This window comes from Ceratosolen solmsi, unplaced genomic scaffold (genome assembly GCF_000503995.2).
Source record: "Ceratosolen solmsi marchali unplaced genomic scaffold, CerSol_1.0 scaffold25, whole genome shotgun sequence".
NCBI classification, from domain to species: Eukaryota; Metazoa; Arthropoda; class Insecta; order Hymenoptera; family Agaonidae; genus Ceratosolen; species Ceratosolen solmsi.
In genome coordinates, this window is record NW_011948444.1 from 35,604 (window position 1) to 179,782 (window position 144,179).

A 144,179-nucleotide genomic window follows, 5' to 3' on the forward strand; every position below is an offset into this window, starting at 1 on the left:
ACGACATTGGCATCGTACATTGCAAAGAACATTATCAATGACGTCAAAGAGATTGGTCAATTGGGCACGTGAAGTAATGAGAAGCAGGAGACATAGAGCGCGTGCAATTCAAAGAGGGTGCGAGTGCGCAAAAAGTAACAGGAACATCGAGACGCTACAGACGATCCGGCAATTAAAAGAATATCAATGAGGAGTGACCTTGAGTACCTCGCGGAATGCATACGCCCTGCTTTACTCGAGGTAAGGTCTTTGACAGGAGCGCGAGACCGCTTCTCTCGCAGCCGAGAAGAGTTTGGCGTGTTTTTATTTTTGTGGAAGGCCGTACGAAAATGCGAGCGCGACACGGTGGCGCGAGCCACTTGCTTCCTGGCTCCCATCGTGAGCCGCGCCGCCCTGGGTTAAATATATATTTTACTGTGTGCGCGCGCGGGTGATGCGAATTTCTAGGCCTTCGGATCGGCCGATTAGCGTGCAGCCACAGACGCGCAGAGAGGATTTGCGAAAACGTGGATACGAGGTTCGTGTTATGCTTGTGCGAAGGGATGGATGGATCGGCGGGGTTATCGTTAAGATCGTAAATATCGGCAGTCTCTTTCCTAATGGAAGACGACGATAGATTCGTGCTTCTAGAGGAAAGTAGCATTTAACATTCGTTTCAAATCTTCTCTCCGTCATTTATCCGTATTACGAGGCAAAATTCGCACATTTTTGCCCAACTTGCATATGAATATATATTATCTTTTACACCATTACGTACATTTATATACAATAATTTGCTAAAGTGTAGATATATTGTTTATACACAGAGGAAAGGAGTAATAGCTATTTGTAAAATTGCTATTAAAGCTCTATTTATGACGGGTATAATTTAATTCATTGAAAGAATTAAAATTATATTGAACACGTTGTTTAGTTGTGAAATAAAAGTCCACTATACCTTATGTATCTATTGAGAAAGTTCTTTTTTTTCTCTCTCAATTTTTTTTTTTTTTAATATATATATATATATATATATATATATTAATCTTTGTAAGCAAAATAGATACATTCGCGACGCTTGTTACTATTGAAAAGCTACATTTATTTATACAATAAAATTTGAGCTCAGATTAATTATTTGTTGCTTGAAAATGTATTCAAAAACAAAACTATCAAATGAAAGTCCATTAAATTCAGATAATCTGCAAAATTCACGATTCAAGGATGTAAATAAGTAGGTTTATTTAAATAACTTATTTATATTAAGATGTCTTAACTAAAATATAACAAATAAAATTCAATATAAGTTAATGTGTATAATGGTTCTTTCGTCCTCCTTGAAATATATTTTTTTTGCTCTTAATTGTATTTTTATATCATATGAAATTCGACATATAATATTGCATATTATTTAAATATTTCTACAAAAGGGCTATGTGTTAGCACGAATATAAAGATCATCAAATATATAACTAATCTATAATTAACTCAATCAATTTAGATATATAAATAATAGAAAGTTCCTAATAACAGAAAAGTATTTTCAATATTACTGCTCGGTAATAAATGATGACAGATGCTGTCAAATATGACAAATGATCTTATTATAATTTCCAGACCAGCCAACTATTCTCTAAATATTATTATTTTGTTTACATTAAATAATAAAATGCATAATAAATTAAATAATAAAATGCAGAAAACACACATCATCTTTTAAATCCATAATTTTTCTTTTGTTACCTGATTTTTTTAGCAGATTTAATTAGAAAATACTCTATGATTAGGAAGTAGGTCATTGTCAATGATATTTTATAAATATTTGTGTTCTTTAACTTACAAATTATTTTCTTTATAACTTTCTCTTTATTTGTTCTAAAATTTATTTTTAGTCATTTGACATGTCTTTTTCTGAATTTGCCAATTGTGAGCTCTAAAAGTCTAATTACATAACAAATTTCAACTACTCGTTCAAAAACTATGAGAGTATTTTCTTTGACATACTTTAGAAAAAAAAAGAATATAGACTATAGAGGTAAAATTTTAAAAACAATATACGAAATATATATATATATATCGTTTATTAACTATAGTTATTAAATTAAACCAATTGTTTTATATCTAATGAATTATATTTGAAAAGGTGTTCGACGAGCATAATAAAGATTAAATAATCAAAATTCGATAAATTCTAAAATGTATTAAATTTGCCAAACAATAATATGTTTGGATCTGAAAATAATCTATTAAGCCAGTGCAATTCGTTTTTAATCAATGCAAATACTCACCTGCGAGTAATATTAAAAAAGAGAATTTAAGTGCTAATAAATTACGGTTAACTTATCCACATTTATTTCCATATTATATTATATAAATAAATAAATATATATAATATATTAAGTAATATAAATAATATAAAATATATTAAGGATAAACGCCAATCCTGTTTATAAAGAGTGTTTGTGCTTTTAAAAATATACTTTAGAATATAGTTTGAGTTTTATTTTTGGAGCCATTCAACAAATATTTCTACTAGTAAGAAGACTTAGAGTATCCTATCATCATTGCTATGAATTCACGTAAAATGATTGTTTATCTCTGAATTATGAGAGAGAATTTGTTCTATCAAATTGGCTTTATTATACTCTTTAATGCTTTATATTTTGTCTTCAGCTCTAATCTGTCATTATGCAAATATTATATTTATAGATTTTCAAATGACCAAGTCATATAAAATAACGAATGTTTCATAGGCTAATTTAGCGATAATTCTCCGTTCTGACAATAAAATATTATAACATTTTGAATTTTAATTCTCGAATGATGAGAAGCTCGAGTAATCGTATACTTTGTAAGCTAGCATTACACAATTTTTAAAGTGCGAAACTAAATTGCGAAGTGCAGCCGATACTTCGCGTAACGAAAAAAGGCGAGGAACACAATAGAGGGAAGTGGACTCGACGTTCGGTTATGGCCAAAGTTATGGCCAAACAATATATGCATCTATAACTTAGTGTGGTCTAGTGCGGCCCGAGCACGCGAATTCGCATGTCGAAGAATTAGCGCACTGCCTCTTTCAATGCATAAGCACGCGTTAAAGTGGCGCGGGAACGTTATGAGAATGAAATTGCTCATCGAATCATGATGATGTGAAAATCTCCTATTTGCCTCTTATATTTATTTAAAAAGCGTAACGGCAGATTGCTTGGCTTAATGAAATTTTATCTCGTGTTTCATCACAAAGCCTGCAAAAACACTTGAGGCGGAAGACGAGTAGTACTTAGTCGAGCCTTGTAAAGATTTTCTGTTAGGCTCCTTTATGAATCTATACGCTCGGAGTACCTAAATGCGACAGAACTATTGGCAATGGCATTGCATTCTTAATTTAGAATCGTTGCTATTACGTTAACGAATGAGTTAACAAGATATTTTCACCAATACTTTATGAAAACAAACACAAATTTAAATTAGATTTATTTCAAAACAATAATTATCAAGCTACAATATGTTTGCAAATGATTTTTATTATAATTTACCTTATAATTCCAACGCTGAATTTGAATTAAAAAAAAATAAAAAATAAAAATAAAAATAAAAATAAAAATAAAAAAAAATAAGCTCAAACTACTGATATATCTACTAAATAAAAGTCAATACAATAAAAAAGCGCTTAAAATGTTTGAAAATATTTTAAATCATATTTAAAGTAGTGTATTTTTAGCTTAAGCGATTGCCATCAAAGTAAATAATAAAATTACCATGTTGCAATAAATATTCCTTGATACAGTGTATATAACTCGATGAACGCACTGTCAATATAATTTTCTGGCTTTTAAATCTAATCGCGGGATTGCTTTTCAACTGTTATATTAGCCAAAATGGATGCACATAAACGACCACAAACATTTCGTTTCGTACACTCTCATGCGATCTCAATATATTCTAACATTCGTTTAGCATAAATAAATAGCGCGTCATCGGCTTAGCGTTGAACATCTTTCTTTATAAACATTTATAAATTTATTCTGATTTCGCATCGATCGTCGCTTATGTTCAATTGCTTATGCTCATTCTATTTCATAATAGGATTTACCATTCAAGATTTTTATTATACTTATTTTAATATATCTTACACTCATATCACTTAAGAAATTATGAATCGTGTACAATATATTATTGTGTAATTTTTTAATTACATTGGTACGATAGCTCCTCTCCTATATTTCAGAAAAATTGACAAATATATAAAGAAGATGAAAATGTGCGACGAAAAGTTTTTTTTTTGCACATGAATAATATTGCAATCAAAAGTAAAGTAGTTATCTATCGATGATTATGAGTATATTTTATCTTATAAATATATTAATTCTTCCGTTAAAATGACATCTGGTCTAAGTATACTAATGTATTGTGAAAAAATCCTATGAAGTAATTCGCAAACTAACAATATATAATTGAAAATGTGTACTTGAGTTATATGAATAAAATAGTAAATACACAAAGCATACCCATTTTTTCTTGTATAAAATATGAGTAAAAAAATTTTTATGAAAATTATTAATATCATTAATTTTTCTTAAAAATATGCTTAAGATAAATAAATAGCTTATTATATTTTTAATCGATTTATTTATCTTATGATTAATATTTATAACTCGCGATGTATAATAAAGCTAAGTTGTGTCAATACAAAATTATACATCCCTTTATTCGTAATAGTTGAATATATAAAAGAAAAAATACACTTCTTTACTTTGCCGCAGCAAAGAAGTGACGTTTTCAAATCATTTTCCGACTTTTTCATAACTTACTATCTCATCCTACTTCGTTAACTGGATTAAACTATAAATGTCACTTACCAAATTGGAAGAGCCTGTCTGGATCGAGTCCTTCAGACGAAACTACAAATATAGTTTTCGAACACATGATCTTTATATCCTGGCTCGTTGATTGATTCCGCAATTTTTAATTTTAACGACGAAACTTTCGTATTCAGCATTATTATAATATCATACTGATACAAAAAAAATACAAAAAAAGAAGAAAAAAAGAAAAGAAAAAAAAGATAAAAAGCTCGTTTCAAAGAAAGAATATTAATTATCCGTAATAATACCAACGTCAATTTAACATTTTATTTATTATATCGTTGTCGTTGTCGTTGTTGTTGTTGTTGTTGTTGTCGTCGTTGTCCTTGTCGTTTGTTTAAAACAATCCAAACAGTTATTAATTGAAACTTCCAATACTGCTATCGTCTCACAATATAGAAAGTAATAATTACAAGGCTAAGATAATTTCGGTAAAAAATTAAAAAGAAAAATATATATATATATATATGTGCTTGGAAAAATTTATCGAACGGAAAACTCGTATATAATGTGAATTTGAATGATAGCCGAAATAATGATATCAGTCGTGCAGTAGTAGAATATTTATTGTTTTTTTGTCTTCCCTCTTAGCAGATACTTATATATTTACTATCGATTATAAAACAACACCAGCTACGTATCTCATAATTTCTCCAAGAAAATCTCTTGATATATTCACAGAAGGCTCGTTTAATGACGAGGACTACGGCACAACGGGCATTAAAGTGGCTACCGATGTCATGGCCCCCGATAATCCCAGCACTGAAATCGACAGCAGCTTCACTCGCTTAATAAACAGCCGGAGAAAGGAAAATACGCCAGAGTGAGATAAAATCGAGGCGGATCGAACGACGAGTGCACGCTAGCCGCTCGTTGGCGAACAACTAAGCTGCTTTATAATACAGAGGCTCGAAAGCTCGCGCGCAGCGTTGCATATAACGCTGATCGAAGCGTACCTAGGCTACCTGGCCGAGAGTGCGCTTTTAACCTTCCACTGTGGTCGATCGATCTTTACCTTGCTCGATCTTTTCGCGACGTTGAATTAATTCAGAGTTTCCATCCGGCTGGCATTGTCGAACCTTGCGCGCCCTGTCAGTTTTAACGGCGATATTGTTGGTAAAGCTCGGACGATTCCACTGATTAGTGTATTAAGAGTGACTGTTTTTTTATTTGGCTCTTATTCAATTTATCACTTGTTAGTTAATTTTTGTAATTTCGCTAGAAAGCATCGAAATACGCGACGCTGTCGCTGAGCAATAAAACAAAAGCATCTTTATGAAAATAAGAACAAACAATAATTAAGAGAGAGTATATTACATTAACACTTATTGTTAGCATACTAAAATTTCAAGGAACTACAAATGTATAATTATAGATATTAAATAGATAAACAGTAGCGAATTTATAATTGCCGCAATATTCTAGATAAAAGAACAGAGAAAAAGAGTCTTGTATTTTTTACCATAATATTGAATCAATATTTAGTAAGTATTTAGTAAAATGATTAAACTTATTTTATTCTATTATTCGCTCAAGTGACAAACGGCTTAGTAAAATTAATACTTTTACGAGTATGGACAATTTAAGTTTAGTTATAAATTTTTTTTTTTTTTTTTTTTTTTTTTTTTAATTTCATATAAATTTCATTTTTAATGAATAGTCTAAATACGAATAATTATTATTATCATTTTACAATAATAAATATTTAATTATGTCAACATTTATGAGTTAAAATATATGGACGTTGACGAAAGAATCGTTATTTTTCAACTTTACTTTTTCGTTATTAAATTTTATTTCTAAGCCCATATATTAAGCGATAGTAAAAAAAAAAGAAAGAATGAAAGAAAAATTAAAAGAATGTAATGATCATTTCTTTTATTCTAATAAATGTGGATACAATATTTTAAAAATATTTTTGTTATTTCGTTAATATCTACTCTTCATTAAGCAACGTATGATTACATAATGTTATATTTAATGACGTACGTCGAATATAACATAATAATCGATACAAAATTATTATTATTCTAATATTTATATTTTTACCTTAAATTAGAATAATATTTAGATTCGAATAATGTATTCTTCGTATCATATAACAGTTTTTAATTTAAAGTTACTATCGATCTATATAAATCATTTTAATGCACAAAGATTTATACCAAAGCCATTTCTTTCATTATGCAAACAAAATGCATTTTACTTGCAAGCTTAATACTTAATAATTTTTTAATTCTAACCTAAAATAGGTATTACAACAACAACAAAAATATGAGCAATAAAAAATTCAAATACAACAAAGAAAAAATATACATAATATATATAGATCATATACATATGTTTGAACGTATGATGCTTTGTTGAGTCATCGTCAGGGTAACATCAGACTATTCTCTATTAATTGTGAGAATAATATAAAAGTGATTTGAAGAGTATAAAACATAACAAATGTGAAAGACAGTCGAGATCTAATGCTCAATCGACAGTATATTGGTATGAAAAATAATTACTGCATATTAAATATGCATTGCTTTCGAGTAGATATAATAACAATTAACAAACTCGAGTGTATAGTATTTACTTAATATAGATATGTCTATGATCCAAGGCAAAGCAATTTAGATTAAATAAATTTTCCACGGCTTTTATAATATAATTTTCAATTTATATTATCGATAAGTATGTATTAATTTAATTTTTATTATTTTCTACAAAGCTTTTGCCACATATACTATTTTATTTACAGTATCTTAGTTTCAAGACAATTGCTAAAAAATTTTAAATTTGAGTTTTTATAAAAGGCCTAAAATAAAAATTGTTTTAATTTAAGATAAGCCAAAAATTTCGTTAACAAAAGGAGAAAATCTTTCAAATAAGCATAAACACTATTAAACATTAGCAAATGAAAATTTTAGATTATTTTATCAAATTTTTATTAGGTCCAAATTAAAAAGCTTTTTAAACACCATTATAGATAATTCTATTTTAGTTGATAATATTTTTAACAATTTTATTATCATGTATTTTTTAAATATGAATTCGCGTTCATATAATTAAAGAAAGAAGTTTGATATAAGTATTTAAGAATTATATTGGCGTTAAGATCGATAGTAACTTTAAATTAAAAATTATAGTATTATTGTCAATAAAAGAGTGACTATAAAACTCAAATCGTTTTATCTCGCTTGAAATTATTAAAATTTCGTTATGGTTATTTTGATGAAAGATAACATGAAATTTATGATAGAAAAATTTGTACAGAGATTTATCTTAAATTAAAAATTATTTAAACACTCTACTAGTAAACTGTTGATTTCCTTTTGAACGGTTATTAATAATTCAAATAATACATTTTTAACAAAAACTTAATGTATATATAATACCTATTAATTATCAAAGAAAAAAAAAGAAAAAAAATCTAATGAAAAGAATGAAAAAAAGAAAATGAAAAATTATTTTACAAGTTTCTCAAGATAAAAAAATTACTAAAGAAAGACTTAAAATGTTATAGTTTAATATTTAAAAATTGCTAAAACACAATCTTAGTTATGCATATCATTAAGAAGAATCGCAAAAAGTTAGTGAATTTATCGTTATATTCTAAAGGATATCATTGTAAAAAATTCGATTGCAAACATTTTCTGTGCACTCGTAATAACTAAATTCTCTATTACTTTTGCCCCATCCATTTCTCAAGATACGATGAGTGTACTTTGGTTGGGCAAACACCCAAACGTCTGAAAAGGCTCTAATGTCAAGCTCAAGTATACGTAAATTCTTTGAATTAAGATAACTTATATTCCTTTTTCCTTTCTCTCTCTCTCTCTCTCTCTCTCTCTCTCTCTCTCTCTTTCTTCTGTCTCTTTATTCACACTCTATAGATTTTCACCGAGCAATGTGTAGCATCAAATTAGTATGTACTGACAATACGATTTATATTGAGGAGTTCAAAGAAAATTCATTATCACTCTAATGTTGACAACAAGAAAAAATACCAGGGAGCAAGATTAGTTGCATGCAGTTATGATAATATGCAGTTACAATATAATTACATTGTCGCATAAACTTTCTTCCATAATACCACCACGAATGCAACAAGAAGAAGAGTTGTACATTTTGATAAGTGTTTCGAGTTAGTATTGCAACAAAGTAAAATGGTATTTAAAAATCTATTACAATTTTTTAAAGTATTATTGTTACACAATTATATTCTACATTTATATTTATTTACTCTTTTAATTTATGACCATTAATGTATTGAAATAATTTTTTATTTCAATAATTATATAGTGCAACGTAAGTTTCATTATTAAATAAAGGCAAGAAAGGGCCAATGTAAGTATTTTTTCATTACATTCTTTAACTACGTCAATTGATAAAGTATTTTTATTAAATTTATTATTATATAAATTAAATTTATAACCAATATAATTAAACAAATCATAATTATAGCAATTAGCATATGAATTCCATTTCAATCATAAAATCCAAAAAAAAATTCATTTTTATTTTCCCGCTATAAAGAAATGCGGTAATTCATCGGTTGATGATAAAATATCAGCGCCACCACGATGCAACTAATAATAATATGAAATATTACTAGATGATATTCACAGCTGGTAGTACCGGATTATACCAGAGATGGTAATAGAAATTGTTTAACAATATTATCATTGAAAATGTCAGTAATTGAATTTATTATTGCCATACTTAATTTATATTTGATTTCTAAGTTTCAAACTCTCTGAACACTTTCAGCAACTTTCGTACTTTATAATTTTACTTCAACTTCCTTATTTCATATTATATTTAATTGAAAGCTTCTATAATAGACAAAACACTGAGAAGCATATGCTATGTTGTTATAGAAACGTTTTATATACCTTTATGAACGTTAAATTTGTATTAACGTAAATATAAATCGTATGTACTTATGCGCAATGTACCTTTAAGCGCATTTAACCTCGAAAGATTTATTTAAGCTATTGGGGTATTCATAACAATTCGCATGTACATAAAGTTTACCGGTGCATTTGCTTGTTATCGGATTTACTTTGTAATTCATTAGATATCAGTTAATTTCTAAAGGAACTGGCAATCCTGTAGGTCTATAAAATCGCAGAGATGGATAATGCGTTTATGTTACAAAAGCAGATAAAGGAAAACTCGGAGGATTTACAAAAAGAGTTTTGTGATATGGAAGCATGGGAAGAACAAATGAGAAAAAAAGATTTAGAAATTCGTAATATGAAAAATAATGAGGTTATATTACAATTTTTCACTAAATGTCTTACCTAGCTATTTATGTACTTTAATATTAATTTGTTGTATTTTATTAAACTACTGCACAGAAATTACCTGCGATTAGAAAGAAGAAGAAAAAGAAAATTGTTCCCACCCCTGATGTAGCTAAAGATAAAAAACCTAAAAAGCCTAAAAAATGTAATGGAATTTCTGATTATGATGCTTGGAATAAATTTGATGCTGTTAGTTAAGAAATCATAATTTTCTTGCTAATGTATTACGTTAGTTTTTGAAAATCTATAATTAAATATAAATTGTATTCTTAATAGGATGAAGCATGTAAGGAAATAGATGATAGTAATAATTTAACGGAGAAAAAAGGTGAGAGAAAGTTTGATTTTGAAGTACCTGATAAAGCACAGTTAGAAGAAGAACACGCAAGAGCGGTGACAAAAAAAAATGAAGGAAACGATCTTGTCAAAAAACAGCAATATACCAAAGCAATTGGCAAATATAACGAAGCTATACAAATATTTCCTTATGATGCAACTTTTTTTGCTAATCGAGCTCTATGTCAATTAAAAATAAATAAGTGAGCTTTTTCATTACATGTGTATTAAGAAAAATTTCAATTTTACTATTCGTTTTAATATTACTTTAATTTATAGTTTATATTCAGCTGAAGGTGATTGCACCACTGCTATACAACTTGATAATTACTATGTTAAAGCATACCATAGGCGAGCCACTGTAAGGATAGAATTAAAGCGTTACACGGAAGCTGAAAAAGATATAGAAAAGATTCTAAAATTAGAACCTTCTAATAAAGAAGCTGCATACATGCTTACAGTTGTTAAGAAAAAGATTAGTAGTTCATCAAAGGTGTAATATTGAAAAATAATATATATTTTGTTTGATATATTATTTGTTATCCATTGTTAATTTTTGTTGTTCTTTTAGATGATGGTTATATCTGGAGAAAGTGGTAATGAGAAAAGTTCGATTGAAAAAGTAATTGGAAAAAAATTAGTATGTAAAAATTTAATTAATACTAAATTGACTGAAAATAAGATAGAAAAAACACATTTGAGCGATACAAAAGATAAATCGAGCGAAATTAAAGGTAATATAATAAAACAGAGTAATGATAATGTTGAAAATGCAAAAGATCAATTAAATACAAAATTAAAAACTTCTGGAAATAAATACGCACCTGAGGTTAAGAAGCCAAATAATGTAGAAAAAATTTTTATAAATACAAGTAATAATGAAAAATTACCATCTTGGTTACCTAAATGTAGAGAAGGTTTAAAGTTTGTTCAACCATTAGAAAAAGTTACGGAACGAGTAAGCAAAGTAAGCTCAATAATAATTAATAATATAATTGTTAATTTTTAAATAATGTAGAATAATATTTTTTTTAATAGAGTCAAATCTTAAGGAGAATAAGCGTAAGTGAAGTATTGCCAAATGAATCTATATTTAAAGATATCGAAGAAATAAATGAAGAGAAGAATATGCAGTCGGATGTGGAGAATAAGACTACTTTGAAAATAAACAATTTGGAAGAATCAAAAAGTTCTGAAAATAAATGCGATCAAACTGTTCAAAATGTTAAGACTGTAAGTACAGATCAAGAATTACCATCTTGGTTACCTAAATGTAGAGAAGGTATAAGCATCGTTGATCCATTAACAAATACACTGCGTCGAGTAAAACAAGTAAGATCGATTAGTCAGAAATTAGTAATATAATTATTAATTTATAAGTAATATTTAATGATATTTTTTTAATATGAGCAGACCTTAAAGAGAATAAGCGTAAGTGAAGTATCGTCAAATGAATCTATATTCAAAGATATCGAAGAAATAAATGAAGAGAAGAGTATGCAGTCGGACGTGGAGAATAAGACTACTTTGAAGAGAAACAATTTGGAAGAATTAAAAAATAATACTGTTAGTGTTAAAGATTGTTCGCATAATACTAATGTAACAAATGATTTACCTCCGCCACCAAGATCATTTGTAGAGTTCATGACAATCTGGCGTAAAAATGCATCCAGTGATTTTCGACATAAATTTTTATTGGTAAATAATTATTCCCTTTCATGGCTGTATAAGCATTGTAAATATTTAAAAATAAAAAAATTATTTTTAGCAAATTACACCCAACGATCTTCCAGATATATTTAAGGATTCACTAGAATCTAATTTATTTAGTGAAATTTTATCAATTCTCAATATCGAATTTGTATCAAACAATGATAAAGTTTACGATTTATTATTTTACTTTGGAAAAGTTAAGAGATTCAGAGCCCTAGTACTTTTTATGACGCAAGCGGATAAAAAAGGTACACGATATTAGCTAAAATTAATACGTCAATGAATTTTTCATTAGCATATTCCTTCAATTGCTTATCCGATTTTTCAAATTTATCTTTGCAGCATTACAGAATCTCTTTAATTATTGCAAATGGAACGAAAAGAAAACAAAGCAAGAAATAAATTCTCTTCGAACAATGTTTGAGATGTAGTAACGGTTTGCTAATTACGAAAGCAATGCGTTTTGTGATAACAACAGGGAATATGTTGCAAGAATTATTTAACGCTTTCAATTTCGAGCTCAGGTCACTTAGCATCCATCCAAACCACGAAAGTAAAATACGCACGCACGCTTATACTACACCATCGTATAACCATCGTATTATCGATAAAAATTATGAACTTTTTAATCGTAAGTCGTATATACATGTTCCAGCTCTTGCTTAAATAATCATCTTTGCTCATTAGTCGTGCAAAAGAAGAAAAAAAAAGAAAATAAAAAGAAAGGGAAAAATCGAAAAACGCCGCAATTGTCATTCATTGGATGGTTATAGCAATTTATTCAATGGCTTGGATTAAGCATGATATAACTAGCTGCGCTTCGAGGCCGAATAAAATTGATTATGATTATTGTGAAAATACAAGCATACATTCGCGTCATCGTTCTTCGGATGCGGATGTGCAGGGCTGCTACCGACTTCATCTAATTTACATAAGCAAAGGGCATCAAATGGCTCCCACAATTGTAATTTACAAATAAACTAATTTTAGACCTCGATAATAAAGCTCTTCTATAATTAATACAATGATCCCCTATAAGAATCAACGTAGGCGTAATCACTAATCAGAACTCGGTGGCTTAAGCTTCTCCTTGAGCTAGCAAATTTTCGCCGGGGCATTTGAATAGAGACGACGCAGCGACGCCACTTGGGGAGGAAGTATGCCCGACAAGGAGAAAAGTAGGCGTAACGGCACGGAGGGCGGGCCGCGCGAACGCTATCGACAACTCCGATGACTCCGTAGTTCCTACTCCGTACCAGTTTGCCCGTGCCGATCGACACGTCGAGTACGTGCATTTAGGTATCCCCGCTGCAGTGGGGAAGACGTAAGTAGTAAGTGGCAGAAACTGGCGCAATGAGGTATCTGGCAGCCCTCGACGTCGGCACGACGACAATACGCTGCCACATAGTCGACGACAGGGGTTGCAGCGTGGCCACGAGCTTCGAAAAGGTTTAGCAACTCCTTATTTTATCGTAACTCTTAATGGAGGAAACGGATATTGTGGGAGGGTTTTTCTTGTTTCCGAATCGGGGACGAAAGCTATTCAAACGCGCACGTCGCTTAGCTTTTTATTATAAAGTACGATCGCGGAGACCTTCGCTATGTAGATAATGCGAATGGCATTTTTATGCTGTTAAGAAGGAGTGGAAATTCGAGTTTTGACGAGCCGAGAGTATCGTGCCCAAAATTTGATTCTTAACATTATTAATAATGAGGTGTGAAATAAAGTTGTCATTAATTATTGTATAGGATTATTTTATCTTACCAAGTTATGTGCACGTCGGCTAATGTGTCACTTGGTAAATGTCGAGTTAAAAGAAATTGTAAAAAAAAAACGTCGGATATTCTTACCGTGCATTGCACGAAATTTATTATGATTTTTATTATTTGTATACCTAACTCCCATCAAAAGTATAGTCATTTAAATATATATTTTTGCTTAAAGTAACACATACTTTTTCAAATCATATAAAATTATTAATGAAAAATGCTTATTGGCACTTTCATTGTCCTTTCTTTAATTTGTCATATGTGCCAATTTTTATTTAATTGGCCTGTTCGCCCGTTGCAGCAGAGGATGAGTTTAACGATGGAATACCTTTTTCGCCACACGATTATTACTCAACTACATAATATAATCACACTTTTATTTATTCGTTTATTTAACAATATAAAATACAAGTGTACATGCAAGTGCGTCCAACTTAAGATCGAAGTTAAATTACATAATGCATGCATGCAAGCGCATGCGCCAGCGTGCTTCCGCATTCGAAACAATAAAAGCATTTCGATTAAATAATCGATCGAAGATTATTAACAATAAATTTACAATAATTTTTTTTACTTAGAAATATTAAATAAGTAATTATTTATTTGTCAATTCAATCATGTAATGATCAATAAGCATTTGTAATGCAAACTTGCGTAAATGAAGAGTGAAACGCTATTATTTCTTATTTGAGAAAGATGTTTGAATATTGCTGACTCACAAGCATTAAGTGCAAATAATTTATTACATCTTTTTTCTCCTCTTCGCCATTGAATTAATAAATGGGCGTCTGCGTGCGTGCGTACATGAACAATACTTTCTTTTTGTTCAATATTTGATGCGTATCGAAAGTTAACATTTTAAGTATAAAATCCTTTTAATTAAAGCAGAAAATGATATTTACTTGCGTTTAGTGCATTCAAACATTTCGAACTTTATAGGATAGCCACAAGGATAAAAAAAGATTATACTAAGATTACACATTTGATCATTACATTTAAACAATGCGACAAGTCAACATCAAGTCAAGATCGAATAGTTTAATTAACATTTAACTCACAATGATAATTCACGTATATTATCAACTTATATAATAAAATATAAAAATCATGTATTAATCCACGATACATTTAATTAAATCGAATGTAATAAAAATAATAAAAATAAATTTGTAGCTATAATTTTGCACCGGAAAATTTTCATATATAAAACGAAATCCTTCATATTCATTTTATTATATATTGATTTTTTTTGTTTTTAACGATTTCCTACACATTTTTTTATGATTATATCATATCTGATAAATATTTTAAGAAAAAAGATAATAAATTTTTCTACTACCTCACAAGAATATCTCATAATAAAGTTCATAGCAATATAATTAAAGAAAAGTAAAATTTGTTTGATGAGTTCCATCTATTAATCATATATTACTAAAACAATTTTATCAATATTTTTGTTGGCAGTAGACAATTAAAGCATTGATTCGATATTCATGCGATTCCAGTTTATCAATTAAATACACTCATCTTGTAAATAATTTTTTATTAATCAATATTAAGCGATATTCATAAGTGTGAGAATGCCTTTTTGATATTTAATCGCTAACATTATAAGTCTATAATGAATTAAAATAAAATTTCTCTATTCATTTTTTATTTTATTTCATTTTTCTATTTCTTATTCATTTATTCTATTTCATATTTTACTTTATTACAGTCATTCCTTATTATATTAATTTATTCGATTTTATCGAGAAAGTTTAATATTTGTTAAATTAATTTGAATGCTTCTATATACATATATTTTAATTTTATTCTTAACAGATGAAACTATTGTATCCAAAAATCGGTCATATTGAAATCGATCCAGATTGGTTGTGGGAGGCCATTATTCGTGTTATTAAAAAATGCTTTAGTGGTATGATATTTAATTTACAGTAAATAATAGAAGTTATATGGAGCACGAATTATTTACTAAAATAAATAATATTTGCAAAAAATCTTGCAAGGTTATAATATTTTTCTTTGAAAGTTCATAATAAAGCTTTGTAACTTTGTTAAATTCGAGAATGATGTTTAAATGTCTTAAATCATATTTATAAAGAGGCAAAATATTTTTTCGTCTTCGGTATTTATTGATATTGTTATAAAACTGTCTTACACGTAGAAAGATGCCCTTCTAATAATATCATTTGTTATTTATACTTGAACTTTATGCATATTCAAAAGAAAAAAAATTAGAATAAATGCTTTATTAGTGCGTGTAAAGTAACTGTTATTTCTAATAAATTCATCCATATTATAAATCAACATAGTAAATTATGTTTTAGAAAGCGAAATCGAACCATCGAAAGTCGAAGCTTTAGGTATTTCTACTCAACGTTGCAGTGTTATCACATGGGACCTTGAATCTGGAAAACACTATCACAAGTATGAATTTTAAAAACTTATATAAAATTAATATTTCAATGGCTCAATAGATGTAACAATAGATGTTTTTGTAAATGGTTGAATTATATATAAATAGAATGCTTGATTCATTTTTTCAATTTAATTAGAGCAATTTCATTAAACAGTCACAATTGAGTTTGATGTATAAAACTGTTACAGCTTTATAACATGGAAAGATTTACGTGCAGATTCAATGGTAAAGGAATGGAATTCATCTTTCGCAATGCACTGTTTGCGGCTGGGTTCGCGACTATTATATACGATTTTCCGAAATAAGAGATATCAAGCAGGAAGTGTACTCCGGCTCATGAATACCCAGGTTAACAATTTACCGATAAATGATTCATTGGCAAATGTGTAATAATTTTGTTCAAATTGTATTGAAATGCTGTATATTAATAGCATGTTAAACGATATGACATTCTTTAATATAAAAATAGCCAATTCGATTCCTTAGTAATTTGTGTCAACTATAATTATATTATATTATATCAATTGAATAAGTTTTAATTCAATTGATACAATAGTCTATCTGATTGCTTATTATGGATTTCGTATATTCAAACATTTACAGTATATTTCAATAGGAAACATGATTTATATACAGAAATTAAATATTTCTATATATATATATATATATATATATATATATAGACAAATGGCATTATGTTTTAATTAGGACAGCGTATAATTAAACATTTTAACGAAACTATTAATTGACTATATTATAACTTTTCTGATATTATATACATCAAATATTTTATTATTACATTTAATTACTTTTTAATTAATTGATTTTTAATGTGATTTCTAAATTATTTGTATTAAATATGCATAATCAGAATATATTTAAGTATTAAAATGATTAATCATTAAATTATTAATATGTACTACCAAAAAATTGAATCTGTCGTTTAAAAATTTATAATTTATCTTGTAGTAAAATTGACATCTAATCTTAGAAGTTCTTACAAGAAACCAATTAGAAGATAAGAATAAGTTCATAAACTTAGGAATTGTGTATTCTAAAGCATATAATGACAGATTGTGTGAAGAAAACAATTGGAATTGACTTTGAAAATTAACATTAATTCGTATTATTTAGAGAAATATGACGTTATATTAATTATAATCAATCTAATGATGTTAGCTAATGATTTTTTAACGATTTCTTAAAGAATATAAATTAAGCATTAACGATTTATCACTAGTAATTTACCTAAAATTTGATTTAATATCGCACTAAGCGCATGCACACAGAAAAATTAAATGATGCTTACGAGCGATATCTAACTTCGAAAACATTATAGATCATATATTATCTGTTAAAATTAACCATTTTTTTTTTGTTTTTATATAAGTAATTAACGATTTATCAGTCAATATAATCAGACACTTAGATATGTGTAATAATCTATTATTATATGTAATAAGTAATTTAGTGTATCCCTGAAAAAATATGAAAAACTTTAGGAATTTGACAAAAGATATTTAGTTTTAAGAAATTGCCAAACAATACTACCAATTATAGATGTTTTGCTATTGATTATTTGAAATGAATGTTGACTAACAAATTTAATAATAGAAAACTGCAATTACCGCCCATTACAGATGACTTTACGCTTGTTATGGGCTTTGGAAAATGTGAAAGGACTGAGAGATGCTGCTATTAGTGGAAAGGCTGTGTTTGGAGGCGTTGACTGCTGGCTCCTTTACAAATTGACCGGTAAACAAGTTGATTATATGAGAAATAAACGAGTAAATTAATTTTTAATTTTATGTAAGGTAATATTTTTGAAATATGTACATTAATATTTTCATCACTTCTTAAAAGAATAAGGGTCATAATGCAAATGAGAATTATTATCGGAATTTATATAATTTTAAGAGAAAATGATGAGTCATGTTCTTAAGCAAAACAACCACGTTACTATTTCCAATTAATCTATGTTGATAGATACAAGTGGTTACTTGTTTTTCATCCATAATGTAATTTCTAAATAATCTCTAATTCGTTGAATATTTAAATAATACTTATTAAAACATTTATTGTAGAATATAAATAAATTTTAGTGCTAAACTAAACTATTTTTCATACTCTGAGCCAGCCTTTAGATCGTTTTCATTATAAATTTATCCAATAATTGATTTTCAAGCTATTAATTGCAATTACCAATATTTTCAATAATAACCATGTACGCCTATATGTGACCATTAATTCTTTTAACAATTATTTGTATAATAACGTATACTAAACAATAAAAATCTAATAATAATAGTACTAATAATAAATTTGCCGTTATTGTTTATTTAGGGAAATATTTCCGATGCATTATAATAATTTTTCTCTCATTTTTTTCAACGCGATATAAAACGAAGGCCAACATGTATCAGACGTGTCAAGTGCATCGGCGTCAGGTCTATTCGATCCTTTTACCATGCAATGGGCAGGTTGGGCGCAAATGCTTTTCAAACTACCGGCAACGATGTTTCCACGAGTCGTTGACACCGCGGGTGATTTTGGCTCTATACCAGCTTCGCTATTCGGTGTCGAGATTCCAATAACCTGTTCAATGGCCGATCAGGCTGCCTCACTTTTTGGTTCCGGCTGCTTCGAGCCCGGCGACATGAAGCTCACCATGGGAACTGGTAGCTTCATTAACGTCAATACTGGCAAGGAACCGCACGCCATGATTACCGGTAATCCTCTGCATAATTTACTTTACGTAAATCTATGCTAGAAATATCTGCAAAGATAATTATTGTTGTAGTAATTTGCGTTAACTTTGATCGTCGACTAACACTATTTAATTGAAATACTTATGGAAATATAAATGCAGTACTTCATTGTGTTGTGAAAAGAATTGTAAAATTTTACTTTGATAATTCAAATTCAAAATATCAATGTTTTAATATTTCAACTCTATAGCTATTATTTAAGTTTATTGTAAATATTAATAAGTTTTTTGCAATGTTTATTGAATTATACTTGTTCTGCATAGTTAAAACTTATTTATATATTTATTTATTTTAAAACATTACTTTTGTTTAACACACCTTGGGCATACGAAATTTTAACATTATTTCTTGTTATATTTAGTTCTATATCCATTAATTGGATGGCGCTATGGGAATGAGTTAGCTTATGTCGTTGAAGGATCTTCAAATGATACTGGAACTGTGATCGAATGGACGAAATCATTAGGTAACTTTTTACAATTCAAATATTAAAATATTTTATATTTTGATGTATGGCATACGTAATCGTTAATTCTATTGAATTTTATTTAAATCGCATTTATTATATTATAGAATTAATTGAAAATCCATTGGATACGTATACATTAGCGACTTCGGTAAACGATTCCGACGGGGTTTACTTTATACCTGCCTTCAGCGGTTTACAGGTAACATTTAACAAGTAAAATTTAATGTTAAGGCCATATTTATTGGTCGGTATGTCTCGAAAATATTAAAATAAATGTTTATAAAGTGTATGCATATTGTCCTCCCTTTATCTACCGATTAATCATGAAAAGATGAAGGTAATTGTAAAATACTATTAATTCACGAAATTACCTCTTTATCAAAAGATATAAAAATATGAGTAATTTGTTACAAGCTATAAATAAATTAAACGTTGAAAAAATAGGAAGAAGCAAGAGCAAACTACTATGCTTAAAAACGCATAGTATTTGTATCCGTACCGTGGGGATATATTTTTTAAAGAAATTTGATCTCGAAACAATTCCCAACGACATTATCGACGAATGATTATTGACTTTTAAGCCAATATTACTTGGTTCTTATAATTTCTGGACAAGCTAATAAGATCGGCCTCATGCAAATATTCTCGAATCCTCAGAGCTTTTATGGCTTAGACCTTTGAATCATATTCGAATCGTCTGTCCATTACGATAATTGAACATATAAACGAGTTTGAACTTGTACTTGTCGGTAACCACATACTCAATATTTTATTCCAACGTACAATTAACATTGCAGTAAATTATAATACAAATTTTATAATACTCTAATGGAGTATATTTTCTATAAACATAACATTAACTAATGGCTTCACGTTCGCCCCTATTTTCTTCCCATATATATTGATATATTTATTTTAAAAGTCATAATAAAAAATCCTATTTAAAATAGGCACCCATTAGTAATCATAATGCTGCGGCTGGATTTCTTGGAATCAAACCAACTACCCAGAAAGCTCATCTTGTGCGTTCAATGCTCGAAAGTTTGGTATTTAGAATTCTTTTGTTATACGAGTGCATTCAGCGGGAAACGAAATTTTCATATCGATCTATAAGGTATTTAATGATATATTTTTTTAATGAAATAATACATCATATAGTTTGACATATTTTATTTTCTTAGGGTTGATGGCGGGGTATCACAAAATGACTTTGCCATGCAACTTTTAGCTGATTTAACCGGATTGAATGTAGAACGGAGTACAAGTATTGAAATGTCGGTTTTGGGAGTCGCGTATTGCGCTGGACTACAGAAAGGTCAGTAAAAAAAAAAAATTGTTACCATTTATTCAATCCTATTATTTATTAGTTTTTTTGAATTTGTATATGTATCATTTGAGTACAAAAATTAATTTTTTAATAAATATTGTTAGAAAAATTAAAAAATTTTCAACAATCGTTTCAAAAAATTTTTAATTGGTTTAATAAATAAATGTCAACGCATTTATTGATTAATTTCCAATATACTAATAGAATAAGATTTCTGCAACGAGTTAGAATAAAAATATAATATATATATATAATGTATATTTAATAAATATTTAATAAACAGGTATTTGGAAGAGTAAAGAAGAAATTATGAAATTGCGAAAAGTTGAAAAAATATTTTGTCCTAATAAAGAAAGGCAGTCAGCATACAAGACGACAATAGAAAATTGGAAGAAAGCAGTAACAAGATTTAAAGATTGGTACTGACAACATAATCCTACATACAAATAGATGGAATATATTAAGGAGAGAAACATGAAATACATTATTTGTGTCACTATTTGTATTTATTATTGGCTTAACGGTTGAAAGCAATGGAGTAGATTGATAAATCTAACCGTATAAATAATAAATGCTTCGAAATCATTTTCGAAACGACTACATCTACTTAGAAGATAGCGGCTAAATATATATATGTACATATGATTTTAAATATAAATTTGAATGGGAATATAAGAATAAATTATTTACAATTTTAGAATTATAATTAAACAAAAAATAAATTTATCATTATATTATAAGATTATATATATATATACATATGATTTAAATACGATATAAGAAAAAAATGCCTAAAAATTTCATTATAGTAAATTTTCAAATTTAAAGCAAATATAATACGGTAATCTGACAAAATCCATTAATAAATCTTGGACATAACTTATATCTAATAATTTTTGGAAAAACTTATTTTTAATTTGCAATTTGTAAAAATTAGTTTAGAGTTTGAAAAAAGATTTAATATCTAAAGTTTTTAATTACTAATTAATTTTTTTTCAAGAAATTTTAAGAATAGGAAAACTTAAAATTTACTTTAAATGTAAACATTTAATAATTTCTCGAGAAACGATCTTTTTAGCAGTATGTACTGTGTAATATACATGTAATTCACGAGGACAACACTATAAATACAAAAATGTATGAAAATGAAAGGAATATTAGTAGAAAGAAAAAAAGCAAGCGAGGAAAATGTATTGTTAAGGGGATTTTTAATGTGAATCTCGAATGGCATTTATCCACAGAATTATATGTGATTATTATTCATTTTAATAAACGGATCACTTCTGTCTTTATTTTTAAGGAAATAAGTTATTTTTTTATAATGTTCGAGTACAATTTATAAAGCATAACTAATTTTGTAAACTTATTAATATTTCGAACGGTATAAGTAATAGATTTTTATACACTTATATAATTCAATAAAAGCAGTAAATTAATACAGAAAAAAAATGTTTAAACCTATTATTAATTCTTTTGTAAATCAATAATATTTTTAGACTTTATTTATTTCTTTTTATTTTCATAAAACTAAGCAAAATGTAATACCAAAAAACATTTGGAAATTTCAGAAGAATTGAAGAAGTTGCATATAAATATCATATTACATATTATAAATAGAAATAGTTTTAAAGCCGAGATAATAAAAAGAAAAAAATTTATTTTGTGACTTTATTATCACAATTTATCATTCCGAATGAGATATATTGTGTATGTTAACACGACGAAGGTCTCCCCATTCGTCAAGCACATAAAGCATAAGTTGCATTTAATTCTATTCATTCCAATATCTACGATTTCAATTTTAAAATTTTTATTTGTATTCCAAATGGAAATTAAGTTAAAAACGATAGATATGAATCAGTGTATGTATATATTATTTTACATTATTTTACTTTATCATTAGATAGGTTTTATGAGAATGATTAAATTAAGGAATATTAAAATTCTTTATAAAAGAAAAAAAAAGTGAATATATTTAATATACAGAATGTAAAGTAAAATAATAAATTTAAATATTTATATCCCATTTTAAACTATTTTAAAATTGTTATTTTATCATTATATATATATATATTGAATATTATTTTTGGGTTTAAGATTCGACTTATAATATTTAACTCTTATTAAATATCAATATTTGATTTATATTCACTTTATTCTCGATTAAATTCATAATAAAAAATTGTAAAAAGTAATTCTTATGTAAATTGATTTTAGTAAACGTAACTGTTACAGATAAGACTTAATCTATTTTTATACTCTAGTGTAATTTTCTTTTTAAATTTGTATAATTACAATATTTATTTGTTATAGTACTAAAGATAAGAAAAGCATAAATTGGAAAGTTAAAATATTTAAAGAGATGCTATTGTAATATAATGATATATTAGAAATATTAATTATTACTCTAACTTTATTGATATGCGTATTATAATTATCAAATTTTTATTAACGTATTTAACCGAATTTCTTATATAAATTTATAATTAATAATTTGACAATTAATAAAAAGATCAGCTGTTACTAACGCACAATAGACATTTTAATATTAATGTAGTAGAACGACTATTTTTAAGCAAACTAACTTGATGCAAAAGTAACCCAAATTATAGATGGAAAAGTACTTTATTTCAATAATATTTAATCAATTTTTAAGATTTATAATATATTTAAATAAGAAATTCTTAATAATTAAAATATTTTTTCTGTATTAAAATAATTTTTTTTCTTTCAATTAAGAATATGCGTATTTATTATATTTTATTTTAATAAGTTTAACAATTGTTTAAACATTATAATTATCAAGCGTCTAAAATATAAGATTTTTATATTTTTAATAATTATATTTTATTTTAATTTAAAATGTACATGTTAAACATTCAAGAATTAACAAAACAAATTTTAATCTTTAATTCAATTAATTAACCAATGTTTTTCTAGATATACAATCTTTTTTTATTTATTTTTCGTAGCAATAAAATAATACATAAAATATGTATTATTTGCCTACTGTAAAGTAGCTAATTATATGATTATAAGTGAATTGTAAATGAAATTAATTAAGTTATATGCCTTTAATCAAATAGCTAATTTGATTTTGTTGGTATATTAATTTTTAATATTTTTATATCGCTTTTACTAATTCAATGAAGTAAAATTAAATAATACCAATAAATTCATATAATTAGTAATAAAAAGATAGATTAACAACATAAACATATTTAGACAAATGAAAGAATTTTATTTTATTAATTACGATCGTTTTAATGTTACATTTCAAATAATTGTCATCTGTAGAACAAGAATAAAAAGCCAGAGTCAGCTCAATGAAATGGAAACCATGTTTATGCGAAGCACAAATTTGCAAGATCGCAAATCCCGACTGCGATGCTCGAATTTCAAAGATGATGAAAGAAAACCAGTGCACCTAACTGATATATCTATTGTACGCCAGTGAACTTTGGTCTCAGTAAATCAACTTGTGCCCAAATTTATTTGCTGGTGTGTGACGATGAATTCGCCATTTTTCATTAATTATAATCAATTGAGTGGAATCGAAGTTCGTGGGAACACTACGTTGCCTTATCGGTTTGCGATCAGTAGTCATCCGAAGTGTCTGCGTATTTTTGTTTAAACCAGCCTAGTTCAGATACAATCAACGTTTTAAATTGTTATTTCATTGGAATATTTGGAATTTACTTCACTGCTTGATTACAATCAAAATCCGCAATCATGGTGAGTTTTGATATTTTTCTCATTTTATAATATATAATAAATTATAATTCATTCGCTTGTAATTATCTTTATCCGCTTTAATTTATCGACATTAATTTATTTTATATAATACAATTAATACCTTAAGTATAATAATATTTAACTTCACTAGTTTTTACATACATTATTTCACTGTATCTCTAAAGAAAATACTCCCAATTCATTTCGCATATATTATAATATCAAATTGATTCTATTGAAAGGTGATTAATTAAAAATGACTATTGAATAATATGTGCATATTTAATCTCTGAATGTCGTACATGAATATGCTTTAAAATTGAGCAACCATATTATTAAAAAGATTCTATTTCACGTAGATAGAAACTTTTTTTTTCTATTATTTAAAAACTATTTTATTTATGATCTTTGACAAATTCGACATAGATTTTCAATTTCAACCATTATAAATCATTTTATAGTAAAAATTAATAGCGAAGTGGTGTCAAACATGAATCTACATCAGTGCTGTGAATATTAAATGTGCTGATTTATATGATTAATTAAATATTTCATAGATAGTTTTACTTACGAATAATACATACTGACACGGCAAAACATTCAAATCATTAGTATTTAATTACCTTCTTAACGTTCTACGGAGGCGTTCTCTTCTTCGTGTTATTTTTCCTAAACTTTTTTTCATTCTATTAAAAAAATTATATTTCGAAGAAAAAAAAAATATATTGTTATATTAAACTATTATAATAAGATTTGTTTAACTATACTCTATTGAAGATATATTTGAATTAAGATATATAATATATTGATAAAAAAAATTAAATTAAAATAAAGGAATTATATATTATTTGTATCAATAAATATTTGTATTAATGTTTTATTAATATTGTTATTTAAATTATATATCTATATTCTAAATTGAATTGAAATGGTTTAGAATTATATGTTAAATAATATAATTATTAAGCTGAAGCTACCCTTAATTAAGAATTGAATCAAAACTTTGACGTAGTTATTGGTGTTTATGTCATTAATTATTATGCAAATCACTTACATTACCATATATTATTGACTTTAACGTTTATTCGCAATTAGATATATATATATATATATATATATATATATATATATATATAATTTTTCATGTAAATGTAATTTTTTGTCTAAACTATCAAAACATTAAAATAAATATTATATATAAAGTTCTAAATTAATTTATTATTTATTATAATGACAACTATAATGCAATAATTTCGAATTTATTAAGGCTTTCTTACATATGCATATGTCTGATTCATGCTTAATGTAATATAATCAATATTTTTACGAAATAATAAACTAACAAGTTATGCTTACGAATTAATCTTATTACTACAAATGATAAATTTCAATAGTATATATTACATACATTAAGGATTTGACGAAAAATTCTTTTCATTTTATTTTATACAACATTTCATATATTTATATTACTAATAAATTCAACATATTTTCTAAAATTTAAAAGATATTATAATAAGTCAAAGTTATTTATTCGATAGTATTTATTAAATAATATTAATTAAATAAAAAACAATAAATTGAACACTGTAAAATTATTAAAAACTGTGTAATATACCATTTTTTTCCAATAAATGACATAATACATAAATTTTCTCACTATATGTATTTCTAAATGACGAAAAATACGTTTAAAATGAATCTTCAATATAAAAATTTTGTTTATATATTATTGTTATATAAAATTACGAAAATAATAATAATAATTGTAAACACAATTTAAATTAATAGACAAGTTTTAATAAATATAATTCTAAAAAAAGAAGTTAACTTTTTATTACATTTAATTAATTTACACTAATCTTGCAAGATTTTTAAATAGTTTATTTATATTTGAGAATTTGTAAGCGGTTATTTTACCAAATATCACATCTTATTTAGTTTCTTAATTTCTCTAACTTTTGGTTTTTATTTTTTATTACTTATCAATTAAGTATTAAAACTATAAAAAATAAGTATTAGTAATTTCTGTAGCATTGATTACGCATGAAAAGTGACTGTATATATGAAATTTCTATACTTTTATAAGTTTCTATCATTTTTATTACATTTCTTTTAATAATTAGCATATACGTCTCGACATACATGCAAACTCATATTTAATATTTTACGATTATTTAAATCTTATTTAAATTAATTATATATATATATATATTGTATTAATAAAAAATTTATAATAGTATAATAAAGAAATTTTTTATCAATAAGTAATTATATTAAATATAAGTTTTAATTATAAGTAATTCAATTTATTAATATTAAATATAAACGTATTATGTAAATATAGGAAAGTTCAGGAAGGAAAGTTAGGAAATTTAGGAAGGTCAAGAAATTAAGAAAAGTTAATATATTTCGTAAATGCTTAATTATAAATAATATGCCATAGTTCTATTATTTTATTAAATAAATAAGAAATATAAAACACTGAATCAATAATGCATCAGTCTCAATTATTAACGAAATATATTTTCCTTTTCAATCTTATTAAGTACAATATGTATGAAACACTGCAAATACAAATGCACTAATATTTATGTATGTGTCAGCAACAATTAATTTAAAAGTTTTTTTGATGAAAGAATTTTTTTTAAATCGACAAAGAATCATATGATCATTCAGATATCAATCAGAAGATAATTTTACTGATGCGTAATTTGGAATTTTTAATTTCTTAATAATGTATTTTAATTCTTAATAATGTATGATGTTATATAAAAATCAGCCAAATCGTACATAATAAGAATAGAAGATAAGAAATAAATTTTCAATATTGAAAATAGATGACGATAAACCCAATTATATTATTGAATATACATGAAACTATATTTTTTCAATATTTATCAAATTTAGTTGTTTGATATAAAAAAGTATTTAAAATTTTTTCCGGAAATCGGATTCTGTAAAAAATTGTACGATTCATGGAATGATGATAGTATTATATTATTGTTAATAAAAAATATTTCAATCTATATCGAGTTACAATTACTCATATCCAAATGTATAATTTTTTAAAAAAATCCTATTGTTCTCAATAATTTTTATCTGACGTAACCAATAAGTGAATGGTATTTGTTCTCTTAATTACTTTCACTAGGAACCAGTGATAATATTTGTGTTATTTTTCACATAAAATAATATTATACATTTTCTTTTTATTTAATTAATTAATTTATCTTTTCATTTAATTTCAGCATTATTACATGAACATTATTGCCTCTCTCTCTCTCTCTCTCTTACACACACACACTCTCTCTCTTTCTGTCTCTCTCTGTCGTACAACATTAATTTTATCTCATTTTTTTTTTCGTCTCCCGCTTTCTCTTTTTGCGAATATGGAAATGTAATGCATCCAGTTAACATTAGCGTTCTTTTTTCTGAATTACCAACACATGCTTTATGCTTATTTGCGACTTACACGCACGTGATATAGTCAGTTGCTCGTTAACTCTTGTTTGGTGGGTATGCGGTTGATCATTTCTTGGCTTGCTTTGCCATTACAACTACTGTTTGTCTTAAATAACCGCGAATTCTCTTTGCGTTTTGTTTGCGCGTTTCTTTAATAAGTGTTGTGATTCTGCAGGCGGAAGTGGTCCTGGATATGAGTGAAGCGGACGATCAGGTAAACGAGAAATCCAAATCCATATTGGTTGATGCTAACAAAGCAGAAGTATGCAGATTGGATTTAAAGCCGCAAGAGACTACGTTATTGATTGATCAAGTACCCGAAGGTGAGTGAATAATTTTTTGTCTATTATACCTATCAAAGATTTTAATGCAAATATCCAGTTTCCACTTTTTAAATTGAGCATTTATATCGTAAAGATTTTAATCGATAATTAAAATATTCTATAATTTAATTATATTAATTGACATACTGATTAACTTTTACGTTCAATATTAAGTATTGAATTACTTTTTATTAGAAAACGAGATTCGCAAAAAATTTATTTGGGAAATGTGTGTTTTTAATATATAAATTATTGTTATTTATTCTTATGTTTTATTGGGATTAGATTTTATTTTAGTATCTATTAAATGCTTCAGAATTATGAAAATATCTTTACGAAAGGTCTTTATAGTATCGATTTAGGAAATTAAATTATTTATGCTTAAATTACTTCGCTAATATAATAAAAAATAATTAGAAATTTAAATATATGCCCACAGATTCTTTTAACTTATATCTATATAATCGCAATTATAATTTATTTATTGACATAAGAAATATATGAGAGAAAGTCGGTTAAAAGAGTTATTGATATTATTTGAATATACACATTTTTTTATAATCTATAAGATCAATAATATAAATATTAATGTTGTAGTGTAAAGCTAATTTTTTAGTAGATGATAGTAGGTATTTCTGGTTTAATTGTTACACGTTAGCTTCTTGCAAATAATATGCTATTGAATTATGGTTTATTAAATTAATGATGAATTAGCAAATTTAAATAGACATAATAAATCTAATTAAATGACAATTATTTAAATCGATAATGTTGTTATACATACAACACTACAAATTACCTAGGAAATATAAGTTTGAATATTTTTAACGAATGAGATACAGATGTGCGGATTAGATAATAAAAGTTAGTTATTTTAATTAATGACACTTTAAAAATGAGTACGAGGAGTTAAAATTTGCATAAATTTTAATATTAAATTAAACGATCATATTTCAAAGTAAAATATTAATTGAAAAAAGGTAATAGATGATTTGTACTTAACATTAGAGTTACGTAAGTAGTAATTAGTTTCATGATTTCATATTTTTATTAATAATAGTATACTCGTGTTGGTTATATGTATTCAATACCAAGAAATTAAAGTGTTGCGCAGAAAAACAAACAATGGAAGCTAAGATGCGCTTCTAATCTCTGTTTATAGCATTTTTAATGTTTTTAAACGTTTGTAACATGCTTTGTTCGTGTATTGTTCTTTTTTCACGTTTAAACGGCATTCAGTTCTCAGTATATATGTATTTTTCAATATACTTCTGTATTTTATTATTATTTAAGTTTGAAAATACATTAAGATTACAAATATGTTATTTATTCAACTTTATTAAAGAAGAGGGTTTATAATTATAATTATTATAATATTGTGCATATAATTAACATTTTTTATACAATATTCACAAAGTCCTATATACAATATAGATAATAATGAAACATAAAGCCAATAAACATATATGTAAACAGTGACTATCTTTTATGATTTATCGTAAATAATTGTATTTAAAGTAGCTAGAGGGCTAGGAATTTATTTGATATTTAATTATCATAAAAACTTATTATTTCTTGTCGAATAATATTTTTTAATATTGGATAAATCAAATAAATAGATATATTTAAAAAATTTATTTTGAAATATGATTCATGCATTTAGTGTATAGTAATAGTACTTAATCAAAGAAAACTGTTCATTCAATCGTTAAACTATTTAATTATAAATTTATTATTATATAAATATAATTAATTGTAAAATATCGTCAAAAGCAGTTGCTTAGACACATACCAAGAATATGCATGAGTCGTGTGCTTGCGTGTGCGCGAGTGTGTGTATATAATATATGTAGAATAATAAAAATAAGTATAATAATAAACTATAGAGAGTGAAAATAATATTCCATGTTCCAGTTTATGGAATTAATGAAATTATTAAAAAAGACTTTGAAGTATTCTAAAACTATTCTGAAACATTAAAACTATATTTTTTATTAGACGTTTTTCTGATACTAGCAAATGTATAGAAACCAACGATAAATTATAAAACAATAAAATATTGTAGTAAAAATATTGTACAAATTAGAAATTTAATGTTTGATCATAATTAATTTTAAACAATGATAGAAAAATGGATAATAACAGTGAAATTATTTCATAAAACTTTTGATACATTACTTTGTGAATCTAATTTTTATTTTCGTAATATTTTGTTCCAGTACTATAAAAATGCTTTAAGATAATATATTTTTAGTAATTCAAATTTGTGAATATAAAATACCTTAAAGAAATTTATATAAAATGTATCGAATTTTTGAATTTAATAATAATAATAATAATAACAATAAAAAAAATTTAAATAAAATAAAATAAAATATATAAACGAACATATAACAAATAGTATCAATGCTAGTTAACAGTAAACAGTATGTACATAATATTCTATTAATTATATTAAAATTAATAGTATTAATAATCATTTGTGAAACTGTTTATGATCATTAAAATGCTTATAATAAATAGTATTTGGATATATATGTAATTATAATTTTATTCTTAAATATTAATATTCTTTATTTTTTTATATTTAATATAAAAATATAAAAGTTTGTAAGTGTTCAAATATTTAATAAATAATTGCCCAATGTTATCAATAAATTAAAAAAATTATAAATATCCCATAAATTAATATAAAATCAAATTAAATATATTAGTAAAGAATAAGAGTATATATATATATATATATATATATATATATATAGTTTAGTTTAAAAAATAACTGTGATTTTTAAAAATTTTACGACGAATATATCTGATAAATATTTCAAAAGAGTCAGATAACATCTAAAAATTTATATTTATATATGCTTTGAGTAACAATGTTTTCCTCGTTTCTTTTTTGTGGATGCAAAGAATAAGACTCATCTTTACTCGAAAGAATAGTATCAACTAATAATTTACATTTTTATATTTCTTGGAGTCTCTCTTTTGCGATACCAGAAATCCTTGGTATGTTTAGTGACACTACAGCTAACCATAATTTGTTAAGATTCTCTAAACTTTTTTGAATTTCTTAAAGTAATTTCTGCTTTTCTCCCTCCATTATCTACACAGGTATTTACATGTTTGTATTATTATTTAGTAAGTCGTTTACATAAAAAAAAACTTATTACACCCATATTTGATATTAATTTGTTCAAGTAATAAAACAGATGAAAAGAATTTCTCCTTCTGTCATACTTTATTACAAAACGTTTTAATTCCAAATATAATATATTTATTTGAGAAAAGATATTTTTTATGAAAAAAATTAAATAGAACAAATATTTAATTAAATCGCAGATTTCAGATATTGTTTATACATGTAGAAATAACAATATATATATATATATATATATATATATATATATATATATATATTGTTACTAAGTACATTAAACCAATATAATTTAAAAATATAATTATGAATTCCAATTAATTTGTTTTTCAATGTTATACTTTAAACAATAATTTCTATTACATTAATTTTTAAAATGTCAATTAATTTCAAAGTTTCTTATCATTTTGATTGAAAAAATAAAATTCTTATGTATTTCATAATTAACTTTTAATACATTCGAAATAATCTTATAGCGTTTCAAAGCATAAATAGTTTTTAATATTCATATAATTTAATTTTTAAATAAATTCAATATACAATTACTAATAATATGAATAATATGCAATATTATGTATATGAAAGTATTAGACAAATATATTTGTTCTTGTTATTCAAAAAGCCAAATATGACAAAAATGATATATCATTAAAAGATAGGTGTTTGCTCAAATATCATAAATAATTTGAATATCATGCTTATAAATAAATGAATTTATATACGTATCAATAAACTGAAAATATGATATTCGTATAATATTCTTATAGTAAATTCGAATAATGATAAATTAATATCTACAATCATTAGCATAATTTTTTCGCAAATTACCTCTAATTTTATAAGAACTTTCTAGAATCATTTAATTAGTTCTTCAAAGGTCTAAACAACATAGATGAAGATATATTTAATTATACCAATTATTAGACATAAATTATTTATTCACGTCGTATGAATCTTACTACCTTTTCACCTTCTAAGCTGCTTATGTACTTAAAAACTTTTAATTCGTAATATAAATAGAAATACTCATTGATCGGTCGTAATATCAACTCAGCGTTATTATGATGATGTGAAAGTGGTTAAAGAAACCTGCCGGTAAAAATTCGTATAAAAAAATACAGGTCTATTAATTTTAAGTGATTTGATGTTGCAATATTTTTTTCGTCTAATTTTGAATTCACTTTTCCTACACCAAACTAATATTAATTACGTGCATAATTCCTATACTATACAAGTACAATTATTTATATATAAAATATTATCCGCTGATTTAAAATCTTTTAGTAATTAGTCAAAATATATTGAATAAATTCTGACGAAAAAACTTTTTAATATGATATAGGTTGTGATTTTAGAAGATGATTAAATTTTTCATTTAATGAGTGTATTTAACAAAAAAAAAATATTTATTTTTATTAAAAAAAACTTAAATCTACTATTTCTTGTTCCTTTCGAGAAATCTAATAGGTTTGTTTAATTTAATTATTTTAAATTACATAAGACCTAGTGCAAAATAATTTTAAGTTATACTTCATTAGTAAAATCGTAAATGACTGATAGTGTTATTGAATATATCGTAATAATTAAATTTTTTAATGTAAGAATAAACATATATATATATATATATATAATTAAGAAACAATTATTTATTACATTCGTTTAAAAAAGTTTATTTTCAAATTTTTCAATTTGTTTAATCGCAACTCTAGAATAGAGAATTATTGTTATATAATAATTTTGTATTCTAATTTATGCGTAACTCATTATTATTATCTAAAAATGCATAATTATAGCAATGTTTATCGATCAAAAGAATGATTAAAAGGAGGAAAAAACTTTATTCATGTTTTTAATCATTACAATGTTTTCGAAATGTTATATTACGAAATTTAACATTGGCATTATTCCTTAGCAGTTTCCTTCAGTTAAGTCAATCTCATTATGCTATAGTAATTGATGACAGATTAGATATTTCAAACCAATAATGTTTTCATAAACATCATAATAAAGTAGAAAGGTAACTAGAAGCTGATGACTTAAATATTTCATTGTAATATTTTTTTGCTTAGATAGTCAGCAATGTAAGCATATATGAATATTTTTAACATTTAAGCTAATAAAACATCTAAAAGATCTAGTTAATTTCAATTATATAAAGATATAAATTTTTTTTAATAAACATACTTTTCATATACCAGTGTCATGTACCTATTTAATTAAACGAATAGTTTTTACGAACGATTTGTTAAAATTAATTTGTTAATTTATTTATGGAATATCTTATAAAATAATTAATGCAATATTACGTTTTATTGTAAAATATTTTCAATAAAATATTAATCGTATCAATGCTAATTCGTTTAATTATTCAAAAGTATATATTTATAATGTTGTTTGCTAGGCTTGTAAAATTATCATTAGTATGTATTTTGTATACTTTTTGATTCACAATATAAACAAGTTATATAAGTTTGGATTAAATTCTAAACATTTAAAGATTTAAACATAAATCTGTATTTAGCCGAAATTTTTTTGACTTGTTTGTATATTATTCATACAGAAAATCAACATTTGTTTGTATAATACAAAAGATAAATTATACATACATGAGATACATATAAAAGTGATTAAAATAATTCAGATAAAAATATTTATCTTTTTAATATTATAACTCATGAAATTGAAGTAATATTTAGGAATATTGATTGAATACATAGAATTTCTATATTTTCTATGATAATTTTGAGAAAATAAATTATAGGCTAAAAACAAACATAACAATATAAATATCTCGTTTAATGTAATCTGAATTTAATGTAATATAATTGTTTGTTGAAACTACTGTTGAAATGTAAATGAATTTTAAGAATTTAATAAATTAAAAGCAAATCATTACGTACGCAAAGAGAGAGAGAGAGAGAGAGACATGTATGAATATTGATACGATAAAGTTACAAATGATTTTTTACTTGATTGAATTATGTAGTTTTCTGTGTAAAATGAGTCAATAAATATTTTATGAATTTTTTTATTTTTAATTAATAATGAGATATAAAAATTCTATATATGTTTCATATATTGCAAAGACACAAAATCTATTATTAATTCTGCAATTACGCCAATAGACTTATAGTTATTGATGGGCTTAGTTAATCACAAGTTCAAGTTCAAGTACAAGTTCAAGTACAAGTAAATTAATAAAATCTTCTGTTTTCATATAATTATCAATTAATAATGATAATTCTGGTAGTATAATTATAATCAAATTATAATATGGAAAGACAGAGAGAGAGAGAGAGAGAGAGAGAGAGAGAGACAAAAGCAAAAAACTCACGCGATAAGACCAAGCCGCATTAAACTCGCAACATTGTAAATTTAACATCGAAACAAAGTACGTGACATTTTTATGATATAAAGTTAAAGAAAAAAATTAAGTTTAGGAAGCGTGTCCTGTGATTTCGTTGCACATGTGAGTATTTTATGATTTTCAATTTGAAAATACTAATTGTACTAAATATAATGAAAGATGCTTTTAACATTATTAAGAATATCCGATTTTAGTATTATTCTGTTAAAAGTATTATAATACTGCATTTATAATACATAGTTATATAATACATAATATTACTATACGGACATTCATTTTTTTTAATTCTATGAATATTTTAAGTTCATGAATTTGTTTTTAATTAAAAACAAAACAAAGCCTATCTCACGTTCTGTATTGAACGTGCAAGTGTTGAATGTGATTTACTTTGTAGTTACATTTTTTCTTTGCCTTGTAGGCTTCAACATCCATGGTTATCATATATTTTCCATGTATTATTATATTTAGAAAAACAATGTCGATGCATCATTAGCAAGCTACCAATAAAAATATATCAAATTCTCAATTAAGTAAAAAAAAACCTCCAGATTAATTTCATTATATTTATATATTTTATAAATAATATTATGTGAAATTGTCAATAGCGTAAGTAATAATGTTGACCCAATATACATTCCTTTATTTTTTAATTGATTCTTCATTTGGTGTAATGAATTGATTTATATAATTGTTAGTTGCACACTTAGATACACAAATTAAGATTGTTGAGAAAATGCATTCTGTCGATATGCAATTGATTAGATATAATAAATAAAAGCATAAATTATCATATAAATGTAAATTTGCATTAAAGTAATTGAAGCTTTGAATTTTAAATTTACTTCCTTTCATATTTGACTAAGAATTTTTACTTACATGATTTATGTCATATGAATTTAAATATGCTTGTGCTATACTTTGTTTTCTTTATCTTTTTCTTTTATTTTTGTATTGATTTAAATATTCCGCTTTTCAAGGAGCCAATGACAGTAATGTAATATGTGTAATGCTCGCACTCTGTTAATAAAACCAAATAGTTACAATCCATACTGATCAGAAATGAAAAACTATAGAAACGCGAAACCACTAGTGTACATTATATTTACAATTACATAGCAATTTTTAAGTAATTATAAAAATTGCTAGCGTTGTTAGGTGCATGATATCATTATTTTGTGTATTATATTAAATTATTATATTTTTAAAATATATTCAATCTATAGATTAACTAGTTGTCACGCTGAATTAATGCTAAGAGTAATTTTTTTTTAAATCATTCGAAATTAATTATTACAACATACTGATTATAAATTAAATAATTAATTATTTAATAATATAATAATATATAAAGAAATATGATGAATTTTTAGTTTTGTGCAATTATTTATCCTTTAATATTGTATTCTTTTATTTATGAATTAAAATTAATATTTCAGAAATTTTGTGCTAATATTTAATTGTTGAGGAATGGTATTTTTCTATTTATAATTCAAAAGCCAAATGATTTTATTGTCTTTTTCAGTTTCTATCAACGGTGAAGACAACATGTCCAACTTTGGCGAAGTAAGTTTATTAAATTGTAGAAATTTTTATATTAAATGTTATTCTAATATCATACATTATATACTAAATATTATAATATATTATGATATATTTTTTTAAGATTGTTCAATCCAGTCGGTACACTTTTTATAGCGGTAAAACTCGACCACTGGAGTTCAGAATTAAGCAATTGAAACTATTACTAAAAATGTTAGAAGAAAATAAATTGGAAATTCATGCTGCATTAAATGCGGATTTGGGAAGGGTATGGCTTTTTAACAAATATTTTGACTTAAAATGTGAAAATTAACTCGGTATGTATTTTTGATAATCAATGTATAAATTGCTTCTTTTAGGGTAAATTTGAAAACTATGTTTTTGAAATTGATTATACAATTAATGAAATCAATCATATGCTAATGAATATAAAAAATTGGGCTGCTTCGGAAATGGTAAATATTTTATTATAAATTAAGTATATTTAAATCTCTGAATTTAAGATTTTATTTTTATTGTATAATTCATTATTTTACATCAAATTAGCGATAAAAATGTAGAAGAGAAAAAATTGTAAACATTTAAACATAATACATAAAATATGTGTAGCCATTATTTTGTAAAAATATTTATTCTTTTAGCCACCTAAAGCAATGATTAATCTCTTGGATGATGTTGTTATTCATAAGGAACCATATGGTGTTGTTTTAGTCATAGGTGCCTGGAATTATCCTATACAATTATCACTAGTACCATTCATGGGTGCAATTGCAGCTGGAAATTCAGTTATTCTTAAGCCATCGGAGGTGGCTGTAAATTGTTCGAATATTTTAGGTGAACTAATTCCAAAATATTTAAACAACGTAAGCTGTGCACAATATAATATTAAGTATCGCAAGTTTTGGAATTGATAAAAAATTTTATATAAATCAAAATTTTTAGGAGTGCTATAAAGTTATTTTAGGTGGTATTAATGAAACTACAGAACTTTTAAAACAAAAATTTGACTATATTTTTTATACTGGATCAACCGCAGTAGGACGTATTGTACGGGAAGCATCTAATAAGTATCTTACACCAGTCACCTTAGAACTCGGAGGTAAAAGGTAAAATATTTGTTAACATTTAATTATTGATATTATTTATCTACACTAGTGAGTAATAGTAATAAGTAATGTTATTTTATAATTTACAGCCCTGTTTACATCGACAGTACAGCAGATATAAATGTCACAGCTAAAAGAGTATTATGGGGCAAATTTATAAACATGGGTCAAACGTGCATAGCTCCCGATTATATTATCTGTTCGAAAGAAGTACAAGATGCATTTATAAAAGAAGCAAAGTTAATTATAAAGGAGTGGTTTGGTGAAAATCCACAAAATAGTCCAGATCTTTCGCGTATTATTAATGAAAAGCATTACCAGTGAGTTTAATAATTTTATCGTTAAGCTCGAAATTAGATGAATTACAAGAATAATTAAATTAAATTTCATCAATTTCACAGACGGTTAATCAATTTCTTGAGTGACGGTGAAGTGGCTATCGGTGGACATACTGATCCAAGTGAAAAATTTATCGCACCAACAATTCTTATTAATGTAAAATTTACAGATGCAGTGATGAGCGAAGAAATTTTTGGACCAATATTACCTATTGTAAATATTAGTAATGCCTATGAAGCAATTAATTTTATCAATTCACGGTAAATTTTAACATATTTTTTTATGAAATACTTTCACAGATCTATAGATAGTATAATTAAAATTTTTACGTATGATGTACAAGTTATCTCATATTTGTATCATTTTTATTTGACATTCATAACTCTTATTTAACTTTACATTGACATGATAAAGCAATTTAGACTGTGAAAAAAATATTACGACATTTCTATTTACCATCATACATTTTATTCATAGTAAATAATGTAAGATAAATTGTGCAAAAACAATTTTTTGTTGATAAATTTTACTCAAATTAAGTCTACTTATTCGTCATAACATTTTTTAATACCATAAAGAAATATCTTTCATAAAATTATTTAACAAAGTAGAGATTGACGATAATAAACATAATTGAAATTAATTACAAGATTATAATTAAATAATTATTTTAATTTTTAGCTTATTTTCATTTATAAAAGTTATAATTTCATGTCTTTTATTATTTTTTAGATCGTTAAGCTTATTTTATGAATTGAATACATATTTAATTAGAAATTTATCCAAAAAATGTGGAAGTTTAATGGTTTTATTGCTGGAATTAAATTTTATAGTTATTATTTTTTTACATTTACATCATACAAATTTATGTAGCTTTTCATGCTGATCCAAGAATAAAAAAAAATAATAAATTTGTTTTCTATAATATAGAGAACAACCTCTTGTATTGTACTTATTTACCAAGAATAAAGGAGTACAGAATTTGATAGTAACTCAAACCCAATCTGGTTCTGTGTGTGTCAATGATACAATCATGCAATATAGTGGTGAGTTAGGAAAAAATTTCTCTAGGTGATGGTTACTTTTTAGTTATATTAAACGACACTTTTACTTTACCTTCCTTAATCATAATATTTAATGGTGCGTTTAAGTTTTATTTTGTTATTTAGAATATTATAACCATTTAGCCTGCATATATTTAATTATTTACTTCCTTAGTAATCTTAACATCGGGGGTTGAAGTTATTTTTATGGTTAACATAGTATAAAAACATAGACTTACCACTTTATCTAAAAATGTTTAAATAATTATTAGGATATTATATAACTAGTAGTGTAATTTTAGTTTGATGTTGTTTGTAGTTAAACGGTTTTGCATAAGAAGCTTTCATTACTAATCAATTGTCTTACAAATTATAAATATCAGCAATAAACCATTCAACTTAATTGTAATGATGTATGTAAATTAAAACCATATTATTTTCATTTTTATTTAAATCTCTATTTCACTATATTTACTATAGCGATAAGCCTTTAGCACTTTATATCTTTGGTACTAATAAGGAAGAAATTAACTTAATAATAAATAATACATCAAGTGGAAATACTATAGTTAATGATACAATCTTGCATGTTTCAGGTATGTTTTTTAGGTATTTTGTTTTTCATTTACTTTCTGCACTCATGCACCTTTAACAAAGTAATTCTGTAGCATAATTAAATTTGAACGTAGATTTATGTATTTCAGTTGCTTGACAATATATTTAATTATCAAATTTCTTATTCACTTTATACCATATCATAAAACTTATAATACAATATTCTTATTAGTTGATACGTTACCCTTTGGTGGCATTGGACCATCAGGAATGGGATCTTACCATGGAAAATTGACATTTGACACGTTTGTTCATCCTAAAGGTTGTTTGATAAAAAACTTTAATATTATTGGTGAAACTATAGCAGCGTAAGTATAATTTACTTATCTATGATATCAATCGAATCACTAATATTATTTTTGCTTTAATTTTTAATTAATTTAAGCCATTGTGCTTTGCTAAAATGAAATTTTAATATAAATCTGAAACACTTAATCGTTGAATTTTTCTTACTTTGATTATAAATACAATATAGTAGTTTATTCTAAAGGATAAAATTATATTTCTATTATTTTCAGTGTACGGTATCCTCCCTATTCAGACAAGAAATTGAAATTCTTAAATTTTCTTATGGCAAAAAGGCCAGATATTCCTGGAGTAAAATTTTTACCATATTTGGTAATGTTTGGCTTGGGCATCGCTGTAACTTTCGGCTTCAAAGCTATAATGAAGGTACAAAAGACAAGTATACGATAAACGATATTTCATCAATACATATCAAGTACATCAAACTTATATCTACAGAAAGTACCCTACACTTTTAAAGTGTAAATCATTCTGTGGCATACAAGATGCATCATAGTTCTTAAAATAAACATTAAAAAACGTTCAAGTGTAAACATTATTTATATAAAATATTTTTAATGTGAAGTAAAGCTTCATTTGTAATTTTTAATAATTTTAAAGAGTTTTGCATATATTTATTTACATATTGTTTATACTCTAATTACATACAATTTTTACGCACAATTTCATTTTTTGTATATAATTATGTCAGCTAATAATGAATAAAGTAAGCTAAATTCTCTAAATTATGGTTCTTTTTTTTTATTTTTTTAATATCGCCTTGAGCACAATAAATAAATAATACGTTTTAAAATCTATTATGTGACAAAGCATTGGCACGAATCATAAATATAACAGAATAAATGACTTTTTCAGGAGCACCTTTATGCCGCTGAGCCGTGACACCTAATTTGTTGGACACCTTTTTTATGATTGCCACAATAATACGTAAACCTTATGTTTTTCCTATGAGTATATTTTTTAAGCCCAGTTATAAAACTCGAAGCTAATATTTATCACAATCGAATAATTATAAACGTATGACGAAATAAGTACTTTGCACACATTTTCCACTCTGTACTTTATTCATTATATACAATGAATACATCACACAGTACCATTAATTTTTTTTAATGATTATTTTATTATTAATATCTGCTAATATTTTATACTATTAAGTCAAATTCGTTATTGTAAAATATTTATTCGTGCATGATTTGTTTATGCCTATGTTATTTTATAATTTATTCATTATGTATTCGTTAAATTTAATGAGTAAACAATTTTAGTTAATCGATTTTAATTTTATTTATGATATTTTAATAATATTAGAAAAAAAGGGGGAAAAACTACCACAAAACTATAAAATCGCCGAAAATCTACATATAAAAATATCGTTATAATTAGAAATAAGCGAAAGTGACAAAAATACATAAATATTATATTTTGTAAATGGATAAATTATGTAACGCTATCTTTTATATATGTTTTTATACTAAACATTATCTTTTTCAATTGTTCACCTATATATCTGAAAAGCATTTGCATAAGTAATAAATTTGCTTTTAATTAATCAGTATAATGTATTAAACATTAAAACATTGTAAATAATTATCTTCTCATTAGCCGAGTATTAAAATTTATTTTTCTACTTTTGAGAAGATGATAGATATTAATATCTAATAGACATTTTTATTTAGATTCAAATAGATAAATCTGCTAATTACTCTCCATTTTATTCTTAATATATATTATAAAATTTCTGCTATTAATATTTTAAAAATTACAACTAATGGTCCTAATGTTTTTTTCTATCTCAAGAAAGTACAGTTAAATATTGGAGAATTTTATTTTACATTTTAATTTTAACTTATAAAATTTTAATCCTTTCAAGTTCTATATAAAACGCTTGCATTTAAAAAAAAACATAAAGGCATTAAATACTTTTAATTGAAATGCAATCTTTCGTCAATAATTGATTATCATTAATAATATCTATTTCTTATTACTTATATTATAAATATTCAATATAAATATAAAAATATAAAAGGAAAATATAAAAGGATACTTCTGCATACCAAACTATTATAAATTAATGAAAGAAGAACATTCTTTTGAATTTAAATAAAAATGAAAATACAATTTAAATTTTAACGACTAATTGGAAATATTATGATTCTGTATTTGTTGAATGTTAGTGGAACAGGTAAGTAATTAAAATAATTAATTTTTTATACTACTACAATGTTCTCGAGGTAATTTCTGTTATCTTGAAATTTAAAAATTTTTATATGAAATTATAAATTTAATGATAATTTAAGTAGATGATGATTTTCAATTAGATTTTCGAATTTACAATTCCTTTTATATTTTATATATAAAAATATGAAATATAAATTTTTTAATTAAATTAATTTTATTTCCTAATAAGAGTATATGAATTTTTTTCTTAAAAAAATAAAGAAATAACTATATTACAACATTGTAAACTTTAGTTATTTAAAAAGTCTCGTATAATATATTAAAATATTAAAAAATATTTAAATATGAAATAGATATATAATATTTTAAAAATAATATCTAATCTAAAAAAATAGCTATAACTTCGAAGTAACAACATTATAAAAGAAAAAATCAAATATAATTGAAAGATTACATAATTATAAGGTAAGTATTTTAAATAAAATATTGTGTAGAAATAAATAATTATAATTCATTTGAATGCGATATTAATGTATTATTACAGTTATTATAGAACAATTATTATTTTTGATATACTTCAACTAATTCTTAAAATAAAATTCATTATTTATTTCAAATTGCCGACTTATTAATTCAATTTTCAATCACTTGATAAATTTTAAGTTACTTAATTTGAAAATTTAAATAATGTTTTAAATTCTAATATAATATGATTGAATAATGCATAATTAAATTTATATTATTATGCAGTGTTTGTTAAAATTCTGTATATATGTTAAATCATTATAGTATTTGAAAGTAAAAAAGTAAAAAATTAGAAATACAAATTAGGAAGTTTATGTTCAATAACAAATTTAAATTATATATCATTTTTAGTGAGTATTGTTAGATTATTTCAGTTTTATTAAAATATATTTTTTATATTACATTGGTATGTATTTTGTATTAAAAATATTAATTAATAATATATATATATATATATATATATATATATGATAATTATAATGTTACATTTTTTTTATTTGCGTAAGGTAACTTTGTGTAAATTTGATAAATCGATATTATTAACTTATAAAATTTATGAATGTATTTTAAAAACTATTATCTATATTTTAAAAAGAATTTTATTCATAATAAGAAATATTTAAAGTTAGAATAAGGAATGCATGAGTTATATCTCATTAAGAGATGATATTAGTAAGTAGAAAACTATTTAACTTATTATGACTGTTAAAATAAATAAGAGAATAGAAAACTATTTCATAGAATAAATGTTTTTTAATGCAAATGAATTAATTAGAATTCTGACTTACGTTAAACCTTAATTGAAAATTATAAATTTACATACATAATTGAACTAAATAGTTATTCATACGATGTTTAATTAAAATAGAATATAAAGAAAACTTAAATATTATATACAATTAATTGCATGCCTTTCAATTTCAAAATACATACTTCTATATTTTAGAATTCTTATTAAAAATGTACTTATTAAATTTTCATTAAATGACGGTAACTATTTTTCCTTTTTAATTTTTTAAAACAAACGATTTTTTTACCTTAACTTCGAAATAGTACGCATATAAGTAAACAAGAGTGCTGTGTTATTTTAAATAAAGATTTTTAGCTTTTCTCTGCTCACGCATATTTAGAGAATAATATCGCAATGAAAAAAATTAATGACATACGTACTCGAATTTGCATGTGTATATAAGAGATTGATCAGTAAGGATTTCTAAGCCTGTGTACTGATCGCATTTGAAAACTGTGAAAGTCACGCTTGTGATTAGCCACGCGCGCTGCTCATCAAAACGTGCTCGAAGGCTTTAAAAAAGACGAAAACCAATGATAAAGCCAATGATATGATTGATCGGTGCCGATAGTTGATTTATGAGTAAAACGACTTTTTTTATGCATATAAAAGTTTTTGTAGTCTTGCGTGCGTAGTAGAACTCTAGATCCTGCAAGTGGCACTTACATATTTTACGTCGGAACGAGTCGAAATTTTAGAAGATGAAAGGTTCGGTTGCATACGTTATATTTTTTATTTGCATTATGGGGCTGAAATAACTTTATTAAGTGATCGATATTTTCTTACCATGCATGCAATATTGCATATTTGAAATATTGCAAATTATTCGGTTTTGAACAGCTTTCAATATTCCCGCAAAAATTGCAAACACGTATCAATGATTTATCAATGATTTTAATGAAATTTGTTTGAATTCGTTACATTGTATAAACTTATCGAGTTCTCTTGTACTTCACGTTGCAGTTATTATCAATAAACAATCAGCAATATTGCTCCACAACAAAATATTGGAACATCTTTATCTCTACTATCGTGTTGTATCGCGACTTATGCAAGAAGCTTCACAAATGATCGCATTTGCATTATTTAATTAAATTCTTTCGACATATTATTAGAATAGTAAATTCTTTCATTTATATTATTATTTTGTTAATAGTCAATTTAGATTATTATTAATTCTTACAGATACACTATATGTTTAAAAATTTGTATAATATATGAAGTATGAGTCGTTAGGTAGTATTCTTTTAAATTCTTAACTATTTCAAGTATGTATAAAAATTTATCTAAGCTTATCAATTCAGAAGATTATTCCCATTTTTTTTAATTTGTGATCATTAAGCAATAGATATACTTTATTTCTAGAGGAAAGTTGTTAAATTATTTTATTGCTTTAAAAAATTATATATATACATACATACAAAGTGTGAAAAAAAAATGGCCTACGCGTGCTTTAATTTTTATTTACTAGTTTTTTCTTTTTTATTTATTACAATTATTATTTTATTTATTATATTATTATAAATTAACTATTACAATTTAATTTATTTATTTATTTTATTTTATTTACTAATAATAAACAAATTAATTTTCAGGCATATATAAATGAACGCTGTCTTATCTTGTAAAATATTATCTATTGTAAAAGCTTTCATCTATTTTTATCGTAAATTTTCTGATTTATTATTTAATTTTCGCTTATTATTGCTGTTGCAATGTTTATCTTTTGGTCTTAATAAGATTTTTTTAACTTATGCAACAAATATTGTTTTTTTACTACATGATAATTAAAAATATTAGACAATATTATCTTAATAGGAACTTAACACTTTTTTTGCAATTGAAATGTTATATGAATAATTAAACTTTATAAAAGTACACATGTATAAAAGGGAAACTACTTTTAAAATGAGCTATTATGTGTTTTTTAATATTCCATTATTATCTGCAACATAATTATACAAAGTTGAACGACTCCCTGCTTATTATTATGCTTATATACAATTATTTAGTTTTATATTTATTATTGAGTAATAAACGTTGATTAAATAAAATAAAATATTAACTGTAACTAAATCATTGTAACATAACTTTTATAATTACGAAGACATTATCTTTATTTCCGTATTTGCAAGTAAGATAATTTACTTGGAGTTTAACATAATAGTTTTATCATTATAATAAAGGTTTGATTTTGCCTTGAAAGTTAAATTTATATTTGCATGGAAACGCACAAGTATCTAAATTATCGATCTATTACATTAAATTTCATATAGTTCTGTAAGCAAATATTAATGTAGCTCAATAAATTTTCCGATGCACAATGAAATAGTCATGCTCATTAAAATTCTCATTAGTCATTTTATGCAAGATCATGAATATTTATTTATTGATTTGAATTTCTTTTATATTCCAATACAGATAAAAGAGCTCCTTTCTATTTATCACTGATATTAGTTGGCTGGGCAATTGCGGTAGTGGCGGAAGATCCATTTTTACGAATTAATTCACTGCTACAAGATGAAGCTTCAGTTCAATATTATGCTAATTGCTTACTTGATAAAGGTCCTTGCTCCGGCGATGGTCGAGCTATGAAAAGTTAGTTGATTTTGTATAGCGTTAAAGATTTGAACCAATTATGGAAAAATATTCTTCGAACAAAACTTAAACGAGCAAAACATATTAGCATAATATTTTTTTACTAGCACTGTGGATGGTGAGATTAATTGAAAATTGTAATATTATGTGGTACGGTCAAAAAGGTTTTCAGCTCGTATTACGAATATACTTTTTCAATTTATGGATTTTAGCATTAAACTTCTATTTTTTTAATAACTAGGGATGCAAATCTATATATTGTTTTTATATAATATAAAAAGACATTAATCAATTGTTCAATGTACTATGAAATTTTAAAATCTATCAATTAAAGATTAATTTAATTATTTTGATTTTTTTATTTAGATATAAAGAGAATGCCAAATTGCAATTTCGTATTTAATAAAATGAAAATATATTGAGAAATAAATGTAACCTATGCAGTTGCATTGGAAAATTTCTTCAGTTTTAAAATATAAAATATCCATCCGCCAATTAAACAGAATATATTTCATAACATATTATATATACAATTATATAAAATACAAAAATTCATAAAATGATATTTGAGATACAAAGGGTTCGGTATGAAGTGAGATTTATAATGTTAATCTTATTAAATTTGTGGCAATTAAAGTTTAGGTGATGGAACATTATATTCATATTACAATATGATTCGGTTCGTTCGATTTATTGGCTTTTGCTGAACATATATTTAACAAGCGTCGCTAAATTAATATAATTAATAAAAAATGACTAGTTCTGCATACTTAAAGAATATAATACATAAGAGTCAATTATTCACTAATATCCTTCTGCCAGGTGTTTCATACGAATGAAAAAATTTTATAAAATTGACAACGAATATGAATTCGATTTCTATAATTCAATGATTGATTTGAGATTATTTGGAAAAATATTTTTCATCTAATAAACATTTCATTTATTATTCAGGACTTCTACCCGAGTTCATTACGACAAGTTGTGCAAGATGTTCCGAAAGGTATAAGAAAATAGGATGCGAAGTCATCTTAACGATGCAGCAGGCGAAGTATGATAATCTCTGGAAAGAGTTTTTATTAAAGTATGATCCACAAAATCTCTATCAAACTAATCTTCAGAATTTTATGCAATATTGTAGAGAAAGTTCATTTATTTGATTTTTTTCTTCTTCAATAATTATTTGTAAATATGAGCAACAAGTTTGAAAATAAAAAGAAATTAATAAATATTTTTCCTATACAATATTTTCAAATATTATAAACCTTTAAAGTTAATGTTTTACGCAATTACGGCTACAATTTTCAAATTATCCATCAATTTAATTTATATTTATAATACATTATATTTATAATACATTAATTTATAATACATTATAGTTTAATAACAGAAATCAATTGTTTAAATTTCATATATGTTTTAAATACTTTTAAAACATTGTAGAAAATTTTAAGAATTTTGTTTAAATATAATGATATAGAATTAAAATTTCTTTTTAAAAAAATTTTTTAGTCATATTACTAATTTTAATACTTTTATTTATCATATTAATAAATATATTTAATCAGAGTAATATATTTTATATTAAGAATTATGTCAATATTTTTATTGATAAAATATAAGAAGATATCTTTAATTAATTTTATATTCTGTAAATAAACATTCAAAAGAATTTAATTATTTTATAGTAATAAATAATTTTTCAAAATTAAGCATCAATTTCCATTGAAATATTAATAAATTTTGTTTATTATTCAAAATATAATCAATTGTAACTATTATACGAATATATCTTCAAAATACATAATAATAATAAAAATTTTACCTTATGTAAATGAATTTTTTTTAAATTTACGTTGCTAATAGCAATTAATTAAAAAATTTTATATTTTACACTTAGATATTAAGTAAAGATACGTAAAATTTTATTCAGTAATATATTTTGTAGCTATATTAATAATAAATTTTTATTTTCCTGAGTTAAAATTCTAAATGTTTGTATTTGTAATCACAATGATATAATAAAATAAAAAATTTATTTTTAAATATTTATTATTTTATATATTTTTATATATATTTAATATATTTTATATATTTTATATTTAATATATTTTATATTTAATATATTTTATATTTAATATATTTATTATTTAAAATTTATTATTTTAAAAAGGAACACAACTAATCATTCTGAGTAAAACATATTGTCGAAAATACAAATGCTATAAAGTATTATGATTTAATGAAAAACATATCGATGAGTATGATTACTCTAAAGTAAATAATTTTTCTATATATATATATCTGTATAATTTAATTTTCAAATAAAATTTGTCACAAAATAATAAATATTTTTTGGAGAGGAAGTAGAAGTATTTCAGTAAATAAACGTCAATGGTTAATAACTATAATTTTATTGTAATTATGTTTACATACACTTGTATAAAATGAGGTCTTAAATTAATTTTTCTAAAATACTTATTTGAGTCTTGTATAAATAAAATTAATTTTTTAGTAGAAAATTTTTAAGATAATCTTATAAATATAGCAATAACAATAACAAAAAAGTATAAGAAAATGCTAAGGATCTCATAAGATTATACTTTTTTTTCAGTAATAAAATTTTTTTTTGTATTTTTCATACACTAATTATTATATCATCAATACAGGTATAATAGTTAAAATATAATAAAATTTTCCAGCTTATTTAAGTTTAATATATAGTACTACAATTTTTTATAGCTGTTTTTATCGATATGAACAATTAATAAATCAATACAAATAGCTAATGCGACAAATAGTTATTGATTTAATCAGATGTATTAATTTACTATTAGTGTAATTTTTTTATAAATTTGAAGACAACTCGACTATTTTGAATAACCATATTATCATTCGTTTTTCTTATCAGATGATTTTTTACTTTCCTGAATGGCCTTAAGAAGAACTTTGTTCCATTTTTCCGGCTCCTTCTCTGTATAAAAGAGAACAATTTTCTCGAATATTTCCTTTTGTTTAGCAGTGCATTTTCTACATTTAGTCACAATAGCTTCAGGAAACTTTTCTGTAAAAATAATGAATAAATTTTTTCTTAGTCGTATATTATTTATACTATTTTAAATATGATATATTTCTATCCTATTTGTTTTTATCTGTTCAGTTTGTGACTCATCTTTATAATAAATTTTTATTAGAAATATATGTATAAATATTATATCTATATATACTGTTTGTATATATATATATATATATATATATATATATTTCTAATAAAAATGCATTCAATAAATGCATACATACATGCATACAAATAATTTCCTATTCATTTAATATTTAAGATTATTCTGGTATTCTCTTTATAATATTTTGAATAACTTTTAAGCATTAGAGTCATAAAATTGGAAAATATTTTTATCTGTGACAAAACTTGTGATGATCATTCATACATTTTTTTAATTAAAAGTATTAGTATAACATTAGAATATTAATAGCTAAAAATATACATATTAAAAGCAATAACTTTTTGGAATTCAATATTGTATTGATAATATTTTATATAACAGAATGTTAGGGAATTTACATGTAGTATATTTATTTTAATAATAATGAAATTATTGAGATATTTTCGAAAAATCTTCCGATTTGCATATTTATCAATGACGCTATAATATACGTTTCAGTATAATCTTTCTTGACAATTATAATTATATAATTTTTATTTTAAATGGTTATCGAAATATTCTTTTGAACTTTGATAAAAATCTGTTATTAAAATAATTTATTTACATTAATTTAAAGAAAAATGTTCAATTAAACTATTAAATTAAACCTTAATTTTTCTACATTCTTCATTAGCACATTTGTCCTTTTATACTCCATTTTCAAATTAAATTTTGTAAAAGTAAATTAAAATAGACTCTCAACAACTGTATTATAATTTCTTTAGAGTTTTTATAAGATACGGTTACGATTATAGTTATACATCGGCATGAAAGAGAGTGTAATTGAACATCAAGAAAATTAATAAACATTGAAACCGAATTCCAGTATTTTAATGCAATTATTATTATAAATATTCACTGATATAAAATATATTATCTTGTATTATAATAATAGTAAAAGCAAGTTTCTTATATTTTTATAATGCTATTAATTAATGATTGATCTTCAATAGCTAAAATCTTATTAGATTGATATGTTCGATATATATATATATATATATATTAGGATAATAGATAAGACAGAATTTTATTAGAAATAATTGCCTACAATGACACTTAATATTTTAGCACTAACATTTTCTCCATCTATAGATCTATATATTTGTCTGTAGAGCATTAACTACGCATTAAAATGATATACCTTTGAAAAATTTGGCGTCAGGGGTGAGACAGGGACCTAAGTCCTGGTAACAATTGTAGTATTGATTCCTAATGCGAGGATTACTGAGGACTGCATCGATGTCGATGTAATCATATTTGTCGGTGTACAATTCCTCCGCCACGACAATCGCGACGAGGGTGCAAAGTGCTACCAAAAAAATCGTTCTTCGCGCCATTTTGCTGCTCAAGAGGAATTTTTAGATATCCACTGAAAGCACACTCACAGCTTAAGAACCACAGCGATTATGAATATCCGATACCGCGATCGAGCGGACTTTTATACACGTACCAGTTCAATCGACTGTTCCTCCCTCCCTTCTTCCCTCCCACCGTCACTCACTCACTAACGAACTCTATCTCTCTCTTTCTCTCTTTCTCTCTACTCCGACTGAGCGGAAGGCGAAGGTTCGGAAAATAACATTGGCCATTCGAGCAACTGCCCGGCATTGAATGAGAGGGGAAGGATGCGGAGGTCACAGCCACCGTAGTGAGTGCACATGCAAGCACGTCGTTGAATATCCTACGTGACAGTTATCATGTCCAGGGACGTCGTGTTTCGAGCATCAGATGATTTACAAATACTACGTACGAGCCAATAATAAAGATGTTTGAACGAGTGTGTGCTACAGCTGTTGTCGAAATTCAGTTAATTGCTGTTCTTAAACGTTGGTATCGCTGAACTTTCTTCCTACTTGACTTGATAAATAATCAAATAAAAAATCTTCTCGGTCCGTTTCTGATGATATTAACAAATTTTCTAAGTAAACCGATCATCGTATAATTTTTTTTTCTTCTTTTTTTGTTTCATCTAGGTAAAGTGATTATTGTAAACAGGGGGCGTTATGTTTAGCAATTTATATCATGAATCGCGAAAAACATTTGTGCCGAAATTAATTACACTGATTAATGGAAGACATATAATTATTTGGGGCTAGGGGTATGTTTTTCAAATTTGATATTCTTATTCTTATATAAGCATACAACGAATTTAATGCTTATTGTCATATTCTATCGGAAATAAGAAATATTATTGCTTACGCGCATGTGATGTCGATTAGATTGTTTATCATTTGCCAACTACCTATATCTTAATTAATTCCATATCCAAACTAATGTAATAAAAAAATTTACTTTTCTTTTATATTTCATTTACGATTTTGTATATGAATGCACATCCATTCTGTTATGTATACAATCATAATGTGCACATGAATGTATTATCGAATCAATGATAAATTACACGTTGAATATTGACTAAATAATAAATACGAAATTTGTATAATTTCTTAAATGCATAGGATACAACATTATGTTGAAGCTAGTCTAGTTGCTATTTATAGATAAAGACGAATAGTAAATATCTTTAGTAATAAATAATTCTGTACTCCAGAATCTCGGAGAAAGACCTCCAGTAAATTTTTGTTAGACTTAATATAGTTTAGCAGTAATTCAGTTTATTCAATGTGATCTAAATAATCTATGGAATGCTTAATATGTTAAATTGTAATTCCAATCAGCTTAAGCACATTTTAAATGAATAATTTTTAATAAAAAATGACAAAATAAATATTGTTATAATTTAATCAAGATTGTCGCGCCATACTTAGAACTATATTTAAATGAAATATAAATAAACAATTATAAAGATCAAATGAAAGTTAAAAAACTATATTAAGTTTAACAAAAATTTACTACAAAATGCATAAATAAAGCCTTCAAGATTCATAATTATAATGAAACTTTTTGCACAAAGACAAAAGGTCGTTAAAACATAATATACGACGTGCATATTAAATAATTTATATTTCAATATGCCAAAAACTAGTTTTTAAGTACATACTATTTTTTTGTAATTATGACATAAAGTTTCTTGTAATTATAAAATAATATTATAAAATCAATCACATTTTTCTTTATATTCAATTTAAGTATTATTATTTTCCATAATATGGATTTATGGCGAATACGCCTCCTCTTCATTGAAAGAAATGTGTTAGAAAGTACTTTGAAAATATCAAATTAATTAATTTTCTTGAATTAATAAAGGTTAGATAAATTATTTTTCAAGTTCTCTTATGAAATACTATATGTCTAGTTAATCAACATTCGGCTTTTCGTAATATTGTCAAATAGTGTGTTCCTTAATGTATTCCTACATTAGATTTATTAATTTAGTTTTATAATATAATATAAATAAAATATAAATAAAAACTTTTCCAATAAAATACCTTTACAATTGTTTTCAAACAATATGGTGTAATAATTTCATATTTTATTGAATATTATTGTGTCAATAGTCGAGATGTGAAAATTCAGTATTTTTTACTGTGAGTGTATTTGAATAAATAGTTTTAGCGTGTGTGCCTATTATATTCACGTATTTGCTTCTAACATTTCACAACAGAAGGTAAATATAGCTTTGAAATCAAGTAGGCACTTGTACATTATAAAACATATACAGCATTTATATTATATATCTGATAATTCATTATTAATAGGAGTATTCACGATTTTAATTATCATAATTCTCTAGGAAATGCTAATATGAAGTTGTAAATATATGTTTAAATGAAGTCTTTTTAATTTAATTCTAATCCTTCACAATCGAGTCATAATATTAATCTGTATATTACTTCGAAATTCATAGAGAATAATTAACATTGATTCTCTCTCTCTCTCTCTCTCTCATTCTCTTCACATTTCTATACTGCATTTTTAAAAGATTTTTTATATTTGCGAAATAATTATAGGTACTGATTCATATCCAGTCGATATAAAGATTCAATTTACTTACCTACTTTATAAAAACTATGAATGTCTTATAATCAATAAAAATCATCTCATGCTTATTTGAAAATCACTCTTAGTTTACTTTAATAAAGACACAGAAAAATAAAACAATATGATTCAGATTACGTAAGAGATTGGAAATATTATGCATTTTGTAGTAATAAAATTTTTTAAGGTCCCTGTTTCATATTCTAATATTTAGCAACCCATTATGAAAAAATCAATTGAATATACGGAATTTTACAAGTCAATTACACATTTTTTTTTTAATAAATATATGCCTTTTAAAACTTTATACACATAGCGCTCACATTTGCCTCGTACGTAAGCTTGCGTATTTGAGCTAAAGAAATTTTCCCTGATAAGTGTTTTATTACAGTTCAGCTGAAAAAACATATAAACAACTTACAGCGGGCGACCCCGTCATCGTAAGACCAAAGTGTATACAACGCTGACTTGCTCTTCTACGACTTGTGAAATTCATATTGCACTTTTTGTTTCGATCGAATCATCAAATTTCACACTTTTAGCTGGACGTGCGAGTCAAAGTAGATCATTAAGCCTGTGAATCGCCGTGACCGACAGCACTCAATCGACTTCTCAGTCTATATATGCAACCATCCTCCGATCAACACGTTCAAATCGTCCTCGCGCCACTCCTGATCACGTTCCTGTCAATCTTGCCGATTGAGACGAACGAACAGGAAGGAGTGAAAGGCACGCGAATTTCGTGTGGACCATGTCGAAGAAGCTCGTACCCTCGATGAGGTTTCTGGTCTTTGCGGTTGCCGCCCTCCTCGTCGTAATGTCGACGATTGACGCTGCCGACGAGGACAAAAAATACTCAGATGCGTACGATGACCTCGACGTTGACGTGATCCTGAAGGACGACGCCGAGCGAGACCGATACTATGCGTGCTTCATGGACACAGGACCCTGTCATACCGCAGCAGCTCATTTTTTCAAGAGTGAGTAAACAGATGCTATTATTGTGTCTCATTTATATTCATCAACTTATTAAGTGGTAGTGGAAAACAAAATTCCGACTATTATGCATTGAAACACTTTATCTAAAAAATATTTAAAAGGATTCCATTAAATTCGTGGTAGTACGTGAGGAGGGAGATCAAATATATAAAGCTCGTTAGGCTTTCTGAAATTTCTAAATTTGATTTAAAGTTTGACGGTGGAGGGGAGAGGGGGCCGAATGATAAAGCAATTAGGATATAAGCATTCCTTTGGGATTGTGGAATAAAATGAAAATTATTTTTAAAGGATTCTTTATTTTTTCAGACAAGGCACCCGAAGCAATTATTACTGCTTGTAAATATTGTACTAAAAAACAATTAGAAATGTTCGAGAAAATCGTCAGCTGGTATGTTGATAATAAGTCGCAGGATTGGAATATCTTGATTGAAAAGACCATTCAAGATGCTAAGAAAAAGGGCTTGAAAATATGAAAAAAAAAACAAGTATTTTATACAACGTTCTTTTGAGATGAAATAAGAATATATTATAATATATTGTATAACATGTACAAACACTGTTTTATAAACTTCTTGTCAGTTTTATATAAAAAAATCAAATTATGTACATTTATAATAAATAAGGAAAATCAGATATTAAAAAAAAACATAATCTGTCATTTTTATACTCTTTTTCATTTATAATACATTTCATTTTTATATATTAACTTTGAATAAAAGCATTTACTTATATATTGCTGTTTTTACTAAAAAAAAAAAACATTAAAAAATAACTTTATAAAATAAAAAAAAAATAGATAGAAAAATAATAGAATAAGATGGAATTTGGTTAAAATTGTTCGAAATTATATTAATTCATATTTTCTTAACTTATATAAACTAATTTTTTGAATAATGATTCAATCATTACTGTTTAAGTGTTTTTATTATATTAAATTAATGTTTTTAAAGTTTTTTTGAACTGTTGTTTTTTGATGTTGTTTTGAACTTCCATTTAAAGTATTATCACAAAATTATATATACATGATTAGATTTTATTAATAAAATACTTATTCAATGTCAAGTACTTAATTATAATAATGTTCAAGTTTTGATGTTAAGAATATCTAAATAATTTATCATTGTTATTATTTTAACATTTGCATATGACGAAATAAACATTTTTAAAACAGCAGTAGTAGTTATAAAGAGTTAATATTCATTTTCAAATATTTCGATTTATATTAAATATTTATAAAAGTTAAAATTTATATTAAAAAATATTATCATTCGAATAATATAGTAGGTAGCATCGCAATAAATATTATCATTATATATTTAAGTATCATTATGTAAGTGTAGTAAATTATTATTTTTTCGATCCTTAATTAAACAAAAAATTTAATCCCGTACACTTTAACGCTTTGCTGATAATGTAAATTTTGTTTCAATTGCATATTATGGATTTGCACAACCGTGCAGGTGTCACATAAAAATATAAGCATTTCCATTAAATTTATAAATAGTTGTACAAAGACTTGAGGTAACGTGTGAATTAAATTATACGAATTATATTATTTTTTTGTTTTTGTTTAACTTTATACTACATACTACATACTTTATAACTAAATACAATAAATGATATGCAATTTGTTTTTACATAAAACAAAAGTAATTAATTAGTGCAAAAATGTTTAATTAAATTATTCGCTTAAGTAGTACACTTAAAATTAATTTCTAGATGTAAATTATGTTTAATATTCTTGATATTAATAATTATTTTTATCATTATTATTTAAAATATATTGTAATATATTTATAACTTAGTAGTGAGTACTTGAAATTTACAAAATCCGTTTACTCGCATACATAAACATTCAAATACACATTTTTAGGTTTGCTAGCGATAAACCGATAAAGTGTTTAAACTGTTGAAAATATCTTAATTTTTATTTAAAATAAAAAAAAATACAATGAATGTATAAATTCAAAGTAAATACAGTAAATGAAATATTCCACATAATATCAGTATAAATTGTTTTAATTCTTAAACGTTAAATTCAGTTATAGTATTTGCAAAAATGTTAAATATTTTTTACTCATTTTCTTTGACTATGTTGATAAAATGAATTATCACGGAATTATAATATTTATAAATTATCATTTATCGAACAAATTACAATACTAAATGAAAGCTGAAATTATTTTTTTCGTTTCTCGATAATGAAAATGCTTTTGTTGTTGCATATTAAATATTGATTGTATTTTGGGAATTAATAGAAATCTATAACAAGCTGTAATATTTGACGAATAACTATTGTAAAATAATATTGAAAAAAATTATTTAAAAATTTTTTAGCCAAAATTAAAAATATTCACATACAAATAAAAAAAATTAATTTCAAATTAGTTGTATATATGGGATAAATTATTTTTAGATTTTTTCATAATTAATCTTACTAATTATTGAGATTGAATATGACATGTACTTGTTAATGTATATCTACTATAATAGTTACTTTAATTAATAATTCATAACACATTCAATGATAATTGTAATGTATTGAGAGAATAAACTCGTTAAAATTATACATTTAACAATTAATTATGATTTTACTTTTAAAATGTCACATTTAGAAAGTTAATTAACGAATAAAATTAATTTGAGACTATATAGATAGTTCAAATACATTTTTTTCTAATCATTCGTTATTTATTAATGAAATAATTATAGTAAATAGTAGGAAATAAGTTATTTGGTACGTTGAATGACACAATGCTACCTGCAAACCCTGAAAAGCATGAGTAAATTATAAAAATTTAAAGAGAAGCAAGTCTAATACAGATCTATGTGTACGCACATAAATAAATACAGCCTTTTCATATTTGTTAAGGGAATGTGAATACCCAACATTTCTAGGTAATGACTATGCTATTGTCTATAATTTCTCAGTGTCGCTTTACTTTTGATTCTGCAATATGCAAATCTATTGATTATCATCGACGGTATGATATGACAAAACTGTCAGTGCCGATTCTGTTTTACGTTGTACCTTGGCGCTCTGAAATAATTCAATACTTTAAATTACATTTCCCAAGAATTTAGTAAAAGTTACTCGTTGTTGATATTGATATATTTATATATATATATATATGTATATATATATATATATATAGTTTCACACATTTGTGAGAAAAATCAAAAAATTGTTATTAAATCAAGTAGATTTACATTTATGTTAAAAAACTAACACTGAAATTCTGCAGAAATAAATTTTTCTTTGAATTTTATGATTTATTTCGATATTTGAGTGATCCCAACGGTTGATAATATCTTTGACAAAAATTAATGTATAATTAATGATGCTTTACATTAACAATAAATCATTTTAATTGTAAATTATTCGCATGATTTTAAATTCAATGCACGAAGTTCTGCAAAATCATTAGATATTTCTTTAAAATTATTGTAATAATAATTTAACTGTTAATTAAATACTTAGCTTTAGTAAATGAAAATATATACTTTAAACCATATTTTTATTTTTAAAATTGCAAATTTAATTTTATAATTCAATTTTAATGTTCTTATATAATATCTATCTATTATCAGTGAGGTGTTTTTATCTATTAAGGTGTTTTTAAAAAAATTTTTCTTTAAATTAGAAATCTATTTAATTTTTAAACAATTCGAGTAAATTAAATAAACTTTGTTGTCATTTTAACTTTAGTTTGTAATAAATATTATATTATAAACAGGAATTTAGCATAAATATCGTTGTTATCTAAAAATATTCTTATATACAGTATCATGAAAGTATTATCAAATCCTTCAATAATAAGATTTTTACCTAATTAATTTTTTTCAATTTATCGTGAAGAAAGGATAAGATTTTATAATATAATCTTTAAATGCAGTGAATTGAAAAATTACAAAACAGCTGAAACAGAAAATAAAATAATCATACTTTTAAAAACGTTATTACTTTTGATTACATTTACCATGTTTCAATTGAAATATTAATGTCAATAGGACATATATAACAATAAAGTGTCATTGTTAAAAAAAAATTTGATACAATGATAAAATCTTTTTATCTGATCCTTGCCTTGGTGCTAGAAATTATTAAAGCTGACGAAATCGACGTCAGATTTGCGCGTAACTATTTTGAAGAGCGAGGTATTCGACAAATTGCTGCCTTTGGGTGCTGGAATCCTTACGGTATGATTATTTTATGAAAAAATGAGAAAGCCTAATATGTTATAAAAATTACTCTGCAAAAAAACATTATAATTAAGTAGATGCGAAAAATATATTTCGGTATTTATTAATTTGATTGTAATAATATTGATATTCTTCTTATAAGTTCAGATTCGAAATCCATTATCAAAAAGATTTTCTAATTCGCTTAGTACTTATAGTTGTATCGATAAACATTTAATAATAAAATAATGATTTAATAATATTTTTAACTTCCTAATTCTCATGACTGTAATATTAAATGTAATATAATTCTTATTAGGATTGTAGACTCAATGTAAATTGACGAAAACATGGATATTTTACAAGTAGATTTCAGAATGGCTACAGAAAGCATAAACATTTTCATTTCGAAAAATTTTCGAAGTAGCTTAATTAGTGAACTATCGAACAAATAGCGATAGTATATTTTTGTAGGATATTTATTGCGAAACATGATTGCGACAATAACTATGCTTATTTTTAGAATTTTATTGGGAGCTTTAAATTTTTAAGATATATTGTTTCTCGCATATCGAGAATTGGGAAACTATTCTATTATTTAGAATATATAAAAAAACGTGTTCAAGATCATTAATACGCACCAAATCCACCAACACGTAAACCAATACCTGGCTAAACTAATACTTTTGATTTCCTCTATAAAATTAAATATAGACTAAGCGCTGATGCGACGACTACATCAGTATTAACAGTTACACTCTCGCGTAAAAATAAATGCTGAATAAGATTTGTACCGGTTTTGTATTTCTGTCAGAGAACAACCATGGCAGACTCCCGCTTATTATTTTATATTATTGGTATCCTTGAAATGAAGCAGGAAAATGAATTCATCTGCTTATCCGCGTGCATAAGAAAATACATTCTCAGCTAAACATGATTAGTAGCCTTCGAACGTACTACCAGTCGGACTAAAGAGGAATAGAAAATGCCGTTGTGCAACACGATTGGTGCAGCGATATAGCATTCTTCATCAACCACTGTCTCCTAAAATTCTTCGGGATGGTCGATCTATAATCGTTGAATTAAAGCAAAGACCAACAACAAGATAATGACTAACTTCCGAGCGATGACTTGTACGATTTGAACGTCCTAAATTTTTTAAGGTCACTAAACTTCCAAATTGCATTCCAATCAGCCGGAATTGAATCTATTATGCAAAATCTTTTTCATCGAAAAGGCGCCGATTTGCTCCACGCTTCTTACTCCACGATTCCTTCGCGCTTTTTATCAAGAGCGGCGGAGAGTGATAGACGTATGTGACAATCAATTTTAAGATTTGACAAAATAATAATATTTCTAACCTGCTTATCAATAGATATAATTCGTAGCTAAACATTTCGGATATCTTGTTGATTTTATAAAAGCCTCGATTGAATATAGCGATTATAAATATATCTATCGTGGAATAGGTCATACCTAATGTCAAGTTGCATTATAATAAATACAATCGATGTGGAATCGTCACCGGCGCTTTATTAACAACTTAATTCAGATCTTCCTTTCTTTTATTTTTTCTCAATAATATATCATTTATTAGAAGTGCCACTTTCTTTCAATTCAATTTCCATCCGTATTCAATATAACAGATAATAGCCGATCAAAACACACTTTGGATTTTTACAATTTTTTTCTTTTTTATTATTAGTATCGAACAATGAGGTAAATTTAAGCAAACAAGGTTTCGCACGAGTCTTGTTAACGAAGAGAAATTCGCCACTTCTTGACTCTATAACTACCAGAACTATATTTAATTATACGCGGAGTTAGGAAAGACTCGTTTACCTGCTTTTCAGCTTCTATTTACATCGCTTTACACGTGCTTAAGCTAACCTACCTTGGTAATTTAAGGCTCTTTAATTTCTCGAAAGCTCTTGATTATATCAGCCCAATTGTTATCCGATTGTTTTCATTTCACGTCTTTTAAAATCATTTCGACGCAAAAGCTTCTAATGCTCCTTTCAATTTCAATGTTAATAGTGTAAGTTAAATCAACAATAAATACGAGCGATTGTACATTAAAATTAATTATTTTCATTATTACATCAATTATAAAGATTAAAAGAAAGTTTCTAAAAACATGGAAAAATTTATTTACATATGTTGAATTCGTTTGTATTCCCAAAAATAAATTGATTTTATGCATACATTTAGCCAATACAGCAACAAAAATATCTGAATAATTAGTCTTTTTAGCTCCTAAGCTTTTTCGAATATTGTCTGTTATAAGTGCATTTCAATAGAATTGTAAATATTTTAATTATATTTATATACTGTTTGAATACAGTATTTTTTCTAATTTAATCCGAACAAATTATGAATTACATCTTCTTTTTTAATATTTAATTATTTAAAAACTTGAGATAATTTTTCCAACTTATAAATAACAAATTAAAATTTTTAGAAAAATGAAAAATAATAAAGAGAATGAATACTTGATGACGTGAAAAATAGCGAATGGGAACGAATGGTTGTTTGCTTCTTTTACTGAATATTCGAATTTTTAATTACATACAATTTAAATGAGCTATCTAATATTAAAATGTTTAAGCCAATTTTTAGCAATTTTTTTTTAACAATTGTTTGCTTTAATTTTTATTATGTATATATATATTTTTTTTTTTTACTTTTTTTCTTCTGGATTTAATGCGAGTTCTTTTTATTAACCAAATTATAATTATCATAAAATCCTGGATGAATAAGCTTATGCGACAAATATAATAAATTCAAGTTATTATTAAAAATGTAATGTATAGATATGCAAAATTCATGTAAAATTATTATAGCGCCAAACATGTATTTTTACATTTATATTAACAATTATAATTCAAATTGCAGAAAGCTTAATAATATTATTTCACTTTTCCATTTAATATGTTTGCGATTGATGTAGACAAAGTGGAAGTTTTTCATAAAATGGCATCGTTGGATACAAGGCTCGCACTAATACCAATTTCGGATGGTTTAGCCATGACTGAGATCTTAAAAGTCAATTACTATAAACTTGGTATATTGCTGGATTTGGACTGTCCAAAAAGTGAAATTATCCTATATAAGGTAAAATTTACTTTCTTAAAATTATTATCAAATATCTAATTCTTGTGAAATATTATCAATGCATTACTGTAATGTCTTTAACGATAAATATTATATAATACAAGGAAATATCGTGCCATTATAATTCCTTGCGTGTAAATGATTAAATTCACTAAGAAGATTGTTATTACTCTTACGATAAGAGAGAATGTTCATTCGAAGCTTTGAAATAACATTTATATCGATAATGCAATGTCAATGCGCACGCTCATAATTAGATGCAAAGTCGTGAAATGGCATTGCTACAATTGACGACGATCGATAATATTGGGCATTAAAGTTAAAATTTAACCTTCCCTCCTTGGCAAATTGATGGCCGCTGCACGAGCTGTCATGCTTCACACGAGCTTGATAAAAAGTAACCTTCAAACGTTGCTATTTCAAAATCCACTGGGTGTCCGTTGGTACTACGGTGCTGCGCAGTTCATCGGCGACCGGCTGCCCTTCAACGAATCGTACTTCTGGCTGTTGAAGATGGCCGATCGTAGCAATGAACAGTTGCCCTTGGACTTACTTGACCAACTGCCACTAAGCATAAACGCCGAAGTCACGGTGGCGATACGCGGACGTGGTCGTGACAGTCGTCGCTACGATCTCTATGACGTTTACAACCCGAGCTACAGGCACGGCGGGAGCTTGAATATCACGAAAATGGGTTATTGGGACCCGCGTGGTGGTTTGAGGAACCAGTTGACCCAATACAAGTACAAAAGGCGTGGTGACCTGCGAGGAATGAACTTGAATTTCTCTATCGTGGCAAGTACATTGAAGGCACACGGTACCATTGCCAAGCTTATTTAGTTGCTTATTGTCGGCTTGAGAGTAGGCTCGACTAAACGCATTCTTAAAAATAATTTCGGATAGACTCATTTGACGAGTTAGTTCCGCTTATTTTGATATACCGGTAGTCTTTTATAAGCTAGAATATCAACATTTGCATTAAGTTGCATAGGTAAAATTTTATTGATGATCGAATGTTTATTAGTTCTTATATGATTAATTAGTTTTATACAACAGGCAACCAGAGGAAAAGTGTTTCATTGTGATAAAATAAAAAAAAAAAATGATCATACTCGAAGCGCGATTAAATATATACTTCACGTGACTTCTAAAAAAATATTAACATTTATAATTTTTCAATAAAGTATTAAGATCAGATTGTTGAAATAAATTTGATCGATCTATACTAAATCATTCTCTGCGAGTTAAAATATTTTATTCATTAGCAAGGAAGAACTTTGAAAATATGCAATTATGATAAAAAAAAAATAAAAAAACAAAAAAAATTGTTAATCTTTTAATTTATTAATGTGTATTGAAATTTTTATTGATTTTCGCATTTTAAAAGTAAAAATAATTATTCAATCTATGAACAATTAAATAAATGAAATTACTTAGACCATGTATCATTTCATAATGGAAATTGAAATCACGAAAATATTTTTAATTACGGAAAAATTACCGACAAATATGGGAAAAATATATTCAGGAAATATTTAACGTTGCGTAAAAATGAAGAAATGTGAAAAGTAATACCTAATTTTTATTGGCTATTAATTAAACTCGACTTTCCATTTTCGCGATTGAATTTCCAATTCTTATGAAATTCTTTATTCGAGTTGTATTAGTAATTATAATGTGGAATTAGACACCTGCGAGACATAAAATTAATGTACATTTCATTAAATAGTAATTATTCAATTATATCGATGATTTACATTTTCGATTTTAAATTTTTTTTGACAATAAATTGTATTATTTCAAGTCTTTTAATGACAAGTTATCCTTACAATATTATGCATATTAAGAGTTTAAATATTTTTTAATTACATAACGATTACTTGATAAAATTAATATTTCTATTTGATTTTGTTTCTTCATCTTATATTATCATGATTTTATTTTACGAATTGTTGTACGAAAAAAAATGACAATTTTCCATTAACAACTTATTAATTACACTTTTTTTTTATACTATAAATGATAAAGAGGAGATCAAGAATTACGTAGTTTAATTACTCAAGATGCATTATAGAATAATCATTTATGTACATACGAAATTCATAATAACGATAAAAAATGTTTGGTTAATTGATACATACAATACGTATTGATTGCTAAATTATTGGATTCAAATGAGTGATTCGTATAAACTGACTTGTGTTCAACAATTATTACGCAAATGAGAAGTACATAAGTTAATACTTCCGACGAATGTTTATTTAATTCAGTGTCGCATAGAAATATAATTATTTATTTATCAATTGCTCGAGTAATTTAATAAATATTTTTTTTATTACTTTTTTAATTAATTTAATAAATATGTATATATATATATATATATATGTACGTACACATAATTTTATTACACATAAAGAGTTTTATTTGCTAAAATAAATAATTTTATTTGCTTATATTGAATTTTCAATAATGATAATAACGAAATCAATAAATGTGATCAATAACTTACGCTACAAGATTCATTCGATCTGTTATATCATTTTTTATTAATCATCGATGAAGATGCCATAGATTGATTAAGCCACGGATTGTATATAATTAAAAAATATCTGCTTTCGTGTATCTATCGTTTTCCTTTTAGTTACTTTCAAGAATAATCTACATCTATAGTACATCGCATTTGTTCGTTTCCACACTATTCCTTTTTCAGCCTTCTAAAACCATCTCTCTCTCTTTCTCTCTCTCTCTCTCTCTTCCACATACACATGTAAAAGGTGTTACATACCATTTATTCTGGACAATATTATTTTTAACGGTTATACCTCAAAATAAGTCGATAATAAAATGTCCTCGTTTGAATAATGCTTATTATTAAAAAAGGCAAACGCAACGCGAGCTAATTTACATAGAATTTTTTTACAGGTAGATTTTCTTCCAAATACAGTCGATCTAATGACATATTTAACAACGCCGATAAATAAACACCTTGATACGATGCACCGATATAATTATGCTTTGACGCAACAACTAAGAGACTACTATAATTTCACGTAATTTCATTATTATGTAATTAATAGAAGAAAAATACTAGAACTAATTTACCATTATAAATCGTGGCATTATAATAAAGAAGTTAAACCGTATAAAGCTACTTCTTAAAACCCAAAATATATATTTTAAAATTGAGATTATTGTAATAAGTCGATATAATTGGTGATCTCAAAACTATAACCTAATGAGCATAAACGATCTTGCAGATTGAACCTGCTACGGGGAACTACATGGGGTTACCTCATTAACGGCAGTTTCAATGGTATAGTAGGCGATATGATAAACGGCATTGTAGATATTGGTGCAACGCCATTTCAATTCAAACCTGAGAGAATAGATGTCATGGAATATACGGTTCAAGCTTATATGGCTAAGTAAGATTTATGCGTGGCACATTAGGACAAACGATAACGAAAAACAATGTTCACGAGGATTTTTCAATTGATCATCGCGAGTCGAATTAATCGAAATTTCCTGGTCAAAGTTCATTAAAATAATGTACTTTCAAACTACGCTACTCACTACCAATATGAAGAAATACTTTCGTTTCGTGCATTTATTTTATAATTAATTTTTTATAATTTTATATTTTGAATGTTGCTAGAGCAGCTATAATTTTCCGGCATCCAAAACGACAACAGCTGAGCAACAGTTTTCTCGAGCCTTTCTCAAAGCACGTGTGGTGCTTAACTATTATTATAGGAATACTCAACTGGATTCTTCTATACATAACCATTAAAGTAGAACAGCATTTCATTGGCAATGCTGCAAATAATACTTTACTTACGCAACCGGAGTCCGAGACTTTTCTTATTACAAGTGCCGCTATTTGTCAACAAGGTTTATTTACATTTATATTATCAAAAAAAGAAATTTCGTTCAATTTTATAATTATCTTTCGTATTATAATATAATAAATTATGAATTTATGATATGAGAATGACTGGCGTCATTTCCATTGGATCTAGATGGTATAAATCTAGATTATATTAGGAGAATAAATATATCAACAACGATAATTTACTAGCTCGAGTTAATATATGTAAGTGCGAGTAATAAACATACGGCTTTACGACTTTACCTCAGTGATATTAGTATTTGTTATAAAAGAAAATAGATAAAATGTCGAATTAAGATTTTAAGTCTGTAGCATGTCTTTTTAAATACTTGGAAGCGTCTTATTTAAAATATTGTTCTATTACGATTTATATAAAAATATAAATCTATATATATATATATGTGTGTGTGTGTGTGCGCGCGCGCGCGCGCGTGTGTGTAATTGGGTAATGTAAGAAAAGTTTCTCGAGTAAGAAGATAATGTAAACTTATGAGAATAATCGTTTGTAGGTCTAAGCGATACTCCACGTATAAATTCCGGACGAATTGTTTATACGTCCTTATTCCTTTGGGCTATGCTTCTCTATCAGTTTTACTCTGCCAGTATAGTTGGCTCTCTTTTGTCCGAAAAGCCTCGTTTTATCAGAACTATAAAGGACCTCGCGGATAGTCACCTCGAAGTGGGAATTGAAAATATGTCATATAATCATGATTTCTTTCGCGTAAATATATATATATATATATATATATTGTAGCTATAAAAATAGACGTTGCGTATTGTAATAAAAAATTAAAATGAATTAAACCCGATTTATTCTTCAGACGACATCGGATAAGAACGTCATTGACCTTTTCGAGCGTAAAATATCATTAAACAAGAAGCGAAATAAATTTCCCTATTACACGGCAGAGGAAGGCCTTCGAAAAGTTCAGAAAGGTGATTTCGCCTTCCAAGTGGATTTAGCAACGGCCTACAAAATTATTACCGTGAGTCGTGTCACTAAACTTATGTTCATTTTATCAATTTCAAATTTCAGATGCTTATTTTGCCAGAGTGCCTCGGGAAAGTCTAATTTTTCATACTAAGTTACTATGATTTTCTTTTACCATTGTATAAGAGTTATTTATTTTTTTTTTTTTGCAAAGCATTTCACTTTGTGAAATGTTTCGCATTGGTCTACATCTGTATCTCTCTGTATAAATATATCTCTATAAATATAAATAATACATTAGCAATTATTTAAAGCTGAAATTTCTTAATTTATGATCTTTTTTTCAAAAGAATTATTATCATTACATAATATTGAATTTATTGAATTTTCAAGGTAAAGATCGACAAGGTATCGATTTATTTATGACCGTTTATTATGTAACTTCTAATACAAAATCATTCATTAATGCTATAATTATATTAAGGCTGAACTAAATTAGTCTTATTAATTAATTTAATTTACATTTATAGTGTGTTAAAAATTTTAAATCCCACCTAATGCATGCATATAATAAATTTTATTACAACTTTTACTTATTGCCTGTAGTATGATCATAAATTTATTTTGAGAATTTAATTAAATGAATTTTGGCTCTGATGAAATTTCGTCACAGCCTACAAAAACAATGCTTAACATAACCAGTTGCAGATGAAGCATAAATGCCCAAGCATCTAGGAGAAGTTCGTCTTCGTTTTAGAAATAAGCGAATAACCTTGCAAAATAAGAAAGTCTTACTCATAGCGAAGGGGGTATGGTCGAATAAAAAGGAAGACTGCAAAATTTTAAACTTCACAGCCAAGGTTATTCGGTCACTGTCAGCATAATATACATGCCCTAGAATTATTTTTTCTTGAAATCTGATATTCTTTGTCTTCATCCTCCCTTCTATTCTTCTCTCTCATAAATGGGCACGATAATTATTACTTTGTCATAATTATGCAATACTCGTAACATTATTACTTTCTAATTCATTAGCAATAAAATACTTTTTATCTAGCTTTATGTTTTATGTCTCGTTTTATATACCAATAAACGTAATTTGACAATAAAAATGTAAATAAAATTCAAAACTTATTTCAACCAGTTTAATAGAGCATCCTTCCATCGTATGATGATTAATTTAAAGTAATTTTATAAAGTTCCAATAAAAATCATTACGAAGCAAAAATGAAAGATATATGCATATTCATAAGTCGATCGATAATAAAGTGCAAACCTTCTGTATAGATAGTGGATAAAACACCTTAATAAGAACATTAATTAGTTAAGAAAAATTTTATTTTATATTATTATAAATAACAGCATTAATGATAGTAATAATAATTAATGTTTTTTAAAAAAAAATCTTTAGAGTCAAAAACTATGGCTAGAAAAACATTTATATAAACGATGGTGTGCTATGTAGATTTTTTTTTTTTTTTTATACATTATTGTAATATTTATTAAGCGTTATATTGTAAAATTTAGCAACCTTTTTCAATGCCAATTTAAATAATCTTAATGTATTACTTAATTTTATCAGGATACTTTCAATGAGGATGAAATATGTGATTTACAAGAGATCGAACTATTTGCACCTAAACATACAGCTACTTGTACCAGTAAACATTCACCTTTTAAAAAAATGATGACTTACGGGTATGTGTAGCATATATATTATTGAAGATTGTATTAATAAAATTGAAATAATTTCTTAATTATAAAAGTGAATCAAGTATATTATTGGGGAATGAATTTTTTACAAGAAAATTAAACGCATTTTAGCATAAATAAATAATACAAATGATTAACAATAATTTAAATTAACGATATAATTGATTTATAAATAAGTAATAATTATCATAAAAAATTTAATCTGCATAAGATTCATTATTTTTCAGTTAGCGAATTTTAACATTTTTTGCCAAATATGAATTATACGACATCAATTTTCATATTTAATAATTATACTTCTGCTTGTTTAATTAATGAAATTTAGTGCTTAATTAGATTAACATTGACTTCTAAATAAATACATAGTTCGTAATATAGGCTACATGACTTAAATAATTTTTATACTAAAAATTAATTAATTTCTGTACAATATTTCGGAAAAATAATTGATTTTAGTAGTTTTAAATTTTTTTTTTCATTTTCTTTTTTTTTAATGTAAATATTTATCATATAACTATTAAATACAGCGTATTGAATATCAATTCCTAATAATTTTTTTTATGTGGTCTATGTGTAATGCAAGGAAGATTATGTACACATTAAGTTAAAAGAAGTACTGGAAGCATAATTAATTAGTGAAAAATTAAAAATTCACGACTAATGCAAACAGAGTGTACAAAATTGAAAAAACGCATGAATTTTATTTGTTTAGATTGCGACAAACGATTGAGCATGGGATGTCACGACGGTTAAACACCATTTGGTATGAAAAGAAACCCGTTTGCCCGGAGAGCCACAATTCCACTCCAATTCCTGTGAATCTGCAAGACTTCAGTCCAGCCCTTATTATGATCACAGCCGCTTATTTTTTCTCGATATGTCTGTTGCTTGTAGAAAATCTTATTAAAAAAATAATGCACGTAAAAAAATAACCGTCAGTATTGTTTTCTTCGTTGCAATTAGAATATTAGTTTAATTGCAAGCAGTCCCCGGATTTGATCGGGATCTAATAGAACTTTTATTTCTTATTTTATCCTCACTAAGATATAGATTATTTAAACTATTATTGCTCTACGAATGAAAATGTTTAATAATTTTAATCAAACGAATTATAGAGTCTTGCTGTGGTGTATACTATCATAAGTAAATGCCAAGTGAATGAAAAGAATACGTATTGAAGTGAGAAGCAATTGCTGGTGATAAGTTATTAGTAATTGCAACTACTCAATACCTTCTTATTAAACGATTTTTCCTGTATTTTTCATGCACAAGCGTTTCCAATGTGAGAGCAAGAAATGTGTAATTTATTTTATAAAGTGCGCTATAGAGACAATTTGATAATAAATAAAACATGTACTTGCTGTTAAGGAATAAGATGTAAACGAGATGGAGATTGCAAATGAAATATGAAGAGACATCACGAGAACGAAAAAACATTAAGTGCTACGTGAGAGCACTATAATATTATTACCACGATAACTCGTACGTGAGATAATACATATTTTTAAATTATTGGAAAATCAAAGATGATTTTAGTAGAGTGCGTATCGAATTTTAATCATTAAATTACGATAAATACAATGAAATTAAATTGGAGTATATTTTATATTATTATAATAATATCTTGTATTGATGGTCATATTGTAAGTACACTTAGAAAAATTATGTTTTATAAAAAGGAATAAGGAAAACTACTATATTGCTTTATTGATATTTGCATGGATATTCGCTTCGAATAGAAATTATTCTTCGATTTTGTATCTTAAAATCTTTTAATTTACAAAATTGGCAAATTCATATGGCAGTCAATGATTATGGAACTATATATGTCCGAATTCTTTAATGATATATATATATATATATATAGCAAAGAAAATTATTCACAGCATGTCAATTAAGACGAAATTTGTATTTATGTATTCGTTGTATAATAATTATTTCCTAATAATAAATAAATTCATTGATTTCATTTTATGAGTAAAATACTAACTTTTTAAATTTCTAACATTCCTTTAGCCTATCATATATATGTAATAGTTCAATTTTCCTAGTTAGAATAAAATTAAAAATTAAAAATCAGTATAATACCGTATAGGATGTTAAATGAAAATATAATAATTTATTAAATATTCAAAAAATAAAGTCAAGAAAATAATGCACCAGGATGTGAAAATTTTATATTTTCCAATTTACGCGACAGATACTGTTATAAAGGATTTTTAATGATGAACATTTTTCTAATACCCAATTACTTGGCAATTATCGAAAATCCATATCATATAAAATAATTTATATAGTTTATAAAATCTTTCGTCATTGTGTATCAGTATAATTTATAAATTTTTTTTATAGTTTACAAGGAATCATTTGCATTACACAGATATGCAATACAATCATTTAGGCTCAGTATATTTGTTGAGATAAAACGAAAACTGTGAAATAACATGAAATTCTCACAGCCTCTATAATTTTCTGCAATCGGTATTACAGACATAAACGTAAGAAGCTCAATATTACGTACATAAGTTTTGGAATACTCAGAATGGTTTAATGGTTGACATGATTCAGTGTAATTATATGCAACATGGAAATTTTTACGGGATGGATTAAAACCTGCCAATGACGGTAAAAAATATTATATACTTAATTTAATACTTATATGTACGATAGTCAAAGTGTAGTTTTTGCATTTCATAATACACGTTTTTTTTTAATGACATAGTAAGTTATATTATATTGAAAATATAATCCTTATTATAATGTAGCGTATTAAAAAGTGATATAATATACATAAAAAAAAATTATTCATTTCACTTTTTTCATTCAAATATATAAATCAATAAGTGGATTAACTGATCTCAATAAAACAACAATAAAAAATAAAACATATAATAAATAAATAAGTAAATAAATAATTTGTAATTGAAAATTTATATTGTTTCAATTCATATTGAAATTATGAAAAATAAATCTTTGCATTTTTTCAAAAAGAATCCAATTGTTTGCAATAAATAATATTAAAATTATACATTTTTAATAATATTTTTAATAAAAGCGATTTTGGAGATTTAATTATCCCCCGAAAACAATAAGTGTACATAATCGAAATGAAATCATTGGATAAACATTAGTATTTGATATATTGTTTTTTAAGTCAGAATTAATATGCAGTTTTTATATAAATAAGACATCGGATAATTTTACAATATCAATATTCGAAATTATGCGAAGTAAAATATGTAGCTTAATTAATTTTTAGATATTCAAAGAGGAAAAATTCTTTAATTCAAGTTGTAAGTTATCAATGTTAATCATCAATTTTCGTGGCCAAAATAAAAACAATATAAATTTATTAATAACAATAGCTGCATTTATGCATTAATGTTTCAAATTGCTAAGCATTATGAGAAGTATCATAATGATTCGTTCACAACTTTATACTTGTTTTTATAATAGTTTCAACTATATATTGTTTTTACAGAGATGATTTTTGTTACACTTACTCAGGCTGTTTTTATTCTTTTCTTCATCCAAATTCTGCCACTTATTTATTAGATTTATGCGGTTGCTGATGTTGATTCTTTAAATGGACGACTTTCCAAGATTTATCATAACTTTTAAAGTCCTTCTCGAAAGTTTTGGAAATCATTGAATTTCTTAATGTTCTCTGCAATGAATAGGCACCGATTCTATGGCAAGCGATTTAAATTACCGAAAAATCACTAAATAAATATAGTAAGAGAGCTTCTTACTCCAGTCTAGTAAAAAGAACGAAGAAGATTCAAAAAGGTTAATTCGTTTTATCAAGCTAATATGACAGTTTGTAAAAATATAGAAATACACTTTTTAGAATAAATATAATTAAATAAAAATTCTGTCAATAAGGAATTTTGTTGAATTCCTTGACATGTATAATGATTTTTCATCTTTCCACTTGGAATAAATAACAATATACTCATTACAAATGACAATTTAAAAGTTATACAAAAACAATATACCCATAATATATTGTAAAGAATAAAAATTATTTGTAATATTTTTCGACCGAATACGCGTTGAAAAAATAATTTACATTTCAATTGAAAAATCTAGCTAAAAATGTGAATTTAATTTCTCATACTGTTATATTAATTAAAATGAATTAACTAATCATTAGATATGATAATGAATTGATCAATAATTAAATATCAAATTTAACTGTACTTTATGAAGAAAAAATATTTATAATTATAGGACACATATCATGATAATGAAATTTATGATCTGAAAAAGATTAAATTGCTTTATCTAGAAATTACATTACTAGATGCAGCAAAACATTCTCCATTTAAGAAAATGGTTATTTACGGGTAGGATTTAGACTGAGAATTTGCGTTAATTTCTTACCTTCTCGGCTACAATGCATTATTTATAATGTAAATATGCAATATTTAAATGTATTTGTCCTGTAATATGTAATTTAAGCATTTTTAAAAATAATGAAGTAAATTGGAGATAAAGAAATGATTAGTCATCGTCGTCATAATTGGTATTGTACACGTCTCCAATGACCAGAATCATTAGTCCCATACTAATGTCATTGGTCATGTATTGCTGTTATCATTAATGTTATTAGCTCTATTAATTATTGTAATTCCTATAATATAACTTTGCTTTTTTTACATTATCTGAATATATTGTAATATTAACCAACAAGGTAATAAAAATGAATAGCCTTTTAAAAACTAGGATTTCTTCATTATAAATTATCAATTATTTAGTGGAAATTAATGGTGGTGGTGCCAAATTAGAAAGATGATTATAGTACTTTAATATTTATTAAATACAATTTAAACAAAAAAAAATAAATAAATAAATAAGAAGACAACGTAATATATTGGATTGCAGTAATTATTTAGCTTTTATAAAAATAAATGTAGAGTTTGTAGATGAGAGTCAAAAACTTCTCTTTCAAGACGCGCAGATATTTTTAATAATATGCATGCTATTTAAACTATTGTACTGTACTATTGTACGTAAACATTTTAATTACAAAGGATATTACATTTCATAATATATAAAAGAAATTTATATTTATTATGCGAAACTCGAATTAATTTTCATAATTTAAGAAAACAATATCTGTCTGATGTATTATTAAATATATGTCTTAAAGTAGTAAATATATAAATTTTGAATTCATTCTAATAATCTCTTAGTAGTCCATTAAATTATTAAAAGATATATTATATAATATGTGTAAATATGTTTTTTGTTGAAAAAAAACGTAGCATTATTAATAACGCCAATATTGTTTGCCAGATTAATCATTACAATATTAATAGATCATTGTAATGTGATTGACTATACAAAAAATACAAGGCTACAAACATGATATTAAATGGCGCGATATAGGCAACCTCCTTACCTCCTGTGTAACTCATACAATCATCCTCAAGGAGTTAATTCATTAATTTAAAGTATCATATTTTTTGCTTAACGAAATAATAATTTCTGCTTAAATTATGACCTTCATTACGATCGTATCGATAAATTAAAAATTTTTTTAATTATAATATCACATATGAATTCTTATATATTATATAATGAATTTATTAAATTTTTTTTATTGATTTTATTTGTTACTGATTAACTTTTAATATTAAATCTATAAAGTATATGAAATTTGCATTTGCGTGAAATCAAAATATGCGTATTCGAGTGCGGGAACAATATATGGCATCGACAATAATAATTTGCATCGACTACTTTGCTCCCTCGATTTTCTAGTCCTACCTACCAACCTGTCTCTCTCTCTCTCTCTCTCTCTCTCTCTCTCTCTCTCTCACTCTTCCGACGCTTTCTCTGATAAACGTAATGGAATGATAGATTGCTGTGTTTCCGATAACCGTAATCCGACACAGCAAATTAACGAACGCGTTCCAATTCGCGTACTATACATATCGTAGATGGGGAAAATTATGCGTTCGAACAAGTAATATAAAAATTTAACGAGCTCTGCTTAAAGTAATGGAATACAAAATGTTGACGATGATTCAATTTTCTTTGAATTCATTTATTACTGCTATGAATCAAGTTATATTACTGGGTAGCGTAGTCGAGTTTACTCCTATCTTCTTCAAGAATAATGCTATTAAAGAATTAAAAGTCTAATGTACATTAAGAGAAAAATAATATCATGTTTATAATTATTGCAGTCATTTTGCTCGCTACATCGGTAGTGAGTGAGAAAATAGATCCGGCATTTACCGAGGCATATTTTGTTGAGAAAAATGTGAAGCAAATCGTTGTGTTCGCTTGCTGGAACGAGACAGGTGAATGAAGTTTCAAAATTGTTTGAAGCATTATTTATATATGCAGGTATAATTTGCTCTATTTCTCCATCTAGATATTTTGGATTATTATCGACAAAGCATAAAAACAAACATAAGAATTACGTATCATGAAATTCAAGAGGATATGAGTATGAGAAATATACTTAAAGTTAATTATTATAAGCTTGGCATAATTCATGATATGGACTGTCCTAGAAGTCACATTATTTTTGATCAGGTATGCTTGGATTATCTTGTTAAACAAGAATTTTACTCAACAATGGAATATAAAAATTTATAAATTCAATATATTATTGACAGAAATTATGCATAAACTTCCATGCACTATGTGAATAAATTTGTGTCCTTACCTTTTCCTTGAAATTGTAATTCCATTTCGCGAAAATTAATCGAAAATGAAAATAACGTTGAAGCAATTTTGTATTAGCAGTCGCGATACAGAGAGCAATTGTCAAAGCAATCATATTAAAGTTTGCAGCGGCTCGATTACCGTTCAATGAATCTTACCTTTGGCTCACCGTTACAACGGCATCCGAAATTCCAACCACGATTCTGGACAAATTGCCATTAACGGTTGAGTCCGAGCTCACCCTTGTTCTAACTCGCAAACTTACTTACACGCTTTACGACGTATACAATCACTCCTATCGCCATGGAGGCAAACTCAATGTCACTTACATGGGTTATTGGAATGATAATACATTGGTAAACCATCTGGCACAATACAAATACAAAAGACGTCAGGATTTTCATGGATTACAGTTGAACTTTTCCGTTGTCGTATGCATTTTATGCGTTTTTCTTTATTTATTTATTTTTATTTTTTGTTTTGTTTTTGCTTTTTGTACTCTTACACCCCCTCCCTATATTGTCGAACAAAATTTACAATACGAACGATATTTTTAGCTAATTAATGAGCCAGAAACCGATTTGGAAACGTATCTAGGTACATTAATTAATTCCCATGTTGATATAATGATGCGTTATCATTATGCTCTCATTCTTCAACTTCGAGATATGTACAACTTCAAGTAATTTTTTATTCATTTATTATAATTTTTATTTCCTTCTTAATTAAAATTATTTATTATTATTCATGTTTTGTTTGATTCATTTTTATTTAATTTAAAAATCATTAATGTTTAGTATTAAAAAGAATATATATATATATATATATATATATATATATATAGACATTGATAAATTGATTAAATAATGTATAAATTTATTATAAATCCTTAACGTTTGAATTAGGATAAATCTGAAGCGATCGGAAACATGGGGCTATAAGGTGAATGGAACTTATAATGGGATAGTTGGAGATATGCTAAATGGAATTGTTGATATTAGTGCCTCGCCTTTTCAATATAAAAAAGAACGACTCGACGTTTGTGAATATACCGTCGAAGCTTATGTTGTAAAGTAATGATAATTCATTATTTATGCTTTGAAAAATATGAAAACTAAGTGGTCATTAAATATTCAATAAAATATTTGCCAATGTATTTTCACATATCTAGATTATATTTCATGTTTCGACATCCAAAAAAAAATGCAGTTAGAAATCCCTTTTTAAAGCCATTTAAGCAGAATATCTGGTGGCTGGCATTGAACGTCAGTGTACTTTCCTGGATTTTATTGTTTATAGCCGCTAAGGTCGAAGGATACTACAATACTAATAAAAAATCTGACTATTACTCTAATTCCACTTCGGAAACTGCGCTTATAACATTTGCCGCAGTATCACAACAAGGTTTTATATCATTAACAATAGTAAACGTTTAATATTAAATTAAATATTACTAAGAAAAATTATATTTACTTGCAAATAAGGCAACAAATTCGTTATGTTAATTTCGTTTCATTTACTTATTTATTTTTATTATTATTATTATTATTATTATTTTTTAATCTATTATTCGGAGAATCGTGTTATTTTACAATCTTTAAAATACGTATATTTAAAAATTCCTCCCCTATTATCCTAAAGATTTAATTGTCTAGCGTAATAATTATTTAAAATTTTAAATGCAGGATTAAACGAAGGACCTCGTATGTATTCTGGACGCATTGTTTTTATTACACTCTTTGTCTGGGCTCTGCTGATGTATCAATTCTATTCAGCAAGCATAGTTGGCTCACTGCTCGCTGAATCTCCAAAATTTATTAACACCCTCGCAGATTTGGCAAATAGCGATTTGCAAGTTGGATGTGAAAATACACCTTATACTCGGGATTACTTCAAAGTTTGTTGATTATTTATATGACAAATAGCACTGAGTTTGCAGACATAAGTAAATGTGAAGATTGCAAGAAAAGTAGCGGACTTTGCCAACTATCAAATACAAATATATAAAATATGTATTTTTAATCTATTGCACATAGAGCTAATGGTGTGGATCCTTTACCTCTTGTACTTTCTATTAAATGGCACAAAGTACACTTATGGGCACTTTTATTCATAATGTGCTTATTTGTTAATAAGCTTTTGCGCGTGTTCTCTCGCAAGTTTCTGCATTTAACTTTTAGCATTTTGCTTAAAAGTTCCCTATTAAATGCGCCCAAAGAGGACGTTGTAGGTAAAAAAGAGAGCATATTAGTTGTGAAAATTCAATTTCTCCACTGATCGTTGAAGATCAAATGATTAATGTAAATATGCACGGATAATTTATCATAAAATTATAACGCGTAATAGCACCAAGCCGAGGACCCGAAGAAAAATACGTGGTTAAAGAACAAAATGTGAAGGTGCATTAAACGGAAATACGGAGTAGGTCAACTTACTCGATTTTCCAGATCTCGCTCACCTTTCCACTTTTTCAATTCGATTATCTTCCATTTCTTCTCCACCAATGCCAATCCTATCTCTGTCCATTTCTACCTATCACTTCTTTCTTATCCTTCTCGGCTTTGCCTGTGCAAAAGAATTGGGCTAACTCTTTCCGCGTACGTCGATTCCAAATTTGCATACAAACGAGCCAATCCCCCTCCCTCTCGACCACAAAGCTCTCCGCGACACAATTTCCCATCTTGAATTTTTATCTACCTCTACTTTTTCAAGTGGCGTAAAGAAGTAAAAAACTAGTGGCGAGCTACGATTAACCAACGGGAAAACTTCAATTTTCCTAACGCTATGTTAAAGTTATTTATTTTTGAGTTCAAACGAGGTGAATTTATTTGACATATTTTCGTAACACACAAGGGATATTTTTTAAATTAAAAACAATTAAAACACAAATTTATTTATCTTAATGCTTGTATTTCAAATATTCGAGCATTATTTAATGGCAATTGTATTTTCATCATTTAACAGATTTAACCGCAAACGTCGAGATAAATAAAAATTTATTGAAAATTTGTTAATGGTAAAAATATCATTAGCAATATTGATCATCTATCAATTTACTTTAATAACAAATTCATTAAGAGTATTATATGAATAATATTTTTTGATAAAGCCATTAGAAAATGATTGTAAATCCATTTGTATTACCTACGCCTACCTAATGACAGCACCTTCAAAACTTAATATTTCACATATTCATTAATAATCAAATTACTAATTTCATAATACTAAAGTACATCATCATAATTATTAGAATACCAACGATTCTGCGAGCTTATATCTCTGGAAAAAGAAATTGAAAGCAAACGGAGAAAAAGCATGGTCTACCGCAAAAGAAGGTATTCACGAAGTAAGCAAAGGTGGATATGCTTTCTTTATCGACAGTCAAACTGCATATAGAATAATAGAGGTAATATTTACATGATAATTGGTGTTTACATAGATTTGCTTGATGTATATAAATGTATATATATATATATATATATATATATATATATATATATATAAGAAGAAAAGAAAAAGAAAGAAAACAACGCAAAAAAAAAATTAAAATCCTTTATTATTCTGTGTTTTAGGATACCTTCGAGCAATCGAAAATTTGTGAATTAACGGAGATCGAACTTGTACCACCGCAATATGTCTCTTTAATCACAAGCAGGCATTCGCCTTTTAAAAAAATGGTCATTTATGGGTGAGTTTTATTGATATTTACCCTTTAAAGGCACGTAACGCGCAGCTGTAAATTTCATGAAATGTAACGTGTACATATAATATTTAACATATTAAATTTATGCGCATTGATCAATTGGGGATATTATCGAATAGTTATGAAAAATAACTAATAATAATCAATCGATCGGTTATTTATTACCATTCTATGTATACATTGTAAATGTTCGTAGTTGAAGTTTTGCATAAGTTTTTTTTTTTTTTTTATAAGAATCGCTAATTAAGCCAATTTTACCTCCAACATTGTATTATTATCATCAAACATGTTGTAACATCGTTATTCTTACCTTTGAATATAATTAACATAATGTCTCTAATGAATTTAATTATTACTTTTCACCATAATTGTACAAGCTACTAGAGTCCATAGTCTACGATTCCTTGACCGATGGTAATAATCTTTTATACGGCGTTAATAAGTTGAATATCTCATGCAAGAGTGTGTTCGCTTAATTTTATCGATATTTTTTGTACTTTAATTAGCTGTTAAGGTAATATTACCGATACTACAATACTGAATATCTTTAAAATAATTCCTTTTTTTCTCACATTAAATTACAGCATTTAAAGACGTTTGTTACTCATTATAGTTACACAGTCACAAATGTCAGGAGGAATTTACATGGGCGAAACATTAATTTATTACCTGCCACAGTTTGACATGCCAATTCCTCATTGTGCCACTAAATTATCTCGGACTACCTTTCAGTCGCGTTAAATGCTTACGCGAATAAAGCACAGACGTTCGATTTTATTAATTTGTTATCGAGAATAGTCCTTTAAGACTTCATAAGCTGCAAATAATTAATTAAATACATTGATCGCGAAATATTGATCCGTGTTTCCCTCCTTGCGAATAACGAGGTCGTGCTAACCTAATCAAAACTACATTTACTTTCTCATAGAATACGTCGGATCATTCAAGGCGGTTTAAGTCAGCGATTGTTTCGAATCTTCCATCACAGAAAACCAAACTGTCTGGAGAGCTTCCGCTCGCAGCCGTTGCCCGTTGAGATGCACGAGTTCAGCCCGGCGATGTTCATAATCATTAGTGGCAGTATCCTCGCGATTATTGTCATGAGTATCGAATACTTATCAATGCAATTCGTGTTCAAGAGATACATTTAATATTCGCTTTGATCGCATCATCGATTCGGGAGTCGGGGAAATTAAATTAATCTCTTATAGATACGCTAATGTCATGCATATTATAGTGTTTTATTATTTAACTTATCTATTAAAGTAAAACTTGTGTATTCAACTCAACACTTGCTCGTTTAATCTAGAACAAACAAACAAACATAAAAACGTTCCCAATCTAATCCTTCGGGGTTTCCCAAACTTTTCCTCCCTACTTTTATTCCCTCAGCGCCTTCAATTACGCATTCTCTTCTTATTATAAAGACAAAGATTGAAAATGAGAAATAGATGCAATCGGTTGAGAAAAAGCGGCTAAAGTGTCAGATTGCTGCTAAAAAATTTATAAAATTTCATTAACCGCATGACTAATTTTTCGACGTACGCGCTCTATCGTAAATGTCGTAGAATCATATTTATGTGCTAGTGAAATTATTGAAAACCAGCGGCACATCGATAATACAGCAGCACCGAAAAAATCACCCAATGTCGTAGATAAATGAAGAATTGATTATTTTTGCGTGCAATATCGTGAAAGTAAAGAGCTCTTGACGAGTCGCTAAAAGCATAATCCAGTGCTGCGGCACTGGTCTCTGCGAAATTTCGAAAAACGTACGGCGCCGCGAAAGTGTAAATAAACAGAACGAGTTTTCACTCGTTCGTTCGCTTGCCAAACTCCCACCACCACCACCAATCGGACCCCCGCAGGCCCTCAGGTTCCGTGAGCACTCCGACGCATTGACATCCAAAGGAGGGCGGGGGAAGTCGATCCGCGTGCTCGGGTCTCGCGGGCGCGGATCGCGCCTTGGAAATCGGGTCAAGTTCGCGGCCGAGGCTCTGGGTTTCTTGTTCCGAGTACTCCCGCGAGTGCGGCTTTCGTCAAGCGGAACACGAATATGTGGCGAATATGTAGCACATGGCGTAGCAGCGAGGAGCTCGAGCTGCCGTAGGAATTATCGACAATACGTATCATCGAGCCACTGGCTTCTTAATGTTTTTTTAGGTTTGCGAAGGGGTGGGATGGGGATTAGAGGAGGGCTCCGAGCGGACGGCAAAGAGCGTCATTGAAGATATTCGTGGGAGGCTTACGCGCAATGACCCTTGCACAAGGGCTTCCTGTTCATTCTTCGAGCCGTGCTTGCGCCTCGAACGCGAACCTCCTCGTCGTGGTAGGGCTTGCGCAAGCGCGCAATTATTTGTATCTTGGAGCTGAGATATATTGGAGGCGCATGAACGCGAGCTTTGCTTTGATTTTTCAAGAATCGTCGATCGGTGATTGGTACGATAGCAGAAACTTTCCTTGTCCAATGACAAATCTGATGCAAAGCGTCTGAAATATTTTCTCATTTAGTAAATGGGTAAAGTAAATTACATGTTGACTATAGATTGAGGAGATATTGAGATATCGTCGTAGAACAAGAGATAGAAAACTTTTAAATTATTAGGGAATATTGTTATATAATATAGAGTTTATTATATAATTTTCATTAGTTTTAAGTTAATATCATATGTTATGATTTTTTTTCTTCTGTTTTTTTTTGACAACAATTTTCCAGATTTATCGATGCAGTATGTTTATTTCTTGCTATTAATTTATAAGAAAAAAGAAAAAAAAATGGTCAATGATTTTAATCAAAACAAATTTTCAGTAAGCATTGTAGGTTATTTTCTTTAAATAATAGTTGACAATGGAAATTAAGATTCATTATATCCATCGATCAATGCTAACGCATTGAAATAAAAAAATACAAACCGAATAAGAGTAATGTTTGCAATTGATAAAAATATTCAATTTTTAATGCACTTTTAACAGATAATATTAAAAAATGGTAGATAATTGTTTGGAAAAGTACTAGCTAAGTAATTCAGTTATTTTCCGAAAGCTAACGATGTCGAGAGTGCTGACCAAGCTTAGTGTTTTTCATTTTTCTGTTTTATCATTTATCATTTAACATTTATATGTGTATATATATATATATATATATGCGTATAGACAATCACTTTTCTACATTTTGTCAATTATTTATTATTTATAGTTTATTTTTCATGTCTAAAATTCAAGAAAAAAAGCTAGTAATTATAATTTATATCATAAATTTTTATCTATGATATAATTTGCAGCGTATTTTTTCACGCCACGTTCTATAATAGTCGAATAACAATAAAACCATCGGAAACAATAAGATAATGCGATCTCCGCGGATGTATTTCATTTCAATTATACGTCTATATTTTTCTCTTAATATCGAATAACAGATTTGACGAATTGAAAATGAAAGTTGAAAAATTTCAAATACAGCTGCATTGCACGTATTGCGTAGGGACCTCGCAACATGGAACAGAAAATATTTTCATCACGATTTTCGGCCTATTCGCTCGACTCACCTACGTATAAGAGAGCTTTAACAGCAAAACTCCTTTAAAAGCTCAGGCGGACCGTTTTAGGGAAAAAGAATTCCGTACACGTGATGAGAAATGCAGAACTCGGTATCAAGAAGTAAGGCAGTGGAGAGAGAGTGAGAGAAGGAGAGAGAGAGAGAGAGAGATATTTGTGGTACGTAGAGTATGTACCATTTCTAGAGTAATACCGACTTAGTATCCAGAGGATGTAGGAATGAAATTAGGTTAGTGGCTCATATATTCATGCATTATTCTTTAATTTTTTTTGTTCTCGCATTCTTTTTGTTCTTATGTTTCCTAATGTTTTCATTTGTTTCGTTTTATTTTTTATTTCTTGTTTTTGTTTAATTTCAAGTATCTGATCTTTGTGGATGTGCATTTACGTAACGCACCTGTAAATCATGATCTTTCTGGCTCGGCTTACAATTTTCCCTTATATTAATTTGGTTTAATATTACTTTGGATTTTCAATAATGTACTTATGCCCTCGGCACATCCTTTACGGTAAATTATTAATACAATTATTTCTATTAAAGTGTGCCGGGAAAAATGGGTTTAAAACCTGGACTGAAATTATTCCCCATTAAAAGCCATTCGCGTATGATTTAAAATTGCTCTGCACATCTTTTTCGAAGTGTCGGAAGTTATAAAATTAAGTAAGTCATAAATAGGCACTAATGGTATGTTCGTATGATCGGTCATGCGAAGTATTTGCAGAATCCATAATGGTAAAGTCGTAAATTACAAAGCTTTAATTCCTCTTTACTATGAAGAAGTACGTCGATGATGTCGTTGACACGGCGTGACGTTTTATATATGAATAACGGGCGATAATGAGTAGAATTACACGCGGAAAAATTGCACAATCCATTAATTACATCGAGCGGTATATTTTATAAATAGATAAAAACGCATCGGCGAACTCGCTCGTTCGAACGCGGAGTCTCCTACTCAAGCTCAAGGTTAATTGCTCCGGGGAATGAGTTTGCAACCACAATAACGGGACACTGTCAGGGAGCAGCCCCGAGATTAAACAAGTTCTAGCAAGCAAGGATCTCAGCCTCGTGTTCAGAAGGACTCTTGAAATTGTGATGCGAAGCGAACGGAGTGTCGCTCGTAACCAGCTGTAAGTAACAGTGAAAGCGAGGAGAGACTCGGGATGTAAACAGAGGCGAAAGCGCTTAGAGGCCGAAGCGTGGCCGCGCCGAGTAGTGGCAGGAGTCACTTCTCACGTAAAAGCACAATCGCACGACTTTTTGCCCAGTCGTCGGTGCCGCGTCGCACCACTCGAGAACCGTCGATTGAGCGCGATGGACAAGCGTATGTGCTGGTTAGCGCTCTGCTGGCTACTCGGCGGCTGCCTCGACAACAAAGACGACAAGAGCATCGCGGACGGCCACCTTTGGCTCAGGCCGCACAGCTACGTCACCCGCTGGGACAAGGTCAACGTCGACGAGATACTCGCCAGTAAGAGGCTGCTCCAGCACTACTTCAACTGCCTCGTATCCAAGGGTCCTTGTCCACCCGATGGGCGGGAGCTCAGACGTGAGTCCCGACTAGATTATTTTCATAATCATTCGCCTGACCGAGCGGGACTGGCTCCCATGACACTATTCATCCTCGGTTCTGCCGGGTACAGGACCGACTGGATTCCCTTACGAGCACTTCCCCCTCATCGTCATCGGTTTCTTTTAACGATTGTTTTCAACTTGAGCTGCCTCCCATCGTGGCCAATGCCAAGCAACTGGCGTGCTCCTTTATTAGTGAACTTTAATGTCAACCTTAATATTTCCTCTCCGTCTTACCTTAAACGCGCTCGGGTGACCTCTAAGCCAAGCGCTTAAAATTCTCAAAACAATAAATCCCAGCTACTCGTAATTTAAGAATTTTGAATTGATTGTATGGCCGTGCGCTCGTTTTGCAAAACTTTTTAGCAAAGCTAACTGAACCTGCTAAAGTGCAAAGCAGTCGAGACGACGAGATAAACGAAGTCGACAATGAACTTTTATACCAAACATAAGCAGCTCATCTATCAAATATTTATATTACCATAATAAATATTTTCATAAAAATCCTTAATTAATAAGCATGAGAGTTTTTTCATGTTCTTTTTTCTTTTCTTTCTTCTTTTTTCTTCAACTGTAACGTACCGCTCCATCATACAGTTGAATTGTATTTTCTACGACCAAACACTATCTACCATAGTTAATAGACTATTTTTCCATTTTCACATTCAATCGATTGTCTTAAAATGATTCCACCTGTATCTAAAATGTGTTTGATTTACTCTAACTTAAGCCGATGCTGAAAGATAATAAATTTTAATGCTTCGTTGGTAATATTCTTAGACATTACGACAAGATTAAAAAGAATTGAAATTTTTATTTTCATGCTTGTCATTAGTCATTATTTCTTGTTCGTCAAAGCGTCAAATACTTTTCAATAGAAAACATATTGTTATTGCAATTGTAGCGCTGCGATAATTAATGGCCCAGTTATAGAAATTAATTGATTCAAAATTGCCATTACCTTCATAGATGAACAAGTGAAAAAAAATCGGTAAATTTGTATCACTCGATTGATTCTATCACTATTTAATTACATACATCCTACACTAATCACTTTTCCTGCTCCCGGATCAAATAGTACATTGTACTAATACGATGATTTATTGCAGACGATAATTTATTAATTATTTTCCACAATGCTTTTTCACAATATTCCACTAAATATAAATAATAAAGGTGTAGCCACTATATACGTGTCAAATTTAAGCTGTAAATTTTATTTCAATACTCTGAGCATTTTTCATTTTATTATAAATTAGCTCAATTACGAATTTACAATTTATCGAGACAAAAACAAAAGGCCCAAAAAGGTATTGTCGTAATCTTCAATTACGTATTTTCAATTTTCTTAAAGAAAATTACTAAAATTTTCTAAATACTTTTCTTGTTTATATTTAAATATATATACATATTTTTTTTTTTAATTCAATTAAAATGAACTCTAATATTCAAGCGAAATCTATATATTGCTATTATCATTACTGTATAGAATCGTTTTTATTAGTTGATGAACAATATATTTAATTAGCAAAACTATTTTTTTTTTCATAAAAAACGAATGAAATTATAAGATAATTTTATATTTAATTGCAATTTTATCGTATAATTATAATAGTAGTAAATCACCTTTGTTTTTTTACTTTCTATTTCAACACATCTTGCATATTATCATAGTAAACTTATTCTAGACAATTAAAATAATTTTTCTTTGGTTTTTTTCTTTTTCTTTTTTTAATAAAAATATTATGCATATTTAGAAATACTATTTTCATTGATAGAATTCACTGTTGCTTGCGATAGAAATTAAATTACTTTATACACAGAAAACAGTGGTTAGTTTCAAATATAAAAATACCACATTAATGTTACGTTATTTATTTGATAGATGTAATTTCATTTTATACGTATTCTTAGTCAACTGCGGTTTCTTCGAGTACATATGTAATTTAGTTTTCTCTATTTACTAAATCTCCGTTTGCTGAAAAATTAACCATTAAGACACAAAGTTAAAAGAATTATTATGACATAATTATACTTGAAAATATATTAACGGGCATAAAAATTTTTAACAAAAAAAAAGCATATTTATATAAGTCTTAGTAGAATTAGATAAGAATAAAAAACATAAACTATATGTATTTTTTTATTATACTCGTATTCTGCGTGTTTTACTTTTCAATATTACTAAAATATTTTTAAAATTACGTAAATAACAAAATTGAAGCACATGTATTTGAAACGTGCTACTGTAAATGTAAATAAAATTTTTATGTTTATGTTAAGAAATTTAATTGAATCGATAACCATAAGCTTATATGTATGTTGGATTCATAAATATGTCAAAGATATCCTATTTCTCATTCTTATTTTCAAGTAACTCGAGTAAATTATAAATACAGTTTTACAGTACAGAGTTTTTCTTTTGTCAATAATATAGATATATTAATCTTATGGGATTTTTGTATCAATGATTTATTCAGAATTCTTTTCATATAATCATTATTTTACGTATTATAAATATATTTCTTCTTCTTCTTCTTCTTCTTCTTCTTCTTCTTCTTTTTATTATTATTATTATTAATATTATTATATTAGTACTATAAAATACTTAATCTATAATTGTTATGCTTTTTCTGCAATAATACTTTTAGAATGGCGATTCCTATTAATTGTATTTCCTATTAATTGTAAGCAATTATAAACGAAGCGACTACCATCCAATGCTCTTATATAATACTGCCACATTAAATTGATTAGAATCAATGACGTATGAAATCCGCTAGCACTATATTTATTGCGACAAAAGTCTGCGTATTACACATTTATCATTTTCTAAGGAAATAATTCCCATGTAGATCTCAGAAATTACGAGTCTTCTTTAGTCATGTATATTATTACTTCAAAGGGGGACAAGACTGCAATCTTGCAGTCAGCATCTTGCATTGTCGTTCTTTCGAGGGTTCAGGCCGTAACGCAATAAATACATTACGGATCCGCTATAACCTCGAAAGCGGCAAGTAAATCCGCCCACGTAACGTCATCGTATGCAGTTGCGATAAACCGATCAAACGAAAGTTTATGCAATGATACAACAATATGATATTGCTTCTTCCGCTCTTTTGTGTATTATTTTCGGTGATTATTTGCACCGTTTAAGATAAATCGACTTGACGAATGGACGGGGACAGTTGACTATCGGTATCCACTTTAGCTCAGGATCAATATTCTTTCATCAAATTTATATTAATTAATTATTATTATTGCAGGCGCTCTTCCTGAAGCTTTGGAGGATGCGTGCGCAAAGTGTACCAAGAGCCAAAGGGAAGGTGCTATAAAGGTCATACGTTACTTAAGGTAGGTATTGCTTGAAATTAAATTGAAATTAAATTGAAATTAAATTGACGTTATCGGTGAGAGGACAAGTGATTGTTTAATTAATCAATATTTTCATGTCTCTGGTTGGAAAGGGAGGCAATAATTAAATAAACTTATTCAAGAGATCTTTCATTTATCTTAGAAAATGTTGTTTTTTCCTTCCAAATAGCATCGATTGTTTCCTTAACGGCTACATAACGAATATTAGCATTAAAAGTTTATTTATTAAAATTTAAGTCGAGAACTTGCCCCAGTGATGTTTTTAAATAAAAATATTTTCTTTACTTTCCTACGTGATCTCAATATCCGAAAGCTCAAGAAAGATGAACTAAATTTTCCTTTAAATAACAGGCAAAATAAAAAAAAAAACAAAAAAGACAAAAAACCTTAAAAGCAAAGAAAAAATTCTTTCTTTGGATTATCATAAATGAACAAGCAAAGAAGTATATTTATAGAGTGTACGTTGCAGTAGAGAATTATAAATTTTCATGAATACACGTGGAAGAAAAGTAATTTCTATTAATTACCTTGATAAACAGATAATGAAAAGTCATAGTTTGCTCATACAAACGCGGAAAAAACAGAATATCATAGCGGATTGAAAACAAAGGCGATGTACTCGAACTAAAGCAAACGGCAATAAAGTTAGATTCAGGAAGTAGTCGGAACGTATATCGCGAACGCTAATCACATACTTGCCACATGATGCGGTCCATTTGTATGGGTTTAGAGAGCGAACGAACCACTTTCGTGACACGCATTTGAATCATTGGAATGGAGTGGCGTATGACGCGTGATTCTAAGCACTCGTGAATTGTCAAGACATAATAAGGATAATCGTTTATCGACGCCGTCTGAAATTCAGCGATTAAAACTAAAGTCTCTCGTTTCTTTTCTTTTTCTTTTTTTTTATCATTTCATCCGATAGACGATGAATTAAAGACTATTTATCATTAAATAATTAACTGGTGCAGGTTATATATAGGCAGTTTATGCCTAAGTTTTGGACTTGTGTGAAAGTTAAATTATTTGTAAATGCCTTATAAATTGTGTGAAAAGTATTTAATTTACATATAACCAGATATTTTTTAAAAAGAGTATCGTAACAGCGAGGTTTTGCTTATACAGCCAGTAATTTATAAGAATTACTTGCATTAAGAAGAACAGACTATCTAAGTAAATATTTTACTTATGACATTAAATGCTCACATATTTGATAATTAAAGTATGAATGAGCTTGCGATAAATCAACTTATTTATTTTATAAATGTATTGATAATTAATTTATTACGAATACTTTATGTGAACCTGACGTGTCGGCTTTATACGAATTAAAATAGTTTTTTAATTAGTCATTAATTTATTCGTGGTATGTATGGTAGTGTGTATGACGAAGCCAATTAAACAAACATTATAAAAGCACTATTAGACTGCATTGTTTAACGGTATTGGATTATAAAATAAGTGAAAAATATATGTTTCATTGACGCGAAAAAATTGAATGCGAGTCGTTAAAAACTAAATGTATTTGAAAACGAGACTGAATTACAGCAAGATTATTTTAATACATGATTGATACAGCACAATGTTTCTTTTTAATTTCAGAGAGTTTGAACCGGAAAAATTTGAAATTCTTGCAAGCAAATATGATCCACATGGTGTTTATAGGAAAAAATATTTGGAACCACCACCAGAGGAAACGAATAGCTTGAGTGATCATCCTAGCGATAATCGACTAAAGGATCTTGTTAAAAGACAGAGCCGTCGACCTTGACTTGTTCTCTATACGTTTAGATATTATTTTGATAAATAGCATCATTGTTCCTAGCTTCAACTTTGAGATTCATTTACAGTTTGTTTTGTAATTGTCTTATTTCTACTCTACTATGATAATTATTTATTTTACACTAACTCTTAATGCGTATTTATGATATGATATGGCATGTAAATTAATCAAAGCAGAATAACATTATTCTTTGTGTTAATAATGCGTGAATTAATAAACCGTTGATTTTTTAAAATTATTATTATTATACAATGAATATTATTTTATTTTGGCAAATATTGTGAATGGTCTCGGGGAGTTCGATAAATCTCGCCTCCATATTATATAAGATTTTAAAGGGAATCGGTCAATTTCAATTTACCAGTAAGCTACAATCAACAATTATTCATTACATTACGCGTCATTTTAAAGTATCGTTGCACACTGTTCAACATATTTTGACATATTTAGTAGTATGGGATAGACTAGATGGAGGCATAATATACCGAGTATACCGATGGACCAATACCATATGAAAATTTATTCAATTCGGACTTATTATAAAAAGTCATTCATAAACTAGAATCGGTAGGATAGGAGAGTTTCGATCCCTCATGTCTTTTTTCACACTTATCCTTCACTCGCGCCTATTCAGGAAAAATTATTTAATCTTCTTAGCCCTTTATTAAAGTTACGGTACGACGCCACCCACAACTCAGTTGATCAATTATACCCGAACTCGGTACTCGGCCTCTTCATGGCTTTGTCTGCCGTTCACTTTATAATTTATTCAACCCAAACATACTTAATGTTTTTGATCGAAAAAACCAAAATAACATCAATAATCAATAATAATGTAAAATAAGTATCTCAAATCTAAAACAAAAATATATAAAATTTCATTAATTTAATATATTAAATTGTACTACAACTATTTATGTTTCTAGGCTTTCAAAGAATACGGAACTGAAGTTTTAACTATTATTATTATTATTATTATTATCAGCATTACATTACATACAATAATTAATAAATGTAGAAAGTGTTGTTTATTACAATTATGTTAATGAAGACTTATTCACAAATGATAAATAAGCAATTTTATTTATAATTTTTCATTCATTGTAACTTAATTATAAAAATAAATAGCACGTGAGAGGGCTTGAATTAACAATATAATTTTCTTTAAACATAGTTAAACATTTTTTCTTCTAGGCATAAAAAATGTTATGAGTAGGACGAAAAACACTAAATAGCGTGTTTTTTTTTTTAGTACTATGCAGTGTTATAAAAACATCTGTTGTGATATTATTCATGTTAAATGTAAAAGAAGTGTATTAATGTTGCAACGTATGATAGCGAGATGATTACGATATCGAAAAAATATATCTCGATAAGTTTTATAAAGTTTCGAAGGAGATGCATCGGTAAGACTCATAGAAGATTATAAAGAGAAACAGGATTACCTACGTGGATATCTCGACGGGAAGTCGTTATTATTTTATTATTAATATTTAATATTATATTATTTATTCTTAATTAATACTAGAGATATTTATATTCTGCGACAGATAATTTCTCATATGAAATATACAGCATATAATCGTCTGTAGAATATTAAATCCTAATGTACTTAATGCCTATTAAAAAATTTTTTATTGAATATTTTTTATTAAGTTGAGATTTCTTGATTAATAGAAATTCTCATGAATATCCATTATATTTTTGAAAGAAATATATTTGCAAAATAAATGTTAAAAATAATCATTGATAACTATAACAATTTTTAATAAAAATATATACGTATTGCACTCTATTAGAAGCAAAAGAATTTAAAACTTTTAGCTGTTATTAAAAGATACTTATTTATTTTGAATTTTATAAACTTCTTAAAGTTTATTATTTCACTTAAAAATATTACATTAATAATAATATTGATATTTAACAATTTTTTGCTCACACATCTTTACTCGCAAAAGTGTTATCATTAATAAATTTGAAGTACATATTGGTCGAGTAGATCGAGTGACATTGATTTTCATTTGTGTCTCCTTTGTCAATATATAATACATAATGATATTTATCAAAAATAATATTAAAATATCAGGATGAATGTACTTTAGAATGTCAAATAATATGTAATGGTAAATTATTATATTATATACTGATTATTATATTTGTGTGTGCTGCAGTGGTACCTTATTTGTCATAGTAATACAGATATTTTGTGAATGTAATGCGAGCAATGAAATATCTTTTTTGTACACATAAAACCTGTAAAATAATGTAAATTACTTGTGCTGTACAATACTGTGGAGTATATGAATTTTTAAATATGAGTAGATTTCATTATTTCTCATAAGTCTAAATGCTTGCACATTGATATTTGAAACCACCACGATACATGTAATTATTATATATACAAAGATAGAAATACTTCAATATTTATAATTATACAATCGTTTACAATAATTATTGAATTTAATTCTATTATTTCATTGGCTTAATTAATTTTAATCCTTTAGCCGATTATTATCTTTTAAAAATCTTTTAATAAAATGCAAATTACAGCATTTCATCTGACATAATTTTTCATTAAAAACAAATTATTTATTAACAATTTAATTCCAAAATATTTCGATAGATTAAAAATATTTACCTTTTATATAATTCTTTTATACTCCATTTATGTAAATTTTAAGCCTTAGAATATTTAGTTTGTGTAAAATTTATTGTAAAATTAAAAACACTGTATTAATTATTGAAAAAAATTTCATTATTATAATAAGAAATTTCGATAATAATATGGTTCAATTTAATATTACGATTTATGACAATTTATTTGATTTTTAATTACACTTATAAAATCAATGCTATAAGATTTGAAAATATTTTTAATTCTTTTAATTTCATATAGTTTTTAAAATTCTCTAATACGATAATATAGATAAAATATGCATAATATTCGATGCTAATCTCAAGAATATAATTAATCACACATATATTTAAATACAAGTTAGCTAAATTTGTAATATTAATTAAAGTATATCATAATTTTTAATATCAAAAGTATTAAAATATTAACTTCAGTTCACATAAAAATTCTGTCAGTTTTTCATAACCTGTTAAAAAATTAATATAAATATTTCTACATAATCTAATTGACTTAGGTACAATTAAATTTTTTTCTAATATATTTCAAAGAAAACAGTTTACGATTTTGATATAAATACAAAATTTCATCATGAGACAAATTAATTTAGTAACTAAGGAAATATCAGTAGATGAGCTTAAATTACGTAACTTGATAAAAATCACGTCAGAAGAAGCATTGGTGGTTTTACGAGATTTACAAAATGCAATGCCAGGTTCGGAACGATTACGAAAGTGTATTGAAGAATGCACAAAAACAGTTTCTGAAGAACCGGAGAGTTTTGGTGAAATTGAAGAATCAGAGTCCGTTACAATATCAGACTGTAATTGCTCGAAATTTTCCTCCCAATCAAATTTATTTTGTACTGCATATGTACGGAAACGTATTTACAAAGAAAGAGATATACAATATTTTGCTAATATTCTTATAGAAAGACTCAACCGAGAAATAATTGAACATATAAATAATGCTCAGACTATATGTTATACAAGAAATAAAAATAAATTTTTCATCTCTCCAATGCCATTGCATTCAACTAAGTATGTGCTTTTCAGTACAGATAAAATAAAATAATTACAAAAAGATAAATATTTAACATAAAAATTTCATCATCTGAATTAATTTTACTGTTTAAATATTTTTGTAGTTAATAATAATAATAATAATAATAATAATAATAATAATATATCTATAGACATGTGTTATTTATATTTAAATTATATTAAATCGATCTGTGTATATAGAAAATGCATTTTCATGTACAATAATTAAATGAAAATATAATAGACATGGAAATATGAAATTTTTTTATGTCTGAATAACAAAAACAACTACAAATTTTAAGAATAGAATGTCAAAAAAATAATTTTTTTTTCAACATTGCCTCGATTACTTTTCATACTTTAAGAGAACTAATTTTCTGTTTATAATAAAGAAATTTTCCAAACTAGTGTAAGCGATTCGACAGCGAACGTTGCCGCAATACTTAGCAAGTCCATATCCATATCAGATAGTACAAGTGATAGAGGATGTGCATTTCCCTATAATCCTTTGATCTTTCGCCACTTTGGGAAGTTATTGTCTTTAACTTCGAGCAGGCTAAATAGATCTCTGGAGCCTTTCAATCTTGACTATGTGATGCCATGTAAAAGTATTGGAAAGTGGGGAGCATTTTTGAAGCTGGTCGATGTAATTTTAGAAAAACGGGACATTAGAATGAGGGCTTTGACGTCGAGCAGTCAAATACAAAACACTGACGATGCAAGAAGTTGTTGCAAGGATGTTTGTAAAATACCTGCACGTAAACATATTTTTCACAATGTAAATAGATTCAAAGATATTGAATTGTACGCATACTCTACGCTCTGCTTAAACTTAATGAAATGGTCAGTAATATTTATGGGGTTACCTTTCTTTTTTTTATCTCTATTTATGTCCATTTAGACTGAACGTACACTTAAATGAATTTAAATGCAATATTTTTATTAATAAATTAAACATATATAGACATTACGATCAATTGAATCTAGTAGTGTATTTAATTACATAATTACATTCGCCTCTTTTGCTACAATAATTATGAAATTAACATTTACAATTTTTCATATGCATCAAACTTCATCAGGTCTAATTGCACCACAAAAAGATGGAAGTGTATAAGAAGTCAGTCACACTTGGTTATTCATTTACCCTCGATGAGCTATCCTTGTTGGCTGAGGTGCATAGACCGAAAGAAATTTACATCTTTACAAAATATTCAGGCAATTCATCCATATAGTTGGATTATTTTTCTTTTAAGTCTTGAAATCTGTTCTATTAAAAAATTATGAATAATCATTTATCGTAGATTGGCCGAATTGGTTGGTTAGTAAACAAAAATGCAAACGTACTTTACATATATCCGGGAAAATCAAATTTAAAAATGAAACTCAACTTGTATAATTTTATTGCCAATGCCAGACCGGATGTCTGCCTCTCGAGATTAAGGATTATTGTCAATGATTTTAAAAAGTATGCCGATAGTTTATAATATATATGTTACTTAGTTAACTACTTTTAAATTTTAATCTATTCCAATCGTTATAATGTATTTTTATTGTTTAGCTTACACGAGGATATTAATAGTAAATATCCAAGTGGGTGTGAAAGTCTATTTTACACGCCAAGTGTTTACCACAGAGTCAGTTACATTTCGTCTGGTTGTTCTGGATTTATAATTCCAGGTGTACTTAGTAAAACAGACCTTTTCATTGCTTGCGAATTAAAAACACCAATTATTGGTAAGATATATTTTATTTTCAATTGCTTGTTCTATGATTTTAAAACAAGTAGTTTGTAGTTTGTCAAATAATTGAATAGTATCTTTCTTATTCTCATATACTTTTATGTTATTAAATTAGATATATTGTACCGTATCGAAATATTCTTTAACCTATAAACTTTTTCTAATAACTTATGAAACGGTTTTAAGGTACCGTAAGCTTTTAGTTCAAGCTTATAATAAACTTAGCGAGCGGTATTAATCGCTATAAAATGAAGGATAATATAAATTAAAATTATTGCTTAAAAACTTTTATTATTATTAAATAATAATCTCATTAGTATTAACTTCAAGCAAGGAATTTTGTAATTAAAATTATATATGTATATATATATATATATATATATATACTTTATTATTTTGCATTCTTTTAAAACTTTATATGATTATATTATAAAAATGAATAATAAGTATAATTTATTTTTACAACTTTTATATATGAGCAAATATAATTTTCAAGAATTAATTGCTTTTGTAGAAATACTATTAAGCCCTGTATCCATTTAAAAAAATATTTATCGACTATATTTTTATTTCTATTCATAATAAATGAATTTGTGAAGTAAAACTTATCATCATCATTCCATTAAAATTCTTTATCGACCAAATAATACAAACGAAAAGAGATTACATATTATAGTCAATATGTCAAAAGAAAGAATAGATGCTTGTAATTTTCAGTATCATAGCAGTATTTAAGGTGAATGACACTACACTCGTTTTATTTTATATTTTTTCACAATGCAGGACCCTGCTTAAAGTTCCAGGAGCGTTTACTCAACAAAGAATACGTGATGTCAATTCTAGCCGAGGCAAATATCAAACACCCGCCGTACTCCAAAGTCAAGAATTTACAAGACGTAAGATGTCGATGAGACTAAAGAAGGCCATTTTATCGGCTGAAAGTACCGAAATTGAATTTCCCAGTAATTGTATCTCTGCTAGAACGTAAAAAAGCCATTATTTTTCTCAAACAGTTATGCCTGAGAATGGCCGAGATGATGACTCGTTTGCCCTGGGGTTTTCATAGGAAGTGGCTCCTAAAATTGAATTACGGATTTTGCAGCAATCAAAGTGCATTTATCCAGCTGGACCCTGCCGAATGCTTCAAAAGGATGGTAAGTTTGACGAGTGACTGGAGGTATGTAGATCCGTAGCTGAAAGGATGTTGAGTAGTGAAGTGAAGCGCCAATGATGTTTTTGGATCGTAGTGTTTTTCAATTTCATCACCGGAAATTCATTGTACAAACGTTAATGCAACTTCTGTTATAATCAATCATTGCGACATTGTCAGTGTTATTTCAAATTTTAGAATAGCTAAGTACATTAAATATTTAAGAGAATTATCAATAATATGTCAAATCTGCGATAGACGATAATATTTGGATGGAAATTAATTGGAAAGCTTACTTTTGCTTAACAAACATATTTTCATACTAATAAATTCAGTTCACGCTACAGAAGAAACTAAACTGATTAGTATTTAAAAAAGCAATATCAATTAAAAATGTATAATTAAGGAAAAGCATAATTATTCTTAAATTTTAGGTATTTTTGGCGTGAATTTTTTTTTCATGAAATAAAAATCTTTCGTCTAATTGTATTAATTGAAATACTAGACGTGTTTAAAAAATCATACTTTTCGAACTAAGAAAATTTTCGAGTTACATATATAACATACGTCAACATTTAATCAACGAATAGTATAAAAAAATAACGATAATTTTCCGTTTCGGACTTCTAAGAACGAACTACCATATTATCTGGCACACATACTTCCACAAAAACTGATATTTCAAACAGAATCTCATATGGATCATAGCGATTTCTTCGACAGAATAAAGGAATACGGTAAGCAATTTACACGATTTTAATTATATAATTATAAGCGATAATAGTTACACTATACTGAAAAGTAATTTAAAAACAAGAATTAAAAAAAATATCACGCAATAGCTTGTCTTTTAATTGTGTATTATATTTTGAAAGTTAACAATTTTGCACAACAAGTTGATTCGTTATTTGTGTACATTAAATTTTTATATTTAACTTCTTAAAAGATAGAAGAATTCGATTCAACTGAGATGATTTTACAAAATTTCCTACTCCGTTAAAATGTTTGTTTTCCTCAACATGTACTTCAATAATGTAAAATCTTGATTGTAATTTTTTTATGTAAAGACTTTTTTAAATATAAAAAAAACAAACAAAAATATTGAAATATTTCGATCTTTAATAAATCAATTAATTAGAAAATCTTACTCAAATACCAACATAGTTAATGAATTTGTTCAATTTTAAATTTAGTAAGAATATAAATATTAAAAGGCAAAAACCCAGATACACGAAAAGTTATTATTAACATTTGTAATATAGACGTTAAAATAGCATTTTTTAATTTTAATAGATGAAATAGATAATTGTAACAAATAATTGAAATTATAATGAATTTACAATACAGCGAAGACATGTTATATACAAAAAAAAATATTGTAATTTAAACAAATGTACATTACAATGTATTATTTTTAATTTATATCTTTTAAAGTACATAAAGGATTTGAATTTGAATAAAATCAATTTTTCAATTGAATCAATATAGTCATAGATTATTATTGGTACATTATTTCAATTTTGAATTTTTAACAGTACGACACTATTAATAAAACCAGTGCTTTAATTATATTTATACATTTGTTTGTTTAAAAAAAATATATATATATCAAAACTATTTTTGAAGCAAATCACAATCATACTTTCCTTCTATAAAAGCAACAAATATTAAAGCCACAATTTTTTTTTATTCTTTATTATTACGTGTCGATTCATGTTAATATGACACAGATTATTACATTTATCAAAATGTAATTGTTATTTTGATTTATTATTTTTAAATTAGTTTATTGTTTTCATTATAAATTAATTGTAAGGAATGTTTTTAATATTTTATAGTCAGACTTGTGCATGTAAAATGCTTGCATATTAAAAAATAAAAGTAACTCGACGAAATAAGCGGAAGTATGATCCAAGAAAATTTTGAGAAACTTCCGTTAGTGAAAATTACAACATCTTAATTGTATTTACAAAAAAGGAATTTTACGGAACTTCCATATGCCAACCCGGTAGTAGAGAAGTTTATATAAATTGAAATCATGTAACGTTATTTCAGTTCGTATTTGTGCCTTTCATTGTTGATAAACATCTGACTAATTTATTTATTATTTACTTAACTCTTTAATTGCATGTATTTTCCAGTTAATAATATTTATATCACGGACTCTTCTCATATGCAACTCAGTCAATAATATCGAGGTTAACTTTCTTTGAAATCGTATGCCAAATATTTCACTCGGTTTATTATTAAAAATTCTCACCTAAAGCTGAAATGAGTAATTTATTCTTTATCCAGACAAAGTACCGTTAGCATTAAACTTTTTTTTTCTAATCAGTATTGCCAAAATTGTCTCCATTTTGATTAACAAGGAATTAAAAGAAAACAATCCAATAAATCATTACTAATGTGTGAAGATTGATGAAAGCACGTGTCTAATTTCAATAGAGTCGGTCGGAACCTTAAATCTGTGTACTTTATGTAATTACTTTACAACATTGTGTAAAAGATATGGTGTGTTTTGTAACCTTAATATTATCTACAATATCAGTAGAAGGTGACATTATATCTAATCAAGAAACAAATTTAGCAGCATTTGTGCTACTCTTTTTGCTTATAACTATTGAAGTAGTTGTCGTTCAGGTTATTACCGCTGAGTCCGAAAGAGAGGATGAAAATTACGAATTAAGAGCAGTTGCAGCATTCTTTGACAGAGAATAGAACCGATTACAACATAAAAAATGGCAAATTACTATTTATATGAATATTATTAATTTACTTACATTAATATTTCACTACTTGTTGTAATACATTTATACACACGTATAGAAGAAACGGAAAGTGCATAAACCCGATCGTATACATACACATACACATTCGAGTAGAATACTTAATTGAATAACTTAATGCATATTTCATTTATTATTTTATATTAATTATATTAGTTATCAACATTGTATGATGCACCCAAGGGGTTAATGCTGTTGCGTCAAATTAAAATTGATTTTATTTATGAGTTCTGAAAACTTTTTATTGTTTTTAATAATTCAATACAGTACAGACTTTATCAAGGGGAGATATTTTTGTAATGTCAATTTTATATTTTATCATTAAAACTTATGGATTTTATTTAAATATTTACGACGATGAATAAATTATTTAAATCTTACGATTATTAGGATGATCATTCGTATTCTTATTTCCAACGTTTATATAGAATTTCTGTCGTATTTTTTTTTATTAAATCTATTAATTTTATTTTTCATGAAAATAAAATATTACTAATATTGATTTCTTTATATTATTTAAGCTATTAGTTTAAATTTGTATTAGTTCTCAAATAATTGTTAAGATCACTTAATCAATCACGTTTTGGGTCAATTCTGTTACTGAAAAACTTCTTGTATTTCATCCCATTCGTACGAAATAATTTGTTTCAAATTTATTAGTTTTGATATTATCTTACATATATTACATCAATATTCGATTTTATTCGATTTTATAATAATAATAAATAAATAAAAAGAAAATTTTATAAAACAAATATAATTTAATTATTTCAATATTATTACTGATGGTATAAAATATTTTTACAATATTATTAACTATTTTATCATTAATTATAATAAAGTTATTTCAAAATACCGTCGAATTATACCAAAAAATACTGTTCACGGAAGTTAATGATAAAAAAATTTAATGGTGTTAATTCTTTCTTTTACTTTGTAAAAATTAATAATTATTGTAAATATTGATTTATATTGCTGATTTTATACGATAATAAGGATATGTTTTTTTAAAGTTAAATACACTTTATCCCTGCTAAATTAATATAGCTTAATTGTTAATATTATTACTAATTTTGGAAACAGAAATAAATTTGTAGTATAAATTTATAATCGGCTCATTTCTAGAATAGCATATTTAATAAAAAAAATGTATTTATTACTTACCTAAATAATTATTATATTCTTAAAGAAGCTCATTTATGTAATAAATATACGAATATATATATATATATATATATATATATATATATATTATGCACTGAGATTAATACAGGAATACATTAAATAGTGTATGTATAAGTATGTATATAAGAGTATTATAATTTGAAGTTAAGATTTGAAAATCGAAAATGGATTTTTAGAATTTTTCTTATTATTTATGTCTTGAAGAGTTATATTAATATACAGATTCCTATTATCATATTGTCCGACAATTCGAAATAGAAAAGAAATTAAGGAATTTTTTAGCAATTATCAAGTTCATTATATTATTTAAAGTTGAAATATTTTCTTGTGATATAGAATTCAAAAAAAGAAAAAAAAAGTTCCAAACGAAATAATGATTTATAACTCAATGTTCAACAAGAAAACAAATAAGCGAAAAATACTGTATAAAATCATTATATTAGTTTTTATGAATTTTAACGTCAAGCAAAAATTGCGCATTTGAAATATTCCCATATACCTAATCTAACAAATTTCACTAAGTGCTGGCCAAGCTATCGCAACATGCTAAGCACATTCGAATGTAAATCGTACGAATAAAATCTAAAATACCAGCGATATAGCCATCGCGAATTTAATTCAAAGTAAGAAAATGTCTGGTAAGCGACAGACTTAAAAAAAAAGAAAAAAAAAAGAAAAAAAATAGTGTCGGCGCAAGGTGAGAATTTGTAATCGATAACGTGATAATCATAATTCATTGGTCGCAGGTGCGGTGCTGATGTGCTGTCCTATTGTCGACTTCCGGACGGTCAGCTTAGGATTCTTTATCGAGCACGACACGGCCAAGGCCAGCCTCAGGACAACCGGTGACGTCATCCATATGCACAACGGGAGCAACTGCTTCACCAACGACTTGGGCTTCATCATACCGCAAACGACGCTACCTGACTCGATGCTGCAGGACTTGGCGAACAGGCTGGGCGATCTCCTCGTAGCCGAGCTCTACATCGGCTTCTTCGGTGTCGATATCGTCGTTTTTCCTAGCTACGACCTCAACGATAATAAGGTGCCGCTACCCCTCCCTCGTTACCTGCTACACCGTTCAGCCAAGAGCCAAAGACTTCGTTATGTTCTAACCTCACTACCTGGCTTTTACGAAAGGATCGGCTTGAGTTTTTTTATTAACAATCGTCCACTGTAATTCGCAATGTAGCGATTTAACTCTTTCTTAGCCGGTGTATTGGATTAAGTACAATTTATTTAAAAGGGAAGGGAATCGCTATTTTATTTCTTTTTCGACTTACAAACAGTTAAAGATTACTAATTTTAATCTCTTGATTTACTCTTCGCTTTAAATATCCTTTTAAGCCTTTTACTATGTTTCGAAAGTTGTTGAAATTTATGAGTACTGAATGATAATAGTGGGATTTTATGATCTCGAATCAAATTCTGCATTTTAATACAAAAATATGACCGTTTATGTCTTTATGTTTAATGATATTCATTTATTCGATAAATAGAATTACAACTATTGTGATTAAAAAAAAACAATAACATTTTTACATGATTAATTATCATATTTCTAGGCAATTTAAAACTATAAATTCGAAATCAATACAAAAATATTAAATAGTGCAGATTTTTATTCTATTGTTTAATTCGCAAATTAAACAGTTTTAATTATTATAATACTGATAGTATTAACTTTTTTTTATCGTAAATATAGATTTTGAATTATTGGGTAGTGGATATTGATCCTTATTATACGGATCTTCTATCTTTCGACGATTGGAGAAGATTTTGTTTGGATATACCCGAGCCCAAATGGTAAAAACATTAAAATAATTATCTCCGCAATGTATAAATATAAACAAAATATATCCTATTACCGTGTTCTTTTTTGTTCTCTTCTATTTTCTTTTCTTAATGCAGATTTTATATTTAATAGCTTATTGTAATAAGGCAGAGAATTGAGAAAGAAAAATCTTTAGATGGAATAAAGTGAGTTGAGAATAGAAATGTTTTCTTTTGAAATACAAGTATTTTAGATTTTTAATAAAAATTACAAATTAATTATATATCATTGTTATTATTACCAAAATATATGGAAGGAAATTTTAAAAATCTATTTGAATTAGAATTATAAAATTATAGTGAATGTATTTCAAAATTTAATTTCAAAATCAAGTTTTAAAAAAAATTTTTTAATAAAGTATTCATAAAATAAATCAATCATAAAACACATATTATTTATAATATTATAAATTAAATTTTTTATAATAAAAATCTAATATTATATGTATACTATTGTAGATCTTAATGAGGCAAATGTCTAGAGATAATTGCATCTATGTCATTATATCTTCAAAATACTGAACAGTTTGAAAAAGTAAATTTACACATAAAATTATCAACAAAAAAAAAATAATACTCTTTCTAGCGATTATAATTTTCGACATTTATTTATCCTGGAATGTGTTTTTTGTATAAGTCATTTTATTTTTTACAAAGACATATTTTATAAAGCGAATTTTACCTCTTTCAAAAGTATTATAAATGCCAGTAAATCATCTTATTACGCTTGTGCTCAATTTTAGAAGAAGGAAATATTAAATAACTATTGCATTTAGCCCAAATCAGAAAGCTCAATTGGATATATCACCATTCGATTCGAATCATCGTTACGTCGTATGCAGTGGAAAATTATACATCGATGGTCTATTTGCTGATAATTCGATCAACGAACTATGCACAAAACATAAAATTGCTTATAGTTATAAGGTAAGAGACGCATAATTATCTTATTATTATCATTTTTCTTTTCTAAAACTTGTAAATCATTGTATTCATTTAAAATTATGAATACGCTATTTAGCATTATGTATTATAATAATTGTACATACAGGTGAAGACAGGCTGTATGATTCATCCGATTGATATCAAGGAACAGACTTTTCTCCTATTTTCATTTTATCGTTCGAAGGAATTGGCACTGAAGTATTTCGTATTAGCTTTGAAAGCGTTATATTATACATCTGTCAATGACAAACAATTAATACAAAAAAATGAGAAACGAGATATTATTGTAAGTGTTGTGATAAGTACATTTTTATACTTTTAACAGTAGTATTTAATATGTAATGAGATTGCAATTTCAATATCACTGAGTTTTATTTACATAGAAGATATTTGGGCAGATATTGGGAACCATAGAATATTTGGGCTAAATTTTTATTGGAAAATCAAATTTACAAATTACATGATGCTTAATATTGCTCCCATTCGTTCATAAAAATCCATCAAAATCAGAATTTCATCTAATGTTTATATTATTATTATTATCATTATTATTAATGTCACCATCGTCATTATCATTATTATTATTAATATTATTATTATTATTATTTATGCATATGGAAGATAATAAATAAATGTATAATATTGAGTATTGCAGTATATGAAAATGGAATTTCAAAATTACTTCATCATTCATGCGAGAAATTAATTTCTAATAACGTAATTGCCCCATTATAACAAATAATTGATTTACTGATACGTATATTTAAAAATGCATTCTTAACTAGATTACATTCTATCCATATTCCAATCTATCTAGAAATTAATGTTATTAATTAATAAAGACAAACCGAACATTTATAAAAAGCTTCCCGTGTATTCATGGATTCAAGGATTTTAACTAATTCGAATGATATAAATTCATAATCCTTATCAACATTTCTTTCAGAATCTTGCACGTGATATGGAAATATACTACAACATCGTTGACTAATGCCCATATTTGTGAATAAGACAACACGGAAAATACAGATAAGCATCCAGCGAGCGTTGTAGGTGCAAAACGTTCTAAATTCATTCCCGTTGCAGAAACACTTTACTTGCCTCACTTCAATGAATTTATTAATCGTACTTTCATTGTTTAAATATGACAATGGATGCACGTCGCTTTTGTTACGTTTCAACTGAATAGCTGATATAAATTTACAAATACGTGTGTGTGTGGATGTGGGTGGGTGATTGAATGAGCTTTCTCATCATTTTGCGAATGCATTGTCGGCGCTCATCCGACAGTCGATAAGTCGACGCATCGGTGAGCGAGAGACAGAGCGAGACAAAGACAGAAACAGTGGGAGTTAGCGAAGAAATTGCCCTCGGGCTTTGTTCTTATCGACGACAGGTACAACAGATCCTTTGCGCGCACACCCTTATCTCACTGTGTTTGTATAATTCGTTTGCAAACATTCATACCGAACACTTCCATACAATTACATTATAAATGACAATTTTCTTAATTGCCAAAGTGGCCGAAGCAACTACAATATTGTACATGTAAATGATTTTTGGTAACCAGTTTCAACCAGTTTCTACTGAAGTTAGCATTAATTTAAATGCAAACATTCACATTAAATATATAAACAATCCATTCGTTTATAAAATTATAATAACGTTTACATAAATATAATAAATTATAATAAGCGCGACTACTTTAAACGAAAGTCTTTCTTGTTGAGTATTATGTTGACTATTGTAATTATAAAATAAAAAAAACACACAAACACAATTTTATGCATATTGATAAAACAATACCCTTAAAATGCTTAGGAAAATTATAGATAATTTTACATATTGCTGATTATATATAATATATGAATAGATTAAAGTAATCAATTCAACTAAGTTTACTTAATTTCATAGCTGATACATATTGTTTCTAATATAACAATTATAATAAGCTAAGCAAATCTGTAAATTCCTATTACTAATGAAATATATAGCCACATAAACGAACTTAAAAATGTAATTTATTTTTTATATTTTAATGCTTAAATCACTTGAACATTAAAATTATTTATTTTTAACATTACAGTATTTTAAGTATTGTAGTACAATATTTCAATATTATTATTACTTTAATATAATATAAGGTGTTATTTGCACTTTTTTTCAAATTCAGTTATATAATTTTTTGCATATTTACTTCTGTACAAATTCTTAACGTAGAACTGTAAGTGCTAATAATTATAAACTACATTGTTTGGATAATGTACGCTCTTGTTGATAAATTAAAAAAAAATATTCTAGGTAGACTACCAGTTTCATAAATCAAAATTAATTTTATTTTTAAGCTGAGAATAAATTTAAGCCAAAGTACTGGCTTACTTTCATAGTCATCCGATTAAATTTTAAATATTGTATGCATCGTATTTTAAAATAAGTAACTTTCTACTCAACTTTGTGATTCTCATTTACATGTATTTATTTTTTTATTTCGCATAATCTTATAATTGTCATTACAAAAAACTAGAATATCTTGAAATTTGCTCGTAACCGAAGCTTTTGTCCACAGCTAATAATTAATTCGTACAACATAACAATAAAAGAAAAATGTCATCAATATTACTTTTTTAGAAACAGCGTTTTCTTACTTCATAAAAGAATAATGTCACTATAGTTTGCAGCTAATTTCGAGAATTTAAGGTTTTTCAAATTATTAACGGTTCGAAAATTAGCTCTAAAATTGCACCTTAAATGTTTTTTATTTTATTTCAATGTATAAAAGTCAAATTTAGTAGGATTGAACTATCTAATGATCTAAATTATTTTTCTTCATTGTTGCTAGATGATCTTCTTTCGGAAGCGTTGCATAGTTTATGAAATCGGATAATCGAATAGTAATTGTCACTAATCTCAAGATCGGATTTTTTTCACAGAGCGAAAGTCTAGATACCATCAATGCCACGAGTGCAATATACTTTTAACTTTAATCAATTGACATTCACCGCTAAAATAGCTGAGTGACTAGACGCCTTAGGCGACTGCCAAATACAATATATGAATAGGCGATATAGATAAGTGTGGGAGTTGGATCGAACAAAGTGAATCCTTTCTATTACTCTGATTTTTGCAAATAAAAGAGAGGGAGAGAGAGAGAGAGAGAGAAATAAAGTAGATTTGGCTGTTTTTTTACAAAGAGATCTGAAAATAAAATTTGAAGATTTTTTATTTGTCATCCTTTGGTTATCTCCCTCCCCACCCCATGATTACTCCGATGTAGCACTGCAAATAAATTAGTTCAGCTCACAGCTTTATGTAAGCTTATTGAATCATTTAATTTGATTATTTTTAATTAGAAAAGAGATTATTTATAACTTTTACACTCTATTTACGCGAAACTATTGTTTTCTTTTCATTACAAGATTACGTTTCTACAACAAAATTTACAAAAACTTCGTTAGTGGATACATCGATAAATCAAACATGTATAATTTCTTTTTAATAGTATAATAGAATAGAATTGTGCAAATGAAAACACTTTTTAATATTCTAATCGACCACAATACTGAGTGAATTCTTTTAATTTTTTGTAGCGTAACTGCGATTAAATTAAATTGCATTTGATATTGTATATATATATATATATATATATATATATATATATATACGCATTACCACGACGAAAAACTATAATTTATTAATGTTATATTTAAGATATTTCTATATATTACCCTATATTAATTACTATAAATTACCCTATATTAAAACAATTAGTCATTTATATATAATTTTGGGTCCATATAAAAATATATGTTCAATGTTTTTCGTAGTTATAATTCAAATAAAATTATTTTCTAAAGATTTTTATAAATAACATTTTATCATTTCTTTGGTGAAATTGTGAATCTTTACACGTTTACAAGGAATTAATTGGTATAAATATCTTATCAATTTTTCATAATTCATCTTTAAAAATAAATTGATATTCATTTTCTTATAAACTTACAGTATTTACATTTTTCCAAGCAATTATATATATTTTAATTAAAATATAAACTAAAGAATGAAAGATTTTCAGTAATTAAATAGTGGTTCGAAAATGTTCATCTTCTAAAGATATCAAGTATGAAGAAATACATTAAAAAGTATAATATGTGTTTAGAATTCACAATATGATGTCTAAATTAAAAAAATTTTACTCAATCTATATTGAGTTTTAAAATAATATAATTATGTGGTGTAAATAGTTAATACGTTATTTAAATGCGTACATATATTTCAATTTTTATTACAATTTAGAAATAGATCAGCTGTATTTAATTATGATATAATATTATTATATTATAATGTATAAAGGTGTTTACGATTATGGTTTTGCATAAATCTATAATAATATAGATGACGTAGAACTAACATCTACTAAATTATTTTCATATAACTTTTTATGTGCGTCATTTGAATTTTAAAGAAAGAAAATAAAAAAAATAGAAGGCTATCATTTTATAATAAACCTATAAATTGTTGAAATAAGAGCCAGAGAAAGACTTCTTTATTTATCGAGACAAGAGGGACGAAAGTTAAATATCGTATAATTACTCTCTCGACCAAGTGAGGATTATTGTTTGAATACCTTAAAGAACGCTGTCAAAACTATATAAATGCGAAAACGCGTTGAAATACTGAAAAATATGAGTATTATTGGAATAACTAACCCATTATTTATATAAAAAAAAAAAAAAAAAAAGGGCTATAGATTTTTAAATTACGGACTTTTCCAGTAGTACAAAGCAGAAGTTTTTATAATCTGTAGAGAAAAAAAATCGATAAATGTGCATCCATATATTACTTGAAACGGTAGGTTTGAATTGTGATAGTTTGAACTATGGACTGACAATACCCTATTAAGAGAGATATAGTAGCCTGTAAAAAAAAAAGAAAAAGAAAAAACAGAAAAAAAACAACTACAGTTCATATTTTAATCAAATTGGAACCTTTATCGACTAGATTCTAATTGAATTTATAGAAAGGCCAATTGAACGAATAGGTTGTATGTATATTCAATAAGCCCAACACCGACATTGCACTTTTAAATGGCTACCCGAAAAGAAATAATTGACACTGCTGAGACATTATCCACGTCCTCTTCGATTTTCGAGGTGAACTTCGTAGAAACTTCCGAGGACAAGACGATGAGCGATTGACTCGGGCAGCGTCAGAAAATTTTTTTAGTTTGAATTTGATCAGAATCACCGTGACAGCCCATCCAATTGATTTTAATGTATATATATGAAACTATTTAATATCGTGTCATTTTATTTACTTAGATCTTATCAATTTTATTGGGAATCCCAATTTTATTTATACCTTCTATGATAATTTAAATAGAAAATCATTTTTACTAGACCATTTAAATGTATAAATATTCAAATGTATTGTAAAATTTACGAATATAATTGAGAAATTATGTTTATTTTTTTACCATATGAATTTTAAATTTTCATTAGTAATATTATTAAAATAATACTTTAGACAAATATTCATAATAAATGGTAGATATCTTAAAATAATTTTTTAAAAATTAATCAAAATATAAATATTCAGGATAAAGTACGGTTGATTATATTAAATTGTAGATTAGATCATCTTCCTACATAGAATAGTAATGCATCTATTTGTACAACCGACATATTTTAATATTTTTTTGTTTTTCGTTGTAGTACTAATCATTGTATTTTCTACTCTGTATTTCGAATTCGGAGTTTTCATTTTTTCAATAGGTTCGATCAAAAGGTACGAGAAAACTCAATAGATAGGCCCTAGCCTCAAAACCCACGAATAAAAAAGCAAGTAAATAGAGAGAGAGAGAGAGAGAGAGAGAGTGAGAGGAAAGCAGAGAGACGGATGGACAGAATGCAAAAGTAAGCAAAGAAAGGTAGAATAAAGTAATTCATTATACTGCAGTGACAGCACAGTCTGAAGCAGCAGTAGTAATTGCATCTAGTGTGTCAAGAGAGAGATGGAAAAACAGAAAGAAAAAATCTACTTCAACCACAGCTACTAACGAATCGGACTTCTGCATTCAACATAGCGCAAAATGCTTACAACTACGACAAATGCAGCGACAACATGAACAAGGGACAAACCGACAGTAGAAAATAGATAATTTGCTTCCTTTTTCATATTTGAGAAAGATAAAGTTTCCTCCTTCGCTTCGTTTCTCAATGCTTCGAACTTCGTCTGTTTTTTTTTATTTTTTCCATTTGTTTCACGAATAATTCAAAGCCATAAGGATTTTCATGCGTTAATAAATTCACTCTTCTATGTTCTTTTCTATGTATTTTGATATTCGTAACTATTTTCATAATAAAAAATGCACTTAAAAACAATCCATTAAAAGTATAGAAGTTGTTTTTTTTTATAAAGAAATAGAATATTTATTTTTAGTTCAATTCAAAACTATTTTTATTATTATTATTGGCTAGATATAATGTGAAACGATTATGCAAAATAAAACTTGTTCATGAATTCTGAAAAAAACCTATTATTAAATCATATTTCTCATTTACATTTTAAAACTTAATTTAAATTTAAATTTTATCATAAAATATTTATTGTTTTATAAAATTACCTAAAAAAAAATTCAATGATTCTCCTAGCTTGATTCTAAAAAGGAACATATAAATGTTTTGAAGATGTAGCGAAAAACGTTAATGCGTGCTGAATTAAATGAATTATACCATTTAAGTATATAATTTTATCCTTTTCAATTACTGTACTATCTTGTATCTCAAGGTTGAATAAAAATTTATCAGTAGATCATTACGAGTAAAAAAAAAGAACGGTAAAAATAATTTGAACGAGGTTTCTTTTGTTATAGCGGGTGACTTTGCAAATTAGCAAAACAAGAGTGCGTCAACAAAGTGTATTTATTGGTTTTGTGACACTTACAATTTGTTGAAAGAAAAAAACCAAGAAATTTCATTACGAACTTAATTAAAATTATTTGTCTCTGGTATAAAAATTGCAATGTTTAAAGTCTAATTAAAATAGATGAGGAACACAATTATTACAATAGACGCGTAAAAATATAAAATATAAAATACATCTAAACTTAGAAAATCTTATACGTTATATTTTCAAATCCTGATTTCTGTATTGAAATTAACTTGAATAACAAGTAACAATCTATTCATGGGAAATTCTTGTCTTCGTGGACGCCTTAAAGGAATTCAATAGTGCAAGGAATATAGAGAATTTCTATTACACAATATTAGTGAGAAACTCGGATGTGTTGCAAAATTTTTTTTTCTTCCACACAATAATGAGGATAGAAAAATCGATATTAATATTTTTTTTATACCAGTGCTAGAACGAAAAAGCACATACTCTTTGCTATAGTATGTGTCTATTAAATACGACAACAGTAATAAAAAGTTAAGACGGTTGATAATCTTGGTCCTGGGGACGTGATTTTAGTGCACCTAATGGACTTTTTTAAAACATGGAATATTTTATTATATAGATTATCAGTCGGGTCGATACCCCTACATAAGCTGTTTTTAATTTGTATTGTTTAAGTTTAACTGTGGGAAGCGTACTATGTACGTTCCCAGGATAAATCAAATTTATCCTTCTATTGTTAGCCACCGAAATGTGTGGGGACTGATTAACCATAGGGTAATTTTCAAACATAACAATTTCCATTTTATTTTATAATAATGATAATAATAATGATAATAATAATGATAATAATAATGATAATAATAATGATAATAAGAAGAATAACAATAACAATAATTATAATATGGATTTTCTTAATTAAATACTTTCAACATTTTTTAAATTTATCGATTATATGATAATTCTTTCCTTGACAAGTAACATTAATCGATATGAGTGCGTAAAATTAAAAAGTTCATAACGAAGTAATGAAATGAGTCGGTGAAATTTTTTAATTGAATCACGATGGATTATACTGCTTATATTACGGCTTGATTATTCGTAAAATCGATAAGAATAAGATTCATATGAGCCAAATTTATACGTTTTCATTGTTAACTAAAGCGCATGGAATTGAATTTAACTCACAGGTTGTATTGTCTTATATTTCACCGATTAAATTTTATTTAAAATAATTAATGATCAAACTATTGGAGCTTTATACCTGGTATTTCAGTTTCCATAAAAATTCTCATTCAATTTCTGGCCTCCATAACTTAGCGTTTAGCTGCAAGAACACTTCCTTCAATGAAGTGGACTATTGCAAAATGAATCTCCGCCCTTTTAAACACAAATACTTCTATTTTCCAACTCATTATTTTACATTTTTCTTTTCACGGTAGTCCCAGATAAAACGCACAGCCGTTCTTTTACAGGTTTCTCGCTCATAAAAGCTGCGCGACCCTTTTATAAGGTCATGCCAATGGTATATATATGCGCCATACAGCTAGCGACAAGCTTGTTAATAAAGCCCTTGTGAATATCTAAAATTTTTGCAAACGTAGTCACGTGCAGGCGAATGCATCATATGTGGATAGATTTATACGTTCCATACCTATGAATGATGCAGAACTCTATTTCGCCGATAATTGAAATTAATTCCTTTTGTTGCCTATTTTCTTTTTGCACCATACGCACACTACCATTGCGTATTAAATTTGTATGCACACGTATGGATGTGCATGTATGCATAATGCATAATGTAATAAAAATTAAATTTAATATCGTTTATTTTATTTATTTATGTTAGTTTATTTATTTTTTGTTATTTAAGTGTTTAAGTGCCAAAATACTGGAATCTTAAGCTTTAACAATAACTTTTAATTCTAATATAATTTTTAATTTTATTATTTAAATTAATTCACATAATCATGGTTTAATAATTATAATTTATGATTGTTTACACTACTGTATATATACTTGCACTATATAATTATATGCATTAATAAATATTCTTTGCAATAAGAAGATCTATTTACAATTATGTAGCAATGTGTTTGTCGATGATTCATTTGATTGATTAATAAAATTTTATATAAAAATTAAATTATATCCCAATGAAAAGGGAACTATCGGGGAATTTAATTAATCTAAATTATTTATATTTTCGTTAATTACATGTAAATTAATGTTTCTATTGTACATAATTGTATACAATTGTGTAATGTCTGTGTACAAAAATATAAAAAATAAAATGACTAGATGTATCAATTGATATTGATAAACTTCCGTTGGCGTTATTTTATGGCTGAGTTTTTTTTTTTTTTTTTAAACGAGACAGTTTACTTTGTGATATGAGAACGTCACTTCACCGATTTAATAGTGCTGTACGGACATAATATTAGTGTAACGTCAATTATAATAGAGAGCTTGCAAATGTCAAGCTTCACTTTGGAAATTATAGTAAACTTCCACTTTTCACCTTCAACCTGCTACACGTAAATTAAATAAAACTAAGAAGATTAAATTATAATTATATTGTTTTCTTATCCCATCGATCAATTGAATTTAATGACAACAATTAATTATAAAATAACGGAGAAATGTTTGGCCTCACCCGAAAAAATAATGATTTGTTTTATTTTTGCTTTTATTTCTCACAATACCAATTATGTGATGTGAATAATTCTCTTATGATATTCTCTATTATAAAACGAAGCATTATCCCTGTAGCATTATCATTATTATAATATTTTTTTAAATATTAATTTTATTCATTTAACTAATCTTGTGTACTAAGGGCATATCCAAATATATGTCATGACTGAAAAATGACTAAAAAATATCGATTAGTAATAACATAAGGGACATTGTCACAACCAAGTAAATATCAATTAACCGGCAAAACAACCGATGAAAAATTTAAATTTACCTTAAAAGACAGAATTTTTAAAGACCGTAAAGAGCCAGAGCTTTAAGGTCCGACCGTCTTGCATTCATTATTTATTTACCCACCCATCCACCCACCTCTTCCACTTATACACAGAACATCTTACTCGTGTTTACGCTACTGGTTCACGGATGCGGAGGTCCGACGGTTTCAGCCAGCACGGATGCTCGACGACACTTAAGGCAGCAACGAGAGCCATCCGCTACTCCGTCGGCAAAACAACCGTAAGCGTTGAGTTGCTTAGGTATTACATATAGGCGGCTACCCGCGTCCTTTCGCTTCGTCCTTTTTCATCTCGCACAGGAACTGCCTCCACTCCGTAAACGAGAGCGAGAAAATTTCGAAAGCCCCTCTAACTTGCACTTCGTCTAAATACGCGCGCTCAACCTTTCTCGACGTCTCTACTCTCCGCACGGTCTTGTCGTCACATTGCAGCAAACTTTATCTCTCTCCTCCTCTCCCCATGAACTTGAATGAATATTTTGCCAAGTTTACAATTCCACGCAGTCGTCACTAATCGATTGGAACTTCTTAATAAAATTAGAAATAAAATAAGGGGTTGGTAGTACATTACAAAATAATTGTGGCGAAGACAACGATCGGCGCATGAAAAAATTCATAAAACTGACCTTATTCCGAAGCAGCTTTCAGGCGTTTTTCTCTATTAATTTTTCATCCAAGTTTAGTCGCAGCCCTCTCTCTCTCTCTCTCTCTCTCTCTCGTGTGAATTTTGTTTATGCTGTGTGGCGATAGCATGCAAATGATTACTTAACATTTACTCGGTCACCATACCGTTTATCACTTTATATTATTTGATTTCGCAACTGCCGTGTTCCGCAATAATAAAGATAACAACAAAATCGTAATCGTACGAGCGGGAGAATCGATTAAAGCTTGATATTCATATTACTTTGGAAATCCATTTACGCGAGAGTGTAAGCGTGCAAAACAAATGCATATTGAATTCAAGCGGAGAAGTGCTAAAAGATGAGCAAAAAAGGCAATGATCTAAAACAAAAAACAAAAATAACAATAACAATAATAATAATAAGTGGTAAGAAAGAGAGAGATAGAGAAAGAGAAAGAGAGAGATTGTGAAAGAATAAAAGGAAAAGAGATGAGAGAAGCCCAATCGACACAAAGACAAGAGCAAACAGAGGAAATGCAAACTGGAGAGTCGGCGTGACTGAAAGTACTACCTGCTTAATATCAACAAACGTTGTCACCCCGTCTGACATATAATGAACTCCTGTGCTTAGGTATGTGCATGCAATAATGCAATTGGATCGTTTCCTTATGAGTTACGTGTTGCTGTTAGTATACTACGCCATTTAAACCATACGTACACGAATTGTGGATGGAGAACATTTTAAGTGTGAAGGAAGAAGAGGTCTAAGTAGGTATCGCTAAAGGTTGCTAAAGTAAATAATGAGAAGAGGGCAAAGAGAGGAGCTGTGAATTTGCCATTACAAGATTTAACAAAAAATCGTGGGTTTCAATGTGCTCGAACGTTTACCCGCTCAATGATTGCTTAATAACAATAATTTGTTTATTAGGAGAATTAGAAGAGAATTAGAGAATTAATGTTATATTAAATTTTTTAATATCAGAATAAAAATTTTTTTCTGATACATTCCAATAATACTACTACTATTATTATTATTATCATCGTTATCACTTTAATAATAATAATAATATTATCATTATTCAATATTTGCTTAGAATGGTTTTTAATATTTAGACGACTAACTGAATAAACAGAAATTGATTGTGCTGTAATATCATTAGGTTATGTATGTTATTAACAAACATAGTGTACTTTAGCTTTATAAACTCTTCCCATAATCTAAAATTTGAGTATACGTACTCTCACCATTCATTATCTCCAAATAGTACGGAAAGAAATATTGACATTGTTTTAAATTGTTGATAAAACTAAAAATTGAAAAAGTAATTTTTTTTAATACTCTATGGATAAAGGTATGAATCGAGAGAGAGAGAGAGAGAGAGAGAGAGAGAGAGAGAGACAAGAAAATACTGTTTTAAAAATTTCGATCACTTATCAAAGTAATAAAATTTTATACGATATACGTATAACAGAAAATAAAACTTTTAATTTTTCCCTTATCATTTTATCATTATTCTTATAATTCTATAATTCTACATTTTCAAATCGCCAATATCTGGACAATACCGTTTCAACGTTACAATCAACTATTTTCATATTTAAAATTTTTTCTGTAAATATACACGAAACTATTTAGATCATAGTAGTCTATTATTAATATAAAAACATATCAGAAAATGCAAAAATAAAAAATATTTTCTATCAGCTTCGTACACTACAGCCGAGCCCACTCTTTACTCGCAATCAATCCTTATTCTCCTTGAATAGTTTCGCATTATGTTCGATTGGCTATTCAACTCGTCAAGTAAATATAAAAAGGCGCAAATAGAAAATAAAAAACAAATGTAGAACAACGCTTTGTAACACGAGTAAAATACATTTTTTTATAAAATATGTACACTAGCCCAAGCTTCCTGGCACGCGGTTTACAGAAGTTACACGAAGCAAGCTCATTTCATCACAAAATTAGAAATCCTTTCGTTTGATTTTCAGCCTTAATATGACCTCGCCGGTTCAAAAGAGCTCGACATAGATATAAAGACGGACTTTGAAAGTCCCACTAAGTCAGTGGAAAATGCACGAATTATGCAATATAAATTCGCATTTTACGGGTAATGATAAATTAAATACCATCCCTTTTAATTATGTAATTTTTATAATAACAACTAACCTGTAATATTAACAAGTTCATAAAGATATTTATTTTGCAAACTTTAGCGTTACGTTATGATTGTATTTAAAATGTAAGTAATTAACTCAGAGGCCCTGTGCAGAGGTAATTCCTTAATTTCGATTCGTTGACCGGATTTTGAAATAAGAGTACTATGACAAAAAAGCATGAAATGGGGCAAATTATTATTACATTATTGTCAAGAGATAGATGTGAAATTTGAAAGAAAAAATTAATACATAGCGATTGATCCCCGCCCCCATTCATTCAATCATTCCTTACCTATAACACAAAAATTAATTCAAATACATTACCGCATTCTAAGTTCAAGTATTCTTTTCTGAAGGTGACTAGCGTACAGCACAGTACTTAAATGGCTTTTACGAGCGTTCGCTCATTGTTCTTTTATCCTTACACTGCATTTAAGCTGCTTAGCAATCCGACTCAACTGGAATTCTGCAAATAATACGATACTCTGCGGCATCTCAACTGATTAAAGTAGGACAAGCTTTTACGAGAGCGAATTCCCTCACAATCCTTTTCTGTTTTTTCTTTCTTAAGCATTAAGACTCTGTTCGATTTAGTTATCATAGTCATCTAATACGTTTCTCAACAATCATATTCTTTAATAACAAAATAAAATTATTTTACCCTAAGTTCATTACAATCTTTCACCCCTACCTATATTTTCAATCAATTTTAATAGATGCACAGATCTTTATTTACAAATTAATTAAACGCTCCGCATTTAACATTATATTTACAGTTTTACAACAACAACAAAAATTTATTACAATTCGTCATTAACATTCGAATGATTAAATATCATAGATATTAATTGCAATCATACAAAGCATATATTATATATATTTATAAAATTTATACTATTGTTTATAAAATTGACTTTTCTGTGCTTTATGTGATTTTTTTAATTAAAAAGTTATTTCAAATAAATATAGTCAATTAATGAGTGAACTAATGATATTTTATAATCAACTTTTATCGTTGAAATAATATTAATTATATCAATTTTATTTATTAATTGAATGAATTACTTCATTTCATACGATAATGAAAAATTTATTGCTATAATTTAGACCATTTTTGAAGAAAAAATTTATTTTATAATAAGAAATTTATGTTTAAAATAAGAATTTTAAATAAATTGTCTTATCGTAATGTTAGCTTAGGCTAGTCAAGCTCATAGTACGTTTAAGCAAGTTTTTCTTAAATTATGTGTCCATACTCCAATAAAATAAATTTCAATTTACTTTTAAATTCTTATATATTTTTATACATCTATTTATTATTATCTATTGACTATTATTATCTATGACCCAATATTAAAAAAATGGATATGCAAAAATTAAGTTTAAAAGCTGAATCTATAATCCAATATTTTTCACACCAGAATATGTACCTTTTTGCATTAAAAAATAATATGATAATAATCTGGAAAATTATATATCATAAATAAAATAGTACAGAACTACATAAATATACAAAATCATGCAAAATTTCTATTCGTACATACTTCTCTACGTGTCCTTTTCTTTCTCTCCCTTCATATTCTGGCTTCTCATTCATATTTTATCGATGGACTTAAAGAAAACCGCAGGCGCGTTTAAAGAATGAGGGCAACGGAATTTCGATAATCATTCTACTCGAGCGAGGCATCTGTTACACTCTCTCTCTCTCTCTCTCTCTGTGTATGTGTGTGTGTGTACCAGTTACAACGATAAAACGAAAGGCAGAGAAAGAGTGAGGAAGAAAGAAAAGGGAAGGGAGACAGGAAGAAAGAAATTGAAAAAAGCGCGGCGAGAGAGAGAGAGAGAGAGAGAGTGAGATTGAAGTAAAGTAGCGAAAGAGGGCTGTGAATATTTTTTCAAAGAAAAAACTAGTATCAAACAAGATTTTATATAGCAATACCTAGATTTCAAGCAAAAAACATTCATCGCATAAATAATAAATATAATGACAAAGATTAAGTGAAACAAAGCCCTCTACAAGTAACGACATGTATAAAGTACATAAAATAATTTACCTACCCAATTCGAATTTGTTTAACATAATTTCACATATTGATAAACGATATTGCAATAATACCATTATAATATCGAATACTTTAAAAAAAAAAAAAAAAAAATTGTTCTAAATAGCGATAACTTACCAGTTTATATTGAAAATTTAAAAAAATTTTAACCCTTAAACAGGAAACTTTTACGGTTGCTATATTATAGCTAAATATAATATCTATAAAATAATATATCTATATTTTGATTAATTTTGTAAGATGCAGTAAGATATCTATAAATAAATAACAGAAATGGCAAATTCAAATAAGATGACTTAAAAGAAAGTGGACAAAAGTGGAAGAAAGAGAAGAAAAGAAAGATAAAGTGCGCGTATATAATAGGTAAATATAATACTAGCAATGTCTCCTATGTAAAAAATATCAAGAAAGATATCGATCATAATATGCTCGCATGCTTGAAATTAAAAATGTATATAATATTAATGATAGACATAATGTAGATAGATTTATTGTTTATTAGAATTTTAGAAATTACAACAATGAAAATTTTATTCGGCAATCATGAAGTTAAATTTTTTTTATAATTAAAATAAACACAGGTGATGACTTGAAGGTATCAGATACTCTAATGTTGCACATAATATTCAAACTTAATAATGTACATGATTTAAGGTACTTGTCTATTTATCTTAAAAGTGAAAAAGATTATTTGCATTAAATATCTTGAAGAATACGAGTAAGTTTACGAATAAAGCTGCAATTTGCAATATGATGAGTTTAGAAAGCAGATAATAAAATGAATTAAACGAAGAAATTTATACAGTAGATTTGAATTTCTAATGTCATTTTTATTTTTAGTTTTTTTAGTTTTTAAATTTGCTAAATTCTAGAGACTTCAAATGGTTATTAATCCTTTAAAATTACAATTCTCAATTACATTCATACAACTTTCTTAGGTAATATTATTTTACAAAATTGCTGATTTTTACAATAGCAATCTTGTAATATTGTTAAAATAGTTAATTGAATTAACGTAATAGAAATGTATTTCCTCCACTTTCTTTCAAATGAATGCCTTATCTTTGTCATTTAAGGATCATAGTGGTAATACATTATTCCACTGAAAAGTAAGGAATAGGAATTATAATTCCTAATATTTATATTCCTAATATAATAATATTATAAAAGTAAGTGGTCAAATAATTAGAATAATCAAATGCAATAAAAATTTACCATTGGAATTGAAAGTAATTTAAATAATTCAAAAAAGTTTATGTACTTTTATCAAGTTATACGTATGCGCATAGATATTTTCAGAATTTGAGGATAAAAATTTATATTCATTGCTTGATAATATAGACGTGCATATGTGCTCGACATCTTAATCTTTTATTCAAGCAAATCCATTGGCAGTAATATGCAAAGTAAATTTTTCAAAGTACGGTAGAAAATAAGCCGTTAAAAATAAGATGCAACAGAATACTTGATCATCGCTAGACCAGCAGATATGTCTATATGCCGGGAAAATTTCACTCTGATTTGAAGTGAAAAGTGTCAGAAGATTAGGATATCGACTGCAGCAATCATTTTAAATATCTAGTGCGCATACACCCGAGTATTCGAAATATCCTAAGTTAGCGAGTGTGCATCGGTAATAAGCGCTCGGAGTTAATGCATCGGAAGAAGATAGCCGTACTAGATAAAATAATTTTAACGAATTGGAAAGAGCAGGAGAGATGTTTAATTATAATAAAGTGAGCCGGGCGTGTAGACATTGTCGATTCGCATTCGTCGGAGACGGTGATAAATATTATTTATGTGTTTGCGCGCGAGCTGAAGCATCCACTCCGAGTTGAGCTAGCTGGAGTTAGTGTTGGTGGGCGGAGGGGGAGGGGAGCGAGACGGATCGAGGCGTAGGTTGCCGCAGTGCGGCTCCGCTGCTCCCAGGTGAACTCGCGAAACATCGGCAAGACGACGATCAGAAGGGAATCTCCGGACTCTTGCGCAGGGGCGTCCGAGGATCGTTTCAATGAATTATCTTACGGGGGATGGGGGGGGGGATATCGATGGACTTAAAGAAAACCGCAGGCGCGTTTAAAGAATGAGGGCAACGGAATTTCGATAATCATTCTACTCGAGCGAGGCATCTGTTACACTCTCTCTCTCTCTCTCTCTCTGTGTATGTGTGTGTGTGTACCAGTTACAACGATAAAACGAAAGGCAGAGAAAGAGTGAGGAAGAAAGAAAAGGGAAGGGAGACAGGAAGAAAGAAATTGAAAAAAGCGCGGCGAGAGAGAGAGAGAGAGAGAGAGTGAGATTGAAGTAAAGTAGCGAAAGAGGGCTGTGAATATTTTTTCAAAGAAAAAACTAGTATCAAACAAGATTTTATATAGCAATACCTAGATTTCAAGCAAAAAACATTCATCGCATAAATAATAAATATAATGACAAAGATTAAGTGAAACAAAGCCCTCTACAAGTAACGACATGTATAAAGTACATAAAATAATTTACCTACCCAATTCGAATTTGTTTAACATAATTTCACATATTGATAAACGATATTGCAATAATACCATTATAATATCGAATACTTTAAAAAAAAAAAAAAAAAAATTGTTCTAAATAGCGATAACTTACCAGTTTATATTGAAAATTTAAAAAAATTTTAACCCTTAAACAGGAAACTTTTACGGTTGCTATATTATAGCTAAATATAATATCTATAAAATAATATATCTATATTTTGATTAATTTTGTAAGATGCAGTAAGATATCTATAAATAAATAACAGAAATGGCAAATTCAAATAAGATGACTTAAAAGAAAGTGGACAAAAGTGGAAGAAAGAGAAGAAAAGAAAGATAAAGTGCGCGTATATAATAGGTAAATATAATACTAGCAATGTCTCCTATGTAAAAAATATCAAGAAAGATATCGATCATAATATGCTCGCATGCTTGAAATTAAAAATGTATATAATATTAATGATAGACATAATGTAGATAGATTTATTGTTTATTAGAATTTTAGAAATTACAACAATGAAAATTTTATTCGGCAATCATGAAGTTAAATTTTTTTTATAATTAAAATAAACACAGGTGATGACTTGAAGGTATCAGATACTCTAATGTTGCACATAATATTCAAACTTAATAATGTACATGATTTAAGGTACTTGTCTATTTATCTTAAAAGTGAAAAAGATTATTTGCATTAAATATCTTGAAGAATACGAGTAAGTTTACGAATAAAGCTGCAATTTGCAATATGATGAGTTTAGAAAGCAGATAATAAAATGAATTAAACGAAGAAATTTATACAGTAGATTTGAATTTCTAATGTCATTTTTATTTTTAGTTTTTTTAGTTTTTAAATTTGCTAAATTCTAGAGACTTCAAATGGTTATTAATCCTTTAAAATTACAATTCTCAATTACATTCATACAACTTTCTTAGGTAATATTATTTTACAAAATTGCTGATTTTTACAATAGCAATCTTGTAATATTGTTAAAATAGTTAATTGAATTAACGTAATAGAAATGTATTTCCTCCACTTTCTTTCAAATGAATGCCTTATCTTTGTCATTTAAGGATCATAGTGGTAATACATTATTCCACTGAAAAGTAAGGAATAGGAATTATAATTCCTAATATTTATATTCCTAATATAATAATATTATAAAAGTAAGTGGTCAAATAATTAGAATAATCAAATGCAATAAAAATTTACCATTGGAATTGAAAGTAATTTAAATAATTCAAAAAAGTTTATGTACTTTTATCAAGTTATACGTATGCGCATAGATATTTTCAGAATTTGAGGATAAAAATTTATATTCATTGCTTGATAATATAGACGTGCATATGTGCTCGACATCTTAATCTTTTATTCAAGCAAATCCATTGGCAGTAATATGCAAAGTAAATTTTTCAAAGTACGGTAGAAAATAAGCCGTTAAAAATAAGATGCAACAGAATACTTGATCATCGCTAGACCAGCAGATATGTCTATATGCCGGGAAAATTTCACTCTGATTTGAAGTGAAAAGTGTCAGAAGATTAGGATATCGACTGCAGCAATCATTTTAAATATCTAGTGCGCATACACCCGAGTATTCGAAATATCCTAAGTTAGCGAGTGTGCATCGGTAATAAGCGCTCGGAGTTAATGCATCGGAAGAAGATAGCCGTACTAGATAAAATAATTTTAACGAATTGGAAAGAGCAGGAGAGATGTTTAATTATAATAAAGTGAGCCGGGCGTGTAGACATTGTCGATTCGCATTCGTCGGAGACGGTGATAAATATTATTTATGTGTTTGCGCGCGAGCTGAAGCATCCACTCCGAGTTGAGCTAGCTGGAGTTAGTGTTGGTGGGCGGAGGGGGAGGGGAGCGAGACGGATCGAGGCGTAGGTTGCCGCAGTGCGGCTCCGCTGCTCCCAGGTGAACTCGCGAAACATCGGCAAGACGACGATCAGAAGGGAATCTCCGGACTCTTGCGCAGGGGCGTCCGAGGATCGTTTCAATGAATTATCTTACGGGGGAGGGGGGGGGGGGAGACGTTTCGCCCACTGACATGAACTGTTGCTTTCTTTTCTTTTGTGTTTTTTTTCACCTGTTGACTTTTCACTCGTCTCGGGTCTCTTTTCTGCACTTGAAATTCTTCTTGTTTGGATTTGCCCGGAGATTCCCATTGGAACTTTCATTGCTAGTCGCGTGACCTTCTATTCAAACTCTAGTGCATATATTATAGCTTTTATTTAAACAACGACCATTATCAAGCAATATAACAAAAAAAGAAACGTAAGCTAATAGGAAAGCTCAATTGTAATTATCAAATCAGAATTCCTATAGAATTGATACGACAGACAACTATGATATCGCAACGAGTATATAATAATCTTCGAATTAAGATTTTTTTTGTCTTAAATATATCCAATTTCTCACTAAACAAATTTCGAATACTATTTTTGTTGCAATTTTCAATTTTATTTTTTGCATTTTATAATTATCTATATTGTTTTGTAAAATATCATTTTTCTAATTTAATTTATATTTATCAATTTAGAAATTCTTCACAACCTACTGCCCCCTTGTCGTTCTCGCCCCTCCCCCTCCCCCTCCAATTTAACACAAAGAATATTAATGTATTCGTTATAAAAGCTAGAAGCATGCGACAATATTATACTACATATTGTACTATTTTAAAAATACTGTAAATAGAATAATATGAAATGAAAATTATTTAATGAATCATACATATTAAAATGTCCAATCATAAAACATAGAAATCTATTAGGTATCTAGTATAGTTTTTCTCTAAGCACTTTAAATATCCAATAAGAGACGAACGAACCTGTTACATAAATTTGAATATATTGCAATTTTAAATATCGTTATTTTTTACAATCAAGTTTTTCCAGCTTACAATATCGGTCATGTAATCCGTGATAAACGTAATTTGTAAAGATTGAACCTAATCTATATATATATATATATATATATATATGTAAATATAGCATATTATTAATAAAACGAGGGTTGGATTTTCGCATTTTCATTACTTATTCAATTCTGTGCTGTCTATCTATAATTAATAGTAGGAAAGTTCGAGCACAATATATAACCCCTTCGTGGATATGTATCCACATTTCGAACAGTTCAATTTACTTTGACAGGATCAAATGTTGCTTGGTTGTATCAGCTTCGACGCAAATCATCAACAAGTGATGAAATTCATGACCAAAATGTACACGAGAGAAATACTTGTGATCTATCTCCTTCAGAATTTTCCCAAGCTTAAAAGCAACATACTCAATCCCATGTCAATGTATGTAAATAGATCAACAAAGCGCTTATGCACATTAATGGTCGTGTATTTATAAAGAGGAGTTTGTTTTCCAATAGTTCATAAACTAGCTATTAACATTATTTTTCAATATTGTTAAAGAAATATCGGAGTGAAATTGGAATTAACGAAAAGAAGGTATTATAAATAAAAAAAACATTATTATTACTATTCTACATATTTTCGATTGAAAATAGAAAGAAGAGTATGAAGGTCTGGCATATTCAAGTCATTCGAAGTGATTTTGTAACTAAATTATACCTAATGAAAATTCTAATTGTTCATAGAATACGTAATGAAACATCTTCGAAGTTTTAACTTACATAAGAAGCTTATAAGCACATACAACACATAAACACATTCTGGATAAATTTTGTTATAATTACTTAAATTTCATTAATTATTGATTGATAAATCAATCTTATTCTATTCTTTAAGTTGATATTAATATTATTTCAAATAATATTATTTGTAATCGCATTTATGATAAATATCTTGAATCAGTCCACATTACACATTCACTAGTTAGATATTTTTGTTAATGGATATATAGAGGATATACGGATATATGGATATATGGATATATAGAGAGTTTTAGCAAATTTTTCCCACGAATATAAATAATTTTTACACTTTCCTTACTTTGAAATTTTGTGCGCAAAAATTAATATTTTATAAAAATAGCTGAAGAAATTTAATTATAATAATAATTTAATTAACAAAAATTTATATTTCTTCATCTATTGCTTAATTTCAATTGCCAAGGAACTACTACCCATACCCATACATTACTATTTTTGGATATAAACAGCCTTTTTCATATTCTAGGCTTTTAGCGTTCAAAAATTTTTTAATATAAAATTGCAAGTTTAGTTTATCTTAAAATCGAGAAATCTCCGATATCAAATGTTAGCGTGATCCTTTCAAGGCTCGCTATAATGTGGTCTTACTTTCAAGGATGAAAGAATTCTACTTTTTATTATTCTCTATTATTTAAAGGCCAATCGATACATTTACGCCCATATCAGTGCAATCTAAATGCAATATCTCTAAGGAGCTAAGATATTTCTATATTTAATACAAATAATTACAAATAAAGCGATTACAAATTTTTATATTGGATAGCTCATTATACTTAACGCCAGTGTATCAAATCAAAACTTTTAGATATTTTCAATTTAAGCATATGCAATATTGATGTTAATAAAATGTTTAATAAAATATTGATGTTGAATGATTAATGGATAAGATTTTACCAATAATTTAAGCTCGTAGAATTTAAAGCTTAATATTTTTAATAAATTGCATTGATTTTTATTAGCACAGTTATTACAAATGATTAATATGTTTCTATTGGATATCGAGTGAATCTGGTCTGTACATATTATTCTTTATTTATAAATAAAGTAGTTTATGATGAATTAATATTGAATCTGAAAGCAAATTTGAAACGAGTAAACCTAATATATATAATATTTTCCAAATGCTATGTTTTCAACTAAAGATACTTTGAATACTTTAAAAAGAAGATTGATTAAAAGATCAGATTATAGACATACATAAATACATACATACATACATACATACATGCATACATACATACATACACACCCATACACACAGACACACACACACACAGATATATATATATATATATATAATTTTTTTCAATAGAGTTTGTATTTTTACAGCTATAGTTTCAGTGAGCTCATTCTACAGCGGTAAATCTATTCATGTATATTATGTCGTAGACATAGAAGTATAAAAATTTAAAGATATACAATATTCTATTTCGCTAAACAATTTATCACGATGTTATCAATATTAATGTTGTTTAATAATTTCCGTGGTATGTTTAAGAATAGATCGCTTATCACGCTAAAGAAAACCTAATTATACTTTCCACGGTAAACATTGCATTTCATATAATAGGAATGCTTTACTATCTTCTGAATATCTTTGATGTTTGTCTGAAATTTATATTTAAAAAGAATTGATTATCTAAATTTACTTTCACTTTCAACCAGCACACATTTAGATTTTTATCATCAAATCATTTCCAATGATACAATAAATAATAGAATATTGATTATTATTATATTTATTACTATAATACTGTAATATCTTTAATATTTTTACAGTTAATGCATATGAAATTGTTTTTTTGTTTTATTTAACGATACGAAGTCTTATTTTCTCTTCCTTTTTTTACATTCAGAGAGTTTAAATTAACACAAAATCATCAATGTATAATAACCACGTTTGATATATACTATCAACATAAATGTTCTACTTGAGTGTAGTTAGTAGTAGCTAATATATACTAATATATATCGTTCATCCTTTGAGAATCCATATAGTTCAGAATCTTACATGCGTGAAGCCCAGAAACCACAAGTTAATAAAGGCAAAACGTCAATGGACATTACTAAAAGCTTTGTACTCTGCTTTTCTTAGAATATATATGTGCGCAAGTAGCTTTTCTCTGTTAAAGAACTTTACGGGTACATATTCAGAAATTTTCGCATAATCTCTCCTTAGGATTAAATTAGCAACAGATAAATACCTGTTTCGTGTACTTTAAACTTATGAGATTCAACCAACAAATGGATGATGAACTTCGACTGTATATATATATAAGCTCGCAAGCTCATAATTCCTCGACATAAATAATGACAAATATAAGAGAATTTTAAAAAATTTGAATAAATTATGTTCTTTCATACAATTATCGTCATTACTTATAATTATTGTTTTTGGAAATTTACAGACAATCGAACCATTTATGATCGTTAGATAATTTATATGAAATTACAGACTTTTCGTATATTCTTTTAACGTATTTTGTAAATTAATAATTTCATTGTAATAAATATTTATACATAATATATAAATATAAGTTTAAAAATCATGTATTTCATAAATGATATAAGCATTCTTACATAAATCCTTCAATTTCTTAAGTTATAAATAATTTTTTTTTAAACTAAATGCATTTGTGGATAACAAAATTTGCAAATAAATTTAAATATACACGGATTATAGTTTTTTCACTATTTATTGTAATCATACTTCTAATACTATTATATTATAATAATATTGTAATTATATTTATTGTTATTAATTTGTTCATTCAAATATGAAATCCATTGTCTTTTTCCTTTTTGGAAACAACAAGAATTGAGAATAATATACACAAATGTACAAAATGTTTATCTAGAATCCACTTAATTATATATATATATATATGTATATATATTTATATATTGTTAAGGATCAATAAATCATTTTACACTCAGACCTCGCTAGCAGTGAAATAATAAAATGTTTGATCAAGAGGACAAAGAAATTAGTATACGGAAGCAGTGCGTTTGGGCAGTATTATCTGCGAGAAAAAAGAACAAGCGATATCTCTTTTGCTTTTACCACACGATTAAAATTTTTATTATATTTTATTTTACAACATAATATTGTTGATATTGATTAAAAATGTAGTATTACATTCCACATTTCGATTATATAGAGCACTTTGTGATGATAAGAATATAAATTTGTTCCCACGATTGCCATAAATATCACTACAAAATTTTTAATTATAAATAAAAAAAAAACAGAAGAAGAAAGAAAAATGAAATACTGTATTTTTTCAACCACTCTTTACTTCAGTTTTATTAAAATTCTAAAACACGTACCTTAATTGACTCATGTGTATTAACAACAGCCGTGGATGTATGGAAAAACCAACAACAACATTGACACAATAAAACCTATCCATCCAATAGTACATAATCAAGTCCAAGTATGTTGAGCCATTTCCAAAATACAATGGGATATCTCGCTCTGTTGCCCGGAAAGTTTTCCTGAGGTCGCTTGATTGAGCTCTGCATAATTTAAGCCTAACCACTCAGCAGACGTCACCGATACAGGTATCGAATACCCAGAGTGGCATCGGTACATTAGCCCTTTTTTATTCTTTTTACCTGGCCTCACTTGGAAAGGCGGCGTGTTGGCGAATCAGGTCGAGGGGACGAGGATAATAGTACTCTTATTTGATGGATAAGTCGGTAGGGACGATACTAGGACACTCGAGGCCTCTATCTCACTCAACAGTTGACAAATCCATTCCTATTATGCCTGCGAAGCTTTGCCGTATATCTCGTCCATGAGTTTATATTCATCCTTACCTCATCCCCGCTATCATGTGCATAGTGAGATGCGATAGTGGAGCAGAATATTCGTTCGGTCCGATAAAAGGAAACCGAGCTTCTGGGCTGAATCAGTCGGAAGCACATCCTTCGTCGATTGCACAAAATGTGTTCGATCCCTTCTACCTTTTTGCCGATGTTCTTAGTACGAGTCGATGCTCTTGCCGAGTGGCCAAAAATCGTGATTTCGCTTCTAACAACTTTCCTACCATTTTGCGAGTAGTCATGATTTATTAAGTAGCTTAACCTATTGATAATGCTCAATCTACGCTGTGCCGAATAATGTACGGAATATTCGGCTAAGCGGTTTTCTATTGATAATCGTTAACCTTCGATTTTACTGGCTTAAAATTCAATCGATGTTTCGTGTTGCTTGAAGATTAGACAATTGAATAGTGCCAATCTAACGATGTGTATTGACCTTTGGAAAGAGAAAAAGTTATTTTAAACCCAAAGGTAGTATGTTCTGAGACTGGATGAAATGAAAAATTTTGCAATCATTAATTACAAACACTAATGTACAGCCTCGTGTAGATCGGAAATTTATATAAAATTTGAAAAAATTTGCAGAATGTTCTCTTACCCTACTGTCAATTTTAAATTATTTCATATTTGTCTTACTGTAAAGAATTTTATTTAAAGAGACTTGTTTGAAATACTAGGATATCTAAAAAAAGTATTGCCTCATATTCGATTCCACACTAAGAGAAAAGTAAACTTAAAGTAGTCCAAACGTAATCGATTATTTCAAAAATCATATATATATATATATATAATGCTATAACTATTTCTCTTTTATAAATATTGTGCTCATCGTAAAGGTTACGGCATTCTATTCAGAGAGCTAATCTTAAATAAAATACAATAGTAATTCCTTTTAAGATTTAAATTGCAACATTGTAGGGAGAGAGTATTTTTGTTATCTCTCACTCTCTCTTTCTCTCTCTCTCTCTCTCTCTCTCTCTCTCTCTCTGTAAAATTTGAACCAATCAACATATCTACCGACTAGTTTTATTACTTTCAACATTAATTATAAATGATATTGCAACATATGCTAGTATAACAATATATATTAATAAATTATACATTTGCACAGTGATATTTATACAATTGTATTCTCGATAAACTTCATTGTAAGATAATTATTCGTTAGACATTAAAAGCTTTCTCATCCTCCTTTATAATTATATTAATGTTCAATTATTCTTATTCGCAATTAAGTAATTTGCTTACAATTTATTGAATCTTTTAATATAATTATAAGAATTAAAATTTGTGTTATTCTTTGCAAGAATTTCCTTCACTTTAACGTAAAAGAAGTCTTTAATAATCAATTCTCAATATTTCAGGAAATAATGTAACATTTTATTTAATCATAAATAATGCATTTCGATACGAATTACAATATTTATATAATAACAAATATATGATTGTGATATGTGAGTTCATAAATCTTTCATTTCTCTTATCTATTTATTTGAAAATTATTTTCATCATTATTGTAAATGAAAATATTTCATTTTTTGATCACGTTATTTAAATATTATTAATTAATTTATCTACTAAATTCTAACATACTAAAATTATATGTGCTTTTGTAAGTATAAGTTTTAATAAGCCATTGACTGAAACAAAATAAAATATGTTTTACAAAAGAAAATATGTTCTTAGAAAATCTTATTGTTATGTCAGAACATTTTATAAAACTATTGTTAAATTCAGTTTTCTGAATAATATTTTAGTATTGATGAGAGTATGCAACTGAAGCTTACTTACTGTGCTGTTTCAAGTTGAAAGTACAACATACATTAAAAAAAATTCTTCGTCAAGTTTATTTTCACGAGTTAATTTACTATCATATATGACTTGCATTATATTATCTATAATTAATAAATTTTCTCTCTATTAAAGTAAATATTGTTTTATTAAATGATATTCTCTAATATTAAGAATTTGTGTATAGTAAGTATTGTGCAATTTTTTAAAATTTTCATCCCAACAAATTGTGTTTAACTTTCTTATTGTACTTTAGACATTACTTGCATAAATAATTTTGCTTCTCAATATAAAAGAAATAATAAAATTTTGAAAAATAAATAATGCTCCTCGTTCTTCGTGGATGTACCCTCTGTACTAACTAAATTAATAAGTTAATGAAATAGGTTTGTTTTTCAGTTTAATAATTGACTTTTGCAATAATTCAATGCAAGTATTGTTATGTTTAGTTAATTACAAACAAAATGAAAATAGTGCGTTTTGATTGCATGCGTTGATAATCGTCTATGCGCGTTTATAAATTTCTCCTAAAATACTAAAAGTAAAAATGACAAAATTTCATGATAAACGTACAAGAGAATATTATTCTACAAACTGAAGTGCAATCATTGAAAAAAAGTTGCTATATAATTGTATAAAAAAATCTATAAATGAAAATATGTATACATCAGTTTTTGCAATTAAAACATGATAAAACGTTGAACAAGATGTCGGGTTCGAAAAATGTATAAAAGAAACGAGAACTTGAGAGAAATACCCGTGGATGATGTGATCCTCAAAACCACAACCGAACTTAACTCTGGATAGAATTCTGAGAGGCTTTTCATTCGCAATGAAATAGAGAGGCGATCAGAGAGAGAGAGAAAGAGAGAGAGAGAGAGAGAAAGGTGAACGCACCCTCGTTAAAATAGTAGCTTGATTTTTAATGCAACGAGTTCAGAAGCATATTGAAAGTCTCGGCGTATCGGAATGTAAACGCGAGTGCTAGCAAGAGGGAAGCATCAGTCGTTGGCTGCGCAGGTGGGTGCCTAAGGTTCTCGCGTGTTCGGCAACTCTGGGTGCCCGTAATGCCACTTTTTCTCCTCCCGACGCCGTCTCTCTCATGCGGCGCGGGCTGGAGACTCATTCGGCGGCAGGAGGCCGGGGGGAGCGAGGGCGCGATAGAGTGAGCGTGAGCGAGAGAGAAGGTAGGCAACCAGGCGGTGGTTCGATACGCGCGGGCGCGCAAGCTCGCAAGCTCGGTCTCCCTCGCGTGCTTCTGCACACCCGCCAGCGACGAGACGCCGAGCCGTTCTCTCGGACAGTGCCGCCAGAGCTTTCGTGAGAGACGCCTGTGATTATCGTAAGCGCGCCGTTAGAGAACGAGAACCGGGTGGCCTACTCCTCTTACCCCGAGCCCTGTCGCCAACCTCCCTCTTCCCTCGGCAAATTGAAGATTCTTCAATCTGCCGAGGAGGCGTCGTCGCGCCTCTTTGACCCCCTTTCTTCACACGGCGAGAGATCGCGAGCCGCGAGCCGCGACATTCAAACTCTCAACGGGGTTACTTACACCGTCGACGTTGACCTGCTGCTGGGCGGGCAACACGCTGACCTCCCCGTTCCATCGGTCTTCTCTCCTCCGCCCCGAAACCACCATCGTCACCACACGCCAATCCCGTCTCCCCTACAATCTCGTTCTATCTTTTATTCTCGGTTCGGAGTGCAATCTCCTCGGGTGCGAAAGCACTATTTGGTCATGTCACTTTTCGCTCCTCTGTCTCTCGCGTGTTCACTCCGAGTCAGGCTCGCTAGTTAGAGCGTGAAAACCTCCTGCGAAAGCGACCAACGGCTCGTCGATCGATTTGCAGGTCGTAAGCTCGATGCCTCAGCCAGCGCTTGTGCTTTCTTCTTCATTGCTTTCACCTCGGCTTACGAATTCTTATCAAATTTTACCCTCGTATGCTATTTCTAAGTACGCGTTGTCGCATCGCTGCTTTCCGCTCGCATTTCTCACTCACTAATTCAACTGTTGGTTCAAGCACACTGAACTTTACTTTGAATTGTTAATGTGACGCGCGTTTAATAGAATTGCATGCCTGTACATGGTTGTCGAAGGAGTAACGGTCCGCCTAACACAGCCTAGGAAAACATTTAATTTTCAAAAAAGAAAAACAAAGCAAAACAAAAAGGCAATAAAAAAAATACAAAAAGAATGAAAAAATTATAGTAAGTGTGAGTTTTGCAACGACTCTAATAAATTGTAATAAGAGAAAAAAAATAAACAAAAAAGAACAAAAAAGGACGAATAATAAAAAGTAAATCTAATTGATATGTATCGAGCCGCGTATGTGTAAATTTACGATCAATCGAAATAGTTTCGTCAAACGACAGGTGCAAACGTACATTCATCGGACAATTTTTCGATTCTCGAATGATCGCGAGACCATCGGGGCTCGATCTACCGCCCGCTCGCGGCTATCGACGTTTCTTCCTTCGTACGAGCGGTCGCTCATTTTTCCCTTGCTCCCTACTTCGCATCGTCTCGCCGCTCATATACGTGTGATTATTTTTCAGGGAAAATCCACGAGACGAGCCGAGCGTTACGGTAAACCCCCACACCGACGGCACTTACACGGGCACGGGCACGCGCACGTACGCGGACACTCGCGCACACGGGCGCACGCACAACACACACGAGCACGCGCACACTGGTCGAGAGGGACGAGAAGAGAACGAGCAAGGAAAGAAGAGTCGGAGATGCGAAGGGGGTAGGAGGATAGTGCGTGCCTCGCGGGTGTGACAAGATAACCCTATAATTAATAAGGTGCACAGCGCGGAAAAGGAGCAACAATTGTGATATGTGCGTTATAGTCCGGCGGCCACTAGCTTGCATTCCGGGTTCCTAGTTCCCTACTAGAACTCGGGCTTCCAGATGATTATCATAGGCAATAGTCAGGACGAAGACATTGCAGTGTCAGCGCCAGTGGATATAGAAACGAGGAGACTTACGACGAGGCGACCAAGACTAGAGGAGTTCGCGAGGGGACATGAAAGAACATTGCTCGCTTGCACGAGTCGAGAACACCAGGCAAAAACTCGAATCTAGGGATCTACGAGGCCGGATCCAAGCCAAAACGTAAAAGCTCCTAAAGGACACAAGCTTAACAAACAACTAAATAAGAAAATAATAACAAGGCCATCCTCATCCGATGACTGTGACTCTGTAGTTTTCAAAGTTTCTTCGCTAATAAAAAGAAATACTACAGACCCCCGATGCATTCGTTATGCGCACGTTACACGAGTCTCGTTAAGGGCAGCGATTAGAGTAGAAAATTTTGGACTTTTGACTGATTTAATAGATGTAAGAAAAAAGAATTAAAATAAAAAATAAAAATAAAAATAATAAATAAATAAATTAATTAATTAATTAATTAATTAATTCATTCATTCATTCATAAAAAAATTAAAATCCGACTATTCGTCTAGTTGGTTATGTTGCTGCCTATGGCAACGCAGTCCGCGAGAAAGAAAGGACTTTACGCGTATATGATAAAATATATTGTTTAGTAGTTAGTAGATTGGATAGTATAGTATAGTAGGATTGGTTAAAAATGTTTATGGAGAGGGGAGTCAGTGGCTTAGCTATCGGAAATACCGTACGCTAAAAGCATTGACAGCTTCCGATCCAAAAACAAAGGGAGGCGGAAGATCAAAGGAAAGGGATAGGTGGGCTGGGGTAGGTGGATGAGGAATGAGAAAGAGAGGGAGAAAGAGGCTCGAACGACAAGGCTTGAACGATGAGGCTTTGCTCGTATCAAAGGGCGGAGAGGGCGAAGGGGTCGTTGCCTGGCGCGGGAAATGCTAGCGCGTGAAAGTGCTGGAAGAAAGCGAGCTAAGGGGTTAGCTACGATGAAACATCGGCTTGAGCGGGAGCAGCAGAAGCAGCAGGAGCAGCAACAGCAGTCGAAGCAGCCCCGGGCAGCTGACCAATGACATCTCGGAGAGCTGGGCCCGAGGGACAGAGAGATCCCCGAAGTCCCAATCGAAGCAGCGGCGGCTCGGAGGACAACGGCTTCGGGCGGCGACCCCGAGTTTCCGGCCTCCAGGAGCACGCGGCCGTCAACCTGGACCAACGAGCCCGATTCACCGGCAGTTTGCAGAATCTCGCTCGGGCTCCGTCACTCGTACCACCGCCCGTCCCACCACGTACGCCCCAGGTGAGGCAGCCCCGTCAACGCGGCTGTGCTCGGCCTCTTCCGCCCCTGCCTCCGACGGTCCAGCCCTCGACGTCTCAGCCACAACCGCAGTCGCAGCCGCATCCGCAGCCGCAGCCGCAGCCGCAGTCGCAGTCACAGGCGCAGTTGCCGCCGCAACCGCCGCCACCCCCACGGCAGCCGACGCCACCGCCACTGCCCCCCGAACGCTCGTGTGCCCAGGTCCAGGATGGCCAAACTGCCGCATCCGAGGCTCCGAGTCCGGAGGAGCCTAACCAAAATGAGGAGGAGGAGACGGCGGAGAAGACCGAGCTCACGCCCATCCTCTTCGCCAGGTGCAATCCTAGCGCCGGCTCTTCGAGACATCCTCGCGACGAGGATGAGACCGCCGCCGAGGAAGCAGCCGTCCAAGGGACGAGACTTAGGCCACCCCTGGCAGGCACAGTCGCCCTCTCCGCTGACTCGGGCACCGGCGACACCGCCGACAGCCTCGAGGCACAAATCGACGGATCGCAGCATCGGGAGACGCCTGCCAATACCGAGGCCAAGGGCGAGGCCGACGAGGTCGCCGATGACGAGAAGCTGAACGAGCTCGAGAAATTGCGAGACCTGGACCAAAGACTGCCTGCTGGAGAGACGCCGACTCTAGAATCCAAGTTCTCGAGCGCCAAGGGAAACAAGCAGCAGGTCAAGCCCTTCACCAAGGCGAGCCTCGATAGACTCGAGAGCAGACACGTGCAACTCGTACGGGACTATGGCTTCCAGCCTAAGAGGAAGACCTCCGTCGAAGATGGCGGTGTGCTGCCCAACAAGTTCGAGCCTTTTCCCTCGAATCTTTACGGCCGGCCCCTCGAAGAAATAGACAATTTCATTTACGACGAGGTCAGTGTTCATTATTATTACATGCCTCACTTCCGCATTCTTCTCTTGGTCCGACTGAATTAATTTCCTTACACCGACGACATCGACGATTGCGATGTATTTGTGCAATACGAGTATCACCTTTGCTCGTTATGATGGCTAAGTGAGACAAATAGTCATCCCCGCTCCAACTCATTATGACAATTAAACGTGTGAAAGCGAGTGAAATTTAGCCATCCCTGTCCGTCCCTTTGTAGATTTCGCGATAAATATGAATTTGAGTCTCAAGGTGGCGATGTTCATTTACGAAGGTACCATATCACTTTTAAATATTGCAGATCATTGATTATAGATGTTTTGTGTAATAATATATTCAATGCTGTAGGTCGCGATACGTTCTTTATTATATGAAGACTATTGTCAATTACGATATTCCATCGCTAAGAAATAAAATAGAAATTTTGACAAATATCAATTAGTAAAAAAAAGTGTATTGGTTCTCGGATAGCGAATAGGTAATTATTTAATACAATTTAAAATAATAAATCGAATCCTCGCGGTCAAATCTTTATTTCATGTACCGTAATTTAGCAATGATTGATAAATAATTTATATAAAAGATGGAATACATCGATAACTTCTCATCTAATGCAGGTTTATGATTCCGTTAGGCAAGTTTTATGCATTTTTGTGAACGTAATATACCCTCCTCTTCTAATAAAAATGCATCTCCGATCGATTCATAGAACGCAGCAATTTCCAGGCAAGTTGATAATAATTTATTATTAAACATTAGTTCCATTGATGCGGCATTGTATAGAAAAACATCGTATTTTCCAGATCTCGATAATATACGGGAAATAAATGTCGCGTACGTATTAATTCTAGTACCTTAGAAACTGTGAACTTGCAATTCACTTGCCCTTACCGGCATTATGCGTTACAAGCTTAATTTTCACTACGATGCAAAATAATTTCTAATAACCGGGCCATTATGTAATAAGACATCGACTGGGATATTGGTGTGCGGCTTAAAATTTTAATGAAAATAAAAATTATTCGACATTATCTAAATTCATAGACGGAAATAACAACAACAAATTTGTTACTCATTCATCAAAATAATCTATGAATTCCAATTTATGAATGTGAAAAGCAACTATTAAAAAATGAAATCCTACAAATTTATAAACAAAATTCTTTTTATTCCACCAATCTGTCTTTATACAAATAAATACTCGTGTAATCATTACGAGCTAATGTTTTCAATTATTAAACAGCAGATTTTTGTGCTAATAACTAATTTTAAATGAAAAAACTAATTCATTATTCATTGTAAAATTTATTTATATTTTTAATTAAAATCAGGCGACATATGTACGTTGTCAGGTCTACTAACTTCTACGTTTGTTAGAGAGATTTTAAATAAATCCAACAGAATTAAACGAATTACTATTACGAAAATACTTAAACAAGTTTTCGTATTCGCTTAACTCTTACACTTTATTTATTATTTGATTAGATGATTTATAATGTAAATTTATTTATCGTCAATCCATTAGTTTCAAATATAAGACGAATAGAACTTACAAAGTAATAAATCTCAAATGAAATACAATTTGAAATGTGTTTTGCTTCATGTCGATCAATATATTTAAATAGTCGATAACATCTAATATTTTTACTTCGTGAATACATCAAAACTATGCTATCTTATAATCAATTATATTTGAATATTTTTCAGTTTTAATATACTTTTTTACAATTTTAATGAAGAAAAAGTACAAAGTACAGTTCGGAACCACTGGCAAATTAAAAAAATATTCATAATAACAATAAGTTTTTATTTTAATCGATGATGAATTCTAAATATTGAAGTATTTTAACAGTATCTTCTATATTTTTTTTACATTAAAATATTTTAGTAAATTTATAAATTCGATGTATAGACTACTTCTTAAAACATTCAAGATATAGAATCAAAAGATAATAACGTAGAAAAACATTTACGATTCATGAAAATTTCCTATATAAAATTGAAATATCAAGATATTTAAGACTGTTTTTATTAACCTACGTAACCTCAAAACATTTTCTTTGACTTTCAATACATGTGTATATATATATGCACACATATAATATATATAAACATATATATAATATATATACACATATAATATACATTATATATATATATATATATATATATATATAATGTATATTATATGTGTATATATATTATATATATGTTTATATATATTATATGTGTGCATATATATATACACATGTATTGAAAGTCAAAGAAAATGTTTTGAGGTTACGTAGGTTAATAAAACAGTCTTAAATATATTGATATTTCATAATATATATATAATGCAACAGCCAGTCTATTGAATTAAACAAGTACTTAATTAATATTTAAATTGAATATTAATAGTAATATAGTCATAAAATCGTTTTTTTATATTTTTATATTTATTTTATTTGCGCTAATATTTATTTATTAATCGTTTAAAATATATTATTTGGAAAATTCCGATTCTAATTATAATAGCAGATAAAGTAAAAAGAAAATAAAGTAATATAAAGTATTTAACCAAAATTAATTTTATTTTAATATTGCTGATAAAAATTAATTTATCGACATGACGATTTTTACAATTACATTGCTTAAATTCTTCAACATTCCATAGAAATTTTAATTTTATATAGTACTTATTAGATAAATAATTTATCAATGTGTATATGCTTTATTAAGTGCAAAATTTTTAAATTAATTTACTTTGTATCGAATTGATACGAATTTTTGTTGTTGGAGTAATTTTTATTTACTACCTTGAACAGATGTTAGCTTTTTTCATTCATATTTTATTATCCATCGAAGACTACACGAATTGAAATAAACTGTATATGGTAAAAAGGATATGTAAGATTACGTTATATATTATTGTTAAAAAATAAAAAAAAAGAAACCAAAAGTAATACTCATTAATTGTACGACTTATTAATAAACATTTTCGAAATACAATACGAGTTTTTTTGCATTAGAGTGAATTTCAAATGCTTGATTACATTGGAATCAGTTTTATTTTAAAGTATCTTTTATACTATCTGCGTACTTATCAAACACTAGCTGTTTTATTATCTTGGAATATTCGTGACTCGTAAATAGCTTCTTTACGATATTTCAAATTATGTCTTTACTATAATACTTCCAATAAAACTTTTAAGTATTATAACATAAATTTTCTTGAGGCTCCTATTATTCGTAAAATTATGATTAACATTATCCGCAATAAATATTTCTTTAAATGCACTAACATTTAAAAATTTGATATACAATGTGTGGTAAAAGGTAATTTTTAAAAAAATACGTACAAATATAAGAGTGCGATAACATTTAAATAAATTAAATAAATAGAACAACTTCTAGTGACTCAAGTATCTTGTTGCCGCGAGACAAAGAAAATCCAGCTTGAAGTAATGGGAAAGTGATGTTAGAGTAGATCCAGATTTCTTCAAGAAAAATGTGTAAGAAGCGTTTTAGCAAATAATGTACTAGTAGAATCTGATATATAAAAAGGCATACAATTTTGAGGTTTTTCTACAGAAATTTCTACCATTATAATATAATATATATATATATATATATTTATTAAGTAGATATAAAGTTATATTATATTATATAATATATTATTATATTATTATATTATTATAATATATAAATTTTATTATTATAATATAATAAAAAATAGATATAAAGTTTTTATACGACATATGAATATAAAACAAAGCACAGATATATTTTTTATTTAAAAAACAAGTAATCATATAATATAATAAGATTGTCTTGATACATAAAAGTATGTCTGAAATGATAAATCAATGACATAAACATTTATCGATAGAAACATCAATAATAAATAAATATTCTTTAATGGCTTGTGTAAGATTTTACAAAATTTAGATAAAATATTAAGTTTACCGATCATTATATTAATATTAAATAGCGAAATAACAATCAAAAGTCCATCGTTATTATTTGATAAGGAAAAAAAGTTTCATTTAACTTTCATTTGAAAAAATAGGTAAAATATAGGTAAAAAACTACAGCATCTGATTTTAATAAGAAAGCTTTAAAAGTATATAAGAAAAAATTGAAAAGTAGATTTCTTCATGGAATAAATATGTTACATTTAAAAAAAAAAATAGTACATAGTTCCGAAATGTAATTAAATCTAGTTGATTACATTAAATGTAATATGCAATTGTATATAGTGGAGTTTCGCAATTGAAGTTATTCATTTTTTTGTTACTGATTTTCATGGGATGTCTATGGGAAATCTTCATTCTCGTAAAATTGTTAATATAGCTGAAATATGTTTTTATAGAAATTTTCTATTACCGCTATTTTCATAAAACACTTATTCTTACATTTTTCTAAGACAATATTTATCATTTTATTTGTTTAGTATTTGAAAAATATTTATTAAAAAACAATATTTTAAGCAAATAAAAGAAATTGTTAGGATAAATAGTATATATTTATTATATATTTATATAATATATATATATATATATATATATATATATATAAATATATTTCATAGAGATGCTTTTCCAAATGTAACGCATTAATGCATACACAGATTTCTATACATTTTCACGCACGCACGCATGCACGAACATACCGGTCACGCACGCATACACAGAAATACAGAAATACACAGGCATACATATTCACTCACTCATTCACACACACAAAACATTCACAGAGAGAAAGACACACAGGCATACAAATACACATTCACACACATGCACACACACACGCGCGCACGCACGCACATTCATACGCACAGTCGCATCCGCATAGAAAGACATACGGACATACCAATACACGCGCACGCAGAAAGGAACACATGCATACAAACACATATACACACATATTCACGTATATTCTCAATAATTTAATGAAATGACAAATGAGTCCCATGATAATTCTGTTATTATAATAATATGTACTTTTAGAAAATAAACTTATCTGTACAAAATAAATGTTTTTAATTTTCATATAATTGATTTTATAATTAACTGTTGCGAAAACACATCTAGTTAAAGAATACTTTAAAATACTATTATTATATAATTATTATTTTATGAATATAATTAAAAATGATCGAATTAATTATAGTGTTATAGACCAATAAAAATTTAACTTATTTTAACTTATTTTTATTATGTATAAACAATTATGTCTGCTTTTGTGTGTGTGTGTGTGTGTGTGTGTGTGCATGTATATATATAATATATATACTTAATATATCAATACATTAATATATATATAAATGGCAAGTCGAGAATTTCGTCGTAAAAAAATGTCAGGCCAAATTGAATAGAGAAGAACGGTAAATGAAGTTATCATTGTTTCTAAACTCATTATTTCGACTTATAAAATAATATTTTTTAAAAGTTCAAGATTATATAGAACTTTATGTAAGTAGAAAAGGGTGAGCCGACAAAAAAAATTAGAATGATAAAGCCGTAACTTATACAACGAATCAAATCACGATTCGCATTTGCCAAGTTACCTTTTAAACAAAAAATGAAAGTGAACAGAGTAGAAATAAAAACCTAAAAAAAATTCATCTTGGAAAACCCGCTGTAACATATTGCAAAAGGAAAAGGAATGAAACCACTAAATGATGAAGAGATGGAGAACAAATTGTGCAGAAAGTTCAAGTCTTTAATAATAATTGAATAGTAATTCTTAATAATTGAATAGAATAGAATTTTTATCATTCTGATACGTTTGCAGTATTTTAAATTTTAATGGTATTCTTCATATAAAAGATCGATTTTACACAAATATTTCTTCATTAAACGTTAAGGTAATAAATATAGAGTCATAACTAATGTTCTTCTATAGAAAAAGATTTTTTTATTTAAAAAATAAAAGGCCTATCGTATAAGAAAACCTATTTATTAAATCATTTTTATAAAGCAGATCAGAGTTTATGATTTCAATGAGTAAGCCTAGCATCAATTTTACATTAAAAAAAATTTGATAATTAATACATAAATTAAAAGTATTAAAAATAAAAAAATTCTCGTATTAATTACTTGTATTTATTAGATAGAAAATATATTAATATATGTACGAATATTAAAATTGTGTGTATTTATGAAAATAAAAAGTATATACAATAATTCAACTGCGACTACAGACTTTTATATAACTAAAATATTTTTTATTTGCATAAACATATTTAACGCATTTTTATTTATTAAGTAAATAAAGTAAAAAATATTTCATCCTTTCTAAATTGATTACAATTTTAGTATTATCATTTTATTTACTTATAATGATCATTTGAAGGATCAACCCCGTTGACATTAAATACCTTTGAATATTAATGATGTAATATAATATCTATTGTTATATAAAAATACATTTTTTAATATATATATTACAAATGTATATATTACACCTATGATATATATATATATATGTACTTTTTTTTAATAATTTGGCAAATACATTCGAAACTAGTAATTATTAATTACATCTCATATCTTTAATATATTCATGTTGAAATCCATCATTGTTTATTATTAAATTCATTATTTAATTAATGTTTTTATTATATCATTCAAAATTCATATTAAACGTATCGTTATAAAATAGTGTAAAATATAAAATAATAACTATTTTTTTAACTAATTTTTAAACATAATTCAAGTACTCGTAAATTTTTGAAAATTTTAAATATTAAACTTTTATTCACGATATACTACGGCAAATTTAGCTTAAGTCAATTTGATTAATAAATAAAAATAAAATTAGCAAATTGTACGGATTTTCTATTAATTGCGTATAACATATTTAATGTAAAAAGTAATATCAATTACATAAATAATGAAAATTATCTTTAATTTATCTTTAATTTATTAACGCTGGGCAAATCTTTTATTGATATTAAAGAATATTAAATATAATAATTTGTGAATTTATAACTAATGAAAAGAATAATATTCATAATAATAATATAAATAATAAAATATATATAGAATTTACATATACCTAAGCAAAACTGATGACAAATGTTAAGGACCAAGCAGCCAAGTTTTAAAACATTTGATTTCCTATTGTTGGTATCTCATATAAAACTCGAAATTCTTTTATAACAACTATTTCTAAACCTTAACGTTATGTTAATATTAATCAATTATATCTCATATAAAATTTATTGCTCACATAAATTCGATATTATACTATACCACGGTTAAAATAACTTGAGATATCAGTTAATTTTATCCAGGTTAAGTTATAAAGACTTGTAAAAATAAGCCGAATAAAAAAAAAATTATTTCCAAAAACTCTTATATAGGAATGTAATTTGATGTTAATGCAAAAATCGTAACTCATAAAAAATTTCACGAAGAAAAAAAAACTTATTACACTTTTTATATTATGATAATATGTAGTAATAATCAATAAATTGTTGGTCGTTAGAAAATTAAATTAGTTCAACTGACTGAAAACAACTCTACAGTGGCTCCGTCGTTCCCAGAATCCTAAAGTCACCGTTTCATTTGAATTCTATGCATCCCGATAACGCAATGGAATGAATTGTACCACCTCAGGCAAATTGGTACGCCAACCACTCTGGATAATTGCGAAATTCGTGTGACTTACATGCACATATCCTACATTCACTCTGATTTCATTAGACGACTTTTCACACGTGTATCGGGCCACTATCTCTCGTTGATGCAAATTGATGCAATTAAACAAAGTCATTCTGGTGAGAGAGAGAGAGAGAGAGAGAGAGAGAGAGAGAGAGAGAGAGAGAAAGAGAGAGAAAGAGACCGGTGTTGCCGCTGACCACACAGCGTCAAATGATAAAGTGAAATGAAGTCTTTCCAAAAATCCACCGGTCTTGGCCATATTTAATGCATAAATGAACTGCCGATAATGTATTTTCTTTAATATAACAAGACATTGCTGCATTATCCCCGTTAATATGTCAAATAATGCCGTGAAGTTTAAGAGTTTTGTTGTATTTTAAAAGTTCTATAATTAAATAAGAAAAATAGAAATAGTGTGAGTCAATTTTATATATTAAATTCAAACGTAATGATATAAAAACTGCAATGGTGAAAATTAAAGGCAATATCTTCTTTTGAGAGATATGATTATCTCTAAGTAATTAAGTTTATTTAATTATTCAAGTTTAGTTATTGAAATTAATTTTAAATAATAATAGAATTTTCTAATCTTTTAATCGCGAAGCTTTCTCGATAAGATATTAGAAGTTATTCGGAAATGAAAAATAGAAAGCATTCTATTATATGTATATGTATATAATATGTATAATTTGAATTGTAAGCATTTCATATAAAAATTAATTTAAAAAAAAATTTGAATATGAGCTTAAAATATTATTACAAAATGAAAGGATGAATATTGGAACATTGACTTTCGTTAATTATGAAATTTGTGGATGAATATTGGATGAAATAAAATCAACGTATTATTTAAGGTAATAAAAATAAATTTCTAAAGTTAAAGTAATGAATGTATGAAGTAATTGGTAGTTCTCGTATAGCATATGCATATATCTCCTAAATGTTGAAAAAGATAAATCTGTTTTAAAAACTGCTAAACAACAAAGCACAAAGAAACTTTAACACACACTGCATAAATCATGTAATCTACAATTTATAATACTAATTTATAAAACATAGACCATTCTAATCTGTATTATTTACATAGATGACTATTATAACGATACGTGTGCTTTAATAATAATAATAATAATAATAATAATAATAATAATAATAATAATAATAATAATAATGAAAAAAAGATGCAAAAGAAAATGTTTTATTATGAAATAAATAATTATTTAAACTCTCACATCTGTTTACAAATGTATAAGATTTTTATAATGAATGCCCCTTGTTATGAAATTCTGAGCAATGATAGAAGCCAAAGTAATTTGAATAGACTTGAAAAAATAAGTATATAAACTTTTAATATTTAATGTTACTACATTTTGATAACAATTTAGTAAAGAATGGCAAACGAATTAGTCATCGATTATGTCGACTAACTCGACAAAATTACTCACCAACCATACCCATTTCTAAATTATAAAATAACATTTTTCGGATACATTGTATGACATTATGTAAATGATGGAAACTTCTAATAATTCACTCCCCTTCAATTCCTACTTTTCAAGTGAATAAGACGAAGAAGTCTCCTTTCTCGGCGAATCGGATGCACTTTACAGTGTAGTCATACTAAACGATCGATGCGAATGTGCTCAAGCGCAAATGCAGCCCAGCCAGAGAGACTTCTGCGATATTTACGAGTATAACTGCAAAAGTTTTCGCAACTCCCACGCCTCTGGATCTCTTGAAACATTGCGTTGCGATTTCTCCGTTGCCTCTCAGCTAGGTTTACCGCCTCCTCGACGAAGCTCCTATCCGCTCGCACACCCTTTTTCTTACAGGTGTTGCGGAGCTTTCGCCCCGTGGCTATTAATTATTTTCGCATGACAAAAGTTCGTTTGCTCGACGGCTGATCTAGCTGGCAATGGCCGTTGTCTTACGAGCTCTGGCAACTGCCGTCCTTCAAAACTACACGTTTTTCTCTTGTCAATAAGCTGTCGGCGATTCGTCAGCCTTTTCCCTCACTCTCTTCCCACGCGACTGTAGCTTAAGTACATTTAATAGCTTGTGACTAGATTAATAAGTAAAACCTTCTACCTTACAAGTAATACTTTGTATCAAATATTATTTATTGTCATTAATTTTAACGCTACTGGCATTTAAAATAGTATTATGCTATACCATAAATTTGTGAAAAATTATCGTTTTATTATCTACACTCGCACTCGATCCTTTCATCTCTTATACTTAGAAGTAATCGGGTATTGCATATCGATCTTTACACTCTTGCCATTTTGCTCCGCACACAAATAAATATTTCTACTTACTTAGTACAAATAGCTTACTTCCAGTTCGACGAGTAACAAATACAATTTAATCCAATGAGAAATTTTAATTTTTATATATACACATTGTGTCGATAAATTATAATACATATATTATGCTCGGTTAAGAATATTATTTTCTACATTCTCATTTAAATTGTATATATATATATATATATATATATATATATATATATATAAGACCCTTACAAATAAAATAAAAATAAAAAAAAAACAATTTTCTTATCGTGGATAGTGTAATATACATCCATCTATAAATATAATTTAATTACATTTACAGAGTAGAACTTGTAATATATGATAGTATAAATTATGAATTTGACATACTGATTCAATTATAAAATACGTTTTATTAAGATAAAAATACTCCTTTCACAATTTATAATACCATTAAATTACATTCTCTTAGTTACCATAAAACACGGTAACAACACGAAAACAACCACAACTTTTTTAAATAATTACATTTTACAAACTTTTGTTTCTCAGTTTTCATTCGAGACCGAATCACAGTGCTAATAATAAAAT

At 27.6% G+C, this 144,179-nt stretch overlaps 12 protein-coding genes across 12 annotated transcripts in view; 11 read left to right on the forward strand and 1 right to left on the reverse strand.

Annotated features, from left to right (window-relative positions):
• Positions 1-9,739: 9,739 nt before the first annotated feature.
• Positions 9,740-12,902, forward strand: spag (RNA polymerase II-associated protein spaghetti). Its single transcript, XM_011504287.1, has 9 exons — positions 9,740-10,109; positions 10,199-10,333; positions 10,421-10,683; positions 10,760-10,973; positions 11,052-11,447; positions 11,519-11,812; positions 11,894-12,178; positions 12,249-12,441; positions 12,536-12,902. The coding sequence occupies exons 1-9, from the start codon at positions 9,972-9,974 to the stop codon at positions 12,622-12,624; spliced, it is 2,007 nt and encodes a 668-aa protein (XP_011502589.1). The 5' UTR covers positions 9,740-9,971; the 3' UTR covers positions 12,625-12,902.
• Positions 12,903-13,390: 488 nt separating this feature from the next.
• LOC105365989 (putative glycerol kinase 5) lies at positions 13,391-28,466 on the forward strand. Its single transcript, XM_011504288.1, has 13 exons — positions 13,391-13,642; positions 15,788-15,881; positions 16,294-16,393; positions 16,574-16,733; positions 18,026-18,140; positions 18,794-19,114; positions 19,515-19,619; positions 19,727-19,821; positions 20,573-20,736; positions 20,804-20,937; positions 21,233-21,584; positions 24,247-24,684; positions 28,325-28,466. The coding sequence occupies exons 1-11, from the start codon at positions 13,547-13,549 to the stop codon at positions 21,373-21,375; spliced, it is 1,527 nt and encodes a 508-aa protein (XP_011502590.1). The 5' UTR covers positions 13,391-13,546; the 3' UTR covers positions 21,376-21,584; positions 24,247-24,684; positions 28,325-28,466.
• Positions 28,467-36,665: 8,199 nt separating this feature from the next.
• On the forward strand, positions 36,666-41,052 carry Aldh-III (Aldehyde dehydrogenase type III). The gene is made up of 10 exons (XM_011504290.1): positions 36,666-36,803; positions 36,895-36,990; positions 37,177-37,398; positions 37,478-37,641; positions 37,731-37,961; positions 38,043-38,240; positions 39,504-39,619; positions 39,811-39,946; positions 40,157-40,310; positions 40,800-41,052. The coding sequence occupies exons 1-10, from the start codon at positions 36,747-36,749 to the stop codon at positions 40,824-40,826; spliced, it is 1,401 nt and encodes a 466-aa protein (XP_011502592.1). The 5' UTR covers positions 36,666-36,746; the 3' UTR covers positions 40,827-41,052.
• A 2,749-nt stretch (positions 41,053-43,801) lies between these two features.
• On the forward strand, positions 43,802-47,949 carry LOC105366060 (ejaculatory bulb-specific protein 3-like). The gene is made up of 4 exons (XM_011504374.1): positions 43,802-44,148; positions 45,862-46,038; positions 46,993-47,184; positions 47,939-47,949. The coding sequence occupies exons 1-4, from the start codon at positions 44,142-44,144 to the stop codon at positions 47,947-47,949; spliced, it is 387 nt and encodes a 128-aa protein (XP_011502676.1). The 5' UTR covers positions 43,802-44,141.
• Positions 47,950-48,825: 876 nt separating this feature from the next.
• On the reverse strand, positions 48,826-50,678 carry LOC105365991 (ejaculatory bulb-specific protein 3-like). Its single transcript, XM_011504291.1, has 2 exons — positions 50,401-50,678; positions 48,826-49,102 (listed from the first exon to the last, which is right to left on the reverse strand). The coding sequence occupies exons 1-2, from the start codon at positions 50,594-50,596 to the stop codon at positions 48,930-48,932; spliced, it is 369 nt and encodes a 122-aa protein (XP_011502593.1). The 5' UTR covers positions 50,597-50,678; the 3' UTR covers positions 48,826-48,929.
• A 2,748-nt stretch (positions 50,679-53,426) lies between these two features.
• Positions 53,427-54,670, forward strand: LOC105366061 (ejaculatory bulb-specific protein 3-like). The gene is made up of 2 exons (XM_011504375.1): positions 53,427-54,178; positions 54,504-54,670. Exons 1-2 carry the CDS (start codon positions 53,950-53,952, stop codon positions 54,668-54,670), a joined length of 396 nt encoding a protein of 131 aa, XP_011502677.1. The 5' UTR covers positions 53,427-53,949.
• A 3,585-nt stretch (positions 54,671-58,255) lies between these two features.
• On the forward strand, positions 58,256-69,012 carry LOC105366062 (glutamate receptor-like). The gene is made up of 9 exons (XM_011504376.1): positions 58,256-58,397; positions 61,834-62,288; positions 64,416-64,543; positions 64,751-64,918; positions 65,149-65,384; positions 65,892-66,103; positions 66,204-66,368; positions 67,896-68,011; positions 68,739-69,012. The coding sequence occupies exons 1-9, from the start codon at positions 58,256-58,258 to the stop codon at positions 68,956-68,958; spliced, it is 1,842 nt and encodes a 613-aa protein (XP_011502678.1). The 3' UTR covers positions 68,959-69,012.
• Positions 69,013-74,242: 5,230 nt separating this feature from the next.
• Positions 74,243-79,596, forward strand: LOC105366064 (glutamate receptor ionotropic, kainate 5-like). The gene is made up of 11 exons (XM_011504377.1): positions 74,243-74,340; positions 74,415-74,578; positions 74,662-74,689; positions 74,789-75,141; positions 75,268-75,392; positions 75,616-75,783; positions 75,882-76,114; positions 76,396-76,607; positions 77,961-78,116; positions 78,283-78,398; positions 79,342-79,596. Exons 2-11 carry the CDS (start codon positions 74,486-74,488, stop codon positions 79,562-79,564), a joined length of 1,707 nt encoding a protein of 568 aa, XP_011502679.1. The 5' UTR covers positions 74,243-74,340; positions 74,415-74,485; the 3' UTR covers positions 79,565-79,596.
• A 3,472-nt stretch (positions 79,597-83,068) lies between these two features.
• LOC105365992 (ejaculatory bulb-specific protein 3-like) lies at positions 83,069-88,943 on the forward strand. The gene is made up of 3 exons (XM_011504292.1): positions 83,069-83,518; positions 86,808-86,895; positions 88,522-88,943. The coding sequence occupies exons 1-3, from the start codon at positions 83,284-83,286 to the stop codon at positions 88,688-88,690; spliced, it is 492 nt and encodes a 163-aa protein (XP_011502594.1). The 5' UTR covers positions 83,069-83,283; the 3' UTR covers positions 88,691-88,943.
• Positions 88,944-92,812: 3,869 nt separating this feature from the next.
• Positions 92,813-103,009, forward strand: LOC105366065 (IQ domain-containing protein H). Its single transcript, XM_011504378.1, has 12 exons — positions 92,813-93,220; positions 93,460-93,595; positions 93,682-93,845; positions 93,939-94,114; positions 94,903-95,015; positions 95,133-95,273; positions 95,901-96,006; positions 99,987-100,285; positions 100,946-101,046; positions 101,850-102,000; positions 102,125-102,304; positions 102,965-103,009. Exons 1-12 carry the CDS (start codon positions 92,973-92,975, stop codon positions 103,007-103,009), a joined length of 1,860 nt encoding a protein of 619 aa, XP_011502680.1. The 5' UTR covers positions 92,813-92,972.
• Positions 103,010-132,540: 29,531 nt separating this feature from the next.
• Positions 132,541-133,710, forward strand: LOC105366066 (formin-like protein 3). The gene has a single exon (XM_011504379.1). The coding sequence runs from the start codon at positions 132,541-132,543 to the stop codon at positions 133,708-133,710; it is 1,170 nt and encodes a 389-aa protein (XP_011502681.1).
• The window catches only part of LOC105365993 (sodium channel protein 60E-like), a 131,877-nt gene continuing 121,104 nt past the window's right edge, over positions 133,407-144,179 (forward strand). Inside the window, exon 1 of the mRNA XM_011504293.1 lies at positions 133,407-133,647. The gene's annotated coding sequence lies outside the window, so the exon portion shown is untranslated. The remainder of the gene's footprint in view (positions 133,648-144,179) is intronic.

Excerpts from the sequence above, each read along its gene's own strand:
- LOC105366062 (XM_011504376.1), top strand. The coding sequence starts at position 58,256 with ATGATAAAATCTTTTTATCTGATCCTTGCCTTGGTGCTAGAAATTATT. Across the intron at positions 58,398-61,833 it reads TGGGTGCTGGAATCCTTACG|TTGGCAAATTGATGGCCGCT; the intron begins GTATGATTATTT and ends AACCTTCCCTCC. Across the intron at positions 66,369-67,895 it reads CGGCCTACAAAATTATTACC|GATACTTTCAATGAGGATGA; the intron begins GTGAGTCGTGTC and ends TAATTTTATCAG.
- LOC105366065 (XM_011504378.1), top strand. The coding sequence starts at position 92,973 with ATGCCATGTAAAAGTATTGGAAAGTGGGGAGCATTTTTGAAGCTGGTC. Across the intron at positions 93,221-93,459 it reads TGCTTAAACTTAATGAAATG|GTCTAATTGCACCACAAAAA; the intron begins GTCAGTAATATT and ends AAACTTCATCAG. Across the intron at positions 93,846-93,938 it reads ATTGTCAATGATTTTAAAAA|CTTACACGAGGATATTAATA; the intron begins GTATGCCGATAG and ends TTTATTGTTTAG.
- LOC105366064 (XM_011504377.1), top strand. The coding sequence starts at position 74,486 with ATGAGTATGAGAAATATACTTAAAGTTAATTATTATAAGCTTGGCATA. Across the intron at positions 74,690-74,788 it reads CATAAACTTCCATGCACTAT|CAGTCGCGATACAGAGAGCA; the intron begins GTGAATAAATTT and ends ATTTTGTATTAG. Across the intron at positions 75,142-75,267 it reads AGTTGAACTTTTCCGTTGTC|CTAATTAATGAGCCAGAAAC; the intron begins GTATGCATTTTA and ends CGATATTTTTAG.
- LOC105365992 (XM_011504292.1), top strand. The coding sequence starts at position 83,284 with ATGGACAAGCGTATGTGCTGGTTAGCGCTCTGCTGGCTACTCGGCGGC. Across the intron at positions 83,519-86,807 it reads CGATGGGCGGGAGCTCAGAC|GCGCTCTTCCTGAAGCTTTG; the intron begins GTGAGTCCCGAC and ends TTATTATTGCAG. Across the intron at positions 86,896-88,521 it reads AAGGTCATACGTTACTTAAG|AGAGTTTGAACCGGAAAAAT; the intron begins GTAGGTATTGCT and ends TTTTAATTTCAG.
- spag (XM_011504287.1), top strand. The coding sequence starts at position 9,972 with ATGGATAATGCGTTTATGTTACAAAAGCAGATAAAGGAAAACTCGGAG. Across the intron at positions 10,334-10,420 it reads CTTGGAATAAATTTGATGCT|GATGAAGCATGTAAGGAAAT; the intron begins GTTAGTTAAGAA and ends TATTCTTAATAG. Across the intron at positions 11,813-11,893 it reads CACTGCGTCGAGTAAAACAA|ACCTTAAAGAGAATAAGCGT; the intron begins GTAAGATCGATT and ends TAATATGAGCAG.
- LOC105366061 (XM_011504375.1), top strand. The coding sequence starts at position 53,950 with ATGTCGAAGAAGCTCGTACCCTCGATGAGGTTTCTGGTCTTTGCGGTT. Across the intron at positions 54,179-54,503 it reads AGCAGCTCATTTTTTCAAGA|ACAAGGCACCCGAAGCAATT; the intron begins GTGAGTAAACAG and ends TTATTTTTTCAG.
- LOC105366060 (XM_011504374.1), top strand. Across the intron at positions 46,039-46,992 it reads CGATGGTCGAGCTATGAAAA|GACTTCTACCCGAGTTCATT; the intron begins GTTAGTTGATTT and ends TTTATTATTCAG.
- Aldh-III (XM_011504290.1), top strand. The coding sequence starts at position 36,747 with ATGTTAGAAGAAAATAAATTGGAAATTCATGCTGCATTAAATGCGGAT. Across the intron at positions 36,804-36,894 it reads TAAATGCGGATTTGGGAAGG|GGTAAATTTGAAAACTATGT; the intron begins GTATGGCTTTTT and ends TGCTTCTTTTAG. Across the intron at positions 40,311-40,799 it reads GCTTCAAAGCTATAATGAAG|GAGCACCTTTATGCCGCTGA; the intron begins GTACAAAAGACA and ends TGACTTTTTCAG.
- LOC105365989 (XM_011504288.1), top strand. The coding sequence starts at position 13,547 with ATGAGGTATCTGGCAGCCCTCGACGTCGGCACGACGACAATACGCTGC. Across the intron at positions 13,643-15,787 it reads TGGCCACGAGCTTCGAAAAG|ATGAAACTATTGTATCCAAA; the intron begins GTTTAGCAACTC and ends TATTCTTAACAG. Across the intron at positions 20,938-21,232 it reads TTGCGCTGGACTACAGAAAG|GTATTTGGAAGAGTAAAGAA; the intron begins GTCAGTAAAAAA and ends TTTAATAAACAG.
- LOC105365991 (XM_011504291.1), bottom strand. The coding sequence starts at position 50,596 with ATGGCGCGAAGAACGATTTTTTTGGTAGCACTTTGCACCCTCGTCGCG. Across the intron at positions 49,103-50,400 it reads TGACGCCAAATTTTTCAAAG|AAAAGTTTCCTGAAGCTATT; the intron begins GTATATCATTTT and ends TTATTTTTACAG.
- LOC105366066 (XM_011504379.1), top strand. The coding sequence starts at position 132,541 with ATGACATCTCGGAGAGCTGGGCCCGAGGGACAGAGAGATCCCCGAAGT.